Raw genomic sequence first — 143,777 nt, forward strand, 5'->3', positions numbered from 1 at the left:
CTCCATCCTTGGATGTTAGAAAACAATATCATCAGGGCTGAACACCCCCCGCGATAATGGGAGTCATGGTTACTCTTTCACAGGCCATTTGGAACAATATCACAGGGGATGTTTACAAACAGGGGTGGTGTACATCCCCTGTGATACTGGGAGTAACATCATTCTCTCCATCTCCAGATATTAAGAACAATATCCCGGCGGGAGGTGATACACTCCCAGTGATATTGTGAATAATGTCATCCTCTCCTTCCATGGATATTAGGAATGAAATCACAGGGGGGTGTACACCTTCTGTAATATTGGAAGCAATATCATCCTCTCCCCCGCTGGATATTAGAAAAAAATATCACTCACGGTGTACACCCACTGTGATATGAGGAGTAATATCTTCCTAGGGTATTATGAAAAATTTCACAGTCTGTACACACATGGTGTACACTCACTGTGATATTAGGAGTAATATCTACCTAGTAGATAACAAATACCATAGCAGTGTGTACACCCACTTTGATATTAGCTGTAATATTTTTCTAAGTTGTTACAAATAAGATCACAGGTTGCACCAAGATGGTGTACACTCACTGTGATATCAGGAGTCGTATCTCTGTAATATATTATGAATAATATCACAGGGTGTACACCCACTGTATTATTAGGAGTAATATCTCTGTAGGATGTTACAATTAAGATCACAGGGTGTAGAGCCACCATGATATTAGGAGCAATATCTTTCTAGGATATTACAAATAATATCACAGGGTGTACGCCCACTCTACTTTCAGGAGCAATATCTCCCTAGCATATCAAAAATCCTATCACAGGGTGTCCAATCTCTGCCTTCCAGGTTCTAAGGGATTCTCCTGCTTCAGCCTCCCGAGTAGCTAGGGTTACCAGCCACCACGCCCGGCTAATTTTTTTTTTTTTATTTTCACTGGAGACGGGGTTTCACCACGTTGGCTAGGCTGGTCTGGAACTCCTGACCTCAGGGGATCCATCAGCCTCGGCCGCCCAAAGTGCTGGGATTACAGGTGTGAGCCACGGTGCTGGGCCAAGACTTATAGATTCAATTCACTTGGAAACACAGCTCCCATTTTTGAGTGTGCATGTACTTTTATGAAGAAATGATGTCAGAAAACCGAAGGATGATAATAAATATGAAAAGTAACAGGCATGGGAAAAGCTCTTCCGATTGAGAACTATAAGGTTCGATTTCATTTTCAGATAATGGGGTCCTAGCTCTTTTGTCTTCCCTTTACATATTCTATATCAATGGAAGTGGTAGCACCGTGTCAGAATAAAGTAGAGTGTATTTCACAGCTTCTTAATTTCTTTCAATTAGACTGAGATCTTTTTCTTAAAGAGAGAAGGACATTGTTATTGCATTGTATTTTTTCTGAAAAAAGTAGGCCGTATTTTACTAAGATCACGGATTTGTTATATATGACGTTTCGGTCTTCTAATATTCTTCAGTGGATTTTCTCTAAAGTAGTATGTACAGAAAGCCTTGTAGAGCAAAAATGTAAATCACGTAATAATTCTGAGATTGTTGGAATTGTCACAACTGAGAAAGATTGCTGGCGGTGTATGGTCCGCAAGTGTGAAAATGTTCCTTGTGAATTGCTTGCATCCAGCATTAAGGGCAGGTTTTTATCTTTTCTTTTTCCAATCCTCTTTCCTTCTCAAGGTGTCAAAGACACACAGGGCCACGGAATCTCACAGATGTCTGAGAATTCCTCCTCCTGGGACTCTCAGAGGATCCAGAACTGCAGCCACTCCTCACTTTGCTGTCCCTGTCCCTGTCCATGTATCTGGTCACGGTGCTGAGGAACCTGCTCAGCATCCTGGCTGTCAGCTCTGACTCCCCCCTCCACACCCCCATGTACTTCTTCCTCTCCAACCTGTGCTGGGCTGACATCGGTTTCACCTAGGCCACAGTCCCCAAGATGATTGTGGACATGCAGTCGCATAGCAGAGTCATCTCTCATGCGGTCTGCCTGATACAGATGTCTTTATTAGTCCTTTTTGCATGTATAGAAGGCATGCTCCTGACTGTGATGGCCTATGACTGCTTTGTAGCCATCTGTTGCCCTCTGCACTACCCAGTCATCGTGAATCCTCACCTCTGTGTCTTCTTCGTTTTGGTGTCCTTTCTCCTTAGCTTGTTGGATTCCCAGCTGCACAGTTGGATTGTGTTACAATTCACCATCATCAAGAATGTGGAAATCTCTAATTCTGTCTGTGACCCCTCTCATCTTCTCAAACTTGCTTGTTCTGACAGCGTCATCAATAGCATATTCATATATTTCGATAGTACTATGTTTGGTTTTCTTCCCATTTCAGGGATCCTATGGTCTTACTATAAAATCGTCCCCTCCATTCTCAGGATTTCATCGTCAGATGGGAAGTATAAAGCCTTCTCCACCTGTGCCTCTCACCTAGCAGTTGTTTGCTGATTTTATGGAACAGGCATTGGCATGTACCTGACTTCAGCTGTGTCACCACCCCCCAGGAATGGTGTGGTGGCGTCAGTGATGTACGCTGTGGTCACCCCCATGCTGAACCTTTTCATCTACAGCCTGAGAAACAGGGACATACAAAGTGCCCTGCGGAGGCTACGCAGCAGAACAGTCGAATCTCATGATCTGTTCCATCGTTTTTCTTGTGTGGGTGAGAAAGGGCAACCACAGTAAATCCCTACATCTGCAAATCCTGCCCTTAAGTCACATTCTTTTTGTGGCTTGATGACATTTATTCCTTTCCGCATTTCCTTTGTGAATATTGCTTTCTTCGTTATGCCTTGAACGGAATGGGTGGCGATTCTGGGATCCTTTGTTTAGCAGAAACCTCATGACTGAATCCTCTATATCTAGGCGGCCTCTTTTAGTTTCTGAGCAATAACCCTGTCATCCAGGTGGAATCACAACCATCCTTTTATATACACGAAGTCCTCACTTCGTTTTGGAATTCCCTGAACACTGACTTTATGGAAACAATGTACAGGAGGTCCTCCAACACCATTGGTTGTTCAAAGTTGTGTAGTTATAATGTTGATGAAAAATAAGTGGTTTCACTATACACAATTTTGCTTCAAGGTGAAGTTTCCAAGAGACTTTCAAAGATGTTAAGTGAGGACATACTGTACATCAAATTCATATCCTCTTCCACAGTTCATGTGGAATGTCTTTATAAACTGCTCCTATAGAATCTATTTAGGCAGGTTATGTGGAGAGATCCACGTCGCCGTTCCTCAATCTTGGCTTTGAGTCAACTCACCTGGGGAGCTTACAAATGATGATGCCTGGGTCTCAATACCTGAGATTCTGATTACCTTGCACCTGTGTGAGTATGTGGATTTTTTTTTTTTTCTTTTAAAGCACTAGAGGTTGTTCCAATAACGAAGTTTTTAGAGGCATCAAGCTCCAATGAGTAAGAACAGAAATTAATTGTAATATGATTTCTTCAAATATTATCTTCAAATGCATTGTCCAGCAACAGCATACAAATATTTATTATGTTGTTTTTTCTTACCATTTCGCATTTTCTATTTCTTTCTTTTCCTTATTTTTTGAGTCAGAGTTTCACTCTTGTTGTCCAGGCTGGAGTTCAATGGCATGGTCCTGGCTCACTGCCACCTCTGCCTCCCGTATTCAAGCAATTCTCCTGTCTCAGCCTTCCAAGTAGCTGGGATTACAGGCATGCGCTACCATGACTGGCTATTTTTTTTTTTTTTTTTTTTGGTATTGTTAATAGAGACAATGTTTCTCCATTTTAGTCAGGCTGGTCTTGAACTCCCCACCTCAGGTGATCCGCCCGCTTCCGCCTACCAAAGTGCTGGGATTACAGGCATGAGCGACCGCGCCCAGCCACCACTTAACATTTACATTTTACATTTGCTGAAGTTATAGATTTATACATACTTTGGTTGCTGCTTTGTTGGACACTGGCTCATAAATAAGAGGGGATATAAAAAAGAATAAAATGGGCACAATATCCCTGAAGTTTCACATTCCTTGACATTTTAAAAATATTTGCTCTTCAGAAATTTGTTTCAATGAAGAAACTGTGGTATACACACCCAGTGAAGTATTATTCAACCTAAAAAGGAAGAAACTCCTCTCCATTGCAGACAAAATGGATGAGATTGCAGGTCTGTATATTAAATGAAAGAAGCCAGGCACAGAATGACAAATATTTCATGTCCTCACTTCTATGTAGGAAGGAAAAAGGAAACCTTGGCCAGGTGTGGTGGCTCACGTCTGTAATCCCAGCACTCTGGGAGGCGGAGTCGCACGGATCACTTGAGTCCAGGAGTTCGAGACCCGACTGGCGAACATGGTGAAACCCCGTCTCTACGGAAAACACAAACAATGAGCCGGGCGTGGTGACGCGTGCCTGTAGTCTCAGCTACTCCGAGGGCTGAGGCCCAAGAAGCGCTTGAACTCGGGAGGCAGAGCTTGCAGTGAGCCCGGACTGTGCCTGTGTACTCCAACCTGGGCAACAGAAAGAGACTCCATCACACACCTACACACAAAAGGAATCTCAGGAAGGTGGAAAGTATAAAGGTGGTTAGCAGACGCTAGGAAGAAAAGGGCTGGGATAGGGAATGAAGACAAGTGGATAATTGGGTCCCAAAATACAGAAAGATGGAATAAGTGAGTTCTAGTTTTTGATAGTATAGTATGAAAATTTTAGTTCACAAGAATTGCTTGCATATTTGCAGATGCTTTGGTAAGAAGCTTCCTAACTTTCTCATTATGCTGGTTTTTAAGCTCTTCTCTTTCTGCTCTTGAAATCATGCTGGTTTTTTGTTTTTTATTTTTATTTTTTGTTTTGAGATGGAGTTTCGCTCTTGTTGCCCAGGCTGGAGTGTCATGGTGCAATCTTGGCTCACCGCAACCTCTGCCTCCTGGGTTCAAGCGATTCTCCTGCCTCCAACTCCCGAGTAGCTGGGATTGCAGGCATGCGCCAGCACGCCCAGCTAATGTTGTATTTGTAGTAGAGACGGGGGTTTCTCCCTGTCGGTCAGGCTGGTCTTCAACTCCTGACCTCAGGTGATCTGCCCGCCTCGGCCTCCCAAAGTGCTGGGATTACAGGCATGAGCGACCGCGCCCGGCCCATGCTATATCCTTATCTGTTTTCTGTTGCTGTTTGTTTGTTTTGGAGACCAGAAATAACTTCTCACCTATATGTTCACATGATACTTCACATGAGTGCTAAGAAAGCTCATTGGTGGTAAAGCAGCCTTTTCAAGAAATGGTGTTGGAGAAACTTGATTTCCACATGCAGAAGAATGAAGGTGGACCCTATGTCACACCAGGAGCAAAAATTAACACAAACTGGATCAGAGACCTCACCCCAAGCGCTAAAAATATCATACACCTAAAAGAAAACATTGGCCACGCTTTCATGACATCAGATTGGGCAATGTTCTCTGTGACATGACACCAAAAGCATAGGCAACAAAAGAAAATTAGATTCCTTGGATTACATCTAAATGGCAGACACTTTTGTGCAGCAAAAAACACTGCAAACTGAGTGACAAGATAACCCATGGATTAGGAAAAAGATTTGCAAAGCATATATCTGAAAAGAGGCTGATAGCCATCATATATAAAGAACAGCTAGAACTAAACAACAAGAAACCCAAAGCATCCCATCAGCAATGGTCAGAAGTCTCGAGTAGACGTGTCCCTAAAGAAGATATCACAATGGCCAATAAGCATCTAAAATGATGTTCAAAATCACTCATCATAGGGAAGCGCAAATCAAACCAAGAATGTGATACCACACATTAGGATGGATGTGATAGACAAACAGGCATTGGTGAGACTAGAGGGAAGTAGGAATGCTCGAATCTGATCGGAGGGAATGTAAAACCGTGAAGGAATGGGGAAAATAGTATGGCATGTACTGGAAAAATTAGAAAAAGAATGATCAGATGTTCCCACAGTTTCATTTGTTGGTACCTACCAAAAAGAATTAGAAGCCAGGAGTGGAAGACAGATTTGTGTACACCCATATTCATAGCAGTATTATTCACAACAGCCAAAATGTGGAAGCAACCCAAGGGTTCGTGGACAGATGAATGAAAAAGCACACTGTAGTTCCTTCATACAATGGAAGACTATTCAGCCTTCAAAAAGCAGGCACTTCTGGCCAGTGCGGTGGCTCACGCCTGTAATTGCAGCGTCTTGGAAGACCGAGGTGGGCGGATCACCTGAGGTCAGGAATTCAAGACCAGCCTGGCCATCTTGGTGAAACCCTGTCTCTACTGAAAATGCAAAAAAAGAGACGAGCGTGGTTGCGTGTGCCTATAGTCCCAACTATTCGGGAGGCTGAGGCACAAGAATAGCTGGAACCCAGGAGGCAGAGGTTGCAGTGAGCCCAGATTGTGCCACTGCACTCCAGCCTGTGCGACAGAGTGAAACTCCATGGAAACACAAAACAAAACAAAGTCAAACGAACAAACAAAAAACAAAAAAACAAAAAAAAAAACAGAGAGGCACTTCTGACGCAGACCGCAACATGGATGAACCTTGAAAACATTATCGTCAGTGAAATAAATGAATCCCAAAAGGATAAACACGCCCAGGCTCAGTGGCTCCCACCTGTAACCCCAGCACTTTGGAAGGCTGAGCCAGGCGGATCACTTCAGGTCAGGAGTTCGAGACCAGCCAGGCCAATATGGTCTCTATTTAAAATACAAAAATTATCTGGGCGTGGTGGCGCACGCCTGTAATCCCAGCTACTCGGGAGGCTGAGACACAAGAATCGCTTGAAACCAGGATGTGGAAGTTGCAGTGAGGCGACATCACGCCACTGCACTCCAGGCAGGGTGACAGAGAAAGACACTGTTTCCAAAACAAAAAAATTAAACACGGTATGATTCCACTTATCTATCAAGTGTCTAGAGTAGTTAAACTCATAGAGTTGCAAACTAGAACGGTGGCCCCCGGGGGGGACGAGAAAGAGGAGTGGAGAGCTTGGTGAATGGGTGCAATTTCCATTTTGAAAGATAAAAATGTTCCGCAGACGATGACGGTGATGGTTGCTAAACAATGTGAACGTACTTACTGTCATGAAACTGTAAACTGAAAAGCGTGGAAACAGTAAATGTTTATACTGGCCATTCTATATGAACTAATATATATTTATAATTTTTAATATTTATACGTGGTATATTTTCTCATAATAAAAGATGAAAATTAAAGCAGTTGGATGTTTAAAAAGAAAAGAAAGAAGTGAAGAATACACACTAGCTTTCTCCTGATTAGAGGAAGAGCCCCAAAGCTTCTATGGACACTCACTTTTCTCTTCTTCTTGCATTATTATAAGGACATCCTTAGAGGTTGGGGAACTTGGGTGACTTTGGCTAATAAGGAGCTCTGTGCCTTGAACCCCCCAGGCCACAGAATAGTAAATACTCAGTCTGTGCGTCCAGCCCTGCAATGTGAGGTCCAGTCCTGTGGGCTCCACAGACATCACCTGTATCAAGAGGCTCACGTCTCACCCTGTCTTCTTGCCAGCCTTGAGGACAGAGCCTGAGCCTCCATGGTGCACCACACAGGGAAGACAGTGGACCTGTTCTCCGTGGTCATGGCCCAGCAGAGGGGAAGGACAGTTCAGTGAGTGTAGGCAAAAGAAACAGAGATCAGACTCTTACAGTGTCTATGTAGAAAGGAAAGACATAAGAGACTCCATTTTGAGAAAGACCTGTACTTTCAACAATTGCCTTGCTGAGATGCTGTTAATGTGTAGCTTTGCCCCAGCCACTTTGACCCAACCTGAAGCTCACAAAAACATGAGTTGTATGAAATCAAGGTTTAAGGGATCTAGGGCTGTGCAGGACGTGCCTTGTTAACAAGATGTTTCCAAGCAGTATATTTGGTAAAAGTCATCGCCATTCTCTAGTCTCAATAAACCAGGGGCACAATACACTGTGGAAAGCCTCAGGGAGCCCTGCCCTTGAAAGCGGCATATTGTCCGAGGTTTCTCCCCATGTGATAGTCTGAAAAGTGGCCTCGTGGGAGGAGAAAGACCTGACCGTCCCCGAGCCCGACACCCGTAAAGGGTCTGTGCTGAGGTGGATTAGTCAAAGAGGAAAGCCTCTTGCAGTTGAGAGAGAGGAAGGCCACTGTCTCCTGCCTTCCCCTGGGAACTGAATGTCTCAGTATAAAACCCGATTGTACGTTTGTTCAATTCTGAGATGAGGGAAAAACCGCCCTATGGCGGGAGGTGAGACATGTTTGCAGCAATGCTGCCTTGTTATTCTTTACTCCACTGAGATGTTTGGGTGGAGAGAAACATAAATCTGGCTTACGTACATGTCCTGTCATAGTACCTTCCCTTGAACTTCATTATGACATAGATTCTATTGCTCACATGTTCGTTGCTGACCTTCTCCTTATTATCACCCTGCCCTCCTACTACATTCCTTTTTGCTAAAATAATAATAATAATCAGTAAAACTGAGGGAACTCAGAGGCTGGTGCCAGTGCAGATCCTTGGTATCCTGAGCGCTGGTCCCCTGGGCTCACTGTTGTTTCCCTATACTTTGTCTCTGTGTATTATTTCTTTCCTCAGTCTCTCATCCCACCTGACTAGAAATACCCACAGGTGTGGAGGGGCAGGCCACCCATTCAAGTGAGTGCTGAGGGAGGGTCGGGAGCCTTGTTTGGTTTCCTCCTCCTCAGGACAAACAGGAGAGTGCGGTGGGCAGATGGGAGGAGACCAATGTGCAAACTGTCCTCTCAGCAGACTGTGCAGTTTCTGTTGTTGGTTGTGCTGGGGGTCTCAGAAATCTTATTCAAAATTTTGCTTTCCTCCCCCACTGGTTGTGCTTTTCATAGACATTTCACTCATGATAGCAGGGAATCAGTCCCTCTAAACTATTCCCTAAGAACAACAAAAAGATTATGTAGGTGATGATGAGGATAAAGAGGATGACGACAGACACCATGGCATCATGAACCCTTACTGAGGGCTTCCTAAAGGCCAGGCTCTGAGCTCTGTGCTCTATGCAGCTTGTTTCATTTCATCTGCGTAGTCTCCACGTTATTAGTGCACATTTCAGGATGATTTTACAGACGAGAAAAGGAGCAACGGCTTTCCATAGAACTCGTACTAGATCATGAAGTCAAAAAGGGTGAAGTCCAATTTGAACCAGGCAGTCTAAGTCCAGACACATGGCATTTGGCCAGTCCTCTCCCTGCAACCAACCTGCCTTCTCAAATCCTCGTCACTCAGGCGGAAGCCCCTGCTCATTGTTCCCTTCCCTTTGGGGGTTCCTTGTAGACCACAGCTAGACTAGTGGGTGCCACAATCACTGTGTCAAGTACGGAAAGGGCAGCTGAGATCACATCGAGGATTCCAGAAAGAATTGGCACAGGATCATTCGGGGCGCATCTCTCCCTTGCCCCTGTTCCTGGCTTTCCTTACAGCTCTCGACTTCCTCAAAGGAGTCATCAATTCGGAGTTTGGCTTCCATTCCTATTGAGGAAGCTGGAAAGTGTTTCAAAAATGCTCCTCCGATGTGCCTGTGGTTAAGACCTCTGAGCTCTGCTTAAAACTTTTGGAAGCTGGGAGCGGTGGCTCACGCCTGTAATCCCAGCCCTTTGGGAAGCTGAGGCAGGCGAATCACAAGGTCAGGAATTCGAGACCAGCCTGGCCAACATGGTGAAACCACGTCTCTACTCAAAATAGAAAAAAATGAGCCAGGCGTAGTGGCGGGCGACTGTCATCTCAGCTAATTGGCAGGCTGAGGCAGGAGAATAGCCTGAACCTGGGATGCAGAGGTTGCGGTGAGCTGAGATCACTCCACTGCACTCCAGCCTGGGCAACGGAACGAGACTCCATCTCAAAACAACAAAAACAAAAACAAAAACAAAAAAAACCCACAACTTTTTGAGAGTTGGAAGACCAGGAAGTATAGTACCTGGGACTTCGAGTCTGGCCATGAATTTTGAATACCACCCTTTCCACTTCTCTGTATGGCAAAGGGTGAGATGTCCATCCTCTGAGACTCAGCACTCTCATCTGACTTGATTTCCAGTTGATCCGATGGAAGTGAGTGATGATTAAGCTGATCGTGGGTGCCCGCTGCGTGATCTCTAGGTGACGGATGCCTAAAGTAAAGGCAAAGCCAATTTTAGATACATTCCTTAAGATTTTCAGCTTCAACTCCACACAATTCAACGGAAATATCCCCTGACCTGAAGTTCTGCTTTCCCTGCATTCCAGACAGCACATTTTGTTTTGTCCTTCTCTCAGTAAGGACTGAGTACTGTGAGAGGAACAAGTGAGTCTCTTTGGTTTCTGATTCCCCACAGCCTATATCGTGCTTGGCAGATAGGAGACAGCAAAAGTCAAATATATGTTAATGATTGAATTGACACTTCCTTGCTTCACCAAAATTGGCTGTCATCAGCGTGACTTTGACTTACTTGATTCTTTTTGTTTTTTGTTTTTTGAGACGGAGTTTTGCTCTCATTGCCCAGGCTGGCGTGCAGTGGTGTGATTTCGGCTCACAGTAGTCTCTGCCTCCCAGGTTCAAGCCATTCTCCTGCCTCAGCCTCCCGAGTAGCTGGGACTACAGGCGTGCGCCGCCATATCGGGCGAAGTTTTTGTATTTTTAGTAGAGGCGGGGTTTCACCATGTTGGCCAGGATGGTCTTGATCTCCTGACCCAGTGATCCGCCCTCCTTGGCTTCCCAAAGTGCTGGGATTACAGGCGTGAGCCACCGCGTCCGGCCAAACTTTCTGATGAAAATTCTAAGTCCACCTAAGCTAAGGACAGGAGTTAGAGCTTCCATGAATTTTAAAACAAGACCCATCGATTTGAGTAAGCAATTACTCTCTCGAAGGAGAAAAGTCCGAAAACACAATGATGAAATCACTAGGACCTAACTGGCATGTGGAACTATTTTCTGCTGATGAACTATCAACTTTCATTTCATTTCCAGATGGCATGGTCTGAGCTGTTATACAGTGTTTACAAATGTTCTAAATCAAGGGAATTTGTATCAATCTAGTAGAATAAATAAAATATTTGAGTTCTTAATTTCATTTAATTAGGATAACCTTTTTCTTAAAGTGAAGACAATGGTTTTATTACATCTTGTTCTTCAGAAAAGATAGGCTGTATTTTCTAGCAATTACGAATTTGTTATATATGATGATCTGGTTCTTGGAACGTTCTTGAAGCTAGTGTCTCTAAGGCAGGTGTGTATAGCAAGACGTGAATAACACAGCAATCGATGTTGAAAGCATTATAAGGCAATTGAGCTTGTCAGAACTACAAAATATTGCTGAGTGTGGATTGCTCTGAAATCTGAAAACATTACTTGTGAATTGCTTCTATCTAAAATGCAGACATAATGCTGGGTATTGGTTTACTTGTTTCCGATTTTTCAACCCTCTTTTCCAGGCAAAAGAGGGTTGTATCCAAACGATACAGACCCACAGAGTCTAACAGATGTCTCTATATTCCTCCTCCTCGAACTCTCAGAGGATCCAGAACTGCAGCCGGTCATCGCTGGGCTGTTCCTGTCCATGTGCCTGGTCACGGTGCTGGAGAAACTGCTCATCATCATGGCAGTCAGCCCTGACTTCCACCTCCACACCCCCATGTACTTCTTCCTCTCCAACCTGTCCTTGCCTGACATCGGTTTCACCTCCACACGGTCCCCAAGATGATTGTGGACATCCAGTCTCACAGCAGAGTCATCTCCTATGCAGGCTGCCTGACTCAGATGTCTCTCTTTGCCATTTTTGGAGGCATGGAAGAGAGACATGCTCCTGAGCGTGATGGCCTACGACCAGTTTGTAGCCATCTGTCACCCTCCATATCGTTCAGCCATCTTGAACCCGTGTTTCTGTGGCTTCCAAGATTTGTTGTCCTTGTTTTTTTTTCTTTTTTTTTTTTTTTCCTCAGGCTTTTAGACTCCCAGCTGCATAACTTGATTGCCTTACAAATGACCTGCTTCAAGGATGTGGAAATTTCTAATGTCTTCTGGGAACCTTCTCAACTCCCCCATCTTGCATGTTGTGACACCTTCACCAGGAACATCAACCTGTATTTCCCTGCTGCCGTATTGGGTTTTCTTCCCATCTCGGGGACGCTTTTCTCTTACTGTAAAATTGTTTCCTCCATTCTGAGGGTTTCATCATCAGGTGGGAAGTATAAACCTTCTCCACCTGTGGGTCTCACCTGTCTGCTGTTTGCTGATTTTATGGAACAGGCGTTGGAGGGTATCTCGGTTCAGATGTGTCATCTTCCCCGAGAAAGAGTGCAGTGGCCTCAGTGATGTATACGGTGGTCACCCCCATGCTGAACCCCTTCATCTACAGCCTGAGAAACAGGGATATGAAAAGTGTCCTGCGGCGGCCGCACAGCAGCACGGTCTAATCTCAATATCTTCTTATCTGTTCCATTCCTTTTGTAGGGTGGGTTAAAAAAGGCAGCAAGGTCAAATAAGAATGACATCACAGGGTGAACACCCACTGCGACATTACGAGTAATAGCTCTCTAGGATATAGAATATACTGTCACAGAGTATACACACATGGGGTACACCCACTGTGATATTAGAAGCAATATCTCCCTAAGTATGATGAAAAATATCACAGGGTGTGCACACTGTGTGATATGAGGAGTCATATTTACCCTGGATATCACGACTCATATCAAGGGTGTACACACACCGTGTACACGCACTGTGATATCAGGAGTTGCATCTCCCCAGGATATTATGAATAATATTACAGGGTATACACTATGTGTGAACATCCACTGTGATATTTGAAGTCATATCTCTCTATGAGATTACAAATAATATCAAAGTGTGTACACCCCTGTGACATATTAGGAGTAACATCCTTCTAGGGTATTGCAGATAACATCACAAGGTGCACAACTTCTGTGACCTTTTGCGCACACTTTGTGCCATTCAAGGAAACATCCCCCTAGGATATTACGAATAATGACACAGGCGGTTGACACACATGGTGTACATGTCCTGTGCCATCAGGAGTAATATTCCCCTAAGATATTATGAATAATATCACAGCAGATGTACACATATGGTGTTCACCCCATGTGACATTAGGAGGAACATGCCCCTAGGATATTAGGAATAGTATCACAGGCGTTGAATACGCATGGTATACACCCCAGGTGACATTGAAAGTAACATCCCCCTAGAATTTTATGAATAATATCACAGGGAGTACACCCCGTGTGACATTAGGAGTAACAATCCCCGAGGATATAACGAATAATGTCAGGGGGCGTACAGACATTGTGACCTTAGTGGTAACATCTCTTTAGGATATTACCAATAATATCACAGGGTGTCCACTGACCGTCATATTAGGAGTCCCATTTTCCTAGGATATTATGGATAATATCACAGGAGGTGTTCACACACAATGTGTACACCATGGGTGTACACCCAATGTGATATTTGAAGTCATATGTCCCTAGGATCTTACGAATATTATCAAAGGGTGTACACCCTATGTGACATTAAAAGTAACATCCCTTTTGGATATTCCGAATGCTATCACAGGGTGTGATATTAGGAGTGTGATATTAGGAGTAAGCTCTTCCTAGGATAACCCATGTGATATTAGGAGTAGCCCCTTCCTAGGATATTACGAATAACATCACAGGGTGTACACCCCTTTGACTTTAAAAGTAACACCCCCCTAGAATATTGCAATAATATAACAGGGTGTACAACCCCTGTGACATTACGAGTAACATCTCTCTAGGATATTTCAAATGATGTCACTGGGGGCACACCCTCTGTGATATTAGCAGCAACATCTTTCTAGGAGATTACGAATGATATCACAGGATGTACACTCACTGTGATATTAGAAGGAATATCTCCCTAGGATATAAGCTATCACATCACAGAGTGTACACACATGGTGTACACCCACTGTTTTATTAGAAACAATATCTCCCTATGATAGCATGAAAAATATCACAGGGTGTACCCTCTGTGGGATACTACAAGTAATGTTTACAATGGATATTACAAATAATATCACAGGATGTACACACATGGGGTACACCCACTGTGATATTAGGAGTTATATCTCCCTAAGATATTACATATAATATCCCAGTGGGTGTAGTCCATGTGTGTACACCCACTGTGATCATTAAAGAAATATCTCTGTATAAGATTACAAATAATATCGAAGGCTGTACAGCCCCTGTGACATTAGGAGTAACATCCCCCTGCAATATTGGGAGCAATATCAGACGGAGTACACCCCTGTAACGTTAGGGGTAATATCCCCCCCAGAATATTACTCATAATATCACAAGGTGTACACACATTGTGACATTAGTAGTAATATCCACCTAGCATATTTTCAATAATATCACAGAAGGAACACACCTGTGACATTAAGAGCGACATCGCCCTAGAATAGAAAGAATACGATCACAGGATGTACACCCCCTGTGATATTAGAATCATCTCACCAGAATTTTACAAATAATGTCACAGACTGTTATCTTCTGTGACATTAGGAGTATAGACCCTTGGGAAATTATGAATACTATCAGAGGGTGTACACCCCTGTGACAGGAGTAACATCCTTCTAGAATATCATGAATAATATTACAATGTGTAGAAACCCTGTGTCATTAACAGTACAATTGCCCTAGGATATTATGAAATAGAACACAGGCAGTACACGCCGTGTGACATTAGAAGTCACATTACCGAAGGATATAACGAATAATATCAGAGAATGTACAAGCATTGGGACATCAGTAGTCACATCTCTTTAGGATAATATGAACAATATCAAAGGGTGTACACGCATTGTGAAATTAGTAGTGAACTCCCGCTGGGATATTACGAATTTTATGACAGGGTCTACACGCCCTGTTACGTTAGTAGTTACATTTTCCTAGAATATGACGAAGAATATGAAAGTGTGTACAGGACCTGTGATTTACGAGTAATATTTCTATAGAAGATTACACGTAATATAACTGTGTGTACACCCCGTGTGACGTTAGGAGGCACATCCCACAAAACTATAAAGAAAAATTTCACAAGGTGTGCAACATCTGTGACATTAAAAGTAACATGTCCCTAGAATATGAGGATAATATCGCAGAGTGTCCACCCTCGGTGATATGAGGAGTGACATCTTATAAGGGTAACACGAGCAATTTCACAAGGTGTACAAACCCTGTGACAAAAGGAGTGACATCCCTCCAGCACATTCCGAATCATACCAAAGGGAAAATACTCCGTGTGACAATAAAATCAACCTCCACTTAGGAGATTAAGAATAACAGCATAAGCTGTACAAACATTGTGACATTATTATTAACGTCCAGCTAGGGTATTGTGAATAATATCAGAGTGTGTAGAGAATTCTGACATCAGGATTCAAATTTCCGTACAATATCACGAATAATATCGAAGGGTGCATACCCCCTGGGAATTAAACAGTCACACCTTCCTAGAATATGGAAAATAATGTCCCAGGGTGTTAACCAAGAGTGGCAGTAGAGAAAACATACTAGGAGAAAGGGAATAATAATACCCCTCTCCACCCGCTGGACATTAAGAGCCACATCGCAGGGGGGCGAGGGTGTCCCCCGCGATGCAGGGAGTAATATCACCCTTCTCTCCCCTTCTGGATATTACCAGCCACATAGCAGGGGGGAGACGGTGACATCGCGTTGCAGGGAGAAATATCACCAGCCTCTCGCCTCGGGATATTCCGATTCACATCGCAAAGGGGCGCGTCGCCACCCTCGATGCGAGGAGTAAAGAGCCAGCCAGCCCCTCTTGCCCCCCTGGTTCTTGGGACCCCCATGGCAGAGGGGCAGGGCGCCACCCGCACTGCGGGGAGAAAAGAGCCAGCCAGCCCCGCTTGCCCCCCTGGCTCTTGGGACCCCCATGGCAGAGGGGCCGGGACCCCCCCGCGCTGCGGGGAGTAAAGAGCCAGCCAGACCCTCTTGCCTCCCTGACTCTTGGGACCCCCATGGCAGGGGGGCCGGGTGCCCCCCGTGCTGCGGAGAGTAAAGAGCCAGCCAGCCCCTCTTGGCCTCTGGCTCTTGGGAACCCCGTGGCATGGGGGCCGGGCGCCCCCCGCGCTGCGGGGAGTAAAGGGACAGCCAGCCCCTCTTGCACCCCTGGCTCTTGAGACCCCCATGGCAGGGGCGCGGGGCGCCCCCCGCGCTGCGGGGAGTAAAGAGCCAGCCTGCCCCTCTTGCCCCCTTGGCTCTTGGGAGCCCCATGTCGGGGGGGGGGGCGCCCCGCTTGCTGCGGGGAGTAAAGAGCCAGCCAGCCCCTCTTGCTCCCCTCGCTCTTGGGACCCCCATGGCAGGGGGCCCGTTCGCCGCTCGCGCTGCGGGGAGTAAAGAGCCAGCCAGCCCTTCTTGCCCCCCTGACTCTTGGGAACCCCATGGCAGGGGGGCGGGGCGCACCCTGCGCTACAGGGAGTAAAGAGCCAGCCAGCCCCTCTTGCCCCCCTGGCTCTTGGGACCCCCATGGCAGGGGGGCCGGGCGTCCCCCGCGGTACGGGGAGTAAAGAGCCAGCCAGCCCCTCTTGCCCCCCTGGCTCTTGGGACCCCCATGGCAGGGGGGTGGCGACCCCCCTCGCTGCGAGGAGTAAAGAGCAAGCCAGCCCCTCTTGCCATTCTGGCTCTTGAGACCCCCATGGCAGGGTGGCCGGGCGCCCCCCGCCCTGGGGAGAGAAAAGAGCCATCCAGCCCTTCTTGCCCACCTGGTTCTTCGGACCCCCATGTCAGGGGCGCGGGGCGACACCGCGCTGCGGGGAGGAAAGAGCCAGCCAGCCCCTCTTGCCCCCATGGCTCTTGGGACCCCCATGGCAGGGGTGCGCGGCGCCCCCCGCGCTGCGGGGTATAAAGAGCCAGCCTGACCCTCTTGACCCCTGGCTCTTGGGACCCCCATGACAGGGGGGCGGGGCGAACCCCGCGCTGCGGGGAGTAAAGAGCCAGCCAGCCCTTCTTGCCCCCCTGGATCTTGGGACCCCCATGGCACGGGGGCGGGGCGCCCCGTGCGATGCGAGGAGTAAAGAGCCAGCCAGCCCCTCTTGCCCCCCTGGCTCTTGGGACCCCCATGGCAGGGGGGCGGGGTTACCCCCGCGCTGCTGTGAGTAAAGAGCCAGCCAGACCCTCTGGCCACACTGGTTCTTGGGACCCCCATGGCAGTGGGGCGGGGCTCCCACCGCGCTGTGGGGAGTAAGAGCCAGCCAGCCCCTCTTGCCCCCCTGGCTCCTGGGACCCCCATGGCAGGGGGGCGGGGCGCACCCCGCGCTGCGAGGAGTAAACAGCCAGCCTGCGCCTCTTGCCCCCCTGGCTCTTGGGACCGCCATGGCAGGGGGGCGGGGCGGCCCCCGCGCTGTGGGGAGTAAAGAGCCAGCCAGCCCCACTTGCCCCCCTGGCTCTTGGGATCCCCATGTCAGGGGGGCGGGGCGCCCCCGGCGCTGCGTGGAATAAAGAGCCAGCCAGCCGCACTTGCCCCCCTGGCTCTGTGGACCCCCATGGCAGGGGGTCCGGGCGCCCTCCGCGCTGCCGGGAGTAAAGAGCCAGCCAGCCCCTCTTGCCCCTCTGGCTCTTGGACCAACCATGGCAGGGGGGCGGGGCGCCCCCCTCGCTGCGCGGAGTAAAGAGCCAGCCCCTCTTGCCCCCCTGGCTCTTAGGACCCGCGGTGGACTCGCAGCCTGTTTATCATGTTGTGAGTAATATCACCTCCCCCTCTGAAGATTTTGAGCCTTTTCACTGACCGGTGTACATCCTTTGTGTACAGAGGTTGTACACTCGTCTGTATTTGGTGTCATATCATTCTCTTCCTCCCTTAATATTAGGAACAGTATCACAGGGGTGTTTCTACTCCCTGCGATATCGGGTGTCATGTCCTTCTCTCCCACGTTGCAATTAGAAACAATATCATTGGGGTCGTGTCCACCTTCTGTGATATTGAAAGTAATATTATCCTCTTCTTTCCAGGATCATGGAAACGATATCCTTGGAGGTTTCCAATTTCTGCCATATATGTAGTCATATCACCTCCTCCTCCTTGGAATATTTTTAAGGACCATCTCACTCGAGTGTGTAGACTTCCTGCGATGTTGGGAGTAATACATTCTCTTCTTCCGTGAATATTAGGAGCAAAATAACCGGGTGGATGCACACCCAGTGCTATATTGGGAGTAACGTCATACTCCACCCCATGGAGATTATATTCGGATCAATATCACCGGCTGGGTGTTCTCCTACTGCGATATTGAACGTAATATCATGCTCTCTCCCTACCTGGACATTAGGAACAATATCACAGGTGGGTGTACAACCACTGAGGTAATAGGGCGTAATATTAGTATGAATTATTCCTCATTTATTATTAACATGAATATGAATGACCGATATTAATATTCATATTAATTAATAATTGCTAATAAAGGTTTTCCCATTATTTATATTAATATTAATTATTAGTGGCTAATATGACTGTTTTCTAATGAGTAAAGTCAATATCAGTTACTAATATCAGGCGTCATTAATCATTAATATTAATCATTTATTGTTATCCTTAGTGTAACTATTTAATATTAATTATCGTTATTATCGGTATTGATTTTGAAAATTATATTATCGGTTATTAATGTTGATAATTATTTTTGTGAATAATTGAGATTATTAATTGCGTTAATTCGCATTGCGCCATTGCACCCCTCCCCCGGCAGCTGGTTTGCGACGCCAAACCGGGACACAAATGCCCCTGAGAGCAGCGGTATGCTGTGATAGAGGAGGATGGTCACGTGGTGCAGACGCGTGTTTTTGGGAACCAGCCCTTCACCTGTGTCGACCTTCTCAACTGGAAAAACAATACACCGCCCTATACCGAAAAGCCAGAAGCCCTAATTGATTTGCTCCAAGCTGTTATCCAGACCCACAACCCCACCTGGGCTGATTGGCACAAGTTGCTCATGTTCCTCTTTAACAGCGAAGAAAGGCGGAGAGTCCTCCAAGCAGCAACTGAGTGGCTAGAGGAACATGCACCAGCTGATTATCAAAACCCCCACGAGTATGGAAGGACTCAGTTGCCAGGAACCGACCCCCAGTTGGACCCACATGAAAGAGAGGATATGCAAATGCTAAACCGAGACAGGGAAGCTCTCTTGGAAGGATTAGTGAGGGGAGCTCAGAAGGAAACAAACGTTAACAAGCTCTCTGAGGTCATTCAGGGAAAAGAAGAAAGTCCGGCACAATTCTACGAGAGACTGTGTGAGGCCTACGGTATGTATACTCCCTTTGATCCCGATAGCCCTGAAAATCAGCGCATGATTCACATGGCTTTAGTCCGTCAAAGTGCAGAAGACATGAGAAGAAAACTGCAGAAACAGGCTGGGCTTGCAGGGATGAATCCATCCCAATTACTAGAAAGAGCTAGCCAGGTGTTTGTAAACAGGGATGCAGTAAGCCATAAGGAAAACAGCAAAGAGAATGGAGGTCAGGCCCGGTGACAAGCCGACCTGTTTGTCAGCTCCAGCAATCACAGGGCCCCCCCAAAGAGGCAAGGGAAGGAGGGCCCTGGGAAAGAAAATCAGCTTGGCTGTCAGAGTTTGCAGTGTAACCAGTGTGCTTACTGTAAAGAAATAGGACAGTGGAGGAACAAATGCCTTCAGCTCAAAAGAAAACAAGGTGACTCAGAGCAGGAGGCCCCGGACAAGGAGGAAGGGGCCCTGCTCAACCTGGCAGAAGGGTTCTTGGACTGAGGGAGAGCGGGCTCAAGCGTCCCCAAAGAGCCTCTGGTCAGAATGACAGTCAGGGGTGGAGACATTGACTTTCTTGTAGATAGCAATGCTGAACATTCGCTGGTAACCGCCCCAGTCGCCCCCTTATCCAAAAAAACTATTGACGTCATCAGAGCCACAGGGGATTCAGCAAAGCAAGCTTTCTGCTTGTCTCGGACTTCTACTGTAGGAGGACATAGAGTCATTCATCAGTTTTGGTACATGCCTGACTGTCCCTTGATCTTTTTGGGAATGGACTTGCTCAGCAAGCTGAGAGCCACTATCTCTTTGACAGAGCATGGCTCTTTGCTGCTAAAGTTTCCCGCCACGGGAATCATTATGACCCTTATGGTCCCCGGAGAGGAGGAATGGAGACTTTTCTTAACTGAGCTGTGCCAAGAGAGAAGACCAGCTCTGGCTAAGCGGTGGCCAAGAGTACGGGCAGAAGACAACCCTCCGGGATTGGCCAGTTAAGACTGGGGCCCAGCCGGTGAGGCAGAAACAGGATCCGGTCCCCAGAGAAGCCCTTCAAGGTATCCAGGTCCGTCTCAAGCACCTAAGAACTTTTGGAATTATTGTTCTTTGTCAGTCTCCACGGAACACTCCCCTCCTGCCTGTTCCCAAGCCACGGACCAAGGACTACCGGACGGTACAGGATTTGCGCTTGCTTCATCAAGCTACGGAGACTTTCCATCCAACAGTACCTAACCCGTCCACATTGTTGGGGTTGCTGCCAGCTGAGGACAGCTGGTTCTCCTGCTTGGACCTGAAAGACGCTTTCTTTCCTATCAGATTAACCCCTGAGAGGAAGAAGCTGTTTGCCTTTCAGTGGGAAGATCCGGAGTCAGGTGTCTCTACTCAGTACACTTGGACCGGGCTTCCCAAAGGGTTCAAGAACTCCCCCACCATCTTCGGGGAGGCGTGGGCTCGAGACATCCAGAAGTTTCCCAGCGGAGACATAGGCTGCATGTTGCTCCAGTAGGTTGATGACCTTCTGCTGGGACACCCCACGGCAGTCGGGTGTGCCAAGGGAACAGATGCCCTACACCGGCACCTGGAGGACTGTGGATAGAAGGTGTCCAAGAAGAAAGCTCAGATCTTCTGGCAGCAGTTACGTTCCTTGGGATTGACTATCTGACAGGGGTCGGAACGCAGCCCGGGATCAGAATGAAAGCAGGTCATTTGCAATCTAGCGGAGCCTAAGAGCATAAGGCAAGTGAGGGAATTCTTAAGACTGTGGGGTTTTGTAGACTGTGGATCCCAAATTTTGCAGTATTAGCCAAGACTTTGTATGAGGTCACAAAGGGAGCGGGGACCGGGAAACTTTGGAATGAGGATCCCAACAACAGCAAGTCTTTCATGAGTTAAAGGAAAAACTTCTGGCAGCCCCAGCCCTGGGGCTACCCGATCTGACAAAGCCTTTTCCATTGTATGCATCAGAGAGAGAAAAGATGGCATCTGGACTTTGAACCCAAACTGTGGGGCCCAGGCCGAGGCCGGGGGCCTACCTCCCTAAACAACTGGACGGGGTTTCTAAAGGATGGCCCCCCTGTTGGAGGTCCTTGGCGCAACTGCCCTGCTAGTACAAGAAGCAAATAAGCTGACTCTTGGGCAGAACCTGAACATAAAGGCCTCCCATGCTGTGGTGACTTTAATGAATGCTAAAGGACATCACTGGCTAATGAATGCCAGACTCACCAAGTACCAAAGTTGGCTCTGTGAAAATCCCCATATAACCATTGAAGTTTGTAACAGCCTACACCCCGCCACCTTGCTCCCGCTATCAGAGAGCCCTGTCGAGCCTGATTGTGTAGAAGTGTTGGACTCAATTGACTCTAGCAGACCTGACCTCCGGGACCAGGCTTGGGCATCAGTAGACTGGGAACTATACGTGGATGGGAGCAGCTTCTTCAATCCCTAAGGAGAGAGAGGTGCAGGGTATGCAGTGATAACCCTGGACACTGTTGTTGAAGCCAGATCGTTGCCCCAGGCCACTTCAACCCAGAAAGCTGAACTCATTGCTTTCATTCGGGCCTTAGAACTCAGTGAGGGTGAGACTGTCAACATTTACACTGATTCTCGGTATGTCTTTTCAACCTTTCAAGTGCATGGAGCATGATAGAAAGAAAAGGGCCTATTGAACTCTGGGGGAAAAGACAGAAAATGTCAACAAGAAATCTTGCAATGATTAGAAGCAGTATGGAAACCCCACAAGGTGGCAGTTACGCATTGCAGAGGACACCAGCGAGCTTCCACCTTGCTGGGCTTGGGGAATTCCCGCGCTGACTCAGAGGCTCGAAAAGCAGCATCTGCCCCCTTCCGGGCATCAGTGCTCCCTCAAGCACCTGATCTTGAACCTACCTATTCTAAAGAAGAAAAGAACTTTCTCCAGGTAGAGGGAAGGACAAGTGATGGAGGAAGGATGGATTCGGTTACCAGATGGGAGAGTAGCTGCGCCACAGCTGCTGGGAGCTGCAGTTGTACTGGCTGTGCAAGAAACCACCCATCGAGGTCAGGAGTCACTGGAAAAGTTGTTAGGCCGGTATTTCTACATCTCGCCTTTGTCAGCCCTTGCCAAAACCGTGAGGCAGCGATGTGTTACCTGCTGACAGCATGATGCGAGGCAAGGTCCAGCCATTCCGCCCGGCATACGAGCTTATGGAGCAGCCCCCTTTGAAGGTCTAAAGGTGGACTTCACAGAGATGCCAAAGTGTGGAGGTGACAAGTATGTACTAGTTCTTGGGCGTAATTACTCTGGATGGGTGGAGGCCTATCCAACACGAACTGAGAAAGCTCGTGAAGTAACCCCTGTGCTTCTTTGAGATCTCATTCCTAGATTTCGACCGCCCTTAGGTATCGGCTCAGACAAGGGGCCTGCGTTTTTGGCTGCCTTGGTACAGAAGACAGCAAAGGTATTGGGGATCACACGGAAACTGCATGCTGCCTCCCAGCCTCAGCGTTCCGGAAAGGTGGAGCGGATGAATAGGACTATCAAAAATAGTACTATTGTCTTCCCCCCTGGGTATTGGAAACAACAACACAAGGTGCGTCAAACCACCTGCTACATTTGAGGGAATGTTATCCTCTCCCCCCATCCCCCGGCCCCGGATATTAGAGACAATAACACAGGGGTGATGTACACCCACTGCTTTATTGGGAGTAATATCCTCTCCCTTCCTGGATATTAGGAACAATATCACACTGTGCGTGTACGCTTGTCGCGAAATTCAGTGGAATGTCATCCTGCGCCTCCCTGGATATGACGAACAATATCACAGGGTATGTACAACTTCTGAGATATTGGGAGTGATATCATCCTCTCCCCTCTGGAAGTTAGGGACAATATCACAGGTGTAGTGTACACACTCTGGGATGTTGGGACTAATATCCTCCCGCCCACTGGATATTAAAAACCATATCACTAGGGGCGTGTACACACACTTCAATATTGGTATGAATATCATCCTCACCCTCTTTGGATATTCGGTGCCATATTTCAGGTGGAGTATACACCACCCGCAATATTGGAAGTAATATGATTTTCTCCCCCCCCCCCGGATATCAGAAACAATATCACAGGGGGTTGTGAACAACCTCTGCGATATTTGGAGTAATATCATCATCTCCCCTCATGATTATTAAGAACAATATCGTAGGGGTGGGGGATGTACATCCCCTTTCATATTAGATATCATCCTCTTCCCCCTGGATATTAGGAGCAATATCAGGAAGGGATGCACAGACCCTGCTACCTTTGCTGTCATATAATTGTCTCTCCCCCAGATATTAGGAAAAAATGTCACTGGGGATGTGAACAGCCCTGCGATATTGACAGTAGTATCCTCCTCTCCCCCGCTGCATACTGGGAACAACATCACAGGTGGGGTGTACTGCCTCTGTGATATTGAGAGTGAAATTTTCCTCTCTTCCCGTGGACATTAGGAAGGGTATCAGAAGGGGAGGGTGTACATTCCCTGTGATATTCAACGTAACCTTATCCTCTCCCTCCCAGGGTATTCAGAACAATATTACAGGAGGGGTGTACACCCTCTGGGATATTGAGAGTCATATCATCCTCTTTCGCTCTGGATATTAGGAACAATATCACAGGGTTTGTACCCCCCCCCTTGCGATATTGGGAGTCATACCATCCTCTCTCCCTATGGATATCAGTAAGAATATCAGAGGGCTGTGGAAACCCCTTGCGGTACTGGGAGTAATACCATCGTCTCTCCCTCTGAAAATAGGAGGATTTTCACAGGGATGTGTACACACCCTGCGATATTGGGAGTAAGATCATCCTCTTCACCCAGGAAATGACTAACAAGGTCAAGGGGGGGCGTACTCCCCCTGCGATATTGGGAGTCATGTCGTCCTCCCCAAACCTGGATGTTAACAACGAGATCACAGAGGGGGTGTACACACCCTGCGACATTGGAAGTAATATGATCCTCTCCCCACCTGGATACTGGGAAGGATACCACAGCACGGGTATACGTTTTCTATGCTGTTGGGAGTAATATCATTCTTTTCCTTTCTGGATATTAGCAAGAATATCACAGGGGTGCTGTACAATTACTTCGACATTGGGAGTAATATCATATCATACTCTATTTTCCTGGATATTGGGCACAAAAACACAAAAGGGTGTACAACCCCTGCGATACTGGGAGTAATAGCATACTCTTCTTCCCTAGATGTTAGAAAACAATATCATCAGGGCTGAACACTCCTCGCGATAATGGGAGTCATATTTACTCTTTCACAGGTCATTTGGAACAATATCACAGGGGGTGTTTACAAACAGAGGTGGTGTACACCCCCTGTGATATTGGAAGTAACATCATTCTCTCCACCTACTGACATTAAGAACAATACCCCAGCGGGAGGTGGTACACCCCCAGTGATATTGCGAATAATGTCATGCTCTCCTTCCCTGGATATTAGGAACAATATCACAGGGGGGTGTACACCTTCTGTGATATTGGAAGGAATATCATCCTCTCCCCCGCTAGATATTAGAAAAAAATATCACTCACGGTGTACACCCACTGTGATATGAGGAGTAATATCTTCCTAGGGTATTACGAATAATTTCACAGTCCGTACACACGTGCTGTACACTCACTGTGATATTAGGAGTAATATCTACCTAGTAGATAACAAATACCATAGCAGGGTGTACACCCACTTTGATATTAGCTGTAATATATTTCTAAGTTGTTACAAATATCACAGGGTGTACAAACATGGTGTACACTCACTGTGATATCAGGAGTCGTATCTCTGTAATATATTATGAATAATATCACAGGGTGTACACCCACTGTATTATTAGGAGTAATATCTCTGTAGGATATTACAATTAAGATCACAAGGTGTAGAGCCACCGTGATATTAGGAGCAATATCTTTCTAGGATATTACAAATAATATCACAGGGTGTACGCCCACTCTGCTGTCTGGAGCAATATCTCCCTAGCATATCAAAAATCCTATCACAGGGTGTCCAATCTCTGCCTTCCAGGTTCTAAGGGATTCTCCTGCTTCAGCCTCCCGAGTAGCTAGGGTTACCAGCCACCACGCCCGGCTAATTTTTTTTTTTTTTTTTTCACTGGAGATGGGGTTTCACCATGTTGGCCAGGCTGGTCTGGAATTCCTGACCTCAGGTGATCCATCAGCCTCGGCCGCCCAAAGTGCTGGGATTACGGGTGTGAGCCATGCCGCTGGGCCAAGAGTTATATATTCAATTCATTTGGAAACACAGCTCCCATCTTTGAGCGTGCATGTACTTTTATGAAGAAATGATGTCAGAAAACCGAAGGATGATAATAAATATGAAAAGTAACAGGCATGTGAAAAGGTCTCCCGATTGAGAACTATAAGGTTCGATGTCGTTTTCAGATAATGTGGTCCTAGCTCTTGTGTCGTCCTTTTACATATTCTACATCAATAGAAGTTGTAGCACGGTGTCAGAATAAAGTAGAGTGTATTTCACGGCTTCTTAATTTCTTTCAATTACACTGAGATCTTTTTCTTCAAGAGAGAAGGACATTGTCATGGCATTGTATTTTTTCTGAAAAGAGTAGGCTGTATTTTACTGAGATTACGGATTTGTTATATATGACGTTTTGGTCTTCTAATATTCTTCAGTGGATTTTCTCTAAAGTAGTATGTACAGAAAGCCTTGTATAGCAAAAAAGTAAATCACGTAATAATTCTGAGATTTTTGGAATTGTCACAACTGAGAAACATTGCTGGCGGTGTATGGACCGCAAGTGTGAAGATGTTCCTTGTGAATTGCTTGCATCCAGCATTAAGGGCTGGTTTTTATCTTTTATTTTTCCAATCCTCTTTCCTTCTCAAGGTGTCCAAGACACACAGAGCCACGGAATCTCACAGGTGTCTGAGAATTCCTCCTCCTGGGACTTTCAGAGGATCCAGAGCTGCAGTCGGTCCTCGCTTTGCTGTCCCTGTCCCTGTCCACGTATCTGGCCACGGTGCTGAGGAACGTGCTCAACATCCTGGCTGTCAGCTCTGACTCCCCCCTCCACACCCCCATGTACTTCTTCCTCTCCAACCTGTGCTGGGCTGACATCGGTTTCACCTCGGCCACGGTTCCCAAGATGATTGTGGACATGCAGTCGTATAGTAGAGTCATCTCTCATGAGGGCTGCCTCACACAGATGTCTTTCTTGGTCCTTTTTGCATGTATAGAAGGCATGATCCTGACTGTGATGGCCTATGACTGCTTTGTAGCCATCTGTCGCCCTCTGCATTACCCAGTCATCGTGAATCCTCACCTCTGTGTCTTTTTCGTTTTGGTGTCCTTTTTCCTTAGCCTGTTGGATTCCCAGCTGCACAGTTGAATTGTGTTACAATTCAACATCATCAAGAATGTGGAAATCTCTAATTTTGTCTGTGACCCCTCTCAATTTCTCAAACTTGCCTGTTCTGACAGCGTCATCAATAGCATATTCACGTATTTCCATAGTACTATGTTTGGTTTTCTTCCCATTTCAGGGATCCTTTTTTCTTAATTTAAAATCGTCACCTTCATTCTCTGGATTTCATCTTCAGATGGGAAGTATAAAGCCTTCTCCACCTGTGACTCTCACCTAGCAGTTGTTTGCTGATTTTATGGAACAGGCATTGGCATGTACCTGACTTCAGCTGTGTCACCACCCCCAGGAATGGTGTAGTGGCGTCAATGATGTACGCTGTGGTCACCCCCATGCTGAACCTTTTCATCTACAGCCTGAGAAACAGGGACATACAAAGTGCCCTGCGGAGGCTGCTCAGCAGAACAGTCGAATCTCATGATCTGTTCCATCGTTTTTCTTGTGTGGGTGAGAAAGAGCAACCACAGTAAATCTCTACATCTGCAAATCCTGCCCCTTAGTCACATTCTTTTTGTGGCTTGATGGCTTTTATTCCTTTCCGCATTTCCTTTGTGAATATTGCTTTCTTCGTTATGCCTTTCACTGGAATGGGTGAGGATTCTGGGACCCTTTGTTTAGCAGAAACCTTATCACAGAATCCTCTATACCTAAGCAGCCTCTTTTAGTTTCTGAGCAATAACCCTGTCATCCAGGTGGAATCACAACCATCTTTTTATATACACGAAGTCCTCACTTCGTTTTGCAATTCCCTGAAAACTGACTTAATGGAAACAATGTACAGGAGGTCCTCCAACACAATTGGTTGTTCAAAGTTGTGTAGTTATACTGTTGATGAAAAATAAGTGGTTTCACTATACATAATTTTGCTTCAAGGTGAAGTTTCCAAGAGAATTTCAAAGATGTTAAGTGAGGACATACTGTACATCAAATTCATATCCTCTTCCACAGTTCATGTGGAGTTTTTTTATGAACTGCTTCTAGAGAATCTATTTAGGCAGGTTAAGTGTAGAGATCCATGTTGCCGTTCTCAATCTTGGCTTTGAGTCAAATCACCTGGGGAGCTTACAAATGATGAGGCCTGGGTCTCAATACCTGAGATTCTGATTTCCTTGCACCTGTGTGAGTATGTGGATTTTTTTTTTTTCTTTTAAAGCACCACAGGTGGTTCCAATGACGAAGTTTTTAGAGGCATCAAGCTCCAATGAGTAAGAACAGAAATTAATTGTAATATGATTTCCTCAAATATTATCTTTAAATGCATTGTCCATCAACACCATACAAATGTTTATTATGCTGTTTTTTCTTACCATTTCGCATTTTCTATTTCTTTCTTTTCCTTATTTTTTGAGTCAGGGTTTCACTCTTGTTGCCCAGGCTGGAGTTCAATGTCACGGTCTCGGCTCACTGCAACCTCTGCCTCCCGTATTCAAGCAATTCTCCTGTCTCAGCCTTCCAAGTAGCTGGGATTACAGGCATGCGATACCATGCCTGGCTAATTTTTTCTTTTTTTTTTTTCGTATTGTTAATAGAGACAGTGTTTCTCCATTTTGGTCAGGCTGGTCTTGAACTCCCGACCTCAGGTGATCCGCCCGCTTCTGCCTCCCAAAGTGCTGGGATTGCAGGCATGAGCGACCGTGCCCAGCCACCACTTAGCATTTACATTTTACATTTCTTCAATATATAGATTTATACACACATTGATTGCTACTTTATTATACACTTGCATATACATAAGATGGGAAATAGAAAAGAATAAGATGGGCACAGTATCCCTGAAGTTTCACATTCCGAGACATTTTAAAAATATTTGCTCTTCAGAAATTTGTTTCAATGAAGAAACTGTGGTATACACACCCAGTGAAGTATTATTCAGCCTAAAAAGGAAGAAACTCCTCTCTGCTGCAGAGAAAATGGATGAGATTGCAGGTCTGTATATTAAATGAAATAAGCCAGGCACAGAATGACAAATTTTTCATGTCCTCACTTCTATGTAGGAAGAAAAAAGGAAACCTTGGCCAGGTGTGGTGGCTCAGGCCTGTAATCCCAGCACTCCGGGAGGCCGAGTCGCACGGATCACTTGAGTCCAGGAGTTCGAGACCAGCCTGGCCAACATGGTGAAACCCCATCTCTACGGAAAACACAAGCAATGAGCCGGGCTTCGTGATGCGTGCCTGTAGTCTCAGCTACTCAGAGGGCTGAGGCCCAAGAAGTGCTTGAACTCCGGAGGCGTAGCTTGCAGTGAACCCGGATTGTGCCTGCGTACTCCAACCTGGGCAACAGAAAGAGACTCCATCACACACCTACACACAAAAGGAATCTCAGGAAGGTGGAAAGTATAAAGGTGGTTGGCAGACGCTAGGAAGAAAACGGGTGGCATAGGGAATGAAGACAAGTGGATAATTGGGTCCCAAAATACAGAAAGATGGAATAAGTGAGTTCTAGTGTTTGATAGTACAGTATGAAAATTTTAGTTCACAAGAATTGCTTGCATATTTCCAGATGCTTTGGTAAGAAGCTTCCTAACTTTCTCATTATGCTGGTTTTTAAGCTCTTCTCTTTCTGCTCTTGAAATCATGCTGGGTTTTTTTTGTTTGTTTGTTTTGAGATGAAATTTCGCTCTTGTTGCCCAGGCTGGAGTGTCATGGTGCAAACTTTACTCACCGCAACCTCTGCCTCCTTGGTTCAAGCGATTCTCCTGCCTCCACCTCCCGAGTAGCTGGGATTACAGGCATGCATCAGAACGCCCAGCTAATGTTGTATTTGTAGTAGAGACAGGGGTTTCTCCCTGTCGGTCAGGCTGGTCTTCAACTCCTGACCTCAGGTGATCCGCCAGCCTCGGACTCCCAGAGGGCTGGGATTACAGGTGTGAGCAACCGCGCCCGGCCCATGCTGTATCCTTATCTGTTGTCTGTTGTTGTTTGTTTGTTTTGGAGACCAGAAATAACTTCTCACCTATATGTTCAAATGATTTTTCACATGAGTGCTAAGAAAGCTCATTGGTGGAAAAGCAGCCTTTTCAAGAAATGGTGTTGGAGAAACTTGATTTCCACATGCAGAAGAATGAAGGTGGACCCTATGTCACAACAGGTGCAAAAATTAACACAAACTGGATCAAAGACCTCACCCCAAGTGCTAAAAGTATCATACGCCTAAAAGAAAACATTGGCCCTACTTTCATGACATCAGATTGGACAATGTTCTCTGGGATATGATATCAAAAGCATAGGCAACAAAAGAAAATTAGATTCCTTGGATTACATCTAAATGACAGATACTTTTGTGCAGCAAAAAACACTGCGAACTGAGTGAAAAGATAACCCATGGATTAGGAAAAAGATTTGCAAAGCATATATCTGAAAAGAGGCTGATAGCCATCATATATAAAGAACAGCTAGAACTAAACAACAAGAAACCCAAAGCATCCCATCAACAATGGTCAGAAGACTCCAGTAGACGTGTTCCTAAAGAAGATATAGCAATGGCCAATAAGCATCTAAAATGATGTTCAAAATCACTCATCATAGGGAAGCACAAATCAAACCAAGAATGTGATACCACACATTAGGATGGATATGATAAACAAACAAGCATTGGTGAGACTAGAGGGAAGTAAGAATGCTCGAATATGATCGGAGGGAATGTAAAACCGTGAAGGAATGGGGAAAATAGTATGGCGTGTACTGGAAAAATTGGAAAAAGAATGATCAGATGTTCCCGCAGTTGCATTTGTGGGTACCTACCAAAAAGAATTAGAAGCCAGGAGTGGAAGACAGATTTGTGTACACCCATATTCATAGCAGCATTATTCACAACAGCCAAAATGTGGAAACAACCCAAGGGTTCGTGGACAGATGAATGAAAAAGCACACTGTAGTTCCTTCATACAATGGAGGATTATTCAGCCTTCAAAAGGCAGGCACTTCTGGCCGGTGCGGTGGCTCACGCCTGTAATCGCAACGTCTTGGAAGACCGAGGTGGGCGGATCACCTGAGGTCAGGAATTCAAGACCAGCCTGGCCATCTTGGTGAAACCCTGTCTCTACTGAAAATGCAAAAAATGAGACGAGCGTGGCGTCGTGTGCCTATAGTCCCAAGTACTCGGGAGGCTGAGGCACAAGAATGGCTGGAACCCGGGAAGCGGAGGTTGCAGTGAGCCCAGATTGTGGCGCTGAACTCCAGCCTGTGCGACAGAGTGAGACTCCATGGAAACACAAAACAAAACAAAGTCAAACGAACAAACAAAACAAACAAAAACAACAACAACAAAAAAAACAGAGAGGCACTTCTGACGCAGGCTGCAACATGGATGAACCTTGAAAACATTATCGTCACTGAAATAAATAAATCCCAAAAGGATAAACACGCCCAGTCTCAGTGGCTCGCACCTGTAACCCCAGCACTTGGGGAGGCTGAGCCAGGCGGATCACTTCAGGTCAGGATTTCGAGACAAGCCTGGCCAATATGGTCTCTATTAAAAATAAAAAATTATCTGGGCGTGGTGACGCACGCCTGTAATCCCAGCTACTCGGGAGACTGAGACACAGGAATCGCTTAAACCCACGATGTGGAGGTTTCAGTGAGGCGACATCATGCCACTGCACTCCAGCCGGGGTGACAGAGAAAGACTCTGTTTCCAAAACAAAAAAATTAAACACGGTATGATTCCACTTATCTATCACGTGTCTAGAGTAGTTAAACTCATAGAGTTGCACACTAGAAAGGTGGCCCGCAGGGGCGGGCGAGAGAGAGGAGTGGAGAGCTTGGTGAATGGGTGTAATTTCCATTTTGAAAGATAAAACTGTTCCGGAGACGATGACGGTGATGGTTGCTAAACAATGTGAACGTACTTAATGTCATGAAACTGTAAACTGAAAAAGCGTGGAAACAGTAAATGTTTATACTGGCCATTCTATATGAACTAATATATATTTATAATTTTTCATATTTATACGTGGTATATTTTCTCATAATAAAAGATGAAAATTAAAGCAGTTGGATGTTTAAAAAGAAAAGAAAGAAGCGAAGAATACACACCAGCTTTCTCCTGATTAGAGGAAGAACCCCAAAACTTCTATGGACACTCACTTTTCTCTTCTTCTTCTTGCATTATTATGAGGAAATCCTTAGAGGTTGGGGAACTTGGGTGACTTTGGCTAATAAGGAGCTCTATGCCTTGAGCCCCCCAGGACACAGAATAGTAAATAGTCTGTGCCTCCAGCCCTGCAGTGTGAGGTCCAGTCCTGTGGGCTCCACAGACATCACCTGTATCAGGAGGCTCACGTCTCACCCTGTCTTCTTGCCAGCCTTGAGGACGGAGCCTGAGCCTCCATGGTGCACCACACAGGGAAGACAGTGGACCTGTTCTCCGTGGTCATGGCCCAGCAGAGAGGAAGGACAGTTCAGTGAGTGTAGGCAAAAGAAAGAGAGATCAGACTCGTACTGTGTCTACGTAGAAAGGAAAGACATAAGAGACTCCATTTTGAGAAAGACCTGTACTTTCAACAATTGCTTTGCTGAGATGTTGTTAATGTGTAGCTTTGCCCCAGCCACTTTGACCCAACCTGAAGCTCACAAAAACATGAGTTGTATGAAATCAAGGTTTAAGGGATCTAGGGCTGTGCAGGACGTGCCTTGTTAACAAGATGTTTCCAAGCAGTATACTTGGTAAAAGTCATCGCCATTCTCTAGTCTCAATAAACCAGGGGCACAATACACTGTGGAAAGCCACAGGGAGCCCTGCCCTTGAAAGCAGCGTATTGTCCAGGGTTTCTCCCCATGTGATAGTCTGAACAGTGGCCTCGTGGGAGAAGAAAGACCTGAACGTCCCCGAGCCCGACACCAGTAAAGGGTCTGGCTGAGATGGATTAGTCAAAGAGGAAAGCCTCTTGCAGTTGAGAGAGAGGAAGTCCACTGTCTCCTGCCTGCACATGGGAACTGAATGTCTCGGTTTAACACCCGATTGTACATTTGTTCAATTCTGAGATGGGGGTAAAACCGCCCTATTGTGGGAGGTGAGACACGTTTTCAGCAATGCTGCCTTGTTATTCTTTACTCCACTGAGATGTTTGGGTGGAGAGAAACTTCAATCTGGCTTGCGTACGCGTCCAGTCATAGTACCTTCCCGTGAACTTCATTATGACATAGATTCTATTGCTCACATGTTCGTTGCTGACCTTCTCCTTATTATCACCCTGTCCTCCTACTACATTCCTTTTTGCTAAAATAATAAAAATAATAATCAATAAAAACTGAGGGAACTCAGAGGTCTGTGTCAGTGCAGGTCCTTGGTATGCTGAGCGCCGGTCCTCTAGGCTCACTGTTGTTTCTCCATACTTTGTCTCTGTGTCTTATTTCTTTTCTCAGTCTCTCGTCCCACCTAACTAGAAATACCCTCAGGTGTGGGGGGACGGGCCACACCTTCAAGTGAGTGTTGAGGGACCGTCGGGAGCCTTGTTTTGTTTCCTCCTCAGGACAAACAGCAGAGTGAGCTGGGCAGATCGGAGGAGACCAATGTGCAAACTATCCTCTCAGCAGTGTGGAGTTTCTGTTCCTGGTTGTGCTGGGGTCTCAGAAATCTACTTCAAAATTTTGCTACCCTCCCCCACTGGTTGTCCTTTTCATAGACATCTCACCCACGATAGCAGGGAATGAGTCCCTCTAAACTATTCCCTCAGGAATAGTGAGAGCCAGCCCCTCTTCCCACCCTGGATCTTAGGACCCCCATCGCAGGGTGGTGAGGGACCCCCCGCGATGCTTGGAGTAAGAGCCAGCCCCTCTTCCCCCTCTGGCTCTTAGGACCCCCATCGCAGGGGGGTGAGGCACCCCCCGCGATGCGGGGAGTAAGAGCCAGCCCCTCATACCCCCCGCCGGCTCTTAGGACCCACATCGCAGGGGGAGTGAGGCACCCCCCGCGATGCGGGGAGTAAGAGCCAGCCCCTCTTCCCCCCCTGGGTTTTAGGATCCGCAGTGGACTCACAGCCTGTTTATCACATTGTGAGTAATATCATCTCCCCTCTGGAAATTATGAACTATTTCACAGACGGGTGTACACCGTCTGTATTGGTAACAATATCATCCTCGTTCTCCCTGAATATTAAGAACAGTATCACAGGGGTGTTTCTACTCCCTGCGATATTGGGTGTCATATCCTCCTCTCCCAAGTGGCAATTAGAGACAATATCAGTGGGGTCGTGTCCACCTTCTGTGATATTTAAAGTAAGATCATCCTCTTCCCTCCAGGATCATGGGAACAATATCCCTAGGGGGTGTCCACTTTCTGCGATATATGTAGTCATATCACCCCCTCCGCCTTGGAATATTACGAAGGACCATCTCACACGGGGGTGTACACTTCCTGCGATATTGGAAGTAATATCAACCTCTCTTCCTCTTAATATGAGGAAGAATATCACAGGGTGGGTGTACACCTCCTGCTCTATTATGGGGAGGCATATCTATCTATTATGGGGAGTAATATCATCCTCTCCCTTTCAGGATATTAATAACAATATCCCAGGCTGGGTGAACACAGCCTACGATGCTGGAATTATTGTCACCCTCTCCCCTTCGGGATACTAGGAACAATATCACAGAAGAGGTGTACACTCCCTGCGATATTGGGAGTAATAGCATACGCTTCTTCCGTGAATATTAGGAGCAATATCACCGGGTGGCTGTACATTCATTGCTATGTTGGCAGTCATGTCATACTCCACCCTCTGGATATTAGGATCAGTGTCACAGGGTGAGTGTACACCTACTGCGATATTAAAACTAATATCAAGTTCTCCATCCCTGGATATTAGGAACAATATCACAGGTAGGTGTACACCCCCTGCGGTATTAGGAGTAATAATATTATGAATTATTAAACATCAGTCTCATTAATGATTATAAATGGTAATATTAATTTATAGTATAACTTTATTAGTCATTAATGATTATTTTAAAGATATGATTGTGCATGATTAAAATTAATTCTTACTATTAGTGCCATTTTTAATAATATTAGTTATTAATATTAACATTAATCATTGTTTTATTACCAACATCACTTATGATGGATTTAAGTAACATTAATTACTGATATTATTATTTTACTATTAATATTGATATTGCTATTATTAATTGTAATCATGAATATTTTTAATCCACATTAAGTTTTACTGTCTCCACTGTAGTTATTAATATCAATGATTACTATTAATTGTTATTATATTTATTAATATTAATAATTAATAAAACTGTTCCCGATATCCGTGGGGGAGAGGATATTACTCCCAATATCGCAGAAAGTGTACACCCCTCTATGATGTTACTCCTAATAGCCAGTGGGTAGAGGATGACATTATGGAAAATATCGCAGTGGGTGTACATCCCTTCGGTCATCTTGTTCCTAATATCCTGGGTGGGAGCGGATGTTACGACTCCCAAAATCGCAGTGGGCGGAGACCTCCCCCGTGATACTGTTCCGAACATCCAAAGGTGGAGAGGATGATATTTCTTCCAATTTCGCCGGGGGTGCCCACCACCCCTGTGATATTGATCCTAATATCCAGGGGGCGAGAGGATATTAGTCTGAATATTGCAGGAGGTGTACACTCCCTAGGGTTATTGTTCCTAATATCCAGGGACAGAGAGGATGATATCACTCCCAATATAGCAGGGGGTGCACACCCCTTGTGTGACATTGTTCCTAATAGGCAGCGGGGGAGAAGAAGATATCACCACGAATATCGCAGGGGGTGTACACCCCCTTGTGACATTGTTCCTTCTATCCTGGGAGGGAGAGGAAGATACTAGCGGCAATGTCGCAAGGGCTGTACACACCCACTGTGATATTGTTCCGAATATCTGGAGGGGGAGAAAATGATGTTACTTCCAATATCTCAGGGGGCTTACATGCTCCTGAGATATTGTTTCTCAGGTTCAGGGGGAGAGGATGATATTACTGCCAATATCTCAGGGGTTGTACACACCTCCCGTGATGCGGGGAGTAAGAGCCAGCCCCTCTTCCCCCCCTGGCTCTTAGGACTCCCATCGCAGGGGGGTGAGGCACCCCCCGCGATGCGGGGAGTAAGAGCCAGCCCCTCTTCCACTCCTGGCTCTTAGGACCCCCATCGCAGGGGGCTGAGGCACCACCCACCATGCGGGGAGTAAGAGCCAGTTCCTCTTCCCCCACTGGCTCTTAGGACCCCCATCGCAGTGGGGTGAGGCACCCCCGCAATGCGGGGAGTAAGAGCCAGCCCCTCTTTCCCTCCCTGGCTCTTAGGACCCACATCGCAAAGGTGTGATTCACCCCCCGCGATGCGGGGAGTACAAGCCAGCCCCTCACCCCCCATGGCTCTTAGGACACCCATCGCAGGGGGGTGAGGCAACCCCCGCGATGCGGGGAGGGCTGAGACTGGGGTCCGGGCTGTTCCGGACTTCAACACTCACCCTTTGTCCCCACGCAGGGCTATGGCGTGTGCTCGGTGGGGCTGGAGCGGCTGGCTTACCTCCTCGTGGCTTACAGCCTGGACGCCTCAGTCGCCTCACTCCTGGGCCTGCTGGGCTTGTGGCTGCCACGCCCGGTTTCCCTCGTGGCTGGAGCAGGGGTGCACCTGCTGCTCACCTTCATCCTCTTTTTCTGGGCCCCTGTGTCTCGGGTCCTTCAACACAGCTGGATCCTCTGTGTGGCAGCCGCCCTTTGGGGTGTGGGCAGCACCCTGAACAAAACTGGACTCAGCAGTGAGTATAGCTGTGGGCACTGGGAGGGTGGGGCAGGGTTCTTTATGGCTATCTGTGGGTGGTTGGCTAGACATAGACATCCCAGGGACAGATATGGGGTCCTATGGTCACATAGCGTCCTGTGGACATGGCGGAGGCCGGTGGGGCTTCCTGTGGACACTCCAGGGGTGGAAGGGAAGTCTCATGGACACACTGGGGGCAGATGGGTAGGGCGTGGACACCCTGGAGACAGGTGTGGGGGTTCCACGTCATGGACATTCCGTTAATAACTCAGGGTGGGCACAGGGCCCCATCAACACTGGAGGGTCAGTGTGAAATCTCGTGGCTACACGGGGCAGGTGTGGGGCTCTGTGGACACCCCTTAGGGACAGTATGAAAAACACATCAGGGATTCTCCCTTTTCATACCAGGGGACAGAGCTTACCCTGTCATAGTTTTCGTGACACTTGGAGCATATGTTTTGGTCTCTGCCTCACGGAGCATGCGGTAGGAGCAAGTGGCCTGTTGTACATCCACGGCATAGATACAGACATGGGACTTTGTATAGAGAGGAGCAGGCCTGCAGCCCCAACCCAGTCTGCTCAGTACCAGAGTCCAGGCCCCAGGTCTGGGCTGCTGGGGAACAGGGCCCTGTTTGCAAAAGGCAGCGAGTGGGCCCATGTTCAGCTCCAGGATGCTCCCTGCCCACAGATGGGCACATGCAGTGACACACAGCTAACACACATGGGCACAGTCCTGCAGGGCATCCATGTCAGTGTCTGTTCTGATGGGCCGAAGCCATGAACAGATTTGAACGTCATCCTTGGGGGTGTGGAATGGCACAGGTCATGCCTGCTGCTGGTAGGACAGAGGCTGGCTGGGAGTCTCTGTCTGTAGCAGGGGCTGGAGCCTCATACTGCACCACAGTCTCTTGGCTGTTTTGCCCAAGGATAGCCAATTCTGGGCAGAGTCCAACCTGGGTATCTTGGACCCATGTTGTGCCCTGTCTGGTCATGGCATCCCCTTGCCCAGCTCCATATCCCATCTCCATAGGTGAACGCTGGGGGATCCTTGTCTCTTCATAGCAGCACTGTGGGGGTAAAGTCACCCTGCAGGGCCCCAAGACAGGAGTGTTCATGTCCTGAGTGTGTGGTGAAGGTGTTAATAGTGGCCCCTATGATTTGGCAGGTGCCATGCCCACTTTCTCACTTTAGAACTTCAGAACACAGCACACAATAGGCATAGGCTCATCTCACCATTGGGAAAAGCAGCTCTGGGGAGTTAAGTACCCAAATCACCCACAGAGCCAACGTTACAGTCCTGAGAACGAGTGTGCATCTTCTGACTCCCAATGCATTACTCTTGTTGCCCACCCTGGGAGGACTCACTGGAAAGGAAGCCCCCTCTCCATGCTTAGCTTCAGGTTTGATTTGCAGAGTTGGCAGCTGCAAACAGTTCGATCTCTCTAGTCCCGGCTGAGGAGGAGAAACAGCGCCTGCAAGCTTGGCACTGCACACCTGCGGTTGGGGACAGGACATGACTAAGCACAGAGCTTTCTTCTTTTGAGGCCACGCATGTGGTGCAGAGCGGGACCACCTGCATCCACACAGCCCGGCGCACCTGCTCCTACTTCTGCTTAGCGTGTGAGCAGCTTGGTGACCAGGGTCTCCACCAGGGGGCAGGCCAGGACCGGCTTACAGCACTTTCTAGGGGTTCTCTGGTCCCGGGCTGGGACACATACAGGGCTTAGTAAAGTTCATAGATGGTAGCTAGGCAGCCCCAGGCCCCAGGTGACACCTCTCCCCTGCCTGCCCTGTACTGCCTGCCTGCAGCACTCCTGGGAATCTTGTACGAAGACAAGGAGAGACAGGACTTCATCTTCACCATCTACCACTGGTGGCAGGCTGTGGCCATCTTCACCGTGTACCTGGGCTCGAGCCTGCACATGAAGGTGAGACTGGGCAGGGTTGGGGGCCCCATTCCCAATGACAGGTATTTCCTTAGCCCCTGCCCTGGCTTCACAGCTTCCTAAACGCCACCCCTTCCCAAGCCAGTCTCTGGGCCAAGGCCCCATTCCTGCAGCCCACTGGGTGGCCCCCAACTCAGCACCCCACTTACTGGACCACCTCCAGCCAGTCTCAGTTTGCCCATCTCTGAGGGGATTTGTGGGTGCATCACAGCCATCCTGTGGGCTGTTTGGTACCCGGTTGTCCAGATGTTGCGTCTGTCTCCCTTCATGGCCTGAACGGGAGCAAGCTACTCATGCTCTGCTCCCAAAAGATGGTGGCCGGTCTAGCAAGTCCCAGTTGCTAAACATTTTTTAAAAATAGAACTAAAGGCCGGGCACGGTGGCTCACTCCTGTAATCCCAGCACTTTGTGAGGCCGAGGCGAGTGGATTGCCTGAGGTAGGGAGTTTGAAACCAGCCTGACCGACATGCTGAAACCTCGTCTCTTCTAAAAATACAAAAATTAGCCGGGCGTGGTGGCAGGTGGCTGCTACTCGGGAGGCTGAGGCAGGAGAATCGCTTGAACTGGGAGGCGGAGGTTGCAGTTAGCCGAGACGGGGCCTTGGCACTCCATCCAGCCTAAGCAACAAGAGCGAAAATCTGTCTCAAAATAAAAATAAAAATAAAAATAGAACTAAAAATAGCAGGGAGTGGGCCGGGAGCAGTGGCTCATGCCTGTAATCCCAGCATTTTGAGACGCTGAGGTGGGGGTATCACCTGAGATCTGGAGTTTGAGACCGGCCTGGGTAACAGGCTGTGAAACCCTGTCTCTACTAAAAACACAAAAATTAGCTGGGCATGGTGGCACGTCCCTGTGATCCCAGCTTCTCTGGAGGCTGAGGCACAAGAATGGCTTGAACCTGGGAGATGGAGGTTGCAGTGAGCCAAGATTGTGCCACCGCACTTCAGCCTGGAGGACAGAGCGAGACTCTGTCTCCCAAAAAAAAAAGAAAAAAAGAAAAAAGAAAAGCAGTGAGTGGGCTGGGCATGGTGGCTCACGCCTGTAATCCCAACACTTTGGGAGGCTGAGGCAGGAGGATTGCTTGAGGCCAGGAGTTCAAGACCAGCCTGGGCAACATAGGAGACCCTGTCTCTACAAGAAATTTAAAAATTAGCTGGGTGTGGTGGCGCGTGCGTGTAGTTCCAGCTGCTTGGGAGACTGAGGTGGGAGGATGGCTTGAGCCTGGAAGATTGAGGCTGAAGTGAGCGTGCCACTGCGCTCCAGCAGTGGTTGGGGGAAGGGAGGGAGGGGGCGCAGTGGGGAAACGGAGCGACCGTGTCTGGAAAAAAGAAAAGAGCAGGAAGTATGCATACAGATATGTGTGTATGTACTGAGCTATGGTGTGAAATCATTCCTGACTGCGGGTTATAGTCAAATCCCCATGAAGAGAATCACTACAGCCCACGGGTGTGTCAGGGACACAGTGTTGTGAGCCCTGGGAAGGCAGGGCCTGTGGCCAGCACTTTATCAACACTGGCACATGCACCCTATGAGGCAAAGGGATTTGCATTGTCCCCGTACAGAGTGGGACACTGAGGTCGCCAGGGGCATGGCGACTGTAAGGGACAGTGCTGGATGTGAGCCTCGCCTGCAGGAGGCGGTCCAGGAAGCGTGGGTGGAGCGGCTGGAGAAGTTGAGGGTCGCGTGGCCCGGGAGGCTCCCGGAGGAGGGAAGGGCCTATCTCAGCGAGGGGCATAGGCGGGGAAGGTGCGGGGCGAGGCGGCCGCGGGTCCCTGGCATCCCTCTCCGTACACCCAGGCTAAGCTGGCGGTGCTGCTTGTGACGCTGGTGGCCGCCGCGGTCTCCTACCTGCGGATGCAGCAGAAGCTGCGGCGGGGCGTGGCCCCGCGCCAGCCCTGCATCCCGCGGCCCCAGCACAAGGTGCGCGGTTACCGCTACTTGGAGGAGGACAACTCGGACGAGAGCGACGCGGAGGGCGAGCATGGGGACGGCGCGGAGGAGGAGGCGCCGCCCCCGGTGCCCAGGCCTGGCCCCAAGCCCGCTGGACTCGGCCGCCGGCCCTGCCCCTACGAACAGGCGCAGGGGGGCGACGGGCCGGAGGAGCAGTGAGGGGCCGCCTGGTTCCCGGACTCAGCCTCCCTCCTCGCCGGCCTCAGTTTACCACGTCTTAGGTCGGGGGGACCCCCTCCGAGTCCCGTGCTGTCTTCAAAGGCCCCAGTCTCTCCTCCCCCACGTTGGGGACGCCCCTCCCAGAGCCCGGGTCACCTCCGGGCTTCCGAAGCCCCCTCTAAGGCGGAGTGGAGCCTTGGGAACCCCTCGGCCAAGCACAGTGGTTCGAAAATACAGCTGAAACCCTGCGGGCCCTTAGCAGGCGCCCCAGCGCCGGAGCAGGGTCAGGGTCTTCTTGCGACCCGGCCCCGCTCCAGATCCCCCCAGCTCTCGGCCTCGGACCCGGGCCGCGTGTGAGCGCGCTTTGCACCTCCTATCCCCAGGGTCCGCCGAGAGCCACGATTTTTTACAGAAAATGAGCAATAAAGAGATTTTGTACCGTCCTGACTGGGGAGTCCCAGGCCGCGTGGGACGGAGCGCCCCTCGGATGCAAGCCCGTCTGTCCCAGCCTCTGGGCGCGGTGGTGACAGGCCCTGACCTAGAGGGACCGCGGGGTGTGGGGAGTGCGGAGCCCTACTGGGGCGGGGCGAGGTGTCCGTAGGCCCCGCCCACCAGCCCTTCCTCCCTCCTGAGGCCCCGCCCCCCATACCTGCCTGCCTTTGCCAGCCCCAGCCAGGAGAAGGGAGTGGCGGAGCGGCTGGCAGAGACAGAGGAGGGTGTGACGGCGTTGCTGGCCCCCCATGGGTCCAGAGGGCGAGACAGACTCTGGATTCACACCCTCCACGTGCCTGTGTAGGCATCCTCGGCCCTCCAGCGACCACCCCCACGTCGGACAGGGTCCACTTCCAAGCCACGGTGGGGTCACCCTGTGCCCAGTAGGGGCCTTGGAAGTGGTGGTTGGAGGCCAGGTACGCTCGGTTACTACCCTTTCCCGGCTACAGCCTCAGCTGCGATGCCCACGAGAAACAGGCTGGTGGAGGGGCAGACCCCCTACAAGACCTGAAGGTGCCGTTCCTCCACCCGCTCTTCTTGTGGCCAGAGGAGAGGGACACCCCCGCCATGAAGAGCTCTGAACAGTTGGGTGAGGACAAGTGGGGGCCGTGGGAGGGCCATGGAGCCCCCAGCTGCACCCCAGCAGGCCCGGGGCTGGCCCACACCATTCCTCACTCCCCACAGCCTCTCTTCCCCTGACTTTGGCGAGACCCTCGTCCGTACCTCCAGGCTCCATGCCTGCCTCAGCATAGCTCTATGGATTCTCCCAGCCCTAAACTGGCCCCATCTCTCCTCTCTGCCCTCATGTGAGTTTGGTTCTTGAAGCCTCTAGTGGGCCCTGGGGCCAGACTCTGTGGCCTTGGACAGGGAGTCTCCCATATGAGCCACAGGTTCCTTCTCTGTTGAGTGTGTGAGGGAACATGTTGGAGCCCTTAGTGTGGTGGCTGCAAGCACCCCAGGCCCTGTAAGAAACACAAAAGGGTGCGGTGGGAGACTTGACATTTTCTAAATCTGGGAGGGAACGCTGCCTTCCTCACGCCGACCTTCAGTGAAAAGCAGACTCAGAAGCGGTCCCGAGGTGCCACCGTAAGCTGGGTGAAGGCCAGCACTGTGTGCTTCCAGTTCCCCCTCAGCATCTGTAGATTGAGTGTTCTCTGGAGGTGGCTGGCGACATCCTCCTGGCAGCTTCCAGCAAAACCAGTCGGAGTTGGGCAAACTGAAGCTCGGATGATTCACCTCTGAATGGAGGGCAAGGTGATATTTGGAAGGGTGTTGGCCCCTGGGATGCTGGGCAAACGGGGAGCGGGTGCCTGGATAGTGGGCCTACAGCTCTTCCCAGTTCTGAGTCAATTCCATTGTCCATGGTGCCAAGGAACAGAGGCTCTGATGTTGAGCAGACTTGAAGGTGATCCAGGCACATAGAGTGGCCACTCGGGGGTTTGGCTCCTGGCTGTGCTCTTCCTACCTGGGCATTTCCCATGAGAAGGCTTCACAGGCCACCTGGCTGCTCCTGGCACATGGAGAATGCCCAGATGGTGACATGTGCCAGACAACACATATTTGCACCTGATAGGCCACACACATGCAACATGCAAACACACGTGGCGGGTAACACCTGTGACAGACACTACATGACAACGCACGTGCACACATGATGGGAAACACATATCACAGGCCGTGCAACAGGAAACACACATCACAGGCTGTGCGACGGGAAACACAGCGCAGGCAGTGCGACGGGCCCTGGCAGCAAGCTCAGCAGGCTGGCTCTTTTCGAGCAGGAGAAGAGCTCATTGTAAGAGATGACACTGGCGTAGGTGGCACCTCCCCTGTCTCCATCACCCTCGGATAAGGTGACTGGGTGGAGGTTCTGGACCACTGAGTGGACGAGCAGGTTGTGTCATGGCCTCCGTGTCTGATTGCCACCCTCGCTCCCAAAGCAACTCTGTGATTTTGTCGATCTGCACTGTGGGGATGTTTCTTTTTCTTTTCTTTTTTTTTTTTTTTTTTCGCAACGGAGTTTCACTCTTGTTACCCAAGCTGGAGTGCAATGGCGTGAACTCAGCTCACTGCAACCTCCGTCCCCTGGGTTCAAGCGATTCTCCTACCTCAGCCTCCCGAGTAGTGGGGATTACAGGCGCCCACCACCAAGCCAGGCTAATTTTTTTGTATTTTTAGTAGAGACGAAGTTTCACCATGTTGGCCAAGCTGGTCTCAAACTCCTGACCTCAGGTGATCCACCTGCCTCGGCATCCCAAAGTGCTGGAATTACAGACGTGAGCCATCACGCCCGGCTGTGATTTTTCAATTATGTGATTCCAAGAATCTCCAGTCCAAGATTTTCCCTATCTTTAAGTTCTCAGTAGCAGGTTAGATAACCTGAGAAGTCTCCCTCTTCAAGACACCTAGAAATGCTGGGTAAGAAACAAATGTCCTTTTAACTATAGAGCTGAGGCTGGGCATGGTGGTTCACGCCTGTAATTCCAGCACATTGGGAGGCTGAGGCGGGTGGATCACCTGAGGCCAGGAGTTCGAGACCAGCCTGGCCAATGGTGAAACCCCATCTCTACTAAAAATACAAAAATCAGCCAGGAGTGGTGGCAGGCGCTTGTAGTCTCAGCTACTTAGGAGACTGAAGCAGGAGAATCGCTTGAAGCCGGAAGGCAGAAGTTGCAGTGAGCCAAGATCACGCCATTACACTCCAGCCTGGGCAAAAGAGCAAAACTCCATCTCAAAAAATATATAAATAAAATAAAATAAAATAAAATAAATATATAGCTGAGTTCTTCAGAAAATAAGTTAAGTCCCCTAAGGCCAGAAGTGAAGAGGGGAATGAGAACCAAGGTGGGGACAGAGGAGCTGGTGTTGCAACTGCCTGAGGGCAGGGCTGGGTTGAGCATTGGAAACCCTTACAAGGCAGGTGGTCAGGGTTACAGTCAAGCATGATGAATTTGGGACCACAGAAATGCAACACCTTTAGAGAAAGGGACAGAAACATTTCCACCCAGGGGAACAGAGAGAGGTGAGAAAATTTGAGCTTTAGGTGGTGAACAAGTTTCCCATGAGATCGTTGCATTTTCAGGCCTCTCTTATATAAATGTGGAACTCCTACAATGAAGTCATGCTACCTGTGTGGTCTAGGAATGCCAGAGTTGAGAAACTAACACTAAAAAGTTGCTTTGGGCCCGGTGTGGTGGCTCACGCCTTTAATCCCAGCACTTTGGAAGGCTGAGGCAGGTGAATCACCTGACGTCAGGAGTTCGAGACCAGCCTGGCCAACATGGTGAAACCTCGTCTCCACTAAAAATACAAAAAATTAACCACATCTTCTGTGCCTGTAATCCCAGCTACTCAGGAGGCTGAGGCAGGAGAATAGCTTGAACCTGGGAGGCAGAGGTTGCAGTGAGCTGAGATTGCACCGCTGCACTCCAGCCTGGGCAATAAGAGTGAAACTCTGTCTCAAAAAAAAAAGTTGCCTTGGCTTAGTGGTACCCTGGGGCCCCTGGAAAAGCCAAATAGAAAACCTCTCTAGGTGGCTCCCTCAAATCTGGCCACCCAGGATTCCCCACATAAAGCCCCTCTGAAGCTGAGCTCACGATCCAAAATTACAGAACACACAGGAAACACATCACCGCGAGAAAAGGCAACAGACATACAAAAGAGCAGGATTCGACACCCGCTCCAAATACCCCCAGCTAGGAGAGAGAAGCTGTCCAACAGGTATGTGAGATAGGCAGCTTCTATAAGGGCTGCCAGCGATCTCCCACCCTTGACTCTTCACAACTTTGTGTAATTTCCATCCCTTGATTGCGGGCTGGACCTAGTGATTTTCTTTTAACCAACTGAATTCTTATTTTACTTATTTTATTTTATTTTATTTTATTTTTATTTTATTTTATTTTATTTTATTTTATTTTACTTAGAGATAGAGTTGCACTGTACTGTCCATTCTAGGCTGAAACTCCTGGCCTTAAGCAGTCTTCCTGCCTCGGCCTCCCAAAGTGCCAAGATTATAAGCATGAGCCACTGCGCCCAGCAGCCTTCGCATTTATTTATTTTTGAGACTCGCTGTATCGCCCAGGCTGGAGTGCAATGGCACGATCTCGGCTCACTGCAACCTCCACCTCCCAGGTTCAAGCGATTCTCCTACCTCAGGCTTCCAAGTAGCTGAGATTACAGGCGCCTACCACCACGCCTGGCTAATTTTTGTATTTTTAGTAGAGACTGGGTTTCACCATGTTGGCCAGGCTGGTCTCGAACTCCTGGCCTCAGGTGATCTGCCCGCCTCGGCCTCCCAAAGTGCTGGGATTACAGGCGTGAGCCACTGAACCTGGCTAACCAACTGAATGCTAAACTGGCCTGAGAGATTCTCACTCCCTGGTGTCTACACCCCGCTAATGCCCTCCTGTGAGTGAATGTGATGGGCTACAGTACTTTTGAGCTAATCAAATGGGATGGTACCTAATGGACCTGAACCAGTCAGGCAAGTCTTTTAAAAGAAAGGGACATGGCAGAGAGGCGCTCTTCTGCAGGCTTGGAGTAGGGCAAGTGGCCATGGGCCACCTACAAGGGGGCCCCTGGGAGCCGAGAGTGGTCCCCGATGGCAGCTTGCAAGAAAACAAGGACTTCAGTGCCCCAACGTCGGGAACAGCCCTTCTCCCCCGCTGGCTCTTAGGACCCCCATCGCAGGGGGTGAGGCACCCCCCGCGATGCGGGGAGTAAGAGCCAGCCCCTCTTCCCCCCCTGGTTTTTAGGATCCGCGGTGGACTCAGCCTGTTTACCATATTGTGAGCAATATCATCTCCCCCTCTGGAGATTATGAACTGTTTCACAGACGGGTGTACACCCTCGGTGTACAGAGGGTGTACACCCGTCTGTATTGGGAGTAATATCATCCTCTTCCTCCCTGAATATTAAGAAGAGTATCACAGGGGTGTTTCCACTCCCTCGGTTATCGCGTGTCATAACCTCCTCTCCCACGTGGCAATTAGAAACATTATCGGTGGGGGCGTGTCCACCTTCTGTGATATTGAAAGTAATATCATCCTCTTCCCTCCAGGATCATGGGAAAAATATCCCTGGGGGGTGTCCACTTTCTGCCATATAGGTAGTCATATCACCCCCTCAGCCTTGGAATATTATGAAGGACCATCTCACACGGGGGTGTATACTTCCTGCGATATTGGGAGTAATATCAACCTCTCGGCCTCTGAATATTAGGAAGAATATCACAGGGTGGGTGTACACCTCGTGCTCTATTATGGGGAGTCATATCTATCTATTATGGGGAGTAATATCATCCTCTCCCTTTCAGGATATTAATAACAATATCCCAGGCTGGGTGAACACAGCCTGCGATGCTGGAATTATTATCACCCTCTCTCCCTCGGGATACTAGGAAGAATATCACAGAAGAGGTGTACACTCCCTGCGATATTGGGAGTAATTTCATACGCTTCTTCCGTGAATATTAGGAGCGATATCACCGCGTGGCTGTACCTTGATTGCTATGTTGGCAGTCATGTCATACTCTACCCGCTGGGTATTAGGATGGGTGTCACAGGGTGAGCGTAGACCTACTGCAGTATGAAAACTAATATCATGCTCTCCATCCCTGGATATTAGGAACAATATCACAGGTAGGTGTACACCCCCTGTGGTATTAGCAGTAATAATATTCTGAATTATTAAACATCAGTCTTATAAATAATCAATGGTAATATTAATTAACAGTATAACGTTATTAATCATTAGTGATTATTTTCTAGATATGATTATGCATATTAAAATTAATTATTAATATTAATGTCACTTTTAATATTAGTTATTAATCTTAATATTAATTATTGCTTTATTACCAACTTCACTTATGATTGATTGAAGTAACATTAGTGATACCACTATTTTATTATTAATAGTGATATTGCTATTATTAATAGTAACCATTAATATTTTTCATCCGTACTGTTTTAATGTCTCTACTGTAATTATTAATATTGATGATTACTATTAATTGTTATTATATCTATTAATATTAATAATTAATAGAACTGTTCCCGATATCCGTGGGGGAGAGAATATTACTCCCAATATCGCAGAAAGTGTATACCCCTCTATGATGTTACTCCTAATAGCCGGGGGGTAGAGGATGATATTATTGAAAATAGCGCAGTGGGTGTACATCCCTTCGGTTATCTTGTTCCTAATATCCTGGGTGGGAGCGGATGATATGACTCCCAATATCGCAGGGGGCGGAGACCTCCCCCGTGATACTGTCCCTAACATCCAAAGGTGGAGAGGATGATATTTCTTCCAATTTCGCCGGGGGTGCACACCAACCTTGTGATATTGATCCTAATATCCAGGGGGAGAGAGGATGGTATTAGTTTGAATATTGCAGGATGTGTACACTCCCTAGTGATATTGTTCCTAATATCCAGGGACGGAGAGGATGATATCACTCCCAATATAGCCGGGGTTGTACACCCCTTGTGTGACATTGCTCCTAAAGGGCAGCGGGGGAGAGGAAGATATTACAGCCAATATCGCAGGGGGTGTACACCCTCTTGTGACATTCCTCCTTCTATCCTGGGAAGGAGAGGAAGATACTAGCGGCAATGTTGCAGGGGCTGTACACACCCACTGTGATATTGTTCCGAATATCCGGAGGGGGAGAAAATGATGTTACTTCCAATATCGCAGGGGGTGTACATCCTCCTGTGATATTGTTTCTTATATTCAGGGGGAGAGGATGATATTACTCCCAATATCACAGGGGTTGTACACACCTCCTGCGATGCGGGGAGTAAGAGTCAGCCCCTCTCCCCCACTGGCTCTTAGGAGCCCCATCGCAGGGGGTTGAGGCCCCACCCCGGGTACGGGGAGTAAGAGCCAGCCCCTATCCCCCCTGGCTCTTAGGACCCCCATCGCAAGGGGGTGAGGCCCCCGCTATGCGGGCAGTCATATCACCCCCCTCTGGATATGACGATTCACGTCGCAGGGGGGCGGGCGCCCCCCGCGATGCGGGGAGTCATATCACTCCCCCCCTGGATATGAAGATCTACAGTGGTCACACAGCGTGTTCACGTTATTGTCAGTAATATCTTCTCCGCCTCTGGAAATTACCAACTATGTCACAGACGAGTGCACATCCTCTGCGCTCTTTGGAGTAATAGCATCCTCTTTCCCCTTGATATTAAGAACAATATCACAGGAGTGTTTTTACCCCTAGGGGCATTCCGTGTAGTATCATCCTCTCCCACGTTGAAATTAGGGACAATATTACTGGGAGCGTGTCCACCCCGTGCGATATTGAAAGTAACATCATCCTCTTCTCTCCTGGATCATGGGAACCATATCACTGGGGTTGTGTACACTTTCTGCGGTATTGGGAGTAAGATCATCCTCTCTGCCTTGGAATATTAAGAACCATATCACAGTGGGGTTGTACACACCCTGTGCTGTGAAGAAGAGTATTATCATCCCCTGCCCTGCACACTGGAAAAAATATCACAGAGTGGGTGTACACCTCCTGCGATGGGGGTGGTGATATCATCTTCTCTTCTTCTGGATAATAGCAACAATAGTACACGGGTTTGTACACTTTCTGTGATATTGGGAGTAATATCAACCTCTCCACCTTTGAATATTAAGAACAATATCACAGACTGGATGTACACCCCCTGCGATATTGGGAGTCATATCAGCCTCTCCTCTCCATGGATATTAGGAATAGTATCCCAGGATGGGTGTACACCTCCTGCTGTATGGGGAGTCATATCGTCCTGTCACTTCCTGGCTGCTAGGAACAATATCAGAGGGTGGGTGTACACAGCCTGCGATATTGCAAGTACTAGCACCCTCTCCCCCTCCGGATATTAGGAACAATGTCACGGAAGGGTTGTACACTTCCTGAGATACTGGGAGTAATAGCATTCTCTTCTTCCGGGAATATTAGGAGGAATATCACCGGGTGGATGCACACCCACTATCTTGGGAGTAACGTCATACGCCACCCCCTGGAGATGATATTCGGATCAATATCACCGGGTGGGGGTACACCTACTGCGATATTGAACGTCATGTCATGCTCTCTCCCTCCCTGGACTTTAGGAACAATATCACAGGTGGGTGTACACCCACTGAGGTATTAGGGATAATATTCTTATTAATTCTTCCTCATTTATTAGCATGAATATGTATTACCAATATTAATATTAATATTAAGAAATCATTGCTAAAAATAGTGTTCAGATTATTAAAATTAATGTTAATTATTAGGAGCTAATATGACAGTTTTCTAATGAATAAGATCAATATCACTCTTTAAGACCAGGAGTCATTAATCATTAATATTCATCATTTATTGTTAATGTGAGTATAACTCTTTAATATGAATTATCATTATTATCGGTATTGATTTTAAGAATTATATGATCAGTTATTAATATTGACAATTATCAGTATCAATTAATAATTGAGATTATTAATTGTGGTAAGTAACATTGCGCCATTCCACCCCTTCCTCGGCAGCTCGTTTACGACCCAAAACGGGGATCCAAATGCCCCTGAGAGAGCAGCGGCATACTGGGAGAGAGGAGGATGCTCACGTGGTGGAGAGGCGTGTTTTTGTGTAAAAGCGCTTCACCTCTGCCGACCTTCTCAACCGGGAAAACAATACGCCGTCCTAGAGCGAAAAGCCGCAAGCCCTAATTGATTTGCTCCAAACTGTTATCCAGACCCACAACCCCACCTGGGCTGATCGTCACCGGTTGCTCATGTTACTCTTTAAGAGAGATGAAAGGCGAAAGGCGGAGAGGGCTCCAAGCAGCAAGTAAGTGGCTAGAGGAACATGCACCAGCTGATTATCAAAACCCCCAAGAGTATGGAAGGACCCAGTTACCAGGAAACCACCCCCAGTTGGGCCCACATGAAAGAGAGGATATGCAAAGGCTAAACCGAGACAGGGAAGCGCTCTTGGAAGGATTCAAGAGGGGAGCTCAGAAGGCCACAAACGTTAACAAGGTCTCTGAGGTCATTCAGGGAAAAGAAGAAAGTCCAGCACAATTTTACCAGAGACTGTGAGGCCTATGATATGTATACTCCCCTTGATCCCAATAACCCTGAAAATCAGCGCATGATTCACATGGCTTTAGTCTGTCAAAGAGCGGAAGACGTTAGAAGAAAACTGCAGAAGCAGGCTGGGCTTGCAGGGATGAATACATAACCTTGATGAGAAATAGCTAAGCAGGTGTTTGTAAACAGGGATGCAGTAAGCCGCGAGGGAAAGCGCAAAGAGAATGAAGGTCAGGCCTGGTGAAACGCTGACCTGTTTGTTAGCTGCAGTAATCAGAGCTGTCCCCCCAAAGAAGCAAGGGAAGGGGGGCCTTGGGAAAGAAACTCAGCTTGGCTGTCCGAGTTTGCAGCGTAACCAGTGTGCTTATTGTAAAGAAATAGGACAGTGGAAGAACAAATGCCTTCAGCTCAAAAGAAAACAAGGTGACTTAGAGCAGGAGGCCCCGGACAAGGAGGAAGGGGCCCGGCTCAACATGGCAGAAGGGTTATTGGACTGAGGGAGACCGGGCTAAAGTGTCCCCAAAGAGCCTCTGGTCAGAATGACAGTCGAGGGTGGAGACATTGATTTTCTTGTAGATACCGGTGCTGAACATTCGCTAGTAACTGCCCTGGTCGCCCCCTTATCCAGAAAGACTATTAACGTCACCGGAGCCACGGGGGTTTCAGCAAAGCAAGCTTTCTGCTTGCCTGGGACTTGCAGTGTAGGAGGACATCAAGTGATTCATCAGTTTTTGTACATGCCTGACTGTCCCTTGCCCTTGTTGGGAAGGGACTTGCTTAGCAAGCTGAGAGCTGCTCTCTCTTTGACAGAACACAGCTCTTTGCTGCTAAAGTTACCCGCCACGGGAGTCATTATGACCCTTACCGTCCCCCGAGAGGAGGAATGAAGACTTTTGTGAACTGAGCCGGGCCAAGAGAGAAGACCAGCTCTGGCTAAGCGGTGGCCAAGAGTACGGGCAGAAGACAACCCTCCAGGATTGGCCAGTTAAGACTGGGGCCCAGCCGCTTAGGCAAAAACAGGACCCGGTCCCCAGAGAAGCTCTTCAAGGTATCCAGGTCCATCTTAAGCACCTAAGAACTTTTGGTATGATAGTTCCTTGTCAGTCTCCACGGTATACTCCCCTCCTGCCTGTTCCCAAGCCATGGACCAAGGACTACAGGCCGGGACAGGATTCGCGCTTGCTTAGTCAAGCTATCCTGACATTCCATCCAACAGTACCTAGCCCATCCACATTGTTGGGGTTGCTGCCAGCTGACGACAGCTGGTTCACCTGCTTGGACCTGAGAGACGCTTTCTTTCCTATCAGATTAGCCCCTGAGAGCCAGAAGCTGTTTGCCTTTCAGTGGAAAGATCCGGAGTCAGGTGTCACTACTCAGTACACTTGGACCGGGCTTCCCAAAGGGTTCAAGAACTCCCCCACCATCTTCGGTGAGGCGTTGGCTCGAGACCTCCAGAAGTTTCCCACCAGAGACATAGGCTGCGAGTTGCTCCGCTAGGTGGATGAGCTTTTGCTGGGACATCCCACGGAAGTCGGGTGCGCCAAGGGAACGGATTACCCTACGTCGACACCTGGAGGACTGTGGGTGTAAGGTGTCCAAGAAGAAAGCTCAGATCTGCCGACAGCAGGTGCGTTCCTTGGGATTTACTATCCGACAGGGGGAACGCAGCCCGGGATCAGAAAGAAAGCAGGTCATTTGCAATCTAGCAGAGACTAAGAGCAGAAGGCAGGTGAGAGAATTCTCAGGAGCTGTGGGGTTTTGTAGACTGCGGATCCCAAACTTTGCAGTATTAGCCAAGACTTTTTATGAGGTCACCAAGGGGGCGGGGACCGGGAACTTTTTGAATGGGGATCCCAACAACAGCAAGTCTTTCATGAGTTAAAGGAGAAACTTATGTCAGCCCCAGCCCTGGGGCTACCCGATCTGACAAAGCCTTCTCCATTGTATGCATCAGAGAGAGAAAAGATGGCAGCTGGACTTTGAACCCAAACTGTGGGGCCCTGGCCGAGGCCGGTGGCCTGCCTCTCTCTACAACTAGACGGGGTTTCTAAAGGATGGCCCCCCTGTTGGAAGGCCTTGGCAGCAACTGCCCTGCGAGTACAAGAAGCAAATAAGCTGACTCTTGGGCAGAACCTGAAGAGAAAGGCCGCCCATGCTGTGGTGACTTTAATGAATACTAAAGGACATCATTGGCTAACGAATGCCAGACTCACCAAGTACCAAATTTTGCTCTGTGAAAATCCCCGTATAACCATTGAAATTTGTAACAGCCTACATCCCGCCACCTTGCTCCCGGTATCAGAGAGCCCTGTCGAGTCTGGTTGTGTAGAAGTGTTGGACACAATTGACTCTAGCAGACCTGACCTCCAGGGCCAGCCTTGGCCATCAGTAGACTGGGAACTATACGTGGATGGGAGCAGCTTCTTCAACCCCCAAGGAGAGAGAGGTGCAGGGTATGCAGTGATAACCCTGGACACTGTTGTTGAAGGCAGATCATTGCCCCAGGCCACTTCAGCCCAGAAAGCTGAACTCATTGCTTTCATTCGGGCCTTAGAACTCAGTGAGTATGAGACTGTCAACATTTACGCTGACTCTCGGTATGTCTTTTGAACCCTTCAAGTACATGGAGCGTGATAGAAAGAAAAGGGCCTATTGAACTCTGGGGGAAAAGGCATAAAATATCAACAGGAAATCTTGCAATGATTAGAAACAGTATGGAAACCCCACAAGGTGGCAGTTATATATTGCAGAGGACACCAGCGAGCTTCCACCTTGCTGGGTTTGGGGAATTCCCGCGCTGACTCAGAGGCTCGAAAAGCAGCATCTGCCCCCTTCTGGGCATCAGTGCTCCCTCAAGCACCTGATCTTGGACCTACTTCTTCTAAAGAAGAAAAGGACTTTCTCCAAGTAGAGGGAAGGACAAGTGATGGAGGAAGGATGGATTCGGTTACCAGATGGGAGAGTAGCTGCGCCACAGCTGCTAGGAGCTGCAGTTGTACTGGCTGTGCAAGAAACCACCCATCGAGGTCAGGAGTCACTGGAAAAGTTGTTAGGCCGGTATTTCTACATCTCGCCTTTGTCAGCCCTTGCCAAAACCGTGAGGCAGCGATGTGTTACCTGCTGACAGCATGATGCGAGGCAAGGTCCAGCCATTCCGCCCGGCATACGAGCTTATGGAGCAGCCCCCTTTGAAGGTCTCCAGGTGGACTTCACAGAGATGCCAAAGTGTGGAGGTAACAAGTATGTACTAGTTCTTGGGCGTACCTACTCTGGGTGGGTGGAGGTCTGGGTCTTCCTCCCCAAATCTGGATGTTAGCAACGAGATCACAGTGGGGGTGTACACACCCTGCGACATTGGAAGTAATATGATCCTCTCCCCACCTGGATACTGGGAAAGATACCACAGCGCGGGTATACGTTTCCTACTCTGTTGCGAGTAATATCATTCTTTTCCTTTCTGGATATTAGGGAGAATATCACAGGGGTGCTGTACAATTACTTTGACATTGGGAGTAACATCATCCTCTATTTTCCTGGACATTGGGCACAAAAACACAAAAGGGTGTACAACCCCTGCGATATTGGGAGTAATAGCATACTCTCCATCCTTGGATGTTAGAAAACAATATCATCAGGGCTGAACACCCCCCGCGATAATGGGAGTCATGGTTACTCTTTCACAGGCCATTTGGAACAATATCAGAGGGGGTGTTTACACACAGGGGTGGTGTACACCCCCTGTGATATTGGGCGTAACATGATTCTCTCCACCTCCGGATATTAAGAACAATATCCCGGCGAGACGTGGTACACCCCTAGTGATATTGGGAATAATGTCATCCTCTCCTTCCCTGGATATTAGGAATAATATCACAGGGGGTTGTACACCTTCTGTGATATTAGAAGCAATATCATCCTCTCCCCCACTAGATATTAGAAAAAAAATCACTCACGGTGTACACCCACTGTGATATGAGGAGTAATATCTTCCTAGGGTATTACGAATAATTTCACTGTCTGTACACACATGGTGTACACTCACTGTGATATTAGGAGTAATGTCTACCTAGTAGATAACAAATAACATCGCAGTGTGTACACCCACTTTGATATTAGCTGTAATATTTTTCTAAGTTGTTACAAATAAGATCACAGGGTGTACCAACATGGTGTACACTCACCTTGATATTAGGAGTCTTATCTCTGTAATATATTATGAATAATATCACAGGGTGTACACCCACTGTATTATTAGGAGTAATATCTCTGTAGGATATTACAATTAAGTTCACAGGGTGTAGAGCCAGCGTGATATTAGGAGCAATATCTTTCTAGGATATTACAAATAATATCAGAGGGTGTACGCCCATTCTGCTGTCTGGAGCAATATCTCCCTAGGATATCAAAAATCCTATCACAGGGTGTCCAATCTCTGTCTTCCAGGTTCTAAGGGATTCTCCTGCTTCAGCCTCCCGAGTAGCTAGGGTTACCCGCCACCATGCCCGGCTAATGTTTTTTTATTTTCACTGGAGACGGGGTTTCACCACGTTGGCCAGGCTGGTCTGGAACTCCTGACCTCAGGTGATCCATCAGCCTCAGCCGCCCAAAGTGCTGGGTTTACAGGTGTGAGCCATGGTGCTGGGCCAAGAGTTATATATTCAATTCATTTGGAAACTCAGCTCCCGTCTTTGAGTGTGTATGTACTTTTATGAAGAAATGGTGTCAGAAAACCGAAGGATGATAATAAATACAAAAAGTAACAGGCATGTGAAAAGGTCTTCCGATTGATAACTATAAGGTTTGATTTCGTTTTCAGATAATGGGGTCCTAGCTCTTGTGTCGTCCTTTTACATATTCTACATCAATGGAAGTTGTAGCACGGTGTCAGAATAAAGTAGAGTGTATTTCATGGCTTCTTAATTTTTTCAATTAGACTGAGATGTTTTTCCTAAAGAGAGAAGGATATTGTCATGGCATTGTATTTTTTCTGAAAAGAGTAGGCCGTATTTTACTGAGATCACGGATTTGTTATATATGACGTTTTGGTCTTCTAATATTCTTCAGTGGATTTTCTCTAAAGTAGTATGTACAGAAAGCCTTGTATAGCAAAAAAGTAAATCACGTAATAATTCTGAGATTTTTTGGAATTGTCATAACTGAGAAACATTGCTGGCGATGTATGGTCCGCAAGTGTGAAACTGTTCCTTGTGAATTGCTTGCATCCAGCATTAAAGGCTGGTTTTTATCGTTTATTTTTCCAATCCTCTTTCCTTCTCAAGGTGTCCAAGACACACAGAGCCACGGAATCTCACAGATGTCTGAGAATTCCTCCTCCTGGGACTCTCAGAGGATCCAGAACTGCAACCGGTCCTCGCTTTGCTCTCCCTGTCCCTGTCCATGTATCTGGTCACGGTGATGAGGAACCTGCTCAGCATCCTGACTGTCAGCTCTGTCTCTCCCCTCCACACCCCCATGTACTTCTTCCTCTCCAACCTGTGCTGGGCTGACATCGGTTTCACCTCGGCCACGGTTCCCACGATGATTGTGGACATGCAGTCGCATAGCAGAGTCATCCCTCATGCGGGCTGCCTGACGCAGATGTATTTCTTGGTCTTTTTTGCATGTATAGAAGGCATGCTCCTGACTGTGATGGCCTATGACTGCTTTGTAGCCATCTGTCGCCCTCTGCACTACCCAGTCATCGTGAATCCTCACCTCTGTGTCTTCTTCGTTTTGGTGTCCTTTTTTCTTAGCCTGTTGGATTCCCAGCTGCACAGTTGAATTGTGTTACAATTCAACATCATCAAGAATGTGGAAATCTCTAATTTTGTCTGTGACCCCTCTCAACTTCTCAAACTTGCCTGTTCTGACAGCGTCATCAATATCATTTTCATATATTTCGATAGTACTATGTTTGCTTTTCTTCCCATTTCAGGGATCCTATGGCTTACTATAAAATCGTCCCCTCCATTCTAAGGATTTCATCGTCAGATGGGAAGTATAAATCCTTCTCCACCTGTGCCTCTCACCTAGCAGTTGTTTGCTGATTTGATGGAACAGGCATTGGCATGTACCTGACTTCAGCTGTGTCACCACCCCCCAGGAATGGTGTGGTGGCGTCAGTGATGTACGCTGTGGTCACCCCCATGCTGAACCTTTTCATCTATAGCCTGAGAAACAGGAACATACAAAGTGCCCTGCGGAGGCTGCGCAGCAGAACAGTCGAATCTCATGATCTGTTCCATCGTTTTTCTTGTGTGGGTGAGAAAGGGCAACCACATTAAATCTCTACATCTGCAAATCCTGCCTCTTAGTCACATTCTTTTTGTGGCTGATGGCTTTTATTCCTTTCCGCATTTCCTTTGTGAATATTGCTTTCTTCGTTATGCCTTTCACTGGAATGGGTGAAGATTCTGGGACCCTTTGTTTTGCAGAAACCTCATGACAGAATCCTCTATACCTAGGCGGCCTCCTTTAGTTTCTGAACAACAACCTTGTCATCCAGGTGGAATCACAACCATCTTTTTATATACACGAAGTCCTCACTTCGTTTTGGAATTCCCTGAAAACTGACTTTATGGAAAAAATGTACAGGAGGTCCTCCAACACAATTGGTTGTTCAAAGTTGTGTAGTTATACTGTTGGTGAAAAATAAGTGGTTTCACTATACATAATTTTGCTTCAAGGTGAAGTTTCCAAGAGACTTTCAAAGATGTTAAGTGAGGACATACTGTACATCAAATTCATATCCTCTTCCACAGTTCATGTGGAATTTCTTTATAAACTGCTTCTAGAGAATCTATTTAGGCAGGTTAAGTGTAGAGATCCATGTCGCCGTTCTCAATCTTGGTTTTGAGTCAACTCACCTGGGGAGCTTACAAATGATGAGGCCTGGGTCTCAATACCTGAGATTCAGATTTCCTTGCACCTGTGTGAGTATGTGGATTTTTTTTTTTTTTTTTCTTTTAAAGCACCACAGGTGGTTCCAATGATGAAGTTTTTAGAGGCATCAAGCTCCAATGAGTGAGAACAGAAATTAATTGTAATATGATTTCTTCAATTATTATCTTCAAATGCATTGTCCATCAACACCATACAAATGTTTATTATGCTGTTTTTTCTTACCATTTCGCATTTTCTATTTCTTTCTTTTCCTAATTTTTTGAGTCAGAGTTTCACTCTTGTTGCCCAGGCTGGAGTTCAATGTCACGGTCTCGGCTCACTGCAACCTCTGCCTCCCGTATTCAAGCAATTCTCCTGTCTCAGCCTTCTAAGTAGCTGGGATTACAGGCAAGCGCTAACATGCCTGGATAATTTTTTTTTTTTTTTTGTATTGTTAATAGAGACAGTGTTTCTCCATTTTGGTCAGGCTGGTCTTGAACTCCCGACCTCAGGTGATCCGCCCGCTTCCGCCCCCCAAAGTGCTGGGATGACAGGCATGAGCGACCGCGCCCAGCCACCACTCAGCATTTACATTTTACATTTGTTGAAGTTGTAGATTTATACACACATTGACTGCTGCTTTGTGGTACACTTGCATATACATAAGATGGGAAATAGAAAAGAATAAAATGGGCACAGTATCCCTGAAGTTTCACATTCTGAGACATTTAAAAAATATTTGCTCTTCAGAAATTTGTTTCAATGAAGAAACTGTGGTATACACACCCAGTGAAGTATTATTCAGCCTAAAAGGGAAGAAACTCCTCTCCGCTGCAGACAAAATGGATGAGATTGCAGGTATTTATATTAAATGAAATAAGCCAGGTACAGAATGACAAATATTTCATGTCCTCACTTCTATGTAGGAAGGAAAAAGGACACCTTGGCCAGGTGTGGTGGCTCAGGCCTGTAATCCCAGTACCCTGGGAGGCCGAGTTGCACGGATCACTTGAGTCCAGGAGTTCGAGACCCGCCTGGCCAACATGGTGAAACCCCGTCTCTACGGAAAACACAAGCAATGAGCCGGGCTTCGTGATGCGTGCCTGTAGTCTCAGCTACTCAGAGGGCTGAGGCCCAAGAAGCGCTTGAACTCGGGAGGTGTAGCTTGCAGTGAGCCCAGATTGTGCCTGCGTACTCCAACCTGGGCAACAGAAAGAGACTCCATCACACACCTACACACAAAAGGAATCTCAGGAAGATGGAAAGTATAAAGGTGATCAGAAGATGCTAGGAAGAAAAGGGGTGGGATAGGGAATGAAGACAAGTGGATAATTGGGTCCCAAAATACAGAAAGATGGAATAAGTGAGTTCTAGTGTTTGATAGTACAGTATGAAAATTTTAGTTCACAAGAACTGCTTGCATATTTCCAGATGCTTTGGTAAGAAGCTTCCTAACTTTCTCATTATGCTGGTTTTTAAGCTCTTCTCTTTCTGCTCTTGAAATCATGCTGGTTTTTTGTTTTTTGTTTTTTGTTTTGAGATGGAGTTTCGCTCTTGTTGCCCAGGCTGGAGTGTCATGGTGCAATCTTGGCTCACCGCAACCTCTGCCTCCTGGGTTCAAGCGATTCTCCTGCCTCCAGCTCCCGAGTAGCTGGGATTACAGGCATGTGCCAGAACGCCCAGCTAATGTTGTATTTGTAGTAGAGACGGGGGTTTCTCCCTGTCGGTCAGGCTGGTCTTCAACTCCTGATCTCAGGTGATCCGCCAGCCTCGGCTTCCCAAAGTGATGGGATTACAGGCATGAGCGCGCCCGGCCCATGCTGTATCCTTACCTGTTGTCTGTTGTTGTTTGTTTCTGTTGGAGCCCAGAAATAACTTCTCACCTATATGTTCAAATGATTTTCCACATGAGTGCTAAGAAAGCTCAATGGTGGAAAAGCAGCCTTTTCAATAAATGGTGTTGGAGAAACTTGATTTCCACATGCAGAAGAATGAAGGTGGACCCTATGTCACACCAGGTGCAAAAATTGACACAAACTGGATCAAAGACCTCACCCCAAGCGCTAAAAGTATCATACACCTAAAAGAAAACATTGGCCACACTTTCATGACATCAGATTGGGCAATGTTCTCTGGGATATGACACCAAAAGCATAGGCAACAAAAGAAAATTAGATTCCTTGGATTACATCTAAATGACAGATAGTTTTGTGCAGCAAAAAAACACTGTGAACTGAGTGAAAAGATAACCCATGGATTAGGAAAAAGATTTGCAAAACATATATCTGAAAAGAGGCTGATAGCCATCATATATAAAGAACAGCTAGAACTAAACAACAAGAAACCCAAAGCATCCCATCAACAATGGTCAGAAGACTCGAGTAGACGTGTTCCTAAAGAAGATATAGCAATGGCCAATAAGCATCTAAAATGATGTTCAAAGTCACTCATCATAGGGAAGCGCAAATCAAACCAAGAATGTGATACCACACATTAGGATGGATATGATAAACAAACAAGCATTGGTGAGACTAGAGGGAAGTAAGAATGCTCGAATATGATCGGAGGGAATGTAAAACCGTGAAGGAACGGGGAAAGTAGTATGGCGTCTACTGGAAAAATCGAAAAAGAATGATCAGATGTTCCCGCAGTTTCATTTGTGGGTACCTACCAAAAAGAATTAGAAGCCAGGAGTGGAAGACAGATTTGTGTACACCCATATTCATAGCAGCATTATTCACAACAGCCAAAATGTGGAAGCAACCCAAGGGTTCGTGGACAGATGAATGAAAAAGCACACTGCAGTTCCTTCATACAATGGAAGGCTATTCAGCCTTCAAAAGGCAGGCATTTCTGGCCGGTGCGGTGGCTCACGCCTGTAATCGCAGTGTCTTGGAAGACTGAGGTGGGCAGATCACCTGAGGTCAGGAATTCAAGACCAGCCTGGTCATCTTGGTGAAACCCTGTCTCTACTGAAAATGCAAAAAATGAGACGAGCGTGGTGGCGTGTACCTATAGTCCCAACTACTCGGGAGGCTGAGGCACAAAAATCGCTGGAACCCGGGAAGCGGAGGTTGCAGTGAGCCCAGATTGTGCCACTGCACTCCAGCCTGTGCGACAGAGTGAGACTCCATGGAAACACAAAACAAAACAAAGTCAAACGAACAAACAAACAAAAAACAAACCAAAAAAAAAAAAAAAACAGAGAGGCACTTCTGACGCAGGCCGCAATGTTGATGAACCTTACAAACATTATCGTCAGTGAAATACATGAATCCCAAAAGGATAAACTCGCCGAGGCTCAGTGGCTCGCACCTGTAACCCCAGCACTTTGGGAGGCTGAGCCAGGCGGATCACTTCAGGTCAGGATTTCGAGACAAGCCTGGCCAATATGGTCTCTATTTAAAATACAAAAATTAGCTGGGCGTGGTGGCGCACGCCTGTAATACCAGCTACTCGGGAGACTGAGACAGAAGAATCGCTTGAACCCACGATGTGGAGGTTACAGTGAGCCGAGATCACGCCACTTCACTCCAGCCTGGGTGACAGAGAAAGACTCTGTCTCCAAAACAAGAAAATTAAACACGGTATGATTCCACTTATCTATCAAGTGTCTAGAGTAGTTAAACTCATAGAGTTGCAAAGTAGAAACGTGGCCCCCAGGGGTGGGCGAGAGAGAGGAGTGGAGAGCTTGGTAAATGGGTGCAATTTCCATTTTGAAAGATAAAACTGTTCCAGAGACAATGACGGTGATGGTTGCTAAACAATGTGAACGTACTTAATGTCATGAAACTGTAAACTGAAAAAGAGGGGAAATTGTAAATGTTTATACTGGCCATTCTATATGAACTAATATATATTTATAATTTTTAATATTTACACGTGGTATATTTTCCCATAATAAGAGACTAAAATTAAAGCAGTTGGATGTTTCAAAAGAAAAGAAAGAAGTGAAGAATACACACCAGCTTTCTCCTGATTAGAGGAAGAGCCCCAAACTTCTATGGACACTCACTTTTCTCTTCTTCTTCTTGCATTGTTATGAGGAAATCCTTCTTGGTTGGGGAACTTGGGCGACTTTGGCTAATGAGGAGCTCTGTGCCTTAAGCCCCCAGGGCACAGAATAGTAAATAGTCAGTCTGTGCCTCCAGCCCTGCAGTGTGAAGTTTCAGTCCTGTGGGCTCCACAGACATCACCTGTATCAGGAGGCTCATGTCTTACCCTGTCTTCTTGCCAGCCTCAAGGATGGAGTCTGAGCCTCCATGGTGCTCCATGCAGGGAGGTCAGTGGACCTGTTCTGCTAGGTCACGGCCCAGTAGAGGGGAAGGGCAGTTCAGTGAGTGTAGGCAAAAGAAAGAGCGATCAGACTCTTACTGTGTCTATGTAGAAAGGAAAGACATAAGAGACTCCATTTTGAAAAAGACCTGTACTTTCAACAATTTCTTTGCTGAGATGTTGTTAATCTGTAGCTTTGCCCCAGTCACTTTGAACAAACCACTTTGACCCAACCTGAAGCTCACAAAAGCATGTGTTGTATGAAATCAAGGTTTAAGGGATCTAGGGCTGTGCAGGACGTGCCTTGTTAACAAGATGTTTCCAAGCAGTATACTTGGTAAAAGTCATCGCCATTCTCTAGTCTCAATAAACCAGGGGCACAATACACTGTGGAAAGCCTCAGGGAGCTCTGCCCTTGAAAGCTCCGTATTGTCCAAGGTTTCTCCCCATGTGATAGTCTGAAAAGTGGCCTCGTGGGAGGAGAAAGACCTGACTGTCCCCGAGCCCGACACCAGTAAAGGGTCTGTGCTGAGGTGGATTAGTCAAAGAGGAAAGCCTCTTGCAGTTGAGAGAGAGGAAGGCCCCTGTCTCCTGCCTGCCCCTGGGAACTGAATGTCTCGGTATAAAACCCGATTGTACATTTGCTCAATTCTGAGATGCGAGAAAAACCGCCCTATCGCGGGAGGTGAGACATGTTTGCATCAATGCTGCCTTGTTATTCTTTACTCCACTGAGATGTTTGGGTGGAGAGAAACATAAATCTTGCTTAGAGACACGTCCAGTCATAGTAACTTCCCTTGAACTTCCTTATGACTTAGATTGTATTGCTCACATGTTCGTTGCTGACCTTCTCCTTATTATCACCCTGCGCTCCTTCTACATTCCTTTTTGCTAAAATAATAAAAATCATAATCAATAAAAACTGAGGGAACTCAGAGGCCTGTGCCGGTTCAGATCCTTGGTATGCTGAGCGCCGGTCCCCTAGGTCTACTGTTGTTTCTCCATACTTTGTCTCTGTGTCTTATTTCTTTTCTCAGTCTCTCGTCCCACCAGACTAGAAATACCCACAAGTGTGGAGCGGCAGGCTACCCCTTCAAGTGAGTGCTGAGGGACGGTCGGGAGGCTTGTTTGTTTCCTCCTCCTCAGGACAAACAGGAGAATGCGCTGGGCAGATGTGAGGAGACCAATATGCAAACTCTGTGCTCAGCAGACTGTGGAGTTTCTGTTCTTGGTTGTGCTGGGGGGTCTCAGAAATCTTATTCAAAATTTTCCTTTCCTCCCCCACTGGTTGTCCTTTTCATAGACATCTCACCCATGATAGCAGGGAATCAGTCCCTCTAAATTATTCCCTAAAACAACAAAGAGATTATGAAGGTGATGATGAGGATAAAGAGGATGACGACAGACACCATGGCATCATGAACCCTTACTGAGGGCTTCCTAAAGGCCAGGCTCTGAGCTCTGTGCTCTATGCAGCTGGTTTCATTTCATCTGCATAGTCTCCACGTTATTAGTGCACATTTCATGATGATTTTACAGACCAGAAAAGGCGCAACAGATTTTCAAGTAGCTTGTACCAGATCACGAAGTCACAAAGGGTGAAGTCCAATTTGAACCAGGCAGTCTAAGTCCAGACACAAGGCATTTGGCCAGTCCTCTCCCTGCAGCCAACCTGACCTCTCAAATCCTCGTCACTCAGGCCGATGGCCCTGCTCACCGTGCCCTTCCCTTTGGGGGTTCCTTGTAGACCACAGCTAGACCAGTGGGTGCCACAATCACTGTGTCATGTATAGAAAGGGCAGCTGAGATCACATCAAGGATTCCAGAAAGAATTGGCACAGGATCATTCGGGACGCATCCCTCCCTTGCCCCTGTTCCTGGCTTTCGTTACAGCTCTCGACTTCCTCAAAGGAGTCATCAATTCGGAATTTGGCTTCCATTCCTATTGAGGAAGCTGGAAAGCATTTCAAAAATGCTCCTCTGATGTGCCTGTGCTTAAGACCTCTGAGCTCTGCTTAAAACTTTTGGAAGCTGGGCGCGGTGGCTCACGCATGTAATCGCAGTCCTTTGGGAGGCTGAGGCAGGCGAATCACAACGTCAGGAGTTCGAGACCAGCCTGGCCAACATGGTGAAACCCTGTCTCTAATAAAAATACAAAAAAAAAAAAAAAATTAGCCAGGCATGGGGGCGTATGGCTGTTAATCCTAGCTACTGGGGAGGCTGAGGCAGGAGACTCATTTGAAGCCGGGAGACAGAGGTTGCAGTGAACCGAGATCACGCCACTGCACTCCAGCCTGGGCAACAGAGCAAGACTCTGTCTTAAAAATAAAATAAATAAAAATTACGAAAAAATGTGCTTGGATGGGCTTGGCAAACTTTAGCCATTAGCTCACGTACCACTTTGGAAGGGCATACCTTTAGTCACTTCACCCTTTAATCCCTTTGCTCAAGACTAAAGTTCCGAGAGGAAGTCTAATTGACTGAGTTGTGTCCATGTGGGCAGTGCAGGAAAGGGTGCAATGGGAGGCGGCTCCAGGGACGTCTTTGGCTTCCATCATGGGGGAGCAAGCGCCTGGATTATCCACCCTAACAAATCTGGACAAAGGAAAACGAGGTTCTCTGAGGAAGGAGACATAGAGCCCAAGGAGCTAACCAAGAGACTAATAGTCATCCTGTCTTGTCATTTTCTTTTACACATGTGTGTGCATTATCTTACACTTATCACTTTGTTTTCTTTCTCTCCTTTAATTGCACCCTGTTGCCAAAAGTTAAAATAAAATGAAAGTATTGAGATAGCTCAGTAACTGACTTTTGGTCAATTGCCTTTTCATATAGTGAACAGCTGCCCAAACTATTGTCTCTGTCACTGTGCAAATTTGCAAGCGTTTGCATGATAACTCCCAATCCCCCAACACAGGGCTGTGTTACAGCACAATTTAATTCAGTGTTTTGCTCTCTGCAACAGGGAGGTTCTCATCCATTACAGGTTGCAGTAAAAACAGGGGTACCATAAGCAACCACCTCTTTCCTCAACGATGTGATGAAAGCAAAAGCCAAGTAGCTCCATATATCCAACTTAAAAATATAAAAAGTTACGCCCCTGGGCTGCAGTTGGAGCTATGGCGGCAGTAGCTGTCAGTGCGCCTAGCCCGGCGTGTGGACCTGGGGACCCACCAGAAGGGCCCGATGTGGAGTCTCACGGAGCGTCGGCGGAAGGCGCACAGGATGCTAAAGCTTTACAACGGCCTTTGGGAAGGGGAGGCTGTGGGACTCCCCACAGGGCCCGACCCCCTGGACCCCACTGATCTGAACGGGGCGCACTTCGACCCGGAAGTTTACCTAGACAAGCTGCCTAGAGAGTGCCCTCTGGCCCAGCTGATGGACAGTGAGACAGACATGGTGCAGCAGATCCGGGCTCTAGACAGCGACGTGCAAACCCTGGTATATGAGAACTACGATAAGTTCATCCCAGCCACAGAAATTGACAAACAACATAAAACTGTATGAGGAATTGCAGGAGACCCAGAATTTCCCAAATAACCTTGTAAAAGAAGAACAAAGTTGGAAGACTCACACACACAAATATATATATATATATATATATATATATATATAAAGTTGTGTTTTCGTTCAGTTGTAAATGTTTAGTAATTTCTATTGTGATTTTTCATTTAACTCATGAAAGGATGTTTTTAATTTTCCTAATGTATGCTTGTGTTTAGCTATCTTCTTGCTGTTGACTTCTAATTTTGTTGCATTATGGTCAGGAAAATGTGGTCTGGACAATGTCAATCGTATAGTGGATTTTGTTGAGACTTCTTTATGGCCTAATATGTGGCCAGTTTTTTTTTTTTTTTTTTTTTGCAAATTTGCCACGTTGTTAAAAGGAATGTGGATTTTTTTTTTAGGAGAGTTTTTATTTTTAAATAGATAAGTTTCTCAGTGTAATTGAAATCTAGCTTCAATTAACAATATGCTAGATCTCTCAAACCTTAAGATGTTAGTCAGTGTAACAGCAGACTGCTGCTGAGACCAATAAACCCTGAACTCTCAGTGGGTTGGCATTCATAGCATAGTCTGGTGCAGGGCAGGTGTTCTCCTTGGGGGCCCTTGTCCAACAGTGATTCAGAGATTCTGGAGGTTTCCATCTTTTAATTCTGCCATCTCAGAGTTTTTCACTTGTAGCCATATGGATAGGAAGAGAGGGAACATAGCTCACCCTTGCCTTTGATAACCTTGGCCTGAAGTTATTTCTTACATTCCTATTGGTGGAAATGCAGTCACATGGTTCCAAACTAACTGCAAGTAAGGCTGGGAAATGTAGTCTTTCTGCATATCCAGGAAGAGGAATGGTGTGAACACAGCATTGTCTTTGACACACTAAACATGTGCTGAAGAGTTCTTACTCTTAGAGGAGGTTTGTCTGTCCTGTGTAACTTTCTCAGTTTTTGTTTAGATAGTTTCAGGCAATGTTGTTTGGTGCGTTCAGCTTGATGATTATTATGTCCTATTGGCAAAGTAGTCAAGATTCCCATCAGTCTGAATGAAAGTGTTTTACAGATAGGTCAGGAAATGTTAATACTTTAAAAGGCCCTTCTATTCCTCCACTCTACAGATAAGAACAACAGAGTCCTAGAGAGAGGAGGTCATGGGTCTCACTCATGAGTGGCAGAATTGAAACCAACATGGTAGTAACTTTGCCTTTCCCCCATCATGTTGTTCTCACTCTATCTTCAATCTGCTGATTTCTTCACTTGCTCCATACAGACCTCCCAGTGCCAAGTGTATAAGTGTGTCTGGAATTGGTGGGTTCTTGGTCTCACTGACTTCAAGAATGAAGCCACGGACCCTCCTGGTGAGTGTTACAGTTCTTAAAGGTGGCGTGTCTGGAGTTTGTTCCTTCTGATGTTCAGATGTGTTTGAAGCTTCTTCCTTCTGGTGGGGTTCGTGGTCTCACTGGCTCAGGAGTGAAGCTGCAGAACTTCATGGTGAGTGTTACAGCTCTTAAGGCTGCACGTCTGGAGTTGTTCATTTCTCCCAGTGGGTTCATGGTCTCACTGGCTTCAGGAGTGAAGCTGCAGACCTTCTTGGTGAGTGTTACAACTCATAAAGGCAGTGTGGACCCAAACAGTGAGAAGCAACAAGATTTATTGCAAAGAGCGAAAGAACAAAGCTTCCACAGTGTGGAAGGGGACCCCAGCAGGTTGCCACTGCTGGCTCGGGCAGCCTGCTTTTATTCTCTTACCTGGCCCCACTCACATCCTGCTGATTGGTCCATTTTACAGAGAGCCTGAGTGGTCTGTTTTGACAGGGCACTGATTGGTGCGTTTACAATCCCTGAGCTAGACACAAAGGCTCACCACATCCCCACTAGATTAGCTAGATTCAGAGTGTCCACACAAAGGTTCTCCAAGTCCCCACCATAGTAGCTAGATATAGAGTGTCAATTGATGCATTCACAAACCCTGAGCTAGACACAGGTTGCTGATTGGTGTGTTTACAAACCTTGAGCTAGATACAGAGTGCCGACTGGTGTATTTACAATCTCTTAGCTAGACATAAATGTTCTACAAGTCCCCACCAGACTCAGGAGCCCAGCTGGCTTCATCCAGTGGATCCCGCACAGGAGCTGCAGGTGGAGCTGCCTGCCAGTCCCTCTCCATGCGCCCACACTCCTCAGCCCTTGGGTGGTCGATGGGACTGGGCACCATGGAGCAGGGGGTGGTGCTCATCAGAGAGGCTCGGGCCACGCAGGAGCCCACGGAGGGTGGAGGCTAAGGAATGGCGGGCTGCAGGTCCCGAGCCCTGCCCCACGGGGAGGCAGCTAAGGCCCGGCGAGAAGTCGAGCACAGCAGCTGCTGGCCCAGGTGTTAAGCCCCTCACTGCCCGGGCATGCAAGGCTGGTCGGCAGCTCCTAGTGCGGGGCCACCAAGCCCACGCCCACCCAGAACTCCAGCCGGCAGGCAAGCAGCATGCGTAGCCCCAGTTCCAGCTCATGCCTCTCCCTCCACACCTCCCTGCAAGCTGAGGGAGCCAGCTCTGACCTTGGCCAGCCCAGAAAGGGGCTCCCACCATGCAGCTGTGGGCTGAAGGGCTCCTCAAGTGCCGCCAAAGTGGGAGCCCAGGCAAAAGAGGCGCTGAAAGTGAGCGAGGGCTGTGAGGGCTGCCAGCATGCTGTCACCTCTCATAAGGAGTGATTAATCTGAGCTTCTCCAGAAAGTCCATTCCTGGTAGGCACTGGGAATAGGAAATCTCAGAGTATAGAAAACATCAAGTGGTAGCACTTTTGTGAATGGCTCCCAAATTAGATCCTTTACCTTTTTTTTCATGAAGCACAGTTGCACAAAACACGCTTAGCCTGAGATGAAGCACATATTAGAGAAAAGTTCTCTCTATAACATTATGTATTACTCAAATGAGCGTTAAAAAGAGGAGATGGGACACGCTCTCTCTAGCTATTATTACCTCCATCATACAGTTGATATACACAAGGTCATTATTGCATTATGCTTTATTCAACAAAATAACTTTAATGTTGAAGCTTAAATTGAATTTGTTAAAACATCTTTGTCTCCAGCATAATGTGCCTCAAGTGTCTTCTTGGTGCCTGAATTTTCTCCAGAATTATAGTGCTGAAGCTATGGAAATGGTGAAATTATATGCAATCTGCAAAACAATGTGGCTATAAAGTGGTAATTGGCCTTCCACATAATTAAAGGAACATTTCCTCATCAGAGCTGTTCCATCAGAGACCCAAATGCTATCGTTGTACAAATCGCCCACTTAGGAAAACCTTTATTCCCAGTAGCCTATAAAAATCTGGTTATGCAAACAGATTTGCTTACTCAGTAACATTAATGGCTTCTCATATTTAAAAAGTCATCAATGCAATTGACCTATAATCTGTTTCCTCTGTGACCAAGTGTCATTTTTATTTTGACAGTTAGGAGCCTTTTGACTCTTTCACAGCTGGCATGAAAGCACAGGGAGGGAAATCTCAAAAACCAACAACCTGTGTATTCCCAGCCTATTAATCAATAGAAAATCACTCAACTGGATTGGAGTCTTGTACCTGGCAGAAAGGCTCTTATGGACATTGGAATTGGATTTTTTCACTTGATATGACACCTCCTTGAGTCAGATCAGATTCATGTTTGATAGACTCTTGCCGAAAAATTGCTCCAGGGTCTGTGCAGTAGCTAAAGTCTTTTTGTTGCTGTTGTTGTTTTAAAAGCAGCATTAAATGTTTTCATGAAGACCTTCCCAGCAGTGATGTTATTGGGAATATGGTCTTTAGCTCTGGTCCTGAATAACTCACACTGAGGAAACCTCTCACAAGTGTTTTATTGGAAGATGTCTGATGGATGGTTGGTTTTAATAACAAATCTCTTCCCTTTTTCTGTCCCCTGTGTTCTATTCTCCTTTCTCTACACATTATTCTGGGAGGATTCACCTATTCCCAAAGTCCTTTCCTCTTTATTTCCATTCCAGAGCTCTCTGTATAACTCCAGGCTGATGAATCCAACTGCCCAGTTGTTATCTCCACTTGGCTGTCTGTCTTGCATTGACCTCATCTTACCTTTCCTCTCCTGATTTCCTCTTCTGCCTGGGCTCACCACGTCAGATTCACACCACCATCCACCCAGCTTCCAAAACACCTGGGCCTCATCCTTCATTCCTCCCTCTTTCTCAGTCAAGTTAGTCTACTGTCTCCTCTCCATCCTCACTGCCACAGCCTTGGTCCAGACAACCATCTTGTCTCACTTGGTGTATTGCAGCCTCCTACCTGGTCTACTCACCTCCCACTCTCCTCCAGCCAGACTTCTCTTTTCATAGCACAAAGTGGATCATTACTCCCCTGCCTGAAAACATCTACTGTCTCCCTTTGTCTACAGGATAAACACGACAAAGAGCCTTTAAGATTTGGCTCCAACTTACCTCTACATTAGTCACTTTTTACAATTATATGAACATCTCTCAGCTCCTCACTCTCTCATGTCTCGATTTTTGCACATGCTCTTCCCTCTGCTGGGAATGATCTTCCACACCTCTCCTATCGACCTGGCTAATCCCTACCATTTTCTAGTCTTCAACTGAGGAGTCCTGTGATGGATAAGGATTTCTGACCACCTGATATAGATTGCATGCCCACCCACCTCCGAGCTTTTTTTTTTTTTTTTTTTTTTTGACGGAGTCTCGCTCTGGCCATCCAGGCTGGAGTGCACTGGCACGATCTTGGCTCACTGCAATCTCCGCCTCCCGGGTTCAAGCAGTTCTCCCACCGCAGCCTTCTGAGTATCTGGAATTACAGGTGCCCGCCACCACATCCAGCTAATGTTTTTGTATTTTTAGTAAAGACAGGATTTCACCATGTTGGCCAGGCTGTTTTCGAACTCCTAGCCTCAAGTGATCCACTCACCTTGGCCTCTCAAAGTGCTGGGATTACAGGCATGAACAACTGCACCTGGTCGATTGGGTGCCCCTTCTATGTGCTCCCATTGCCCCAGGCATACTGTCACCATAACTCTTACCAGTCTGAATTGAAAATGATTTTTTTTTTTTTTGCTTTTCATTTCTCTCATTAAATGCAAAGCTCATTGAAAAGAGGACGGTGGGTTTTCACTGTTGTACTCCTAACCTTTGACTCAGTGCCCTGAGCTCGGCTCTAGAGCTGTGCACGCATGTTCAGACATTGGAGCACATCTTGTCTGACGCCTCTTTTAGGTGGCTTGGAGAAAACTCAGTAGGTACTTCCCCAAGGATGAAACAGAAGCTTCACCTAAGTCAGGAGTTCTTCAACTTCAGCCTGCATTGGAATCCTCTGAGAGCTTGTTAAAAATACAGTCTCCTAGAGCCCACTCTTCGAGAGTCAGTGAGTTGCTTCATCATCAAAATATATACAGAATCCAGCCGGTCTTCAGCACCAGCCTGGTCTGAGCCACTGTGGACTGCCACCTGCAGAATCTCCCTGCTGGTCTCCTTGCTTCTGCTCTTACCTTCATACCATCCATTCAGGTAGCCAGGGTGATCCTTTTTAAAATTTTTTTAAATTTTTTTGAGATGAAATCTCACTCTGTTGCCCAGGCCGGAGTGCTGTGGTGCTATCTTGGCTCACTGCAGCCTCTACCTCCTGGGCTCAAGCCATCCTCCCATCTCAGCCTTCTGGGTAGCTGGGAACACAGGCAAACACCACCACACCCGGCTGATTTTTGTATTTTTTGTAAAGAGAGGGTCTTGCTATGCTGCCCACGCTAGTCTTGAACATCTGTGTGCACCCACCTCAGCCTCCTGCATTTTTAGGAAGCCCCACTTGTAGGGATTTTGATGCAGAGGCCTGGGTGCCTCATGTTTCCTCCCATCTCTCTGTCTTTCTGTCTCTGTCTCTCTCTCTGTCTCTGTCTCTCTCTCTCTCTCTCTTTCTCTTTGCCTTATAGCTGCCCTGGGGACTAGACTCTGCCTTAGGCATCCCTCTGACTCCTGTTTGCTTTTACACTGAGGCTGCTTTAAGTTGCACCTTGATCTGAAGCCTTGGGATTCTGTTCCTATTGCTTGCTTTTGTTGGAAGGGCCCTGCAACTCCTTGACAAATTGCAAAGGTGCCCACTAGTTTCCAAGTCCCCGAGAACCAAACCAGATGACAAACAAGGATGCAGCCCACAGCTGGGGAGACAGATTTCATGTCCACACAGAGACTCCAAGATGCTGAATGGAAATCCACCCCGAAACCTGTTTTCTCTCTCATTTAAGTTCAATGTCACCTGGGCGCTTGCAGGGCAGGGCTGGTGACCATTCACAGGGCAAAGATGCTTCGAAATGTCAACTGAGAATGGTGTGGTGGTTGACAGATGGCATGTCAGAACATAGATTAACATGGAAAGAGAAACTCATCCCTTGGGGGTAGTGTGTGAGGCTGGCAGCCACACAGAGGGCTTTTCCTGCGAGCTCTCGCACAGATGCAAACAGCCAGGAGGTTTTGCTTTCTGAGCCTGAGTGGAACCGTGTTCCTCCCTGCACATGGCCGCTCTGCAGCAAATGTTTATTCCTGTTGCATTGATTAAAAGTGCTTACCAGGCCGGGCGCGGTCGCTCACGCCTGTAATCCCAGCACTTTGGGAGTCCGAGACGGGTGGATCACAAAGTCAGGAGATTGAGACCATCCTGGCTAACACGGTGAAACCCCGTCTCTACTAAAAATACAAAAAATTAGCCGGGCATGGTGGCGGGCGCCTGTAGTCCCAGCTATTTGGGAGGCTGTGGCAGGAGAACGGCATAAGCCAGGGAGGCGGAGCTTTCAGTGAGCTGAGATTGCGCCACTGCACTCCAGCCTGGATGACAGAGCAAGACTCCGTCTCAAAAAAAAAAAAAAAAAAAAACTGCTTACTGAAGGGGTTTGAGGGGAGTGGTGACAGTGTGAGTTATGGCTCTGCCGGCTGCCAGTGGAGCCAGCCGCTCTGCACAGCTGTGCAAGGGTGTTTTGAAAAGTGGCTCAGCCTGCCAGGAATGACTGAGTGTAAATTTTGCTGCCACAACATCTTGTAGCCTGATTGGGGCCGTGTTTGCAGAACCCCTAAACCACTACACTTGTTCAGGCTTAAAAATAAGCTTACTTTTTTTCTTTGTTTGTTTTGTTTTGTTCTATGAGATGGAGTCTTTGTTCTGTCGCCGGGTTGGAATGCAGTGGCATGATCTCGGTCCACCGCAACCTCTGCCTCCTGGGTTCAAGTGATTCTCCTGCCTCAGCCTCCTGAGTAGCTGGGACTACAGGCGTGTGTCATCATGGCCAGCTAAGTTTTGAATTTTTAGTAGAGACGAGGCTTCACCATGTTGGCTAGGATGGTCCGATCTCTTGACCTCCTGATCTGCCCGCCTCAGCCTCCCTAAGTGCTAGGATTACAGGCGTGAGCCACCGTGCCTGGTCAAACATAAACTTATTTTCTTACCTCTTCTGTTGAACTCTATTTGCTTTTTTTCCCAAACGTCTTTATCCAGAAGAGCTTTTAGCAACAAAGTTACCCAATGACCTTCCCTAGTCTCTCCTTGCAACTGGCTCTCAGCGGTGGAGTGGGGTGGATAGGAGGAAATCCTTGACAGAACCAATTTACATGACTGTTTGGAGGACTCTCGCTAGCCCCAGGAGGTGTTTGCATTTTTAAATTGGTTACTAGTGTCAGACTGTTTCATGAGTAAGAGCACAGCTTCTAAGTTGGATGCCCTGAATTTGAATCTCAGCATTGCCTCTTTGTACATAACCAGAGGATGGATTTGGGGACCCAATGGATCTACTATGACATGAACTTGCACCAACATTCACCTGAACTCCAAAATGCCTATTCTGACTGGTAGACGCTAGTCTCGCCCTGGTGTCTCGCCCTGGTGCCAGTTCAGAGCCTGTGTCCAGTGATCCTGCACAGGTCCCATTAGTCCCTTTTCCCCTGTTCAGTCATCCTGGTAAAAGGCTGTGTATTCCTTTGGGGGCAGGCTGGGAGAAAGATTGACAGTATAAATTTTTGGCAGTGGAGCAGAGTCCTTTCTGGAGGGGACCTGGCTTCCCATTCAGACAAGGGCCTCCGGGTCTGTGAACTGGCTTATGTCTGGGAATTGTCTGGGGACTGTGACTCTGTTTTTATGATACAGATTAGACTTCTGCTCATCTGACCTAGAACTCTTCTGTAAACACAGATCAAGTACAAATGTGGCAGGCTTCTTATCTATTTTACCTCTAGGAATGGCACGATCAGCTGGCATCATAGTTCTCTGTGAGTCAGACTATCCCGGTTGTAGCTTTGACTCTGCTGTCTTTTATGGTAACTGCGACCACCTTGCCTTTGGGGATTGAGTGCTGCAATCACTTGGTCCTGGCCCCTGTAGTGTGCCTATGTCACTTACCCTCTTCATACCTCAGTCCCCTCCTCTGTAAAATGGGCATCCTAATAGCACCAAACCCCAGGGCTGCTGTGAGGTATACATGGATTAGCATATGGAAAGCAATAGAAGAGGGTCCAAAGCCCATGTGTCGTTATTAGAATTATTTCATGACAGGGGAGAGCTGGAGGAGAGAGGAAGGTGCTTAGCAGACCCATGTGCTCTCCCACCAGTGTTTCCTGAGCACCTACTATGTGCTGCCCCCTGTGAGAGCTGTTAGGGTTGAAATAGGGAGCACAGCAGGGTAGGGGCCGCCATTAGGAGCTTAGTGGGGAGACCATTGTGCAACATGGTTCCAGCGCTTGGGGTGGGGAAGCTCAGGGAGTAGAGGGGCCTAGGATCCCGGGCAGAATCATGGAAAGGACACAGCCTCCCCAGCCTCTCCTGCCTCCACTGCCTCCCTGGCCTCCTCTGCTTCCCTGGCCTCTCCTGCCTTCCTGGCTTCCCCTTCCTCCCTGGCCTCCCCGGTCTCCCCTGTCTCTCCTGCTTTTGAGGTAGGCCAGGAGCTGCTGGTGCTCACTTAGCCTGTCCTGGACTCTTGGTGTAGCACCTCGTTGTCCATAAAATACCCAAGGGTTCAGCTCATCACACAGCCAAGGAAGGAGCTCCACACTGACACTAAGGGTGCATCCTGGGCTCATTCATCAGGGCATGCCTCCAAAATATTTCTCCACGTCTCCTCCCTTTGCCCACCTGCACTGTCTCTGTGCCTGAGCCCCGGCTGGGGGCCTGCAAGGATCCCCTATCTCCTCTGTCCCTGCAGGGCTGGGTCCCAGGCAATCTGTCCGCCCACAACCCCTCTCTCCCCTTGCCCACCATGCTCCAGCCTCACAGTCTTCTTTCTGCTTCTTTCCCAGCCTCTGGGCTTTTGCACACGCTGAACCCTCTGCCTGAACACCCTCCACTGGGCTGAGAACAACTCTCTGAGACCTCTCTCAGCTGTTGCTTCCTTTGGAACAGCCGCTGCTGCTGTCCCTCTCCCAGCTCCAAGACCTGCTGAGCCTCCTGTCTTTCTCAGTTCCCATGCCCCCAGCACTTCTCCTTGGCCTCCTTTGGCCCAATTGACAATGTCCATTCTCAATGCCTTCTCACCCAGCGCTGAGTCCCACTGGGTGAAGGCCATGCCTTTCATGTTCACCACAATATCCCCTCCCCCATCACCACGCCCGGTCCACAGTGATGCTCAAAAAAGATCTGTTGGTAGGCAATGCGAAGGTGCATTCATGTCATCCTGCAGGCGGAATTCTCCAAGAGTTTTGAGCAGCCTCGGTTTTCCCACCACCTCCAAATCATGCAAGACACAGGGTAAGAGCAAAGACAAGATGGCTGTGGCCGATGTCCACCCTCTCGGGGCGTCCCTTCTCTTCTCTCCTCCTTGGGCAGGGAGACCTTCGGGGTGCAAACTGGCTGGGGCGGGGAGGAGGTGCAGGGCCTGGCCGGAGCGGGCCTGGCCACGGGCAGGGGACAGCGACCACCTGGGCCGGGGCAGGTGAGCGCGGAACAGGCCCCGGCCCGGCGTGTCCGCGGTGCGCGCGAGCGGCCAGCAGAGGGCGCCAGAGAGCCAGGAGCGGCCGGCGGAGGAGCCCGCGCCGACCCCGTTGCCCAGCTCCGCGCCGCGCGGACCCAACGAGCTCGCGCTCAGACGCCCCAGCTCCGCCCAGAGGCCGCTCGCGCCGGGTCCTTCCTCTAACCCAAGTGCAGGCAGAGCCCCCGGAGCCATGGCCAGCCCTTCCGGCAGCTCCAAAGCCACAGGCAAGCCCCGAGGCTGGGATGGCCGGCCCAGGAGGGAGGAGGACGACGTACCTCCCGAGGAGAAGAGGCTGCGGCTGGGGCTGGAAGGGGGAAGCGCACAGCCCGAGGACTGCGAGGACGGGGAGGACGCGCCGCGGCCAGGCAGGGAGGAGACCGGCACCCAGACAGGTGGCGACGGCAGAGGAGTAAGTGACGCGGGCGTGGGGGTCCGGGGGTGCGCGGTAGGGGCGGCGGGAGGCTCAGTGGCCGGCCCCGGGTTGAAGTTGGTAACTGAGCGGCAACTCCGGCGGGCGCGGAGTTACAGCTCGTGACGGCCTCCGAGACGCCAGCTGCCCCTTCTCGGATGTGTGGCTTCGACTTCCTGATTCTCCCACGACGTCCCTGGCTGGGAGACCCGCTGGACTCTGCGGCTGGCCAAAAGGGGAAGGGGAGCCCCGCGTCCTGGGTGCCCCCAGCAGGGGAAGGGGGGGGTCGTGCTGGGCATCCTGTCTGGGGCATCTGTCTGGGACTCTGTCGGTGCCTCTCACCTGGCGAGGGGCTTGTGGTGGGGGTAGGCGGGAAGTCCTTGGCGCCGGGCTTGGCCAAGCCCTGCTCTGCTGGGCTGCGGGCTGGTGGCGCTCACCCAGCTCCTCACCTGCCCCGCGTCCTCCTGTTTTTCTTCCTTTTCTGGTTGGACAACGAGAGTTGAGAGGAGGCAGATGGCTTCCATCCCAGAAATCGCTCTCCTCTTTCCATCCCTACAGAGAGGGACAGAAAGGCAAAGTTCCTTGCATCCCCTGGGGCGCTGTCCCTGTGAGCTCCCGGTGTCCTGCACACGTGGGCCCCTGAGTCACCGGGCCTGTGTGTGTGCGATGGGGCTCCGTGGCCAGCCTGGCCTCCTGGGGTTCACTTTCTGCTTTCCTACCCCAACTCTTCCTGTGTGGCTTTGCTGGCCTTCCATTGGGGAGGCACATGGGTTTGGAGGGCAGATGAGGGCCCGCTGGAGAGCTGTACCCCTCAGTGAGGGCCGCCACCTTGATGGTTTTTGATGGATAATGGGGTTGACCTCTTTGTTCCTTCCACATGTTTTTATGTTTGACCATTTAGTCAGCTGAGCTTGTCTTAATCATTTGATTCGTGGTGAATGAGCCCCACATGGGCGAGAGGGCGACCTTCATTCTGAACCCATTTAGGCAGCACGGGCAGCCCTCCTCGCCGTGGGCTGCATCAGAGCCCCCTGCCCAGTCTTGGGGTTGCTCCCGGATGCTGTCTGGGAGGCTTGCTCATGGTGACATCCTCATCTCCCCATGCACTTTACTGCATTCAGAGCTTGGGTCACCTGGACACTGAACTCAGGTGAATTTTCTCTGAGATCCCGGGAGAAGGAGGACAGTTCTCTGGAAGGGTTTCCACGGCCGATCACGGAAAGGGTGAGAAAGGAGAGGTCCTGGTCGGCGACACAATTACGGTGGCAGTGTAACGCCAGGAAACTTTATTGCGTGAAGTCCCTCTCACTCCCTCTCCCTCCCTCTTTTACGTGGACTCTGCCAAAGACCAGGATACCAGAATGCAGTGGAGTGACCAAGTGTAGTGGGACCTTGGGAACACGAGTCTGGAGCCAGGCGGCTGGGGTTTGCATCCTGGTTCTGCCCCTCCTTAGCTGGCTGGCATGGCACAAGCCACTTACCCTCTCTGAGCCTTACTGTCTTCAGTGGCAAATGGATCTGTCAACAGGCCCCATTGCCTGGGGTTGTTACTGCTGAGATTAAGGGAAGCTCGTCCATAGAAGCACTTAGCGTTGTGCCTGACACATAGTGTTTGGTGGATAAATGGGACTTAGGACTGAAACTCATGCATTGGTGTGTTTTTGCAGTGACGTTTTGTTCTGGAGTGCATCACAAGAGAAAAGATTCTTGGCCGGACGTGGTGGCTCAAGCCAATAATCCCAGCACTTTGAGAGGCCGAAGGCAGGGGATCGTTTGAGCCCAGGAGTTTAAGACTAGCCTGGGCAACGTGGCGAAGCCTCATATCTACCAAAAGAGAAAAAAAAAAGCCACGTATTGTGGTGTGTGCCTGTAGTCCCAAGTACTTGGGAGGCTGAGGTGGGAGGATTGCTAGAGCCTGGAAGGTCGGGCTGCAGTGTGCTGTGGTCATGCCACTGCACTCCAGCCTGGGTGACAAAGTGAGACCCTGTTTCAAGGAAAAAAGAGAGAGAGAGAGACAGACCCACAAGAGTCTTAAGCCAGAATCTCCATTAAAATGCTTTCTGGAGGCTAGAAGGATGGTATGTTGATAATGAAATATTTAAAAGGCAGAAACCCCACTGAATTGTTTGGTCCACAGAGGGAAATGGGAATCGCATGACCTGAAGGATGATGCAGGAACTGAACAGAAACCATCCTTGTTTCCTGAATCTGAATATGGCACCATCTTTTCACGGTGCCTGTATCTGCTCAGTCCGGCGGCCCCTCGAAAAGAGGGAATCTTGATTTTCAAACTTAAAATTTGGCCCAAAGCTCACTGCTGCCCACAATGCCCGCCAGACACATTCCTCTTCCCTTTTAGTTTCTATGGGAATACTCTCTTTGAAGAACCCATGAAGCAGTGTCAGGCTGGTTTGAGGATCAGCAGCGATTTGTTTGAGCAGGAGAGCCCGTTTCCTCACTCACAGGCCATATCTGAGTGGATCAAGAAGAACAGAGTGCACTTTTATGAGATTTTGTCTGCGTAGACCATTAGCTTGGTAAAAATGTCAAAACCATCCTCGTTCTTTAATAGCAGATTATTTTGGACTTTTCTCTGCAAGAAGCAGTATGGGCATTCAGATGCTTTTAAGGATAAAATGTTCTTCCTCATCACCAGGCCTGGTGCTCTGGATGGCTGAGGTTTTAATGTGACTTGGTGTTCCTTGGAGTGGCTCCTAGGCTGTGCTCTTGTGGTTGGGTGGCAAGGGGTTGCTTTATTCGGTGGTGGCTAGAGGATGTTTTAGCAGGTAAATCGGGCCCCCAGGAGCCCCTGAGTGCCAAGTCCTGCTGCAGGGCATGTGTTTATGGTGGGGATGTGGGGGGGTGCAGGGTAGGGGGCATTGATTTCCTGCCAATATCAGAAGTTTCACAGGCTTCTTGTGTATCCACAAACACCCACCCCATTGAGAAGGCCTAGAAAACCTGGCCCTCCCCAAGCCTTTATTGACTGCTTGTGAGTGATCCCAGGGTGTGTCTGACCCACAGCTCCTCCTGGAGGGAGAGAAAAGTCTCTCCTAGGTATTTGGTTATCAACCTCAACCACTTGCTGAGCCTTCCTCAAGACCAGGCACCTTGGCAGAGATTTCTGGGTTGTCAGGCGGAACCGAGCATTCAAGGGTAATTCATTGGTGTCCCTGAAATCCCTGATGGACGCACCAGGTAAAAGCATCCAGGGTTGAAACCAGATCAGGAAGGTTATTGTCAGCCTGGGGCTCCTGTAGAGGTGCATCCACGTTGCAGGGATTTTCCTTCTTGCTGAGGAGAAACCTGGGTTTCTCAGCTTTGGCACAGTCACAACACTTGGGGTCAGACCATTCGTGGTGCTGGTGGTGGGGCCATCCCGTGTATTGTAGGATGGTTAGCAGCATCTCTGGTCTCCATCCTCTAGGTGCCATTCTACCCTCCCAGCTATGGCTACCCCAGATGTCTCCAGACGGTTTCAAATGCCATGGAGCAAGGGAGTGGTATGTGAGCAAAACCACCCCAGTTGAGAGCCATTGGTCTACACTTGTGGAAATGTTTGAGGGTAAGAGTGTTGAGCTTGGGTCCCTGCTGTACCCTTTATGAGCAATGCTTTCTTGGAAAATTACTACTACTCCAGGGGCCTCAGTTTTCTCATCTATAAAATGGAGATAAATGAGATACACTTTCATAGGAAGACTATATGGGATTTACTGAGATAATAAGACAGTACATGGAAAATGCTGGGCATAACATTTATTTTTATTTATTTATTTTTTTAAGACAGAGTCTTACTCTGTTGCCCAGGCTGGAGTGCAGTGGCAAGATCTCCGCTCACTGCAACCTCCACCTCCTGGGCTCAAGTGATTCTCCTGCCTCAGCCTCCTGAGTAGCTGGGATTACAGGTGCCCACCACCACACCCAGCTAATTTTTGTATTCTTAGTAAAGATGGGTTTCACCACATTGGCCAGGATGATCTCAAACTCCTGACCTAAGGTGATCCGCCTGCCTCGGCCTCCCAAGGTGCTGAGAACACAGGTGTCAGCCACCACGCTGGGCTGGGCATAGCATTGTAACACAGACAAAGCACAAAATACTTGGGCAATATCTTTTTACATTTGGCTTGTCTAGACTGCATCCTCCATCCCCTCATGCGCTGGTGTGGTGCGGTCCAGAATATCGCCCACCTAGACTGCAGAGTGGATTTGGGTGGCATCTTGGCTTTCTGCACAAGACTTGCCTGTTCCCCACCACATCCCCCTGGTTCTCAGGGTCCAGGATTCCAGGAGTCTGGGATGTGGTCAGGCAGGGCAGGTGGCCCACCCAGTTCACTCCCACACTGGGGACCTGCAGAGCCGGCTGTCTGAGACAGGGTGTTTGGACCAACATCTGGGTTTCTGGATTTCCATTTGAGCACAGCTGGACTACACAGCTCTCTCTGCCGAGATATAGATATTTCCCTGTCGACAATGTTTCAAGCTGACATGAAGACATGGCCACCCACTGGAACGTGGTGTGTCTGCTGTGGCGCTCTTGTAATTTGTGAGGCAGGCTCCTGAGGAATGCAGTGAGTAAGTGGGAAATGGCGGGAAGTTCTCCCATTCCCCCCCACCCCTCCAAAAGTGCTGCTTGCGCAGGTTGGTGGACGGTCCTCTGAGCAGGAAGAAGACAAGGAGCACATTCCTGTTAGCTACCACAGAGAGGGGGAGGGTACGCACTGGACATTTCAAACCCCTGCAGAGAAGCAAGTCTTACTGTGCTGGGAGTACTTGTGGAGTGCGGGCTGTGTTGCCCTGGGCTTTAATTATTTCAGGAACATTTAACCACTGGGCTGGCCGGCTGGATCTTGATATGTGTTTCTCAGTTGGAAAGACTTTGGTCCATAGGGAAATGTCTTCTCAATTCTTTTAATTTCATTAAGGTGGTTATTTTTCTTCTTGTGGCCTCTGGAATGTGACACAGAACTCAAGGGACAGGAAGGAGATGAGTTGGAGGCTGGGTCAGGGGTCCCTGCCAGGGATGCTGGTGACTCACGTGACGGTGTTGATGTGTGGAGTCCGGTGCCTGGTTTGGGGAATGTTCATGGGATATGTTCCACAACACTGACGGATCTATCAGGTACTGGAGGTGAATGGTCAAGTCTGATCTCAGGGCTGACAGTGTCAGGCAAGGACAGGAAGTTGACATTGGACTCATTGGCTGAGGTTGCTGGGGACCCAGGGGGCAATGTGTGCCAGGACAGATGGGTCTGGGGCTAGGAAGGCAGGTTTGGGCTGGAGACTCGGTCTTGGGAGGCATCCCATTAGACAGTGGTTGAGGCTGTCAAAATGACTGTGATTGCCTGGGATGAGAGTGGAGACAGACAGGATGGGGGTTTTGCTCTAAGCCTGGGGAACCCACCTCCCAGGTTCAAGCAATTCTCCTGCCTCAGCCTCCCAAGTAGCTGGGAATGCAGGTGCGTGCCACCATGCCCTACTAACTTTCGTATTTTTAGTAGAGATGAGGTTTGGCCAGGCTGGTCTCAAACTCCTGACCTCAAGTGATCGGCCCACCTTGGCCTCCCAAAGTGCTGGGATTACAGGCATAAGCCACCATACCATGCCTGACCATTTTTAAATATTAATTTTTATGAAATATTTTCAAACACATTTTACTGTACATTGGAAAAGTCAATCATGATTTCAAAACTTTATCAAAATCCAATCAGAAGTCAATTAACCATTTAATTGTGGATAGGTAAGGAGACTATTTTGACCAAATATGTTAGAACAATTACCACTTATAGAAATAATCTATGTTTTAATGTTTTAGTTGAATTAAACAATCTTTTATATTCTGTCCAGACACAGTGGCTCACACCTGTAATCCCAGCACTTTGGCAGGTCGAGGCTGGCGGATCACCTAAGGTCAGGAGTTCGAGACCAGGCTGGCCAACATGGCGAAACTGTCTCTACTAAAAATACAGAAATTAGCCAGGAGTGATGGCACACACCTGTAATCCCAGCTACTTGGAAAGCTGAGGCAGGAGAATCGTTTGAAGCGGGGAAAGCGAGGTTGCAGTCAGCTGAGATCACACCACTGCACTTCAGCCAGCCTGGGTGACAGAGCGACACTCTGTTTCAAAAATAAACGAATAAATAAAATGGAATTCTGAATTTTATTTTTAATAATTATTTTTGTAAAGAGAATGTCTTGTTTTTTGGAGTTGTTGAATTTATTGAATTGACAAAAATTATGTACAAGAGGGTGTACAACATGATGTGATTGAAGTATGTATACATTACGAAATGGCTAAATCAAGCTAAATAACATATCACCTCCCAGACTTATTTTTTTGTGGTGAGAACACTTTAAAAATCTACTCTCTCAGTGATTTCCAAGTGTATGATATGTTGTTATTAACTGTAGGTAACATGTTGTCCCATGGATCTCCTGAACTTAGTCTTCTTCTCTAAAAATGACATTCTGTGTCCTTTGGCATCTGCCCACTTCCCCACCCTGGCAACCATCATGCTACTCTGCTTCTGTGAATTCAACTTTTTTCTTTTCTTTTTCTTTTTCTTTCTTTCTTTTTTTTTTTTTTTCGAGACAGTCTCATTCTGTTGCCCAGGCTGTAGTGCAGGGGTATGATCTTGGCTCACTGCAGCCTTGACCTCCCAAGCTCAATCAATCCTTCCACCTCGGCCTCCTGAGTATCTGGGATACAGGCATGCACCACCACGCTCCACTGATTTTTGTATTTTTATGTAGAGATGGGGTCTTGCTATGTTATGCAGGCTGGTCTCGAACTCCTGGGCTCAAGCAATCTGCCGGCCTCAGCCTCCCAAAGCGCTGGGATTGCAGGCATGAGCCACCATGCCTGGCCGAGTTCAACTTTTTAAGATTCCACATATAAGTGAGATCATGTGGTATTTGTCGTTCTGTGCTTGGCTTATTTCACTTAACATAATATCCTCCAGGCTCATCCATGTGGTCTCAAATGGCAGGATTTCCTTCGTTTTGAAGGCTGAATAGTATTCCATTGTGTACATACACCACATTGTTGCTGGAAGTGTAATGGAGGCCAGTTTGGGGAGGAGGGGGAAAAGATTCACTCTAAGTCTAGATGCTCCAGCACCCACCCAGGATGTGTGCAAGGAAGTGCAGGATGCTCCTGATTTTGCAAACTGTGGTTTGTGGGACTCCAAAGCCCCTATCCTTCCACGATGCTTTCTGTCTTGTTATCACATTTCCTTGGAGGAGAACCCTGCTCTGGCTTTGTCCCTGGGCATGAGATGGCAAAGGATGGTGCTGCTGGGAGACCCTCACGTCTGCACACTAAGGGCTGCTTTCCTTCTCCATTCCTCCTTCAAGTATCTGAGCAGCTCCTGTGTGCCAGCTGCTGGTCTAGGAGATGGATGGGTCCTTGGAGATCACGCTGTAGCAGAGGAGGCAGGCTGTAGCCCACAGGCCAGAACCAGCCCCCTGCCTGTTTATACAAATAAAGTTTTATTGGAACACAGCCACACCCATTTCAGTGCATATTGTCTGTGGCTGCTTTCCTGCTACAGTGGAGAGTTGAATAGTTGGGACAGAGACCCATGGCCTGCAAAGCTGAGCTATTTACCATCTGGCCCTCAAGAGAAAGGAAAAAAAATGCTGATCCTTGTACCCTGACAGTCTTAGTTTAAGAGGACTTTGTACCACCCTGACGTCCCAGGCGTCCATGAGTCCAGCTGCCCTTGAAATGTACATAAGTCTGGGCTAGGGTTTCAGCAGGTGAGTCCCAGTTTTGCAGGTCTTTGGCATCAGGGGCACAACCCAGGATTTTGAGTGGGGTTTCCTCACCACTATGGCTGGGCACTGGGCTAGCGTGCTTTCTGATTTTTGTATGGGGAAGAGAAAGGAGGGAGGAAATGGCCACTTGTTGCCCTGTTCTAACATTTTCCTAAGATGGGTCTCCAGGCAAGGGCTTGGGATCTCACCTTGCACAGCTTACAAAACCCAGTGAGACCAGCTGTCTTGGCGCTGCCACTCTGAGGGATGGAGACCCCAACTTACCAGGAAGGGAGATAAAAGAATGGTTTCTGCAAGCACGAGAACGGGCGTTATTGAAATTAACATTTCCCCCAAGTTTTATAAAGTCTAGGCATGCATATTTAAGTGTCTGTCTCAAAAGTTCATGCTAATAACCAGATGGTGCATTTAATTTCCTTTTTTTGTTCTCTGAGCAACATGCAGCTTCCTGCACAGCCCTCCTTGCAGGCAACTGCGCTGAGGTGACTGTCCTCCTGACTGCCAGCACAGATCTCCAGGGCCTCTGAGAGCCCTGTATTCTGGGGGCAGCCTTTCCCCTTCTATTCGGCCCCAGCTGGAAGGGGGCAGGTTACCCACAGCCCAGCACAGGGCTCCTGCCTTAGCTTCTCTAGGGAGTCTGGCTCCCTCTGACCCTCTAGACCTCACCAGCTGAGGATCATAGCCCCAGGGCAGGAGCCAGGGCCAGGTGGTTTTGTGGGGTGGTTTGAGAGTGCAGCACTGGAGGGGGGCAGGGCGGGCCCAGGGAAAGCTGCTCAGGGGAGACTGCAAAGAGATGGCAGAGTTAGGACAAGAGGGCTGGACATGGTGGCTCACACCTGTAATCCCAGCACTTTGGGAGGCCGAGGTGGGTGGATCGCCTGAGGCCAGGAGTTTGAGACTAGCCTGGCCAACATGGTGAAAACCTGTCTCTACTAAAAATACAATAATTAGCTGGACATGGTGACACCTATAATCCCAGCTACTTGGGAAGCTGAGCCACGAGAATTGCTTGAACACAGAAGGTGGAGGTTGCAATGAGCTGAGATTGTGCCACTGTACTCCAGCCTGGGCAACAGAGCAACATTCCAACTCAAAAAAAAAAAAAAAAAAAAAAAGAAAAAGAAAAAGTCAGAACAAGAGGAGGAGGGAAGAGAAGGGAGCTGTGGGGCAGCAGCCAGGACCTTAAAGGCACAGAAGAGGCAGCTTGGATTTCCAATTCCAAAGGACATGAAGACAAAGTCACACACCTTTATTTAACCTGCTCCAGGTGAGGCTGGGCTTTGTGTATTTTCCTTATCTTGATTTTCCTTGTGTTCAGGCTGTTGTAGAAACAGGTACACAGGGGCTTTGTGTAGCGCCGTGTTCTGGGGGCCTTCAGGAAGCATGGGCTGCCCTGGTTTCCTGGGCTTTGTGTCCCCCTTTCCTCCTGCCACCCCTGACTGTGCACCCCACCTTATCCCTCAGACCATCCTCCTGGAGGGGCTTGGCCAGGTCTTGTGTCCTTGCTAGTCTCTGGGGAGGAAGACTCTGTGGCTTGAAAGCCTGTCGGCTTAAGTTGCAAGGTATAGGTGCCTGGGAGGGCACGTGCACGGCCCTCTTGACTGATCCATTCATGTTTTTCTTTTTTGACTCTGTTCTATGTTGTCCTGATGGAAGGGTAAGTCCCTGCCTTCTTCCTTTCCTGCCTTGGACTCTTGCAATTGGGCCAGATGAGAGGGTCTATGTGGTCTGAGAATTCAAGCAATGCAGGCCAGGTGTGGTGGCTCACACCTGTAATCCCAGCACTTTTGGAGGCCAAGGCGGGTGGGTCAGGAGTTCGAGACCAGCTTGGCCAAAATAGTGAAACCGTGTCTCTACAAAAAATACAAAAGTTAGCCGTGCTTGGTGGTGCTTGCCTGTAATCCTAGTTATTTGGGAGGCTGAGGCAAGAGAATCACTGGAACCCAGAAGGAACATGTTGCAGTGAGGAGCAGGTTGCAGTGAGGAGGTTGCAGTGAGGAGGAGGTTGCAGTGAGGAGGGGGTTGCAGTGAGGAGGAGGTTGCAGTGAGGAGGAGGTTGCAGTGAGCCGAGATTGTGTCCCCGGACTCCAGCCTGCACAATAGAGCAAGACTATTGTTCAAAAAAAAAAATTATATAGAAAACAAAACACATAATTTCCTCTTGATTTGATTTTCTTGATCTTGCTTCTCAGAGGTAACACTGGGGAGGGTGGGGGTATACCTCTCCACACCTTTTTCTTTTATTTTTATTTTTTAAGTTCTGGGATACATGTGTAGAATGTGCAGGTTTGTTACATAGGTGTACATGTGCCATGGTGGTTTGCTGCACCTGTTAACCCGTCATCTAGGTTTTAAGCCCCGCATGCATTAGGTATTTGTCCTAACGCTCTCCCTCCCCTTGTCCCCCACCTCCGACGGGCCCTGGTATATGTTGTTCCCCTCCCTGTGTCCATGTGTTCTCATTATTCAACTCCCACTTATGAGTGAGAACACGCAGAGTTTGGTTTTCTGTTCCTGTCCACACCTTTTTCTTCTGTGCACACAAGCACATGTATTTGCACATAAGTGTTTATTGTAACCTTTTTTAAAAAAATGGAATAATGCTATATTTATTCTTTGGAAAGCCTGCTTTTCAGGCAGCATGTCTTTGACATTGTCTCACGTTGGAACCTGGGAACCACCTTCTTCTCCCAGCAGTTATTCTGACGTGTGGATGCACCACGCTTCGTTTAACCAGCCCTGCACCGATACGTCTTTGGATGGTTTCTGCCTTTTCCCAATCACAGACGGTGTTCTGATGAATTTCCTCGCACACATCACTTGGTGCTCTGTGCGTGCATTTCTGTGAGATGTTCCTGGAGGTGGGCTGTCTAGGTCAGAGGGGGATCTGCGCTTAATTTGCATCCTGTGCAAAATTCCATCCAGTCATCCTGCTTCCCAAGGGCTCACATGGTACTGTCCTCTGTAGACATCATCTTCTGCAGATGATGGCACGACCGCCTCTCTTTCTTTTACTCACACCAGTCTGCACCCTGATGTCCTGGGGGGGTCCAGCCCCTACCCGCTTGTCTGCCCCCAGTCCCCACAGCCCCTGCTAACAGGGACTCTGTCTTCTGAGCTCTGGCAGACTGCTTCACTCTGGAGAAGTTTCCTTTCTCAAACATTCCTGGCAATGTTACTGTAAATCCCGAGGCCTGTGTTTGCCTTCTTCAGGCCTCAGTTTTCTCATAAGTAAAATGGGGATAATGTGATGCTACTGTCTGCATCCTAGAGCTGCCATGAGGGTTCAGTGAGATCACTGTTGAGAGCACGTTCACAGCGCTGGCCTTGTGCACAGTCAGCACATGTTGGGCAGGGCTGTTGCTGATACGTGGTTGACTGTCATTGCTAGACTGTGGCTTTACCAGGGGCATTGTCTTTATTGCCGAGCCCAGAGCCACCCCTAGTACCTGCTGTGTTTATAGAGTGATTGAGTGGCAGGGTCAGAGACTGGGGCAATGGCAGCAGAAACAGAGGAAAGAAGTGGGGCTTCTAATAGGTCCTGAGCCAGTGGCCCTTGAGATGAAACCTTCTTGCCAAGGTCTGGGGCTGTGCTGTGTGTTCTAGGCCCGAGACTGGAAGCTAGGCCTGGCTGCAGCTCCCGCTGAGCTGGGGAAGTGCAGGTCAGCATCCTGCTTCATTAGGACACCTCCAAGCCCAGCTTAGACGTGGATGCCAGGTGACCCCCTGTTTACTCTGAGCCCAGACAGAGGACAGGGAAGTGTGCAAGGGTGGGGACCCCCATCACAGCCCTTGACTCTGTAAGGCATATGGGTTTGTGCACCTGTTTGAGCACGGCCGTGGCTTCTCTGAGTTTCAAGCTCGAGGTTGTGTTTATGCAGGGTTAGACTTCCCAGGTAAAATACAGGAGGTCCAATTAAACCTGAATTTCTTATTAACCTTTTTTTTTTTTTTTTTTTTTTTGGGTGCACATATATCCCATGCAATATTTGGGACCTGCTTACCCTAAAAAATGATTTGTTGTTTATCTGAAATTCAAGTTTAACTGGCATCCTGTCTTTTCACTTCCTACGTATGAGAGTTCCATGTGGGGGTTATCAGTGTGCATTTGTGAGTTCCCATGTGAAGGACTGTCTCCAAGTGTCTGTAGGTGCCAGGATGGAGATGGACAGAGAAGATCCTCTCGGGCTGCTTTAGTGACACCTAGAGGCTGTGGGGTTGGACACTTCAGCCCCAGGGGCCTGGGCAGCACTGTCCAGCACCTGCCTGCTCCTGTCTTCTTCACGGGGGCTGACTTCCCTGCCATCTTTCTCCAAATACGGTGGCAAGAGCTATCCCATCCACCCCCATCTGGAGCTCAGCTGCCCAGCCAGACAAGATGGCAAACAGTGTGCAGATGGCTTCAAAGCTTTCCCCAGCTCCTTCTGCAAGGGGCCTGCAGATGAAATGGAAGCCCTCATCCTCACCGCCTCCCCCTTCCAGAAAACCCAGGCAACAGCCACCTCTGAATGCTGCTTTAGAAGCTTCTCCCTCCTGGTGATTAAACCACTCCAGACAAATAAAAAACTGCATTTCCACCATAGGTTTGTTCACATGCATGCAGCCAATTGTCTTGGATCCGCCTGTGTGCCTGATTCATCAGGGGGAGGGGTTCTCCTCTGAGGTGCTTGCAAAGAGCTGCTTGCAAAGAGCTGCTTAATTTTCATCTGAAAAACTCTCTGTAGAAACCAGGTCCAGCTTTGGAAGGAAGCCCTTTCTCCCCCTTTAGCAAATTCTGTGTCATTCTTTTTTTCTTTCTTTCTTTTTTTGAGACAGAGTTTCACTTTTGTTGCCCAGGCTGGAGTGCAATAGTGCAATCTCAGTTCACTGCAGTCTCTGCCTCCCGGGTTCAAGCGATTCTCCTGCCTCAGCCTCCTGAGTAGCTGGGACTACAGGCACCCACAACCATACCCGGCTAATTTTTTTGTGTTTTTAGTAGAGAGGGAGTTTCACCATGTTGGCCAGGCTGGTCTGGAACTCCTGACCTCAGGTGATCCACCTAGGCCTCCCAAAGTGCTGGGGTTACAGATGTGAGCCACCATGCCCGGCTGGAATTCTGTGTCATTCTGGATACTTATCACGACTTCAAGCATCCAGAACTCTGTCCTGGGTATCCTGAGCCTGAGTGTGTATGTGTGTCCAGCTGGCTTGGAGGTTGTCTACAGGCAGGTGGAATTTGGCCTCTGAGTCCATGGCAGCCTCACATGGGAAATACCACCAAGGAGCCTCATGCTGCACTTTTAGGAGATAGTTTCTATTTAGTCATTGCTGAATCTGTTACAGACAGGTTCTCAATTTCTTGCAAGTCCTGTATGAGGTGGGTGCTGTGATTATCCACATGTTCACTTGTTCTCTCTGGCCTCTTTCAGGCTCTTGCATTTCCTTTGCTGTTTTCCTGCCACAGGGCCTTTGCACATCCTGCTCTTTCTGCCTGAAAGATTTTCCCTCTCCCTACCTCTTCACCTGGTCACAGTCTCATCTGACAGTGGAGTCACTACATCCTCAGGGATGCCTGGCCACACTGAGTCAGTCACAGCAACCCCCTGTTATCTGCTTTCATGACACCAGGTGCCTCTCTGTGGTAGACACTAGCTCAGCTACGGCTTCCTATTTCTGAGCATGTCATCCTTCCCCTTCAAGACTGTGGTCACCATGAGGGCCAGAGCCATGCCTGTTCCTGATTCTCATTTGTGTCTCTCGTGTTTAGTATATGCTCACCTAGAGTTTGATTAATGAATGACAGCATACCCATTTTACGGATGAGAAAGTTGAGGCTCAGGAACATTATGTAACTTGCTCAGTATTAGGTGGTGATGGTTTGAAGCCATCTGACTGGTCGCTGGGTGCACACTCTAAACCACTTCACTATGGTTCTTCTCTCATGGTAGCTCTCCAACAGCAGGAGTGAGAGACAACTTTAGGATAGGTGTAACCAGAATCTCAGGGCTTATCCTAGAAGGTGGTGTCAGGAACATGCTTGCCTATGGGCCTTCTTACTGTATTGCATAAAATACTCCGTTTTTCTGACTCGCCTTTAGTAAAGACCTTAGCAATATTTGAAGCACAGTTGTCAATAGGAAAGGGTTGGTGTTTACACTTTTTTAAAAAGGAGTCTATATCATATTTATCTTGTGGTCTGCCATGCCCCCCCGATCTTCTTCAGCTTCAGTTATGCAAAATTAACACTTCTTCTCTTGACAGCCTCTCTCTTACCTGTTCAGTTTCTTTTCTGTGTTCGAGATTGCTTAGAATTTTTCCCCATTACTACAGCCTGCTTCCCACCTGCATCCCCCACCCAGCTTGTTCTGGATTTTGTCAACAACAGTTCCAGCATTTAGTGAGGGCTGGATTGAAGGAAAACCTTGGAAAAGGATGTGTGATGAAAGATGAAGACACCTAATGGGCAGGCAGTCATCAGGGTTAATTCAAAGGCTGGAAGAAGGGCTGACCTGGAGGACTGGAAATGTCTTTGAGCTGAAGGTCATGTGCAGGTGGAGTGAAGAGTGTGAGCCTTTTGGGGTGAACTGCAAGTATTTGATAAGATCCCTGTCCCCATGGTTGGGGAAGTCTTGATAAGCATCCTTAATGTGATGCAGGGATTAAGGAACCCCTGGCTCTACCTGCCCAGCATGGCAGTAACATGACATGGCCAAATTATTAATTATTGGTTGTCCAGCTATCATCAGATCAACATCTTCTGTTAGTTATAGCTGTAATTTGCATTAGTTGTCAATGCCAGTTTTGACTTTCCTGGTCAATAAAGTGTTCTGAGAGTGGTGACTAAGGCTGAGCACTACCCATTATCATGAGTATTACAGAGGCAAGCCCCCTTGCCCACCCACCTGCAGGTGATGAGACACCCTAGGGAAATCACTCAGTTCTTTGAAGGACCCTGCATAAATGCTCAAGTTCATCTGTTCTTCTGTCCATCCATCCATCCACCCTTCCATCCATCCATCCATCCATCCATCCATCCATCCAGACATGTATACATCCATCCACCCCCTACCCATCTGTCCACCCACCCACCCATCTATCCATCCAACCCACTCTCTTACGCACCCAGCTATCATCCATCTACCCACCTACCAACCCATCTATCCATCCACTCACCCATGCATCTATCCACCCATTCACTCATCTACCCATCTATCCACCCACCCGTCCATCCATTTATCTATCCCTCCACCCATTCACCCACTCATCCATTTCTCCACCCACTCAGCCATCCCTTCACCGACTCAACCATCCATTCATTCGTCCACCTCCCTGCCCACCCATCTTTCCATCCACCCATCTATCCACCCACCCACCTATGTATCCGTCCATCTGTTTGTCCTTCTGTTCATTTATTCCACAAAGACTCATTAACCACCTACGAGATTCTGGGGAGGTATCTGCTCTAGTAATTGAGAACACGGTCTCTGGAATGTGATTCCCTGGGCTCAAACTGAGCTGCCTCCTAGCTAGCTGCTTGGGTAAGTTACAGAAACTGTGCTTTGATTTTCTTATCTGAAAATTGGCTATTAATAGCTTCTACTCTTGCAGATATAGTGAGGATTAAATAAGATGTCACATTAAAAGTGCATCATCGACACTCAATAGAGATTAGGTTTTACCATTCATTATTATTGGCAGATGCTGCAGATAACGTGGAGAGCATACGAAAGAAATATGTTTGAACCAATACTGACATACAGGTGCTAAGTTCTGCAGTAGGGGAAGGGCAGAGAGCCATGGAGAGGGTCTGGCCCAATCCTGGAGCCTCAGAAAAAAGTTCCCGTTGAATTGCTGTTTTAGCTGAGACTTGTGGGATGGGTAGTAGTTGGAGATCCCAGACAGGAGGTGACCGAGTTAGCCAGGGAAAAATTGGGTCCTGGCACCCCTGGCAGAGTTGAGCGATCCAGTCCTTCTGTCTCCTCTGGCTGGAAGTCCACCAGATCTGGGAATGTCCGGTTGGGGGAGGGGGCTGACAATGATCATGACCTTCACCTGTCCTCACATATCCTCGGTGTGTCTGTAAAGCCTCTTCCTCAGTCTCCTCTTCTGGAAAGTGGTATTGGAAACCACATCTGCTTCTCTCCCAGGACTGCTAGGAAGACAAGATTAGATGGCAGGTGAGAGCTCTTTGAAAATGAAAACATTCTGCTATTTGAATGCAAAGTGTTCTTCTTTGCCTGTGATGTTTCCTAATCAGTGAACTCATACTGGACCTCGAAGCTGTCTATTAACAAAAATAGCAAAGTGGCTGTTCAGGGTGGCTCATGCCTGTAGTCCTAGCACTTTGAGAAGCTGAGGGCGGTGGATCACTTGAGGCCAGGAGTTCGATACGAGCCTGGCCAATATGTGAAACCCCATCTCTACTAAAAATACAAAAATTAGCCAGGTGTGGTGGTGTCTGCCTGTAGTCCCAGCTACTTGGGAGGCTAAGGCACAAGAATCATTTGAGCTCAGGAGGCAGAGGTTGAAGTGAGCTGAGATGGCGCCACTGCACTCCAGCCTGGGCGACACAGCGAGGCTCTGTCTGAAAAAAGAAAGAAAAAAAAAGGCAAAGTGAACACTTCCTCCATCTCTCCCCCGGGGGAGGCAATTTGTCAAAGATTGTTGTTGGATTTTACACACAGGGAAATCTAAGGAAGGTGTGGAAACCAGACCAGGACTCCAGACTCTGGTCTCCCTGTTTACAGGTTCTTAAATGGGGGAGACACTTTGGATTCTTTCCACAAGATTGCTTTGTAAATAAAAACAAGAAACAAACAAACAAAAAAAAACTCAAAAAAGCAGCCCTGACCTAAATATTCACAAGGGACCTTAGGCAATATCTGCAAACAAAAGTGAGTGATGAGTGGAATCTGTCATCTTTACAACTAAGACAGCTCCAGAGTTGAAGCAAGTGGAAATATTTCTAGAGACAGAGATTTGGGCAGGTTTTGCCAGTAACAAAGTATGAGAACCTGGGCAGGTTTACCTCTCTGAGCTTCTGTGACCTTGTAAAATAGGCTGCATTGCACCAAACATGCAGGAGGAATCCCAGCATCCTCCTGTGCACAAGGCTGGTTTCTTCCCATCCTTTTCCTTGTTCTGCCTCTCTCCTCCTCTCCAAGAGATAAATACATGTGGACCCAGCAGGGGCCTATGTTTGCAAAAGCTCTCAGGTGATTCTCATGCAGCCAGCCTGGCTCTGGCACTGAGTTCTTTGACACTTCTGGGGGCGCATTTACTATTGAGGAAGGTCACTGTGTGTGAAAGGCATGATTCATCTTCCATTCCTTTCTTCCATGAAGCAAGGCGCATGGGTCGACTGAGCTGGGAGAGTCCACAGAGATAGCCTCCCCCATGCTTCCCTCCCTCCTTATTCCTTGTGTGCTGTACTTTGTCTTGATTTCCTGTACTCTGCACCAAGCCAGGAGATGGTAAGATCTCAAAAAAAATCATTTTTTGGGGAAATGGGATCAAGAGGGTTTTTGTTTGCTTGTTTGTTTGTTTGAGACAGGGTCTGTCACCCAGGCTGGAGTGCAGTGGCATGACCTTGGCTCACTGTAGCCTTGACTTTCTGGGCTCAGGTGATCCTCCCACCTCAGCCTCCTGGGTAGCTGGGACTGCAGGTGCACACCACCATGCCTGACTAATTTGTCTATTTTTTGTACAGAGGAGGTTTCACTATGTTGCCTAGGATGGTCTCAAACTCCTGGGCTCAAGCAGTCCTCCATCCACCTCGGCCTCCCAAAGTGCCGGAATTACAGGCATGAGCTGCTGTGCCTGGCTAAGGTTTTTATTATTATTATTATGAAAAATTTTCAATATACATAAAAGTAGACTAGTTTAATGAGCTATCATATACCCATCACATAGGTTTAAAAACTATTAACATTTGCAATATTTACTCCATTTGTTTTTCTGAACTATTTAAAAAAGTTTACAGTAGTTATGTAATTACATCATGATATTCACCCCTACGTAATTTACTTTCCCTCTAAAAACATGAGGGCATTTTTTATATGATCATTGTCATACCCAATCAAATTACCAGTAATTCCTTAATATCCTTTAAGATCAAGTTTACATTCAGATGTCTTGTCCTCAAAATGTCAATTGTGATAATTTTTTCTTTGAGCAAAGATAATAAGATCTAAATATTTAATGACAGAGATTCCATGTTAGCACTGATGTCTAAGCTCTGTGGTCCATTGTGGCTTTACTTGAAAGTCTCAGGCTAGGCGTGGTGGCTCACACCTGTAATCCCAGCACTTTGGGAAGCCAAGGTAGGTGGATCATGAGGTCAAGAGATCAAGACCATCCTGACCAACATGGTGAAACCCTGTCTCTATTAAAAATACAAAAATTAGCCAGGCGTGGTGGCGGGCGCCTATAGTCGCAGCTACTCAGGAGGCTGAGGCAGGAGAATTGCTTGAACCTGGGATGCGAAAGTTGCAGTGAGCTGAGATTGCACCACTGGATGCCAGCCTGGGTGGCAAGAACGAGACTCTGGAAAAAAAAAAAAAAAGTCTCTCACTGTGGTCTCATAATAAAAGGACACTCCATTTCCCATCTGGCCCCTGCTCCTTAATGTTAGCCCCCTCCTGTGGGGAGGAGGGGGTGACCTTCAGCGCAGGTTCAAGCATTCCCAGGGCTGGCTCTGTTCCCGATAAAGCCCATCGTCATGAATGAGTGTTTTCCTTGCAGGTTATTCTAAGTATTGTAAATAGTGCACATGGAGCATCCTCATGATGACTGGGATGGTAGTGAATATTTATAGGTTTCTTTTAGTACCTTTTTTTTTAGCGTTTTCCATAGTTCCATGTTTCTACAACCCCTGGGAACATCAGAATCATGTGTGTGTGGGTGCTTATTAAATACACCAATTCCTGGGCTCACTCCCAGTGACTCCCAGTTTGATGATTGGGGGCTCAGCTAGGACCTATGTTTTCAAAAGCTCCCAGGTGATCTCATGCAGCCAGACTGGCTCTGGCTCTGGCTCTGGGAGCTGGGTTGGGAACTAGTCTTTGGTGCTATTCTGCTGAAACTTCAAGTTGGGCTCTTTGACTCCATCTTGTATTGTCATCACTTGTATTCAGGTCTGTTCTTCCTCTGGATTGTAAACTCCTTGATGTCTGGGTCATCTCAGCTCATGAGCTGAGCTTTCAGTCGGTGCTCAGTGGAACAGGTGCTGGATGCAGTCAGGCTCTAGGGAGGCCAACGTGTGTTGGTAAGTGAGTGAAAAAAATCATTTTAAAAAGAAACTTTTTGCTCTTCAGTTTTGTTTGCCATGAGTCAATGTGATTTACTGTAGTGGAAGCCAGTGCAGCTTAAGTGGAGGTCTTGCCCTGAAATGGAGCCAGGTTATGGATCAGCAGAGCTGCCGAAAGCATTTTGGGGGAAATGTTTCTCTGTCACCCTCAGTTGACTGAACTCAAGTTTTCACTCCCGTTTAACACGACGTGGGGGCCATTCTGACTTCTGCGGAGTGAGTATGATCAGATCTTCTGTAAAAGTGTAAGTGAGGAGGCTGGGCACGGTGGCTCACATCTGTAATCTTAGCACTTGGAAGGCTGAGGTGGTCAGATCACTTGAGGCCAGGAGTTTCAGACCAGCGTGGCCAACGTAGTGAAACCCTGTCTGTACTAAAAATACAAAAATTAGCCAGGCATGATGATGCATGCCTGTAGTCCCAGCTACTAAGGAGGCTGACGCAGGAGAATCGCTTGAACCTGGGAGGTGGAGGTTGCAGTGAGCTGAGGTTGCACCATTGCACTGCACTCCAGCCTGGGTGACAGAGCGAGACTCTGTCTCAAAAAAAAAAAAGTGTATGTGAGGAAACTGGGATAGAGCTTGAGGATGTTGGGGGATGGAGGTACTTCATCTACTGAACAACAAAAACCATGGGATACCAATGCTGGAGGAAGAGGCATCATCCTCAGTTTCTACTAACTCAACCACGCATGAGATGGGGACTTGGTGTCCAAGAGAAGAGCCTCTTTTTAGGTCTTCAGCCTTGATCAAACCATTTCTGAATCCCTTACACACATATAATCAGGTGCTATGAGTGGTACCGATTGGATAATCTTTCTGTCTTTTCCTGTGCTAGGAAGGAAAATACATGTACAGCCAACTTCCTTGAGGGTTCATTCTTTTGCATCAGGGTGTCTCAAATTCCTGCCCTTAAAACACCTGTAAGAGAATCATCCAGGCGGCTTGCTCACTCTGCATGCAGGCCCTTTAGAATCAGTCAGAATCCCTGGGGCTGGAGCCACAAAATGAAATGACATTTCAACAAGTTTGTCATCACATAAGAGAGAATAGGTGAGTATTTGGATACCTATAATACAAAGTAGATTCAAAAAGAATGACTTGATTATTTTAAATGTTGTGTTTTAAAAAATTTAATACAGAAAAGGCTGGGCATGATGGCTCACACATGTAATCCTAGCACTTTGGGTGGCCAAGGCGGGTGGATCATTTGAGGTCAGGAGTTCAAGACCAGCCTGGCCAACAAGGTGAAACCCCATCTCTACTAAAAATATAAAAATTAGCCAGGCGGTAGTGGTGCACGCCTGTAATCCCAGCTACAGGGGAGGCTGAGGCAGGAGAATCGCTTAAGCCTGGGAGGCGGAGGTTTGGTGAGCTGAGATCATACCACCGCACTCCAATGTGGGTGACGATTGTTTAACCACCACCAAAATGGGTTCTGAGTCCAAATATTAATATGAAGGACATTGGTGACATTGTCTCAAAAAATTACTGAATACAGAAAAGTACAAAAAGGGAGAGAAATCACCCCAAATCTCACGACCCCAAGAAATAAACCTCCTAATATTAAGTGAACAGCATTCCTTGCTATGCACAAAGATGGCTAGAGACATGAACAGACACTTCTGATCACACAAAATGAGATTTTAAAAACAAGAAGTAGCAAATTGAATGCTGGGTAAATTTATCAGAAGAAAAAGAAATGGAAGTGAAACTGAAGGAACTGGTCAACTCAGATAAATGTAGTTTTTCCTCACTAAAAATCAGTTTCTAGAACATCTAAGAAATCAAAGATGATGAAAAATATTAAGATGTTTTATATATATGTAGAAGTCCTTACAGTTGAGTGATCATCTCATGAAAAATTTGTACAGTCACTGCAAATAAAGTCATTGCAAAATCTTTACTCCTTTTGCTTTTTGCCAGCACTGACATTGGCCTTTGCAGTCTCTTGACTTCATTCTGCCCTTGCATTCCTTTTGCTGTTTTCTTGAGGTCATCTTCTTCTCATGCCAGCCGTGTCTTGCAAGTCTATGTTTGAGTTCATTTTTCTTTGCATAATTCAAAGAACCAGATAGCATGCCAAAGACCATTGTTTAACCACCACCAAAACGGGTTCTAAGTCCAACTATTAATATGAAGATGACATCCATTGTGGTCTTGTACATTTTGTTGCCTTTCCGGGGTGAAGGACATTGGTGACCATTTGTTTCCTCTGGAGTGGTCCATTGGTCATGAACTTCCTGGTCCAGATAGTTACTGTGTCATTCATCATGGTGGTTGATCCTCAGGTAGTTAGGGAGGAAAATAAACAAGAAGTTACATATTTAAAACCATGTTTCAATTTTAGACCTGATTAATTGACTTAATAAAGGTCATTAGCACTTCTACTTCCTACAGTCCCTCCCTTTACCTCTGGAAACTAGTTATTTCTAGGTTGTTTTATATTGTTGAGGTTGACCACCTTTTCTTTCTGTTCTGCAATCATAGTCCTATTTTTAAATGGATTCACCTCTCATCACTAGCCTTTTGTCATGGTCATTCAATTCACAAGTTGCTTATTTTTTAATTTCCTGGCTGACTAAATTTTATTATGGAGACTTTTTTTAAAAAAAGAGCTCAGAAATACTGTATTCTTTAAGTTCTTGAACATGTGATAGTGTCTTTTGCCTATTTTGATTGGGCAAAAATTTAGCTGGCTATAAAATTCTTGGATTATACTCTATTTCCCTTAGAAATTATAGGCACCCATCCACTGACATTTCATTGTGTTTTCTTTCTTTTTCTTTTCTTTTTTTTTTTTTTTTTTGAGATGGAGTCTTTCTCTGTCACCCAGGCTTGAGTGCAGTGGTGTGATCTCGGCCCACTGCAAGCTCTGCTTCCCGGGTTCACACCATTCTCCTGCCTCAGCCTCCTGAGTAGCTGGGACTACAGGTGCCCACCTCCATGCCTCGCTAACTTTTTTGTATTTTCAGTAGAGACGGGGTTTCACCGTGTTAGCCAGGATGGTCTCGATCTCCTGACCTCGTGATCCACTGGCCTTGGCCTCCCAAAGTGCTGGGATTACAGGTGTGAGCCACTGTATGAGCCCAGCCTCATTGTGCTTTGTACTAACCCCCTTTCCCTGTCCTCTTCCAGCTTGTCTTCTTCTATCACAGTAGTTTCTTCATGAAGAGGCCATGTGCTATATTCCATGAGATATTTCACACTCAAAGAAGACTTCTTTTATACTCTTTTGATAATTTGTCTGGGAATCACTCTCTTGATTTATAAGGGAGTTTGTAGTAAATACAGTAAAAGGGAAACACACAACGTATTTTGAGACATCAGAGAAGGGAGAAACCAATTCTATTAATATTTGGGGTTAGCAGGGAAGGCTTAGTTAAGAGGTAACATTTGAACTAAGCCTTGAGATAAGGGAAGGATTTGACCATGCAGTAATGGCGAGAGAGTAGAAGCAAGACATTATGGTTAGTGTTATGTAACAATTTGACTGGGTTGTGGGGTGCCCAGATATTTGGCTACACATTATTCTGGGTGTGTCTCTGTGGTATTCTGGATGAGGATAACATTTAATTGCTAGACTGAATAAAGCAGATTTTCCTCCCCAGTGTGGGTGAGCCTCATCCAATCCACTGAAGGCCTGAACAAAACAAAAAGGTAGAGTCACAGAGAATTTGCTCTTTTTACCTGATTATATTTGAGCTGGGACATCAATCTTCTCCTGAGTGTAGATGTGGACTCGAGTTGGAACTATATCATTGACTGTCCTGGGTCCCCAGCTTGCTGGCTGCAGACTCCAGGACTCCTTAGCCTCCATAACCATGTGAGCCATCCCTTACAACTAATCAATCTGTCTCTCTCTATGTGTATAGCTCTACCTCTATCTCTCTGCTCTTTCTCTGGAGAACCTAGAGTAATACACAAGGTTATATTAGAGAAGAGGATGACCCAAGGAAAAGCATGCAGGCAGAAAAATGCAAAGAGGGTTTGGGAAGACTGGGGTCCTGATGGGGAGTTTGGATTTCACTGTGTGTAGCATGGAGAATCCTTGAAAATATTCAAGAGGTGAAAATTGTATATGTGGAAGAACACCAGGAGTATGTGAAAAGAAAAACACTCACACAATTTTAACTCCACTGAAGGGGACATCAAAGGGATGTACTGGGGACATGGGTTGGAGGGTAATTGAGGCCATATCTGGAGGATCTTTACTTCTAGGTTGAGTCTGAAGTTATCTTTCTGGGAAGTGGGAGATTACAAATCTTTGAGCTCCACTCAAGAGAAGGTTTTGCTAACAATGGCAGGGCAACAGTGGTGGTGGTGGTGGTGGGAAACTGGTAGCATGAATTCTAATTGGGCTTCTGTTATTCTAGCTGAGAAAGTTGGGGAATGGACTTTCAGTAGAATAATACAGATCTGGGAATCAACTGCATGGAGGAGGTAGTTATAGGTGATGAGATGGATCAGGGACGAACTTTGTTAGAAGGAGAAAAGATACTAGGCTGGTACAAAAATAATTGCTATTTTTGCCATTACTTTTAATGGCAAAATCCGCAATTACTTTTGCACCAAACTAATAGGATGCAAACTTCGGAGCCATCTACATCAGAGGGATTGATGAAGATCAACGAAGTTTGGGAACACAGGAAAGGAGCGGGGAGGATAATGACTTGAGGGCATAGCAGGGTAATCAAGGTTTTTCTTGTTAGCATGTGGAGACTTAAGCATGATTATATGTTAAACGCCTGGCACATACAGGGTGAAAATATTTATAAGTGAAATGAGGAGTGTGAAGGTGGTGAGTCATGGGAGTTCCAAGGGAATGGGTGATAAAGGGAGGTCTCAAATGAGGCACAAGTGGAGAAGGTAGCTTGGGAAAGGAGAAGGATGCTTCTCCTTATAAGATGGGAAAGGCAGAGGAAGAGGGTCAAGATACAGTGATCTAGGGGTGATATGGAAGTGAGTTGAGAGAACTCAACTCTGGGTTCTGAAACCCCTAGGTTTGGGGGGCTTTGAGATAGGGAAGAGGTTTAAAGTCAGTTGTTCTAGCAAATATGGTTTGGAATTTATTTGTGATGCTTAAAAATATTGCTGAAGAGAAGTGAAGTCTACCCTAGAGTTGGATGGTGAGATTATTTAGCGGAACTACCAGATCCATGTTGTGATTCTTTCCAGTATCATTCAGCTGCCCTTGGGCAGTTGCGAGGCAAGTCATCAGTGGGGTATGGAGATTTTCCAGGTGGGTGTGGTTGAAGGAAGGGAAGAATGAGTTCAGGAGCACATTACAAAAAGAAGGTGACTGTAAGGTCTAGGCTGAACAGGAAGGTAAAGCAAGAAAGAAACATGAGGTTGTGAAGAGAAGTTTAGAGGGATGAGGAGGCAGGAGAGTTGAAGAGTTGCAGGATGTAGCTAGAGTGGCGATGTTAAATCTTGGGGCCAGAGAGCTTTACAGTGATGATGAAGATCAAGTGGCATTAGAATCAAGCTATAAAGAGCCACTGTTTGATGTTGGGATGTGAGGATGCTGCAGGTGGATGTCTGCACATTGATGGTGAGAACGTGGTCACCCTGGCCCTGCTGGGTCTTTGCTAAAGAGACTGTACTCTGTTCTTGGGGCCGTTTTCATCACCTGATTAGAGCAGTGGTCCCCACATGGTGTTCTTTGGACCATCTGTATAAAATGTTCATAGGTCAAGGATAAAATGGAAAAACAGAGAAAATATCAGAGAAGTGTGCCCATTGGTGAGAGACCACCAGCTGTCCTTTTTGGAGGATTGTTCTTTATTCTAAAAATGTATATATTCTATTCTATTAAAACATATTTGTATTTGCATGTTTTCTCTTTTATGAAATGCCATGGGGTAGAAATTTGTAATGTATCCATTTCTCCTGACTTCATGCATTGCCCTGTGGTGGGGAAGGGGATGTGGCTAGAATTGGCCAAGAGGCTGGGGGCAGAGGTGCAGTGTGAGACTTCTAGCCTGGAGCATTTAATTCCTAGTACAGGGCTCTCTAGCATTCTTCTCCCTCTGTTCCCTGCTTGGTGATACTCGAGGTAATGCAACCCCCATTAGCCTTAGTCTTAGGGCAAGTTTGATGGAAAACAGAGCACCCCACACCTCCCTGCAGATGTAGCATGAGTGAGGAAAACAACTTCTGATGTTTGAAGTTGCCAAGATTTAGGAATTATTTGTTATTGCAGCAAAACCTAACCTATTCTGACCAATCATGGTGTAATTTCTGTGTGTATGTGTGTGTCGTGTTTGTGTGTGTGTGTGTGTGTGTGCGTGGTACAAAACTGGTAGTTTAAAAAATTTCCTTCTTACAAAAACAAAAATAGCAACTTTATGTTGGTTCTCAAATTAAAAAAAATATTTTTACTGGTTTATGAAATAGAAAAATCTGAGAATCTGTAGCTTAGAGACCTACAGCGTGGGATGTCTGTAAAGACTAGGTTATTTATCAGCTCCTAACACCTCTTGATAGAAGCTTAGCCAAGACTTGCACTATTTCAGTCTTTCCCATTCCACATTCCATGGAATCTTGAAGAGACATTGATAAAACGGTGCAGCCATGAACCACCCTAACTCAATCCTAGTGTCAGAATCCCCCTTTTACTGCAGAATGAGCTGCTTGCTGCAGTGATACTTGAACCCCTTAGATATATTCTCTACTAATTATATTAAAACACCACCAATGCTTTTGCTTTGTTTTCCCCCAAATTAAAAACCTTAGTCATGAGAACCCAGAGAATTGGATTTAGTGTGACTGATTCCCAACTGTCAGTAAGAACATAATTAGATTATATTTTTCTCCAGTCCAAATAAAAGAAAATTGACAATAAAATGCTGATCAATATGTGTAGCTGAGGAGGTAGAGCCTGCTTTTGAGATGCAGAAGTGTTTGGTTTTTTTAGATGTATATTCTTGAGTAAAGAAAAATTTCATCTCTCTTTCCTAGAGGGGAAGACTTTCAGAGCGGGCTTGGCAACAGCTTATCAGAGGCTGAATTAAACCAATAGGTACCTCCCTGGAGTGAATGGTGCATTTCTCCTGTTTGGGGGACTGTGCTTTTATGGTGGAGTTTGCTTTCTGTCTTGGTCTCCGGATGTGTGTATCTGTGGGTGGATGTCTGCATGTAAATGGCAGTGTATACCTGTGTGGGTGCGTACAAAATTCCCATGTGAATCTCAGCTTTGTGGGAATCTCTGGGTGTTGAGCCCAGCAGATGCCATTTGAAGAAAAATCACTTGAAAATGAGACAGAAGGAATGGAAACCAAATCCTAGCTCTAAAGGCACCAGGCTGATTAAAAAAAAAAAAAAAAAAAACTCTGGATTTTCTTTGTTTTGGGCTCTACCTGCCTGCAAATGACATTTCTGTTTCCTATGAAATGATTAGAATGAAAGAGATCTTGAGCACGAAAGAGCAGATACTGTGTGATTCTGTGTATGTCAGGGTGTCAGCTGTGACGCTGCTGACATTTCGGCTCAGCAATTTCTCTGTTCTATGTGTGGGGGTTCCCTGTGCATTTTAGGATGTTGAGCGGCATCCCTGGATCCCTGGACTCACTGGACGCAGTAACACAACTCCCCCCAAGTAGACACAACCCCCAGTGTCTCCAGATATTGCCTAATGTCCCCAGGGGGCAGAATAGCCCCCATCTGAGAACTGCTGCTTTCATAAAGTACAATGGTCAGGTGAAATAGGTGGAGGCTGTTTGTAGTCAGGGGTTTGTAGAGATGGAGGAGATCCCAGGAATATCCTGGAAGGGGCTGTAATATTTTGTTTCTTGAATTGGTTCTCGGTAATATGGAGATGTGTTTTTTTGTTGTTGTTTGTTTGTTTGTTTGTTTGTTTTTTGAGGCAGGATCTTGCTCTGTCACCCAGCCTGGAGCACTGTGGCACCGTCATGGCTCACTGCAGCCTCTGCCTCCTGGGCTCAAGCTGTCCTCCCACCTCAGCCCTCCTGAGTAGCTGGAACTACAAGCATGTGCCACCACTGCTGCCTAATTTTTGTATTTATTTATTTTTTGTAGAGGGGGGGTTCTCACTATGTTGCCCAGGCTGGTCTTGAGCTCCTGGGCTCAAGTAATCTGCTCACCTCAGCCTCCCAAAATGCTGGGATGACAGGCATGAGCCACTGCGCCTGGCCAGTATGTTCAGTTTGTAAGAAAAGTACTGTGTTGACCTCTTCTATGTGCACATTTCTTTAAGTAATAATTCAATAAATCATTTAGAAAAATTGGTCATAATAGGAGTGATTTGTAGAGTGATTGGCATGAAAGCTGATCATCTTATTTTGAACTACTCTGAAATGAGCACCAGGGGCCACCAAGAGGACCCTTTCAAGGTATCATAGCCAAGGAGAGGGGTGTGTTGTGTACATCTCTGCCTAAAGGATTTGCTGTTTACATGGAAGGATGAAGCCTCCTGAGGACAGAGGCAGCAAAGCAAGTGGAAGCCCAAAGCATTGAGCTTTCTAAATGGACTTTGCTAAAATCTTGTGGATGACTCATGCTTTTAACATACACCCATGTACATATTGTCCATATAAACATTAATTCTGTAACAAGGCCCACACATAAGGGTTTTCTTTTTCTTTTGAGACAGTCTTGCTTTATTGCCCAGGCTAGAGTACAGTGGCATAATCGTGACTCACTGCAACCTCCGCCTCCTGGGTTCAAACAATGCTTGTGCCTCAGCCACCCAAGTAGCTGGGACTACAGGTGCACACCACCATGCCTGGCTAATTTTTGTATTTTTAGTAGAGATGGGGTTTCACCATGTTGGCCAGGCTGGTCTTGAACTCCTGGTCTCAAGTGATCTGCCCACCTCAGCCTCCTAAAGTGTTGGGATTACAGGTGTGAGCCACTGCGCCTGGCCCCACACGTAAGGTTTCAGTTGAGATAGAGAAACTCTGGCAGGACTGAGGAATTTGGCCACAGTCTCTGGGAAATATGCACAATTTCTGGAATCTTCTCTACTTCCAGATTTCCCACCTTCTATCTGTCTCCTATTTATTCAACAAACTTGTATGGAACCACAGTGTGTCTAGAACTTGCCAGGTGTGGAGGATAAAAAGATGACTAAGGTCGGGCATGGTGGCTCATGCCTGTAATCCCAGCACTTTGGGAGGCCAAGGCAGGTGGATCACTTGAGGTCAGGAGTTTGAGTACAGCCGGGCCAACATGATGAAACGTCTCTACTAAAAATACAAAAATTAGCCGGGCATGGTGACATGCACATGTAGTCCCAGCTACTTGTGAAGCTGAGGCAGGAGAATCGCTTAAACCCAGGAGGCAGATGTTGCAGTGAGCTGAGATCACACCGCTGCATTGCAGCCTGGGAGACAGAGCGAGATTCCATGTCAAAAAAAAAAGATGACTGAGATACAGACTCCATCAGAGTTGACTCTAACACAAATTTGGTAAGAGCCCAAGGTCTGGCTGGGCAAGCACCTTGATCGGCTTCATCCTGCAGCGTCTACTAGAATGAAGAACACTTTTTTCTTTACCCATGAAAATGTTTTGTGCTTTGTACCTGCAAGTGCAATTTGTGTTAATTCTGCAAAATTTGCCGAATAACTGTGCCTGTATTCTTAGCATTTTTCCTTTGAGAGGTTTCTCAGCACATCATCTCTGGACTATGTGGAATTGGAAGTTTACTTAGAGTCAAAAACAAGTACAGGAAAGTCAGTTCTTACTCAAGAGTTAGGTTTTCAAAGACAGTGGATAAAATAAAAATCTAGTACAGTCAAGATTATACGTGCAAATCCCCTCATCACTCATACAGTTTAGCAGTCAGTCTTACCGTGGCTCACCAGGTCCAATCCACACTTCTTCCTCCACGATTGGAGCAGAGGGTGATTTTTTTTTATGAGCAACTGATGAAGTCACTTAGAGGCCATTTGCGGTAGGAGCCCTGTGTACTAGAGACCAATCAATGCGCCCTCATGGCAGCATTTCCACCTCTCTCCCTCTTTGTTCTTGCCAAGTACCCATAGTTCATTTTCCATAGATTGAAAGAGCCCAAGTTGGGCCTATACCTAGGAGTACAATTGCTGGGTCATTTGGTAACTCTATGTAGAATTGTTTGGGAAGTTGTTAAAGTGTTTCTCACAGTGGCTGCACCATTTTAATTCCCACCAGCAGTGTATGAAGGTTCTAGTTTCTCTGCATCCTCACCAACACTTGTTATTTTATGTTTTTTTTTTTGAAATGAAGTCTTGCTCTGTCACCCAGGCTGGAGTGCAGTGGCACAATCTCGGCTCACTGCAACCTCTGCCTCCCAGATTCAACTTACTCTCCTGCCTCAGCCTCCCGAGTAGCTGGGATTATAGGCACCTGCCACCAGGCCTGGCTAATTTTTTTATTTTTTTATTAGAGACAGGGTTTCACCATGTTGGCCAGGCTGGTCTCAAACTCCTGGCCTCAGGTGATCCACCCTCCTTGGTCTCCCAAAGTTCTGGGATTACAGGCATGAGCCACCGCACCAGGCCAATTTTCTGTATCTTCGATTCTAGCCAACCTTATGGGTATGATGTGATATCTCATTGTGGTTTTGATTTCTGTTTCCCTGATGATGTATTTCATTGAGCATCTTTTCATGTGCTTATTGGCCACTTGTATGTCTTCCTTGGAAATGTGCCAGATTTTCATATTCAAAAATGAAAGCACAGGTCCACACAAAAACTTGTACATGAATAATTACAGTAGCATCCTCCTAATAACCCAAAGAGGGAATTAATCCAAATGCCCATCACCAGATGTAGAGATACACTGAATGTTGTCTACCCACATGGTGGAATATTATTTGATCACAAAAAGTAGCAAAGCACATATGCTACAGCGTGGATGAACCTTCAAAACAGATGAAAGATCACATTCTACATGATTTCATTCAGATGGAACTCTATAGAAATAGGAAGTCGATTAGTGGTTGCTTAGGGCTGGTAGGAGCATGGGAGGATAGGGGGTGTGAGCTAAAGGGTATGAGGTTTCTTTTTGAGGTCATGAAATGTTCTAAAATTGAGTGGTAATGTTTGTGTATATCTCTGAATATATTAAAAACCATTGAAATGTAAAAAATGCAAAGATAAAACAGCCCAAGTTGCAATTTTATTCAACACTCGATTGGCTTTAAAAATAGACTTCAGGCTGGGCATGGTGGCTCACACCTGAAATCCCAGTCCTTTGGAAGGCTGTGGTGGGAGGATTGCTTGAGGCCTGGAGTTCCAGGCCAGCCTTGGCAACATGGCAAGACCCTGTCTCTACAAAAAAAGAAAAAATAAATAGCAGCTGGGTGCAGTGGCTCACACCTGTAATCCCAGCACTTTGGGAGGCTGAGGCGGGCAGATCACCTGATGTCAGGAGTTGAAGACCAGCCTGGCCAACATGGTGAAGCCCTGTCTCTACCAAAAATACAAAATTTAGCCTTTTGGTACTCTGAGCAGCACCATGGCGGTTGTTAAGAACAAGTGCCTTATGAAAGGTGGCAAAAAGGGAGTTAAGAAGAAATTCGTTGGTCCATTCTCTAAGAAAGATCAGTATGATGTGAAAGTACCTGCTATGTTCAATATAAGAAATATTGGAAACACTTGGTCACCAGGACCCAAGGAACCCAAATTGCATCTGATGGTCTCAAGGGTCTTGCGTTTGAAGTGAGTCTTGCTGATTCGCAGAATGATGAAGTTGCATTTAGAAAATTCAAGCTGATTACTGAAGATGTTCAGGGCAAAAACTGCCTGACTAACTTCTATGGCATGGGTCTTACCTGTGACAAAATATGTTCCATGGTTGAAAAATGTTCAACAATGACTGAAGCTCATGTTGATGTCAAGACTACCGATGGTTATTTCTTTCATCTGTTTTGTGTTGGTTTTACTAAAAAACACAACAATCAGATACTGAAGACCTCTTATGCTCAGCACCAACAGTCCCCCAAATCCAGAAGAAGATGATGGAAATCATGACCTGAGAGGTGCGGCAAATGACTTGAAAGAAGTGGTCAATAAAATGATTCCAGACAATATTGGAAAAGAAGTAGAAAAGGCTTGCCAATCTATCCTCTCCATGATGTCTTCATTAGAAAAGTAAAAATGCTGGAGAACCCTGGGTTTGAAAGGCATGGAGCTTCGTGGTGACGGTAGTAGTTCTGGAAAACCCCCTAGGGACGAGATACATGCTAAAGTTGAATGAGCTGATGGATATGAACCACCTGTCCAAGAATCTGTTTAAAGTTCAGACTTAAAACAGTGGCAAATAAAAAGTCCTATTTGTGAAAAACAAACAAGAAACAACAATGAAAAATGCAAAATTAGCCTGGTGTGGTGGCACATGCCTGTAATCCTAGCTACTCAGGAGGCTGAGGCACGAGAATCACTTGAACCCGGGAGACAGAGGTTGCAGTGAGCCAAGAATGCACCATTGCACTCCAGCCTGGGCAACAGAGTGAGACTCTCTCCAAAAAGAAAAAAGAAAAAAGAAAAGTACCGGGGCTTGGTGGCATGCGTCTGTAGTCTCAGCTACTCTGAAGGCTGAGGTGGGAGGATGGCTTGAGGCCAGGAGTAATTTGAGGCTGCAGTGAAGTATGATTGTGACACTGCACTCCAGCCTGGACTGCAGAGCAAGACCCTGTCTCTTATACATACATACCTACATACATGCACACACACACACACACACACACACACACACACACATACACATACATACATACCCAGGCTCTACCTCTGGTGATTCTGACCCAGTAGGGCTGGGTATCCCCTAGGGATCCTGCTGTTCAGCCTGATCTGGGATCCACTTTTCACTGGGAACTCAGACACTGGCTGTGAGCCTTTCTGCCCTGTGATGTAGAGGTCATGGCGATGCAGGTTCAAGCTTAAGGAGACCTGACTGTGCGTTAGGTATTGTGCTGTACATCATCTCTTACTCTCACAGCAACATCCTTAGAAGGTTAATGATGTGTCCCTGCTCTACAGATGAGGAACTGAGCTTTCAGAGGAGTTTAGCTTGTTCAAAACTTATTCTTCCTATTGGAAACTTTGTACCCTTTGACCAGTGTCTCCTATCCCCTACCTTTCCTCCACCCCAGCCCCTGATAACCACTGTCCTACTCTCTATTTCTGTGAGTTCAACTTCTTTAGATTCCACATATAAGTAAAATCATGCAGTATTTGTCTTTCTGTGCCTGGCTTATTTCACTTAACACAAATGTCTTTCAAGTTCATCTATGTTGTTGAAAATGACAGGATTTCTTCCTTTTCTGAGGTTTAATAGTATTCCGTTGTGTGTATATAGTACATTTGCTTTATCCTTTCATCCACTGATGGACACTTAGGTTGATTCTATATCTTGGGTATTGTGAATAGAGCTGCAGTGAACATAGGAATGTAGGGATCCCTTCGACATATTGACTTCGATTTTTTTTGGTCTATACCCAGAAGTTGGGTTGCTGGATTATATGCTTTGAAATCTATAGCACAGCAGCATGACTATAGTCAATAATAATGTGTCTTTCAAAATAACTAAGTGGGTACATTTCAAATGTCTCATCATAAAAATTGTCAGTAAATTAGGGGATGGACGTGTTAATTAGTTTGATCTAATCATTCCATATTGTATACACATATCAAAACATCACATAAATGTGTACAATTATGATTTGTCAATTAAAATAATGTTAGTTAAAAAAATAAGTAACTTGTTCAAAGCCGCAGTTGGGATTGATGGAGCTGGGACATGCACCAAGGCTGTTGCTTTCAGGCCCGCAGAGTCCTTGGTCCATGAATGTTGAAGCCCTACCTGAGATTTCTACTGAGATCAGTGTAGGGATTCAATGTCTCAGAATCATCCCATCCTCCAGGGCCCACAAGTCCATGACCGCTGCCTCTACCCCTGACCCTACTGACCTGAAATATGGCCCCTGCTTTCTTTTCCAGGAGCATACAACACTTACACCAAGCATTGATGGGATTTGTTGACTTCATTTGAGATGTGGGGCCGTGGAGAGGGTCCCATGATCCTTGCTTGGTGTTGGCCAACTCATTGACTTCTCTCCTTTGACTTCACCCTTCCCTTTTCTACTCACCTCCTCTGTCATGGATTGCTCTGGGAATTCTGAGCCCTGGTTCCTTTATTTTGCAGATAACCTTCACTCTTCTCTGCAACGAATCCCAAAAGTGTGTAGTTGAGCTGACTGCAAGGTGCTTGACACGCAAGAGAATTTATAAATGGGATTCGGCCTCTGGAAAGTGGTGGTAGTTCCAGATTTATGTGGATGTTACTTTGTTTTTCCCTATAAAATCTATTCTTTAAACTGTCAAGGCTCCTGGCTGCAGTCCTTTGCTGGTGGCAGTGGGCTGGGTACTGCCACTGGGGAGAAATGCTCCCCACTTAGGGAAAGGGAAACTGGTTCTCTTTAAGAGGCAGAGGGAGGTTTCCAGTGCCAGTTTGTTTGGAGGCAAAATGGCTGTTGTATTAAAATTGCCCAAACTTGGGCTGGTGCCTAGTGTGTTTAGAGCTCAAAGCCATGATTGTTTTCATTTTTTTTTTTTTGGTTGTTGGTTTTCCATCCTTTTGCATGGCAGGTTTCTGCTAATAGCTTCAACCTCAAGAGTCCCATTATACAGACACTAATAGCACCTACTGTGTGTCAGTCTGTAGTGCCTACTATGTGCCAGGCATTGGAGATAATATAATGATGAACAAGATAAACATGGCACTTGGAAAAGAGAGTCTAGTTCCCACTCTCAGCCCACCCCAAAGAGAGGCCAGAATTGGGCTTCCAAAGATCTCAGATGCCCTTGCAGCACCTCCCTGAAGAGGGCGGGTGAAGCTTTGGTGTCTGAAGAGAATTTGGCTGGAAAATCCCCAAGGTTTGGAACGATGGGAAGGAGCTGCCATCTGTGTTTAAGGTGAGAAGTGGGGCACTGGCTGGATATCAGAGGAAGCCAAGAAGAAGAGAAAGTTTTTGTGAGTTCCTATGCATAGTGGAGACCTGTTCTAGTGACGGTCCCTGGGGCTGAGCCTGTGGGTCAGTGGAATGATGCTGTGAGGAGGGTCTTGTTATAGCAGATGGCCCAAAAAAGGCTGATGGATCATGAGCAGCTGGAAGAATGGAGAGTTTGGGGGACGTAGTTCCTACCTGGCTTTCCAACAATGTGTAAGCCCGGAATTCTTACATAAGTCCATGGAGAAGGGAAAGGAATGCTGGTAACGACAAGATTGAATTCTCCACCTGCCAGGCATCCAGGGACTCAGAGCAGATTTAACTGAAGTTACAGAAATAGGAATGTGACATTTCTTACATCCGGGTGTGCTGGAGCAAATGTATTCCCTCTCAGGTTTGTGGGGAAGGAGAATGCTAACAGACAAGACTCCAGGTTTTTGCTGTTAAACCTGGTGCCTAGAAATGCATTTTCTACTGGATGCAGATAGAAGCTCCATATAGACATATCCATCGCTGCATCTCTCCTGCCTTGTGTTCTCCCTAATTTTCCCTTTTTAACCCACAGAGGAAGGAAGTTCCAGCATCACTTCTGGCCTCTCAAGAGTGAGGTAGGTGGTCAGGTGGAGTTATTCATGCCTGTAATCTCATACTGAAGGGGTGGCCTGCCCTTCCACACCTGTGGGTATTTCTAGCCAGGTAGGCTGAGAGACAGAAAAGAAATAAGACACAGAGATAAAGTATAGAGAAACAACAGTGGGCCCAGGGGACCGGCGCATAGCATATCAAGGACCTGCATTGGCACCGGTCTCTGAGTTCCCTCAGTTTTTATTGATTATTATCTTCATTATTTCAGCAAAAGGGAATGTAGTAGGAGGGCAGGGTGATAATAAGGAGAAGGTCAGCAACAAAAATGTGAGCAATAGAATCTATGTCATAATGAAGTTCAAGGGAAGGTACTATGACTGGACGTGCACATAAGCCAGATTTATGTTTCTCTCCACCCAAACATCTCAGTGGAGTAAAGAATAACAAGGCAGCATTGCTGTAAACATGTCTCGCCTCCCACCATAGGGCGGTTCTTCTCCCATCTCAGAATTGAACAAATGTACAATTGGGTTTTATACCAAGACATTCAGTTCCCAGGGACAGGCAGGAGACAGTGGCCTTCCTCTATCTCAACTGCAAGAGGCTTTCCTCTTTGACTAATCCACCTCAGCACAGACCTTTTACGGGTGTCAGGCTGGGGGACCGTCAGGTCTTTCTCCTCCCATGAGGCCACTTTTCAGACTATCACATGGGTAGAAACCTTAGACAATATGCCGCTTTCAAGGGCAGGGCTCCCTGCCGCTTTCCACAGTGTATTGTGCCCCTGGTTTATTGAGACTAGAGAATGGCAATGACTTACCAAGTATACTGCTTGGAAACATTTTGTTAACAAGGCAAGTCCTGCACAGCCCTACATCCCTTAAACCTTGATTTCATACAACACATGTTTTTGTGAGCTCCAGGTTGGGTCGAAGTGGTTGGGTCAAACTGGCTGGGGCAAAGCTACAGGTTAAGAACATCTCAGCAAAGCAATTGTTTAAAGTACAGGTCTTTTACAAAATGGAGTCTCTTATGTCTTCCCTTTCTATATAGACACAGTAACTGTCTGATCTCTCTTTCTTTTCCCTGCATATCCCCCTTTTCTTTTTGACAAAACCACCACCATCATCATGACCCCTTCTCGCTGGTTGCTGTCTCTCTGGAGCTGCTGGATACACCTGTAGACTAACAATAGAAAGGACAGACATACAAGGATTAATACAAAATTTGCAACAGTGGAATTTCCTGTGGTTTTAACCCAAGTGACAGGGGGCAAGAGGACGGTGTGGGTGCTGTGGCACCCAGGCGGTCTGCCACCTCCTTTGTGTCTTAGTTGCTGTTTCTCATAGTTTTCGGTCTTTCTCCTCACCTGTTCTCTCACACCTTTTATCTCTTTGTCTCCCTTTTCTTACAGTCTCTCTCTTTTATACTATCTCTCTCCCCAGGCTCACTTTCTGTGTCTCTCTCTGATCTCTGTCTCTTTTTCTTTCTCTTCCTCTCCCTGGCTCTCCACATGTGTCGTTTTCTTGGTGGTTGGCAACTTCATCTGTTCTTCTGATATCACCATTTTGTTCACCCTGCGAGTCGATGATGCTCGATTGCGGGTTTTCTGTCTCTGCGGAGGCACTTTCATTTGCATCTCTGATGGGTTCATTATAGAACTTCAAATGTCTAGTGGGTATCCAAACAGGAAGCTGATTTTCTCCTGGTGAAACACAAGCAAAACCTCTCCCCCATATTATCACCTTACCTATTTCCCATGTTTTGTTTTTGTTGTCTTTCCACCAAATCAGTTTTCCTCATGTGGGCTGTTCTTTTTACCAGTAAAATGTTCTGCAGAAGTAGTGGTCTGATTTCTATGTATGTTTAGAAAATTTAAAGTGTAGAGTGTTAGATCAAGTTGCATCTGGGGAGTGTTATACTCCTTACTGTCTTTTTCCTTTTTTTGTTTAGCCATTTGAGCTTTGAGTGTTCTAAGCAGGACAGGTAAGATCTGCATCTGGCACAGCCAGCCATGTCTTCTTACCCTCTGCTTCCCTTTCTGCCTGTGACTGAATGGGCATGTCAGGGTCTAGTAGGGGATCCAGGAGGAGGAAGCCTCATTAACTTCTATTCTGCAGCAATTGATGGCCACCCAACTTGAACAGTGGGGGCTTATCACCTCATGTACTAAGACCAGAGATAGCTGATGCCAAGTTTGGCTAAATTAGTAGCTTGAGATGTTAGGTTTTTCATTTGAGGTTTCTATGCTGCTATTGTCTTCTGCTCTTGGACACAGAGGCTGCCACAATCCGCATGTCAAGTCCTCATGTGACAATATCCAGAGACAGCAAGGAAGAGGTACAGGGTATTCCTGCATGTTTCTTAAAAAAATGTTTTTGATAGAGAATAATTATACACATTTATGGGGTCCATGTGAGATTCTGGTACATGCATGCAATGTGTAATGATCAAATCAGGGTCTTTAGGATATTAATCACCTCAAACATTGATCATTTCTTTGTGTTGGGAATATTTCAAATCTTATTGCTATTTAGAAATATACAATAAATCCATTTATCAGGATACAAAATCTATGTACACAAATCAGTAGCAGTGCTATACACCAACATCTTCCAGGCTGAGAATCAAATCAAACCCTTTTATAATAGCTTTAAAAATAAAATACTTAAGAATATACCTAACCAAGGAGGTGAAAGACCCCTACAAGGGAAACTACAAAACACTGTTGAAAGAAATCATAGATGACAAAAACAAATGGAAACACATTCCATGCTCATGGATGGGTAGACTCAATATTGTGAAAATGACCATACTGCCAAAAGCAGTCTACAAATTCAATGCAATTCCTATCAATGTACCATCATCATTCTTTATAGAACTAGAAAAAACAATGCTAAAATTCATTTGGAACTAAAAATGAATCTGCATAGGCAAAGCAAAACTAAGCAAAAAGAACCAATCTAGAGGCATCATATTACCCAACTTCAAACTATGTTACAAGGCTATAGTCACCAAAACAGCATGGTGCTGGTATAAAAATAGGCACATGACCAATGGGACAGAGTAGAGAAGCTAGAAATAAAGCCAAATACTTAACAGCCAACTGATCTTCAACAAAGTAAACAAAAACAAAGTAGGGAAAGTACACACTATACAACAAATAGTGCTGGGATAATTGGCAAGCCACATGTAAAAGAATAAAACTGGATCCTTATCTCTCACCTTATACAAAAATCAACACAAGATGGATCAAAGACTTAAATCTAAGGTCTGAAACCATAAAAATTCTAGAAGATAACATTGGAAAATGCTTCTACACATTGGCTTAGGCAAACAGTTCATGACCAAGAACCCAAAAGCAAATGCAACAGAAACAAGGATAAATAGATGGGACTTAATTAAACTAAAAGCCTCCTGCACAGCATAGGAAATAATCAGCAGAGTAAACAGATCACCCATAGAGTAGGAGAAAATTTTCAAAAACTGCATCTGACAAAAGACTAATGTCCAGAATCTACAGGGAACTCTAATGAGCAAGAAAAAAATAATCCCATCAAAAAGTGTGCCATGGACATGAATAGACAACTCTGAAAAGAACATATACAAATGGCCGACAAACATATGAAAAAATGTTCAACATCACTAATTACCAGGGAAATGCAAATCAAAACCACAACGCAATACCACGTGTAAAATAAACAAAAAGAGGGCCAGGCGCGGTGGCTCATGCTTGTAATCCCAGCACTTTGGGAGGCCAAGGTCGGTGGATCACGAAGTCAGCAGTTTGAGACCAGCCTGACCAACATGGTGAAACCCAGTCTCTACTGAAAATACAAAAATTAGCCGGGCATGGTGGCGGTTGCATGTAATCCCAGCTACTCCGGGGTCTGAGGCAGGAGAATTGCTTGAACCCGGGAGGCAGAGGTTGCAGTGAGCTGATATGGCACCACTGTACTCCAGCCGGAGCAAAAGAGTGAGACTCCATCTCAAAAAAAAAAAAAAAAAAAAAAAAGCAAAAATTGATGTTGGCACAGATGTGGTGAAAGACAACGCTTTTACACTGATGGTGGGAATGTAAGCTAGTACCACCACTATGGAAAGCAGTATGGAGATTCCTTAAAGAACTAGAAACACATCTACCATTTGATCCAGCAATCCCATTGCTAGGTATCTACCCAGAGGAAAAGAAGACACTATTTGAAAAGGATACTTTTGCACACATGTTTACAGCAGCAAACTTCACAGTTGCAAAACTATAGAACCAGCCCATATGCCCATCAATCAATTAGTGGATAAAGAAAATGTGTTATATATATATACCACAGAATACTACTTAGCCTTAAAAAGGAATGAAATAATGGCAGTCATGGCAACCTGGATGGAGTTGGAGATCATTATTCTAAATGAATTAACTCAGGAATGGAAAACCAAACATTGCGTGTTCTCACTCGTAAGTGGGAGCTAAGCTATGATGATGCGAAGGCACAAGAATGAAACAGTGGACTTTGGGGGCTCAGGGGGAAGGTGGGAGGGGGTAAGAGATAAAAGACTATACATTGGGCAAACTGCTTTGGTGATGGGTACACCAAAATTTCAGAGATCACCACGAAGGAACTTATCCATGTAACAAAATACCACCTGTTCCCTAAAAACTATTGAAATTAAAAAAAAAGAAATATACAATAAATTGTTGTAGTCACTTTCTGTGATAATAAACACTAGATCTTATTCCTTCTGTTATATATTTTTATACACATCAATCAACCTCTTTTCAAACCCCTCCTATTCCCAGCCTCTGGTAACTATCATTCTACTCTTTATCTCCATGATATCAATTTTATATAGCTCCAGAGCACACAAGTACGTAACTGCGGTCTCTATCCCTGACCTACTGACCTGAAACCTGGCCCCCACTTTGATTTCCAGGAGCATAAACCGCTCATATAAGTGAGAACATGCAATAGTTTTCTTTCTGTGCATGGCCTAGTTCACCTAACATTATGACCTTTAATTCCATCCATTTAGCTGAAAATGACAGGATTTCATTCTTCTTTATGGCTGAATACTATTCTATTGTGAGTATATTCCCATTTTCTTTATCCATTCATCCATTGATTGACATTTAGATTGATTCCATATCTTGGCTATTGTAAATAGTGCTGCAGTAAATATGGGGGTACAGATATCCCGTTGATACACTGATTTTTTTTTGGATATATACCCAGGAGTGGGATTGCTGGATCATATGGTAGATCTGTTCTTAGTTTTTTGAGAAATCTGTGTACTTTTTTTCATAATAGCTGTACTAATTTACATTCCCACCAACAATATACAATAATTTTCTTTTCTTCACATGCTTGCCAGCATTTGTTGTGCTTTGTCTTTTTCATAATAGCCATTCTAACAAGTGTGAGATGATATCTCATTGTGGTTTTGATTTGCATTTCCGTGATGATTAGTGATGTTGAATGTTTTTTCATAAACTTGGTGATTTGTATATCTTCTTTTGAGAAATGTCTGTTTATTTTTTGATAGTTTCTTTTGCTGTGCAGAAGCTCTTTCATTTAATTAGATCCCATTTGTCAATTTTTTCTTTTGTGGCAATTGCGTTTGGCATCTTCACCATGAACTCTTTGCCCATCACTATGTACCGGATGGTATTGCCTAGGTTGTCTTCCAGCGTGTTTATAGTTATGGGTTTTACATTTAAGACTTTAGGCCATCTTGAGTTAATTTTTGTGTATGGTGTAAGGGTAGGGTGTTGTCTTTTCACTCTGTTGATTGCTTTCTTTGATATGCGGAAGGTATTTAGTTTAATATAATCCCATTTGTCTGTTTTTGTTGCTTGTACTTTTTAAGTGTTAACCGTACAATCTTTGTTCTCAAGAGTTTCTCCTGTGTTTACTTCTAGTAGTTTTATAGTTGTGGCTGTTACATTTAAGTCTTTAATTGATTTTGAATTTATTTTTGTAAGTGATGAGAGATAAGGGTCTAGTTTTATTCTTCTGTGTTTGGATATCTAGTTTTCCTGGCACCATTTAATGAAGAGGGTGTCCTTTATTCAATGTATGTTCTTGACTGCTTTCTTGAAAATCAGTTAGCTGTAAATATGTGGATTCATTTCTGGATTCTTTAGTCTGTTTCCTTTGTTTTTGTGTCTGTTTTAATACCAATACACGCTGTTTTGGTTACTATGGCTTTGCAGTGTATATATATATATATATATATATATATTTTTTTTTTTTTTTTTTTTGAGACGGAGTCTTGCTCTGTCACCCAGTCTGGAGTGCAGTGGCACGATCTTGGCTCACTCTAAGCTCTGCCTCCCAGGTTCATGCCATTCTCCTGCCTCAGCCTCCTGAGTAGCTGGGACTACAGGTGCCCACCACCACACCTGACTAATTTTTTTTTTTTTTTTTTTTTTTTTTTTTGGTGGACACGGGGCTTCACCGTGTTAGCCAGGATGGTCTCGATCTCCTGACTTTGTGATCCACCCGCCTCGGCCTCTCAAAGTGCTGGGATTACAGGCATGAGCCACCACACCCGGCCGCTTTGCAGTATATTTTTAAATCAGGTAGTGTGAGGCTTCTAGCTTTCTTCTTTTTGCACAGTATTGCTTTGGCTATTTGGAGTCTTCTATGCTTCCATATGAATTTCAGGGTTTTTTTTTTCCTGTTTCTGTGAAGAATATAATTGATAGGGATTGTACTGAATCTCTAGATTGCTTCGGGTAGCATGGTCATTTTAACAGTATTAGTTATTCCAAGCCACGAGCATGAGATGCCTTTCCATTTGTTCACGTCCTTCTCAATTTATTTTATCAGTGTCTTGTGCTTGTCATTGTAGATGTTTTTTGGGTTTTTTTCCCCATCCTTGGTTAAGTTTATTCCTAGGTATTTTATTTTTGTAGCTATTGTAAATAGAATTTCTTCCTTGATTTCTATTTTAGCTAGTTTGTTACTGGTATATAGAAATATTACTGATTTTTGTATGTTGATTTTGTGTTCTGAAGCTTTACTGAATTATACATCCGTTTTTAAATTTTTTTTTTCTTTTTTCTTTTTTGAGATAGAGTCTCACTCTGTTGCCCAGGCTAGAGTGCAGTGGTGCTGGGATTATAGGCACCTACCACCATGCCTGGCTAACTGTATTTTTAGTAGAGACAGGGTTTCACCATGTTGGCCAGGCTGGTCTCAAACTCCCAACCTCAGGATCTGCCCACCTTGGCCTCCCAAAGTGCTGGGATTACAGGCATGAACTACCATGTCCAGCCTAATTTATCCATTGTCAGAGGTTTTTGGTGGAGTCTTTAGGTTTTCCTGTTTACAAATATAAGATTATGTCATCTGCAAAGTGAGACAATTTGACTTCCTCTTGTCCATTTTGGATGCCTTTTATTTCTTTATCTTGTCTGATCACTCTGGCTTGGATGTCCCATACTGTGTTGAATAAGAGTGGTGAAAGCGGGCACCCTTGTCTTGTTCCAGTTCTTAGAGGAAAGGCTTTTCAATTTTTCCCAGTGAGTAGGATGTTAGCAGTAGATTTGTCATGTATGCCTTTTCTTATGTTGAAGTGTTCCTTCTATGCATAATTTGTTGAGAGTTTTCATCATGAAGGAATGGTAAGTTTTACTGAGTGATTTTTCTGCATCTGCTGAGATGATCAGATAGTTTTTGCCTTTCATCTTGTTGATGTGATGTATCACATGTATTGATTTGTGTAGGTTGAGCCATCTTTGCATTCCTGGGATAAATCCCACTTGATCATGGTATATTATCTTTTTCATTCACCATTAGATTTGGCTTGGTAGTATTATGCTGAGAATTTTTCCATCTGTGTTCATTAGGAATATTGGCCTGTAGTTTTCTCTTTGTGTTGTGTCTTTGTCTTGATTGGATATCAGGGTAATGCTGGCCTTATACAATGAGTTAGGAAGAATTCCCTCCTCTTCAATTTTTGGGAATAATTTGAGAAGAACTGTTGTTTGTTGTTCTTTATAAATTGGGTAGAAATCAGCATAAAAGACTAGCCTAGGGCTTTTCTCTTTTGGGAGACTTTTTGTTACTGATTCAAACCTGCTATTCATTTTGGGTCAGTTCAGGTTTTCTGTTTCTTCCTAGTTCAATCTTGGTAGGCTCTGTATGTCTGGGAATTTATCCCTTTCCTCTAGGTTTTCCAATTTGTTAGCATATGGTTGTTCATGATACCCTCTAATGATCCTTTTTATTTCTTTGGTAACAGTTGTAATGTCTCCTTTTTCATTTCTGATTGTATTTATTTGGGTCTCCTTTTTTTTTTTTTTTTTTTTTTTTTGGTTGTCCTCACTACTGGTTTATCAATTTTGTTTAACTTTACAAAAAACCAAATTTGTCTTGTTGATTCTTTGCATTTCTTTTTTGACTCTGTTGCATTTCGTTCTGCTACGTTATTTATTATTTTTTCTTTCTACTAATTGTGTGCTTGGTTTGTTCTTGCTTTTTGAGTTCCTTGAGGTGCATCATTAGGTTGTTTATTTGAAATCTTTCTACTTTTTTGGTGTAGGCATTTATTGCTATAAACGTTCTTCCTAGTGCTGCTTTTGCTGTATCTCATAGGTTTTGCATGATGTGTTTCCATTTTCTGTTTAAAAAAATTTTTGATGTCCATCTTAATTTCTTCATTGATCCAATGATCATTCAATAGCATGTTTAATGTCCATGTATTTGTACAGTTTCCAAATTTCCTCGTCTTATTGATTTCAAGTTTTATTCCATTGTGTTCTGAGAAGATACTTGATATGATTTTAATTTTTAAAATTTTATTGAGCCTTGTTTTGTGTCCTAACATATGGTCTATCCTGGAGAATGTTCCATGTGTTGATGAGATGATTGTATATTCTGCTGCTGCTGGATGAAATATTCTGAAAATATCTGTTAGGTCCATTGGTCTAAAGTGCAGCTTAAATCTAATGTTTCTTTGTTGATTTTATGTCTAGATGAACTGTCCAATGCTGAAAGTAGGATATTGAAGTTCTCAACTATCATTGTATTGGACTCTATCTCTTCCTGTAGATTTAATAATATTTGCTATGTGTGTCTGGATGTGCTTGTGTTTGTTGTGTGCATATTTAGAATTGTTATACTTTGTTGCCGAATTGATCCCTTTATTACCATATAATGACCTTCTTTGTCCTTTTTACAGTTTTTGACTTAAAGTCTGTTTTATCTGATGTAAGTTTAGCTACTCCTGATTACTTTTGATTTCTGTCTGTGTGGTATATCTTTTTCAATCCCTTCACTTTCAGTCTGTGTGTCTTTACAAGTGAAGTGAGTTTCTTGCAGACGTTGTTGGGTCATTTTTTATCCATTAAGCCTGTCTCTATCTTTTAGGTAGGTAATTTAACCCATATTTGAAGTTATTATTGATAGGTGAGGACTTATTCCTGTCATTTTGTTCATTGTTTTCTGGTTATTTTGTATATCCTTTTGATATGGTTTGGCTGTGTCCCCACTCAGATCTCATCTTGAATTCCCATGTTTTGTGGGAGGGACCCAGTGGGAAGTAGTTGAATCATGGAGGCAGGTATTTCCCATGCTATTCTTTTGATCGTGAATAAGTCTCATGAGAGCTGATGGTTTTAAAAGGAGGAGTTTCCCTGCTCAAGCTCTCTCTTTGCCTGCTGCCATCCTTGTAAGATGTGACTTGCCTCTCCTTGACTTCCGCAACGATTTGAAGCCTCCCCAGCAATGTAGAACTGTAAGTCCATTAAACCTCTTTCTTTTGTAAATTTCCCAGTCTTGAATGTGTCTTTATCAGCTGTGTGAAAATGGACTAATACAGTAAATTAGTACCAGAGTGGGGTGTTGCTAAAAGATAACTGAATATGTGGAAGTGACTTTGGAACTGGGAAACAGGCAGAGGTTGGAACAGTTTGGAGGGCTCAGAAGGAGACAGGAAAATGTGGGAAAATTTGGAAGAGATTTCCTAGAGGCTTGCCCAAAATGCTGATGGTTATATGGACAATAAAGTCTAGGCTTAGGTTGTCTCAGATGGAAATGAGGAACTTGTCAGGAACTGGCACAAAGGTGACTCCTGTTATGTTTTAGCAAAGAGACTGGTGGCATTTTGCCCCTGCTGTAGAGATTTGTAGAATTTTGAACGGGAGAGAGATGATTTAGGGTGTCTGGTAGAAGAAATTTCTAAGCAGCAAAGCATTCAGGAGATGACTTGGGTGCTGTTAAAGGCCCTCAGTTTTATACGGGAAGCAGAGCATGAAAGTTTGGAAAATTTGCAGCCTGACAATGCAATAGAAAAGAAAATCCCATTTTCTCAAGAAAAATTTGATCTGGCTGCAGAAGTTTGTGTAAGTAACGAGGAGTCAAATGTGAATCCCTAAGACAATGGGGAAAATGTCTCCAGGGCATGTCACAGATCTTCATGGCAGCCCCACCCATCAAAGGCCCAGAGGCCTAGGAAGAACAGATGGTTTTGTGGGCTGGACCAAGGGTACCCCTGCTGTGAGCAGCCTAGGGTGCCTGAGTCCTAGCCACTCCAGCTGCAGCTAAAAGGAGCCAAGGTACAACGTGGGCTGTGGCTTCAGAGGGTGCAAGCCCCAAGCCTTAGCAGCTTCCACATAGTGTTGAGCCTATGGGTGCACAGAAGTCAAAAATTGAGGTTTGGGAACCACTGCATAGATATCAGAAGATGTATGGAAATGCCTAGATGTCCAGGCAGGAGTTTGCTGCAGGGGCAGGGCACTCATGGAGAACTTCTACTAGGGTAGTGCGGAAGGGAAATGTGGGGTGAGAGCCTCCACATAGAGTCCCTACTGCAGCGCCACCTAGTGGAGATGTGAGAAAAGGGCCACCATCCTCCAGACCCCAGAATGGTGGATTCACTGACAGCTTGCACTGTGTGCCTGGAAAAGCTGCAGACACTCAATGCCAACCCATGAAAGGAGCCAGGAGGGGATTTATACCCTACAAAGCCACAGGAGTGGAGCTGTGGCTTTTTTTCTCCCAAGGCCGTGGGAGCCCACCTCTTACATCACCATGACCTGCATGTGAGACATGGAGTCAAAAGAGATCATTTTGGACCTTTGAGATTTGACTGCCCCACTGGATTTTGGGCTTCATGGGGCCTGTAGCTCCTTTGTTTTGGCAATTTTCTCCCATTTGGAATGACTGTGTTTACCCAATGCCTATACCTTCATTGTATCTAGGAAGTAACTAACTTGTTTTTGATTTTCCATGCTCATAGGTGGAAGGGATTTGCCTTGTCTCACATGAGACTTTGGACAGTGGACTTGTGAGTTAATGCTGAACTTAGTTAAGACTTTGGGGGATAGTTGGGAAGGCATGATTGGTTTTGAAATGTGAGGATATGAGATTTGGGAAGGGCCAAGGGCAGAATGATATGGTTTGGTTGTGTCCACACCCAAATGTCATCTTGAATTCCCACATGTTGTGGGAGGGACCTAGTGGGAAGTAATTGCATCATTGGGGCAGGTCTTTCCCATGCTGTTCTCATGATAGTGAATACGTCTCACAAGGTCTGATGATTTTAAAAAGGGTAGTTTCCCTGCAGAAGCTCTCTCTTTGCCTTCTGCCATCCATGTGAGACATAACTTGCTTCTTCTTGCCTTCCAACGTGATTGTGAGGCTTCCTCAGCTATGTGGAAGTGTAAGTCCATTAAACCTCTTTCTCTTGTAAATTGCCCAGCCTCAGTCAGGTATGTCTTTATCAGCAGTGTGAAAACAGACTAATACATATTTGTTCCTTTTTTTTCTCATTATTTATGGTTGCAGTTTGGTGGTTTTCTTTAGTGATGTTGTTTGAATCCTTTCTTCTTTGTGTGTCTGCTCTACCAGTGAGTTTTATATTTTCATACATTTTCATGATGGTAGATATTGTTCTTTTGCTTCCCAATGTAGGACTCCCTTAAGCATTTCTTGTAGGACCACAACAAACAAGACCCAAACAAACAGTCTTTTGCTTATCTGGGAAATACTTTTTTCCCTTTTATTTATTTATTTATTTTTTTAGCAATGGAGTCTCACTCTTTCACCCAGGCTGGAGTACAGTGGTGTGATCATAGCTCAGTGCAGCCTTGAACTCCTGGGCTCAAATGATCCTCCTGCCTCAGCCTTCTGAGTCTCTGGAATTACAGATGTGAGCCACTGTTCCAGGCTCCTTCATTTGTGAAGGATAGCTTTGCTGGGTATAGTATTTTTGGCTTTTTTTTTTTTTTTTTTTTTTTTTTTTTTAACTTGTAGTATACATCTCCTTTTCTCCTAGCCTGTAAGGTTTCTGCTGAGAAATCCTGTCAGCCTGATGGAGATTCTCTTATAAATGACTTGATGTTTTCCCCTTGCTGTTTTCAGCATTTTCTCTTTGTCTTTCGACAATTTTACCATAATGTGCCTTGGAGAAGACCTTTTTGAGTTGTATTTATTTGGTAATCTTTGAGCTTCCTGTATTTGGAAGCTTTCAGGAAGTTTTCAGTTATTATTTTATTAAATAGGTTTTCTATGCCTTTACCCATCTCATCTCCATCCAGAACTCCCAGAATTTCAGTTTTTGGTCACATATGTGTCCCATATGTCATGTAGCCTTGCTTCATTCTTTTTTCTTTCTTTTTGTCTGACTGGATTATTTTAAAAGACTATTCTTCAGGTTCAGAAATTCTTTGTTTTGCTTGATCTATTCTATTGTTAAAGCTGTCAATTATCTTTTGCATTTCTTTCAATCATTTATTCCTTCCAGGGTTTGTGTTTGGTTCTTTGTTATGCTGCCTATCTCTGTTGAATTTCTCATTCAGATTATGTATTGTTTTCCTGATTTTTTTGTATTCATTATGTGTGTTCTCTTGTATCTCCCTGAGTTTCTTTAATAACATTATTCTGAATTTTTTTCAGGCATTTCATAGATTTTCTTTTCATTGGAATCTGTTGCTGGAGAATTATTGTGCTTCTTTGGAGATGTTATGCTTCCTTTTTCATATTTCTTGCATCCTTATGTGACTATCTGTGCCTCTGACATAACAGTCACTTCTTCCAATTTTATGGATTGGCTTTTATATGGGAAAGACCTTTTCTTATAGCTATATCTACAATGCTCATTGGATATCACACTTTGGCTTTGATTCTGGGTGTGTAGTGGTATAGTCTGCATATGATTTCTTCAGCTGTAATTGGCATGAGTGATGTCTGTGAGTCATTCAGTGGCTTAGACTGTAGTGGGTTTTTGTTGTTGTTGTTGTTTTTGTGGTTGAGATGGAGTCTAGCTCTGTCACCAGGTTGGAGTGCAGTGACACAATCTCAGCTCACTGCAACCTCTGCCTCCCAGGTTCAAGTGATTCTCCTACCTCAGCCTCCTGAGTAGCTGGGACTTCAGGCACGTGCAACCATGCCCAGCTAATTTTTGTATTTTTAGTAGAGACGGGGTTTCACCATGTTGGTCAGGCTGGTCTCAAACTCCTGATCTCGTGATCTACCCATGTCGGCCTCTCAAAGTGCTGGGATTACAGGTCTGAGTCACCATGTCCGGCCACACAGCAGTTGTCATTAGAGGCTGTGATGAGGCTTTGCTGAGGATGGGGATGCCAGGAAGTCTTGTCCTTCAGCATCAGTGGTAGTGGTGGTGGACCAGGTTTGTCAATACTAGGGACCATGTGCAGTGTATATGGGCACTGATGATAGGCTGTCTGCGTGGGCCAAACCCTGGGCCTCCAGGTGGCTTCTTTGGTTGCTGGCAGTGGCAGCACTGGACCAGGTGGGCAGGTGCACCACTGGGCTCCTGGGTGGTGTGTGTGGCAGTCTGATCTCTAGTTCTCCAGGTGATGTGTGCAGGTTCTGGTGGTGGGTAGGCAGGTGTTTCCTCAGGCCTCTCAGTAGTAAGTGTGAGCACTAGCTCTGGAGGCAGTGTGAGTCAATCTCCAGGCCCCCAGATGGTACATTCAGGCACCAGCATATTCCTATGCATTTCTAGATAAAAGTATTTTTCAGAAAACCTGAGCATATGTCCTATTAATACAACTTACCCTCATCAGCTCTGCATGAGAAGAAGGGGGAATTCCCTCAGTAAAACAGTCAGAATGGAATCACAGACTTGTTTTGAGCCAGTCACTGGTAAGGGGGGGTAGGCTAAAATGATAAGCTCAGAATCTAAACCTTAGACTAGGGAATGGCAAACTTTTTCCATAAAGAGGCAAACGGTAATATTTTAGGCATTTGCTCTAGATAACCTCTGTTGCAGTGATGCAGTGCTGCTATCATAGCCTAAAAGCATATGTAGGCAATGCATAAATGAATGGACCTGGTTTTATTCCAGTAAAACTTAATTTATACAAACAGTCAGAGGGCCAGATTTGGCCCTTGGTCTATAGTTTGCCAACCCTGTTTAGAACAGTCACAATTTATTCCCTGGGGCTGGGTCAACTTTTTCTTAAAAAAAAAAAGTTAGCAACCCATCGTCAGAATAAAATAGGGTTACTATTTAAAAACAAGAAGAGGCTGGGTGTGGTGGCTCATGCCTATAATCCTAGCACTTTAGGAGGATGAGGCAGGAGGCCTGCTTGGGGCCAGGAGTTTGAAACCAACTTGGGCAATATAGTGAGACCCTGTCTCTGCAAAGAATAAAAAAATTAGCCAGGCATGGGGGCATATGTCTGTAGCCTTAGCTACATAGGAGGCTGAAGGGGAAGATCACTTGAGCCCTGGATTTTGAGGTTACAGTGAGCTCTGACTGTACCACTTGTACTCTAGTCTAGGCAAAGAGGGAGAACCACCCACCACCCCCCCACAAAATAAAAGGTTGGTTGGGGCGGGTTGGAGAAGAAAGCATTTCTGAATTTCTGGGTAGGTTACTGGTAGTGTCAGGCCAAAAAAGCTCTACAGTCTTATTCATTATATGTAAAGGCAACTAGAAGATCTCCATCTAGCTATTAAAAATTGGTTAAAATCTACAGAGACAAAGGACAGTGACCCTTGTATCAGTTAGTTGTTGTCACAAAATGCTGCATAACAAGTCACTCCAAATCTCAGTGGCTTAATACAACAATCGTTTATTTTCATGGATCTATGGGTCAGCTGAGGATTGGTTAATCTAGCATGAGCATGTCTGGGAAGCTCGACTTTGCTCTTGGTGTCTCTTATCTTCTGCTGGAAGCAGCAGTCTGGCCTGGGCTTGTTCTCATGGTGATAGCAGGAGTGAGACAGCACAAATGAATGCACACTTTCCAAATTTTTGGTCATGCAGATTAATATTCCAGTGGCCAAAGCTAGACACATGACTAAACCCAACATTAGGGGCTGGAGAAATATACTCCGATTCTTCAGTGGGAGGAACTGCAGAGACAAATGACAGAGTCTTGGATACAGGGAGGACATGGATCCATTAATGTACCTTAATCAACCACAACCCTCCAACCACCAATACAATTAAATAAGTATTTGTTGAATGCACTAGTGCCTGAATCCTTCTGGCTGCAGCCCAGGCAATGGGGGGCCTGATGGGGAGGGACCATAGCAGGGACTCGATGTCCTGCAGGTCTGCATGTAATTGTGTACGGCCGACTCCACGTTGGTCATGGCTGACTTGCTTTGTCCTGCGTCCCCAAGGGGCAACGATTGGCTGATTTTATTTCTGAACAATTTTGACAAAGTTGTTTTCAGGAGCCCAGGAAGCAAATCAGTTGTAGATTTGAATTTTGTAGGGGCTCAGAATTGTTGAATATATATATAGTCTTTTACATGCTGATAATTATTTCCATACCACAAAGAAGGCCGGCTATTAGGAGGCTGCTGTTCAATTCCTTTGCCCCGTGAACTCGTGAGCTGTGTCTTTGTGGGGGGGGCACTCACTTGTTAGAGGCGTTTCCCTTCATAATAACGTCAGCCAACATTCTAAATAGATGCAAGAAATTAAATAGTCTTCCCCAGACAGGTACTTTGGCCTTCTAAAGTGAATTACACATTGTAAAATAAAACACAGTCACATTAAAAAAACAAAAGGTCTTTGTGTCAGGTTGGTCTGGCTTCAGCAAAGATAATATTTGCCTCCAGAGTAGAAGATCCTTGGAATCCACAGTATTGCATACGGCAGCCCCACATCTTGTTTCCTTTTCTTTTCTTTTTTTTTTTTTTTGTTTTTAACTAAAAGAGTTGACAATTTTATTTTCACATTTCCCAATACAAATGAAAACTGCATCTTTTTTCGTCCCACTTCTCCCCTCCAAAACTATTCTCTTCGATAGGGCAAGGGGGTAAGTCTTCCTTATGCAGTTAAGAAAAGCCAGCATCACAGGGGCATGATCTCCTGGTGAAGGGAACAGGTAAATATAAAACTCATATAGGCCGGGAACAGTGGCTCACGCCTGTAATCCCAGCACTCTGGGAGGCTGAGGCAAGCGAGTCACAAGGTCAGAGATTGAGACCATCCTGGCCAACATGGTGAAACCCTATCTCTACTAAAATAAATAAAATTAGCCGGGCATGGTGTGCACGCCTGTAGTCCCAGCTACTCAGGAGGCTGAGGCAGGGGAATCACTTGAACCCAGGAAATGGAGGTTTCAGTGAGCTGAGATCGTGTCACTGCCCTCCAGCCTGGGCAGCAGAGGAAGACTCTGTCTCAAAAACAAAACAAAACAAAAAAACCCACAACAATAACAACAAAAAAACAACACTGATGTAATGAGGCCTCCCATCTATCCTTATCTGTCTGGTTGAGTCATTCTGGGCTGACTGGGCACCATCATGAGATGGGCAGGAGGTCTCATCATTGGGCACCCAGGCATCACGGGCATGTGGCCTCCCATGGGCGGCCTCATTCCAGGAGCAGGTCCCACTGGCATCATCCCAGGAGGAGGAGGGCCCATCACTGGCATCATGGGAGGGCTCCCATATGGGGTGCTGCCATCATGCAGAGATGTGCGAGAAGTGTCAAATACACATTAGATTGTGAAGCCTTAATATTAAAAGAAAACAAAGTATTTTGTCAAAGTTAAAATATTTTATACTAGTAGACCTGGTATTTTGGATAGATTTGTTTAAATGTGTGATATTATTCCAATTACCTTCACTTCTTTTGTTTTACTTTTTAAAATGTTGTTACTACAAAATGCAAAAGTAAATATGTGGCTTGCATCATATTTCATCACATTTAGTGTGGACCCTGAGGATCTAGGGGAGTTATGAGCCTTAAGCTGAGGGTGACCCAGGTCAACGTGCATTGCTCTGAAAGAGAAGCAAGGGCATAAAGAGAACGTATAAATGGAGAGAGGGAGCTCAGTCTCTCAGGGTGAGGAAAGGCTTTCTGTCTTACACAGTCTGGCACTTCTTCAAAAGCTTAAACAGAGTTCTGTGACCCAGCACTTCCACTCCAGTTTATGAAAGAAATGAAAATATATGTCCGTGCAGAAACTTGTACACAAATACTCATAGCAGCATTATACATAACAGTGCCAAAGTGAGAACAACACAAATGCTTGTCTACTGATGAGTGGAGAAATAGAACATGGTTTGACCATGCAATGGACTATTATTCAGTCATCAAAAGGAATGAAGTACTAACACGTGCTACAACACGGATGAACCATGAGAATATTATGCTAAGTGGAAGAAACCAGTCACAAAAGGTCACATAAGATTTCATTTATATGAAATGTCCAGAACACGCAAATCTATGAAGACAGAAACCCTGTCTCTACTAAAAATACAAAATTAGATGGGCGTGGTGGCACATGCCTGTAATCCCAGCTACTCGGGAGGCAGGAGAATTGCTTGAACCCAGGAGGTGGAGGTTGCATTGAGCCAAGATTGTGACACTGCACTCCAGCCTGTGACAGAAACTCTATCTCAAAAAAAGTAGATTGTCAGGGCTTAGTGGGAGGAGGAAATGGCACATACCTGCTAATGGATACGGGGTTTCTTTTTGGGGTGATGAAAATGTTTTAAAATTGATCATGATGGTGGTTGCCGAGCTCTGTGAATGCACTGAAACCATTGATTTGTTCACTTTAAATGGGCAAATCATACGGTACCTGAATTATATTGTAATAGTTATATTAAAAAAGTAAAATCTTCCTTGAAGAGATGACACTTAAGGAGAGGCCTAGGGGGTGGGATGAGTTCACTAGGTGGAGAAATGAGGAACAGCATTTCAGGGTGAGGAACAGCATAGTGAAGTCCCTGAGGTTGATAGGCATAGAGCAGATTTAAGGGGCTTTTTTTGTGTGTGTGTGATGGAGTTTCACTCTTGACCCCCAGGCTGGAGTGGAGTGGTGTGATCTTGGCTCATTGCAACCTCTGCCTCCTGAGTTCAAGCGATTTTCCTGCCTCAGTCTCCTGAGTAGCTGGGATTACAGGCGCCCTCCACCACACCTAGCTAATTTTTGGATATTTAGTAGAGATGGGGTTTCACCATGTTGACCAGTATGGTCTCGAACTCCTGATTTCAAGTGATCCACCCGCCTCAGCTTCCCAAAGTGCGGGGATTACAGGCATGAGCCACTGCGCTCAGCCAGATTTAAGGGACTTTCAAGAAGTTTGTGTGGCTGAAGTCTGCAGGGCAAGCGAGAGAATCAGAAAATGAGGCTGGAGAAAGAGAGGGGCTAGGTCATGGAGGGTCTCACATTAGGGTGTTGAAACTTCATAGGAGTGGTCCCACCTTGGGCATCCCACGTAACTACTCTGTCCCCCAGCTTCCCCACTGGTGAAATAAAGGGCTGATGTAGGGATGGAGTGAGATAGTGTGTGCTCAGTAAAGGTGACCTTTTATCATTGTTGTTTCTTTTTTTTTTTTTTTGAGATGGAGTCTCTGTCGCCCAGGGTGGAGCTCAGTGGCACGATCTCGGCTCACTGCAACCTCCGCCTCCCGCGTTCACGCCATTCTCCTGCCTCAGCCTCCCGAGTAGCTGGAACTACAGGCGCCCGCCACCACGCCCGGCTAATTTTTTTGTATTTTTAGTAGAGACGGGGTTTCACCGTGTTAGCGAGAATGGTCTGGATCTCCTAACGTCGTGATCCACCCGCCTCGGCCTCCCAAAGTGCTGGGATTACAGGCGTGATGCCCTGCGCCCGGCCGAGCTTTTATCATTGTTAACCCACACAGCAGTGGGAGCCATTGAAAATGAGTGATCTCTTTGAATGCACCTTCTGAAGTGATTGCTTTGGTCCCTGTGAGGAGTGCAGATTGTCACAGGGCCAGGGGAAAACAGAGGCCAGTCAGTAGGCATTTGCAGTCAAACAGCTGGAGGTGATGGTGGCTTGGTTTATGGTGGTGTCAGGAGAGTGGCTGAGCAGTGAACGGATCTGAGAAAGATTTAGGAGGTAAAACCCACGTGACTTGGTCACTGAATGTGGGTTGGGTGGGCTGGAGGGAAGGTAAGAAAGAATGAGAAGAAAAGCATACGCAGGTGGGCCCTCCAGCCTAAGCTTACTTGAGGTCCCTTTGTGAAGAGGAATGTTTGTGTTGATGATGAAGATGTCTAGACTTTGAAACGCCATTTGCGGTACTTTTTTTTGTTCTTTTTTTTAACAGCCAACAACTCCTCCTTCCCTATGCCCTAAACATATGAATTTTTTTGCCCTAATTTATCAGAGAGGGATGGACGTTCATTTGCTTTAATGAGAAATGCGGAATGCCGTTAAGAAAGCATATTAAATTAATCTGGATTGCTGGGAGGGAGTTAAATCTGTTTAGATGTGCACCAGTGTTACTATAATAGTTTGGTCTAAACCCATTTCTGGCCTGCGGCTGCAGGAGGTTGACTCCCAGCTTGCTTTCATTTGAAAGATCCCAGCAACAAGCACATTTGGCATTTCCAGCCAAACCCACTTTGTGCAGCGAAGGAAAAAGTTGAGGAGTGCCTCTGTTGTTTTCCCCCAAATCATTTGGCAGAAATGTGGCTGGGAGCTTCATTGCTGATGTTTTCAGTTTTAATATTGCTGTGGAAAGCCTGTACCAACACTCAGCCATGTTATTCATCCACATCTCCAGTCTGGGCTGTGATTTGTTTTTCCTTTGAGTGACACAACCTTATTTTCCATTAAGACTCAATGCAAATAGACACTCATGCACCATCACCATCACTCCCCCTGCTTGGCTGAGGGAAGTCAATGGAGTGATTCTAGTTTGGTGTTCATATTGGAGGGTTTTATTTGTTTATTTATTTTGAGATGGAATCTGTCTCTGTCACCAGGCTGGAGTGCAGTGGCACCATCTCGACTCACTGCAACCTCTGACTCCCTGGTTCAAGCGATTCTCCTGCCTCAGCCTCCCGAGTAGCTGGGCTTACAGGCATGTGCCACCATGCCAGGCTAATTTTTTGTATTTTTAATAGAGACGGGGTTTCACCACGTTAGCCAAGATGGTCTTGATCTCCTGACCTCGTGATCTGTCCGCCTCGGCCTCCCAAAATGCTAGGATTATAGACGTGAGCCACTGCGACTGGCCTGGAGTTGTTTTTAAAAGCACGTTTCTCTCAAATTAAAGCCAGGGTGTCCCACTGTGACTTGGGCAAAGGTTTGGATTTTCTGGAGGTGGAAAGTCAAACTTCAAATAGAATTTGGATGCTGGGCACTGTGGCTCATGCCTGTAATCCCAGTACTTTGGGAGGCTGAGGTGGGTGGATCATTTGAGGCCAGAAGTTCGAGACCAACCTGGGCAACATGACGAGACCTCGTTTCTACTAAACATACAATAGTTAGGCGTGGTGGTACATGCCTGTAATCCCAGCTACTTAGGAGGCTGAGGCAGGAGTTATCGCTTGAACCTGGGAGGCAGAGGTGTCCTGTGTCCAAACCCCATGAGGCGTATCAGATGGCTGAAGATAAAATCGGTCACGCTGTGTTGGGATTGGGGTTGCTGTTATCATACCTCATCCCCACCCCTGCTTGGCATCCACAAATAGTCATCTTCAATGAGACATCCCTCCTGCCCCTGGCTGCCTTATTTCATCTGCACCCAACCATATCCATTGCTTGTCAGTGGGTCTCAACCTTGGCTGCACCTTGGAATGTCCTGGGGAGATGAGACAATACCAAGGGTCTCTCTCACTTAGCGTGATGTTTCCAAGGTCCATCCACATGTAGTAGGCACCAGTATTTCCATTGTATGGATACAGCACATTTTGTTTATTCATTCATCAACCAAATGGCCAGCTTGGTTGTTGCTACCTTTTGGTTATTATATATATTACATGATTCCATTTATGTCAAAGGTCCAGAATAGGCAAATCTGTAGAGGCAGAGAGCAGGTAAGTGATTGCCAGGAGCTGGGGGAAAGGGGAGGGGATTGAGAGTGCTCGATGGACACAGGGTTTTTTTGGGGGGGGGCAGGGGGTGTTAATGAAAATGTTTTAGAACTAGACAGAGATGATGATTGCTTAACATTGTGAATGTATTTAATGATACTGAAGTGTACGGTTTCACACAGGGACTGGTATGTTATGTGAATTTTGTCTCATTAAAAAATACTGCTAGGAGCAATGGCTCATGCCTGTAATCCCAGAACTTTGGGAGGCCAAGGCAGGCGGATCACAAGAGGCTGGGAGTTCAAGACCTGCCTTGCCAACATGGTGAAACCCTATCTCTATTAAAAATACAAAAATTAGCTAGTCATGGCGGTGCACGCCGGTAATCCCAGCTACTCAGAAGGCTGAGGTAGGAAAATGGGTTGAACTCAGGAGGCAGAGGTTGCAGTGAGCTGAGATCGCACCACTGCACTCCAACCTGGGTGACAGAACAAGATTCCATCTCAAAAAAAAAAAAAAAAAAAGACACACACACACACAAAATACTGATGCCCATGTTTCATCCCCAAGAGATTCCGTATTAATTGATCTGGGTTGCAGAGCCTGGGCACTGGGGTTTTAAAATCTCCCCAGCTGATTCTGACGTGCAGCTGTGTTTGAGAATCTCCTTCTGGAATGAACTTATTCATGTTTTACTTGTGTTGTTTTCTAGCCTGCCTTTGACTTTCAATTTCCCTTCACGTCTTTGGGGGGTAATTTTTACAATGCAGTCTAACAACCAGCTGCCTCAAAATGCACTGGGATCCCTGGTAACCAGGTAGCTCCCCATCTCCAACTCTGACCTGCCAAGTCAGAATCTTGTGGGTGGGGCCGAGGACTGTACATATTGAAACAGGCAGTCACCTGGGAACTATTTCTGAACACCCCTATGTTTCCCCTGTGTTTGTTTGCCCTTTCCTTTCACATTTGGACCCCTTTGTGTGCTGACCACAGGGCTGTTTCATGGGGACATAGCATAAAAAAGACAGGCCAGGTGCAGTGGCTCACGCCTGTAATCCCAGCACTTTGGGAGGCCGAGGTAGGCAGATCACTTGAGGCCAGGAGTTCAAGATCTGCCTGTCCAACATGACAAAACCCCGTCTCTACCAAAAATACAAAATTAGCTGGGTGTGGTGATGCACGCCTTTGATCCCAGCTACTCAGGAGGCTGAGGCTGGAGAATCCCTTGAGCCCAGGAGGCAGAGACTGCAGTGAGCCGAGATCGCACCATTACACTCCAGCCTGGGTGACAGAGTGAGACTCTTAAAAAAAAAAAAAAAAAAAAAAAAAAACACGGAGATGCTCCTTCCTTTATGGAGCTCTCAGTAAAACAAGAAAGTTCACGATGTCCTGGCATTTGTCAGAAATACATTTGGTATATGTAGCTGGGGTCACATGCTTGACATGCCTATTGAAAGCTTCTGGGTAGGAAGAGAACAATCATCACAGCATCACGGCCTGGTATAACTGTCTCCCAGGACAGGTCTCCCTGGGGAGACTGAGACCACAACTCTGAAATCAGAGCTCAAATCCACGTTCTACATTTCCCTCAGTAATGTACATGATGTAAGACAGTTTTTATATTAGTTATCTGTTGCTGTGCAACAATATTACTGCAAACTTTGTGACTTGAGACAGCACACAGTTATCACTGCACAGTTTCTGTGGGTCAGGAATCCAGGAGTGACTCAGCTGGGTTCAGTGCAAGGCTGCAGCCATAGTGTCAGCCAGGGTTCGGTACTCATCTGGAGGCTTGACTGGTGATTGATCTGCTTCCCATCTCATCTGATTGTTGGCAGCATTCAGTTCCTTGCAGGCTGTTGGACACAGGGCCCCAGTTTCGTGCTGCCCTCAGCTTCTTGCCATATGGGCCTCTCCATCTGGCCGCTCATGACATGGCAGCTCACATCTTCAAAGCCAGCAAGACAGACAGCCTCCTAGCAAGACAACTTAACGTCCTATCTGACGTAATCACTACATCCCGTCACCTCTGCCATGTTCTCTTGGTTATAAGAAAGTCATATAGATCCCTTTGTCAGATGAATAGATTGCAAAAATTTTCTCCCATTCTGTAGGTTTCCTGTTCACTCTCATGGTAGTTTCTTTTGCTGTGCAGAAGCTCTTTAGTTTAATTAGATCCCATTAGTCAATTTTGGCTTTTGTTGCCATTGCTTTTGGTGTTTTAGACATGAAGTCCTTTCCCATGCCTATGTCCTGAATGGTATTGCCTGGGTTTTCTTCCAGGGTTTTTGTGGTTTTAGGTCTAACATATAAGTCTTTAATCCATCTTGAATTAATTTTAGTATAAGGTGTAAGGAAGGGATCCAGTTTCAGCTTTCTCCATGTGGGTAGCCAGTTTTCCCAGCACCATTTATTAAATAGGGAATCCTTTCCCTATTTCTTGTTTTTGTCAGGTTTGTCAAAGATCAGATAGTTGTAGATGTGTGGCATTATTTCTGAGGGCTCTGTACTGTTCCATTGGTCTATATCTCTGTTTTGGTACAAGTATCATGCTGTTTTGGTTACTGTAGCCTTGTAGTATAGTTTGAAGTCAGGTAGTGTGATGCCTCCAGCTTTGTTCTTTTGGCTTAGGATTGACTTGGCAATGTGGGCTCTTTTTTGGTTCTGCATGAACTTTAAAGTAGTTTTTTCCAATTCTGTGGAGGAAGTCATTGGTAGCTTGATGGGGATGGCATTGAATCTATAAATTACCTTGGGCAGTATGGCAATTTTCATGATATTAGTTCTTCCTACCCATGAGCATGGAATGTTTTTCCATTTGTTTGTATACTCTTTTATTTCCTTGAGCAGTGGTTTGTAGTTCTCCTTGAAGAGGTCCTTCACATCCCTTGTAAGTTGGATTCCTAGGTATTTTATTCCCTTTGAAGCAATTGTGAATGGGAGTTCACTCATGATTTGGCTCTCTGTTTGTCTGTTATTGGTGTATAAGAATGCTTGTGATTTTTGCACATTGATTTTGTATCCTGAGACTCTGCTGAATTTTGGTATTTTTAGTAGAGATGGGGTTTGCTGAATGAAGCCCCCAGTCACATACTCTCTGCTTGATCAATCGATCACGACCCTCTCACAGAGACCCCCTTAGAGTTGTGAGCCCTTAAAAGGGACAGGAATTGCTCACTTGGGGAGCTGGATTGTTGGAGATGTGCACCACCATGCCCAGCTAATTTTTGTATTTTTAGTAGAGACGGGGTTTCATCATGTTGGTTGGCTAGGATAGTCTCGCTCTCTTGACCTCGTGATCCACCCACCTTGGCCTCCCAAAGTGCTGGCATTACAGGCATGAGCCACTGCACCCAGCCCAGAGAAGGCTTTTCATACTTGCTTCGCAGCCTCCTGCATGCTACCCCAGCACCAGGCGCTCACCACCTGTGTGCTGGGCTCATCCGTGATCTTCTCTCCCCAGGCCTGCTGTTCCTCGAGAAAGGAAGTTGTGAGAAAGGAAGTTGTTATGGGCAGAATTCTAGGACAGCCCCCAAGAGACCCACTCTCTTATATCTGCTCCCTGTATCACCTCTTCTTCTTGAGTGTGTGCAGAGCTTGTGATTTGGACAAGGGGAAGGAATTTTGCAAATGTGATTATGGTCACACTTGCTTTGTTAAGCACATTTGCTCAGCTGACTTTGAGTTCATCCAAAGCAGGATGACCTTAGGTGGGCCAGACCTAATCAGGTGAGCCTTTTAAAGGTGAACTTTCACAGATTCAACCCTTAGCCTCCAAGGAGACACAAATGGCCATGTTGTGAGCTGTCTTTGGAGGTGGCAGCTCTAGGAGCTAAGGGCCTTCGTTCAACAGTTGCAAGAAATTGAATTCAATCCACAAACTGAATAAGCTTAGAAGAGGACCCTGAGCATCTGAGGAGACCCCAGCTCCAGCTGACACTCTGGTTGCAGTATTGTGACCCTGAATAGAAGACCCAGTTAAACCCTGTCCAGGAAAAAAGATAATAACTGGGTGATGTTTTAAGCTGCTCAGTTTGCACTGGTAAATCCACCAACAGGAAAGTAATATACAAGTTAAGTGGGCCGGGCGTGGTGGCTCATGCCTGTAATCCCAACACTTTGGGAGGCTAAGGAGGGTGGATCACGAGGTCAAGAGATCAACACCATCCTGGCCAACATGATGAAACCCTGTCTCTACTAAAAATACAAAAATTAGCCAGGCGTGGTGGCACGCACCTGTAGTCCCAGCTACTCAGGAGACTGAAGCAGGAGAATCACTTGAACCCAGGAGGTGGAGGTTGCAGTGACCTGGGACCATGGCACTGCACTCCAACCTGGGCAACAGAGAGAGACTCCATCTATCTCAAAAAAAAAATAAATAAATAAATAGAAGTAGTTAAACGAATACTTTTGACCATTGATGGAAGTTGCTTTCATTCCCTCTTACTTAATCATCTTTATCTTAGCCCTGAAAGAGGGATGCTTTAACCCCATTTGTAACAAGTGAGTCTGAGGCCCAGGAAAGTGATAGAATTTAGCAAAATCCACCTTGCTACCTGGTGGCCCCAGCTAGAACTCAGCCCCAGGTCCATATACCTAAAGTCATTACAATATCCACTAAAATTTTGCCCCTCTCTCCATGCCTTTCTCTTTAGAAGCCTGTTCCTTCAAGGATAGATCCCAACCCAGTGTTACAAGGTACTGAACTCTGATTTTCACAAAATAGAGTAACTACCCCCCAAAATTAATAACAGTATTTTTGAGCCGGGCACGGTGGCTCACGCCTGTAATCCCAACACTTTGGGAGGCTGAGGTGGGCAGATCATGAGGTCAAGAGATCGAGAGCATCCTGGCCAACATGGCGAAACCCGATCTCTACTACAAATACAAAAATTAGCTGGGAGTGGTGGTGGGTGTCTGTAATCCCAGCTACTAAGGAGGCTGAGGCAGGAGAATCGCTTGAACCCAGGAGGCAGAGGTTGCAGTGAGCCGAGATTTCACCACTGCACTCCAGCCTAGCAACAGAGCAAGACTCCATCTCAAAAATTAAATCTATTTTTGAGTCCTTATGTGTCAACAACTGGGCTATCCCAACACCAATAGATATTATGATTATGATTATTTTTTCCATTTTATTGATGAGGAAACCAACACATAGAAAGGTAAAGGAACTTGCCAAAGGTGACGGTCACACAGCCAAAGAGCTGTAGAAGCAGTACAGGAATCCCAGCAAACTCACAGCCAAGCTCTGCTTTTCACCTTCACATCATACTGTCCTCAGACTAAAACCCTAACTCTGGCCTTCCGAATCAAAAATCATACTCAAGGCTGGGTGCGGCAGCTCACGCCTGTCATCTCAGCACTTTGGGAGGCCAAGGCAGGTGGATCACCTGAGGTCAGGAGTTCCAGATCAGCCAGGCCAACATGGTGAAACCCCATCTCTACTAAAACTACAAAACTTAGCCAGTCGCGGTGGTGGGTGTCTGTAATCCCAGTACTTTGGGAGACTGGGGCACGAAAATCACTTGAACCCAGGAGGCAGAAGTTGCAGTGATCCATGATCATGCCACTGCACTCCAGCCTGAGCAACAGAGTGAGACTCTATCTCAAAAAAAAAAATAATAATAATAGCTTGGAAGTGCACATATCTTCTCTGAAGGTTGATGGACTACAGTTAGCTTCAAAACACAAATAAGTAACTGCGCTTAAATGAGGCCTTCTGTGTAATAGCTAGGGAAAATCAATGTAGCTATTCATATTTTGGTTCCCTTTCCAGGCACAGAGAAGTTGTCCATGACTCTGTGATCCGTTTTTTCCAATGAACCATGAGCAGGGGCAACTTGAGTCACCTCCAGGTGGAAGTGTTTAGAGGCTCTGTGATCCACCACATTCCCTTTCCCCTGAAGTGGTGATCAAGGACACATGCAGAGATGGGGCTTTTGTCAGCCTGGATCCCTGAGTGAACACAATGAACAGACCACCCCACAATGCCCTAACACAGCCCAGACATTCAACGTGACCAAGAACAAGCCTCACTGTGGCCAGGCATGGTGGCTCATGCCTGTCATCCCAGCACTTTGGGAGGCCAAGGCAGGTGGATCATTTGAGGTCAGGAGTTCAAGACCAGCCTGGCTAACATGGTGAAATCCTGTCTCTACTAAAGTACAAAAATTAGGCAGACAGTAGTGACATGGGCCTGTAATCCCAGCTACTCAGGAAGCAGGAGAATCGCTTGAGTCTGGGAGGCAGAGGTGGCAGTGAGCTGAGATTGTGCCACTGCACTCTAGCCTGGGTGACAGAGTGAGACCCTTTCTCAAAAACAAACAAACAAATACGTCACTGCATGGTGCCACTGAGATTTGGGGATTGTTGTTACTGCACCAGAACCCAAATCATCCTGACCACTAGACTGTCTTAACTAGGGTTTCTTACCAAAAGCAAAGGCATTTTTAAAGTTCGTGACATGTAAACAAAAGAGCACATACCAATATCTGTCACTTTGTCAGGCTAAGAAACCCAAACAAAGCCAACAGTCAGAAGTTAAAAGAAACAGATCATTAGGTTGAAAACAGAACTGTGAAAACAGGCACAATTGACTTCATTTAGTGACTGCAAAGAACATCAGGCAAGACACAGGTGTGGTATATGACACACAGGTGTGGTCATATCATTATGCTTAATTGCACATGTTTGACTAAGAAAAGCACAAAGTATTTAAGCTCATCTGTAGTTCAAACTGCCTATCCGTGTATTTGTCCATTCATCCTGATTCATTTATTGAGCAATTCTTTTGTGCCAGGCACTGTGCTGGGTGCTGGTAATGCAATGATGAAGATGGCAGGCATGACTCTGCCCTCCAGGAGTTTCTAGGATGCTGAGGGAGACAAACAAAAAATAAGTAAATCCATGAAAGAAGTATTGGTGGGACCTGCCCCCAATATTTCAACATAGGTTCTTTCTATTTTCCATAAATGTCAGCCAGCTGAGAAATAAAGAGACAGTACAAAGAGAGGCATTTTACAGCTGAACCACTGGGGGTGACATTACATATTGGTAGGACCATGATGCCCCCTGAGTCTCAGACCAGCAAGTTTTTATTAAGGGTTTCAAAAGGGGAAGGGGTGTAAGAAGAGGGAGTAGGTACAAAGATCACATGCTTCAAAGGGCAAAAAGCAGAACTACTAGTAAGGGTCTAACAAAGATCACATGCTTCTGAGGGAACAGGACAAAGGCAAAAGCAGAACTACTAATAAGGGTCCAGCAAAGATCACAAAGCAAAAGCCAAAAGCAGAACCACTGATAAGGGTCTATGTTCAGCAGTGCACGTATTGTCTTGATAAACATCTTAAACAATAGAAAATGGAGTTCAAGTGCAGAGAACTAGTCTGACCACAAATTTACCAGGGTGGAGTTTTTCCCCACCCTAGTAAGCCTTTGGGTACTGCAGGAGACCAGGGCGTATCTCAGTCCTTATCTCAACAGCATAAGACAGACATTCCCAGAGCGGCCATTTATTGACCTCACCCCAGGAATGCATTCAGTTCCCAGCGTATTAATATTAATATTCCTTGCTAGGAGAAGAATTTAGTTGTATCTCTCCTACTTGCATGTCCGTTTATAGACTCTTTGCAAGAAGAAACATATGGCTCTTATTGCCCAACCCTGCAGGCAGTCAGACCTTATGGTTGTCTTCCCTTGTTCCCTAAGAATCGCTGTTATTCTCTTCTTTTTCAAGGTGCACTGATTTCATATTGTTGAAACACACGTTTTACAATCAATTTGTACAGTTAACAAAATTTTCACAATGGTCCTGAGGTGATGTACATCCTCAGCTTATGAATATAACAGGATTAAGAGATTAAAGTAAAGACAGGCATAAGAAATTACAAAAGCATTATTTGGGAACTGATAAATGTCCATGAAATCTTCACAATTTATGTTCCTCTGCCGTGGCTCCAGCCAGTCCCTCCATTTGGGGTCCCTGACTTCCCACAACAAGAAATAATAAGAGGTTAAGGTGGAGAAGAGCAAGGAAGTCCACTTTATAAAGGGGTCAGGAAAAAGCTCTCTGTGGAAGCACCATCTTAGCTGAGACCTAAAGGATGGTCTAATTTGGGGAGGTGCAGAGGAAAATCATTCCAGGCTGAAGCAGCAAGTGCAAAGGCCCTGTTGTGGAGAAAGGTTTGAAAGTCCAAGGAAACAAAGGAGGCCAGAGTGTCCGAAATAGAGTAGGCCAAGGGGAGGAGACAGGAGAGGGCTGGAGAGGCAGCAGGAACAGGCAGAAGACTCGGGGTCTCGATTTTATTATATGTGCCATGGGCAGGAAAGGCAGAGATGAGACTCAATGGACACCTTAAGATCACTGAAGCTGCCAGGTGGGAAATGGATTGCTGAGCATGGAGAGCAGGTGCAGAGGACCAGTTAAGACCAGTTAGGAGGCTGCTGCTGTAACCCAGCTGGGATAGCTGTGTCCTAGGCAAAGATAACAACAATGAGGATAGAGAGAGTGGACACGTTGGATAAAGTTTAGAATCACGGAACTTGCTGACTGGAGAAGAGGGCAAAAGCAGAGTTAGCACAACACATGAGTTATGACCAGCTTGAGCAGCTCAGCAGGGGGTGGTGCCATTTACAGAACAGAGATGGCATGGACAGAGCCCATGGAGAAGGAGGAGGAAAAAGAGAGTTTGGCTTTGGGTTTTTTTTTTAAGACAGGGTCTCTGGCTCTGTCACCCAGGCTGGAGTGCATTGGTGCAATCATAGCTCTTTGCAGCCTCAAACTCCTGGGCTCAAGTGATCCTCCTGCCTCAGCCTCCCAAGTAGCAGGATTACAGATCCTACAGATGCACATCACCATGCCTAGCTAATTTTTTTTTTTTTTTTTTTTTGTAGATAGGGAGTCCCACTGTGTTTTCCAGGCTGGCTTCAAACTCCTGGCCTCAAGTAATCCTCCCACCTCGGCCTCCCATAGCACTGAGATTACAGCCATCACCTACCACTCCAAGCCATGAGTTTGGCTTTGGATGTAACAAGGTTGAGGTGTTCATGAGTTGACAAGTGGAAAAAACAAGAAAGAAGTTGCGTGTTTAAGACTGCTGTTTGAAGGAGAAGTTTAGCCTCCAGACAAAAGTTCAGGACTCATCAGCTGAGAAATGGCACCGAAAATTATGCAAATGGATGAGCTCAGCTAGCAAACAAGTCCAGAGAGAGCAAAAAGTCCAGAGAGAGCAGCACTGGGCCATGCACCTGGCCTAATGCCACCCCACTCCTCCCAATCCCTGTGTTATGCTGGAGAGGGTTCAGCCTCTGGTGAGTTTCACCAAACCCTCACATCTCTTTCTTCTGAGACCTTCTCTAAGATCCCCTCTTTTATACTTAGTGAAATGGGATTCTCTTTTTCCCATCCAGCTTAAGCAAAAACTTTTGATTATGAGAAGAATGAGGATGCATTTAGTATCTGTTCTGCACAGCTAAGTCCATCAAAGATTTCTCATTATTCACGCCTGGCAGTCTCATTTTCTCCTTTCACCTCTCAGAGCACAGTCGTAGCCTTAATTACTGAGTTTTTCACCCCTCTAACACTAGCGATTTCCCTTATCTCAGTTCTCAGGAAGTTCTGTTCACAGATTTATCTCCTGAATCCTCACCTGGGGATAGAAATTGTTCTCTGTGGCCATGTCTTTCCCTCTAATTCTTATCAAAAAACACAGTGATCTCTGTGCATCAAATATTAAGCTCAAGCTTAACAGATCATGCTTCTGGCTTCTCTCTGTCTCTGGCTTGTGGGTTAACAGGTTTGCAACCTTTGCAGAGAAGCCACCAAATTCTCAGTAGGCCAGAGTTTCCAAGGGTGCTGGTCACTCTTGCTCTTTTTCTCCTGCTGGAAATTCAGCACTAGAGAGTGTTACACCATTGCACCTGCAGAGGAGTTCATCTGACTCCAGGGACTACAGAGGAGGGAGGCGGGTAAACTAACAGGCATTCAGAAAATGGCTACCACAATGGGGAAGAAAATGAAAGTCAAACCAAATAAGCAATGGTCAAAAAAAAAAAAAAATCTAGAGGGCAGCTGCAGTGGCTCACACGTGTAATCCAAGCACTTTGGGAGGCCGAGGCAGGTGGATCACTTGACATCAGGAGTTTGAGACCAGCCTGGGCAACACAGTGAAATCACATCTCTACTAAAAATACAAAAATTAGCCAGGTGTCGTGGTGGGCACCTGTAATCTCAGCATTTTGGGAGGCTGAGGTGGGTGGATCACCTGATGTCAGGAGTTTGAGACCAGCCTGGCCAACATGGTAAAACCCTATTTCTATTAAAAAATACAAAAATTAGCCAGGTGTCATGGTAGGCGCCTGTAATCCCAGCTACTTGGGAGGCTGAGGCAGGAGAATTGCTTGAACCCAGGAGACAGAGGTTGCAGTGAGCAAAGATTGCACCACTGCACTCCAGCCTGGGCAACAGTGAGAATTTGTCTCAAAAAAAAAAAAAAAAAAAAAACCTAGAGATGTCCATCCAGGCTGAAGAGAATATTCCAGAGCAGGGGTTGGGACACTATGGCCCATGGGCCAAATCTGACCTGCCTGCACATGTTTTTCTCAATAAAGTTTTATCGAAACACAGCCATGCCCATTTGCTACATATTGTCTATGATTGCTGGATTAGGCTGTTCTCTCATGCTATAAAGAAATACCTGACACTGGGTTTACTTGGCTCACAGTTGTGTAGGCTGTTCAGGGAACATGACAATGACATCTGCTGAGCTTCTGTGGAGGCCTCAGGAAACTTACAATCATGGCCGAAGTTGAAGTGGGAGCAAGAGAGTGAGGAGGGAGGTGTTACACACTCATAAACAACCAGATCTTGCAAGAACTCACTCACCATTGCAAGGACAGGACCAAAAGCATGATGCTAAATCATTCATGAGAAATGCACCCCCATGATCCAATCTCTTCCCACCAGGCCCCACCTCTAACACTGTTGATTACATTGTAACATGAGATTTGGGTGGGGACACATAATCAACCTATATCAGCTGCTTTCATGCTATGGGTGGCAGAGTTGAGTAACTACTACAGGAGACTGTATGGCCCATGAATTCTAAAATATTTACTATCTGATGCTTTCAAGAAAAAGTTTGCAAACCCTGCTCTTGAAAAGGAAGGGAGGGAAGAGGAGAGGAGGAAGGCAGGAAGGAGCAGAGAGGGACACGGGGCTGTATTCAAACATCTGTTGTTAAGAAAGAGAAATTCAAAGCATCTGGCATGGCCCAAGTTATCAAACTAGGAGCACTCCATTGAAGTTTCAGGACAAACACTGTGCTGAATATAAGGATGACCCCATCTGTAATGCCTAACTTTGTTTTTATTAACTTTGTTCTTAGACTTTCCTTTTCTTTTAATCACTTAGCCTTGTTTCTACCTGAATTGACTGTCTTTTAGCTAAGAGAGCTAGACAGACTTTATCTTGGCTCTTTCACCGGCAGCCCCTTCCCTCAAGGACTTAACCTGTGCAAGCTGACTCTTAGCACATCTAAGAATGCAATTAACTGATAAGATACTGTGGCGAGCAATATCCGCAGTTCCCAGGAATTCGTCCGATTGATAATGCCTAAAGCCCCGCATCTATCACTTTGTAATAGTCTTAAACCCCTTAGACCTAGAACTGTTTACTTTCCTGTAATAATTTATCCTTTTAACTTTTTTGCCTACTTTACTTCTGTAAAATTCTTTTAACTAGACCCCCTTCCCCTTTCTAAACTAAAGTATAAAAGAAAATCTAGCCCCTTCTTCGGGGCCAAGAGAACTTTAAGCATTAGCCGTCTCTTGGCCGCCGGCTAAAGAAACAGACTCTTAATTCACCTCAAAGTGTGGCATTTTCTCTAACTCGCTCAAGTACAACATTTGGAGGCCCGAGCAAGAAACGCCACCAGGCGAGAGCCGGGTTAGCTCCGGGCCTGCTGCGGGCTCCCCCGGAAGGACGGCCGGCTTGTAGCGGGGGCGCCACCTGAAAAAAAATTTTCAGGTCCCCGAAAGGTGACCATCTTCCAAAGGAGAGCGGATCGACTACTGTGTGGGTGCCCACAAAAATTCCACCTCTGAGTCCTCAACTTCTGACCCCAAGGTCAGGTAGGTCAGATCTGACTTCAGTTCTAGTAAGAGGGAAGCGGCCCTGATGAGGGCGTCCCTCTTTTGACTCTGCCCGTTTCTTTAGGACGCTAGAAGGTAGAGCTCTGGTTTTCTGTTAGGCACCTCTGTGTCTCTGTCTAGGAGGGAACTGGCCCTGACAGGGACCCTCTCTTGACTCAGTCCACATCCCAGGATGCTGGAGGACTGAGTCCTGGTTTCTGGCAGGCCAGTCACTCTCTCTCTCTCTTTTCCTATCTCTAGTCTTTCTCTTGTTCAAGTTTCTTGAAGAATCTCCAAGAAAGAAAAAAAAAAACTGTTATAAACTCTGTGTGAATAATGAATGAATGAGGGAGGACAAGGGCTTGCGCTTGTCCTCCAGTTTGTAGCTACACGGTGAAAGCTACGGAGTTCAAGTGGGCCCTCACCTGCGGTTCCGTGGCGACCTCATAAGGCTTAAGGCAGCATCAGGCACAGCTCGATCCGAGGTGGAAGTTTATACCGGCCTGCCAATGCTAAGAGGAGCCCAAGTCCCCTCAGCGGGAGTGGCCAGACAGGCATCTGACTGATACCATCACAGGACCCCCTCCCCTTGTCTGTCTAAAAAAAAAAAAAAAAAAAAAAGGGACAAACTGTCATAACTGTTTACATGCCCTAAAGTCAATTGATTATGTTGCTTGTTCTGTTCAGTGTCTATTGTCTTGTTAGTAGTTGTGAAAGTTTTCATGTCAAGACGGTGATATTGC

At 46.4% G+C, this 143,777-nt stretch overlaps 1 long non-coding RNA gene, 1 other non-coding gene and 10 pseudogenes across 2 annotated transcripts, besides 6 other annotated features; 9 read left to right on the plus strand and 3 right to left on the minus strand.

Moving 5' to 3' along the window:
* On the plus strand, positions 1,544-2,766 carry OR7E86P (olfactory receptor family 7 subfamily E member 86 pseudogene; annotated as a pseudogene).
* On the plus strand, positions 11,248-12,671 carry OR7E84P (olfactory receptor family 7 subfamily E member 84 pseudogene; annotated as a pseudogene).
* On the plus strand, positions 22,249-23,135 carry LOC124900662 (uncharacterized). The gene is made up of 3 exons (XR_007058022.1): positions 22,249-22,520; positions 22,656-22,846; positions 22,991-23,135. It is a non-coding gene; the product is annotated as an uncharacterized LOC124900662 (long non-coding RNA).
* Positions 26,025-27,252, plus strand: OR7E85P (olfactory receptor family 7 subfamily E member 85 pseudogene; annotated as a pseudogene).
* Positions 36,157-40,935, plus strand: UNC93B7 (unc-93 homolog B7 (pseudogene); annotated as a pseudogene).
* Positions 55,245-56,409, plus strand: OR7E83P (olfactory receptor family 7 subfamily E member 83 pseudogene; annotated as a pseudogene).
* VPS51P18 (VPS51 pseudogene 18) lies at positions 64,332-64,698 on the plus strand (annotated as a pseudogene).
* Positions 71,102-71,601: an enhancer, noted in NCBI's record as "H3K4me1 hESC enhancer chr4:9530310-9530810 (GRCh37/hg19 assembly coordinates)". NCBI's record gives its function as "activates a minimal SCP1, AML or CMV promoter by ChIP-STARR-seq in naive H9 embryonic stem cells {active_cell/tissue: H9 hESC(naive)}" and the evidence as "EXISTENCE:reporter gene assay evidence [ECO:0000049][PMID:30033119]".
* Positions 71,602-72,114: an enhancer, noted in NCBI's record as "H3K4me1 hESC enhancer chr4:9530811-9531311 (GRCh37/hg19 assembly coordinates)". NCBI's record gives its function as "activates a minimal SCP1, AML or CMV promoter by ChIP-STARR-seq in primed H9 embryonic stem cells {active_cell/tissue: H9 hESC(primed)}" and the evidence as "EXISTENCE:reporter gene assay evidence [ECO:0000049][PMID:30033119]".
* Positions 74,468-81,240, plus strand: LOC101928948 (translation initiation factor IF-2-like; annotated as a pseudogene).
* Positions 74,585-74,894: a silencer, noted in NCBI's record as "silent region_15268". NCBI's record gives its function as "represses an Ori minimal core promoter by ATAC-STARR-seq in GM12878 lymphoblastoid cells {active_cell/tissue: GM12878}" and the evidence as "EXISTENCE:reporter gene assay evidence [ECO:0000049][PMID:35858748]".
* Positions 74,905-74,974: a silencer, noted in NCBI's record as "silent region_15269". NCBI's record gives its function as "represses an Ori minimal core promoter by ATAC-STARR-seq in GM12878 lymphoblastoid cells {active_cell/tissue: GM12878}" and the evidence as "EXISTENCE:reporter gene assay evidence [ECO:0000049][PMID:35858748]".
* Positions 75,499-76,375: an enhancer, noted in NCBI's record as "H3K27ac-H3K4me1 hESC enhancer chr4:9534696-9535572 (GRCh37/hg19 assembly coordinates)". NCBI's record gives its function as "activates a minimal SCP1, AML or CMV promoter by ChIP-STARR-seq in naive and primed H9 embryonic stem cells {active_cell/tissue: H9 hESC(naive and primed)}" and the evidence as "EXISTENCE:reporter gene assay evidence [ECO:0000049][PMID:30033119]".
* On the minus strand, positions 95,457-96,549 carry RPS24P11 (ribosomal protein S24 pseudogene 11; annotated as a pseudogene).
* On the minus strand, positions 98,590-98,738 carry MIR548I2 (microRNA 548i-2). Its single transcript, NR_031688.1, has one exon. It is a non-coding gene; the product is annotated as a microRNA 548i-2 (primary transcript).
* RPS3AP19 (RPS3A pseudogene 19) lies at positions 105,569-106,416 on the plus strand (annotated as a pseudogene).
* Positions 126,327-126,572, minus strand: SNRPCP13 (small nuclear ribonucleoprotein polypeptide C pseudogene 13; annotated as a pseudogene).
* Positions 128,587-129,086: an enhancer, noted in NCBI's record as "H3K4me1 hESC enhancer chr4:9587789-9588288 (GRCh37/hg19 assembly coordinates)". NCBI's record gives its function as "activates a minimal SCP1, AML or CMV promoter by ChIP-STARR-seq in primed H9 embryonic stem cells {active_cell/tissue: H9 hESC(primed)}" and the evidence as "EXISTENCE:reporter gene assay evidence [ECO:0000049][PMID:30033119]".

Source organism: Homo sapiens, chromosome 4 (assembly GCF_000001405.40).
Source record: "Homo sapiens chromosome 4, GRCh38.p14 Primary Assembly".
NCBI classification, from domain to species: Eukaryota; Metazoa; Chordata; class Mammalia; order Primates; family Hominidae; genus Homo; species Homo sapiens.